This window comes from Atractosteus spatula, chromosome 4 (assembly GCF_055471065.1).
Source record: "Atractosteus spatula isolate fAtrSpa1 chromosome 4, fAtrSpa1.hap1, whole genome shotgun sequence".
NCBI lineage: Eukaryota > Metazoa > Chordata > Actinopteri > Semionotiformes > Lepisosteidae > Atractosteus > Atractosteus spatula.
The window spans coordinates 64922949-65067127 of record NC_142709.1 but is presented as its reverse complement, the minus strand read 5'-3'; the positions used below and the strand labels follow the sequence as shown (position 1 = coordinate 65067127).

Sequence of the window (144179 nt, the reverse complement as noted above, 5' to 3'; positions counted from 1 at the left end):
CTGAGACAGGGTGAATGCACTGAGGAAGTTGTGAATTTGTGAAATTGCTATTGTGAAAGGCTTACACTCGCTTTACGTGTTAGAACACAGGAAAATTAAGTAAGGTTATAATCAAGGGCAATTTAGCTCATCATGCTTTTTTAGGTGCTAGTAGATAATTCACGAACTCCATCAAGCTGTTTCTTAAAATATCATAGAGTCACATTCTACAATTTGGCTACGAAGTTGTTTACAGACTCAGAAAACTCTATTTTCTGCTCCAAGATGTAATTTCTATTTGTGTCTCTGGCTTGTTGTGTTGTTTAGACATCTTTAGAAATGTCCACTGATTTACATTACAGGGTTCTGAATACCTGAATCAGCATGAATAATTACAAGAATAATTACAATTCCACTTATTCTTTATTAAGTGGGAAAAGAAAGAACCGGAAAGGTCTCAAGGAAAGCGTGACAGTAAGATGTGCTGGCTAACTTCGCTGGAATCTGCATGACAGATCAGCAAACCACACCTCCTCCTTTACAGCTCCATCCATTCTTCTTACCAGAGGCTCTGTCCTTTCTATCTAAAGCAGGATCACGGCATCTTAGCATTCTTGCATGAACATTTCTCTTTTATCACAAGAAAATGAACAAATCCTCTTTACCATCCTCTGAGGTCTGGCAATGTGCAGCACTCCTCCGGCTTTGGAGGAATGAAGAGGAAAGCGCTGTTTGAATGATAAAACCTTGCCTGGCACATGATATTAAGCTGTTAGGTTGAAAAACACACTTAAACAGTGAAAACAATTCAAAAAGGAATTTACAGAAAGACAGATTTAAATCAGTAAAGTACGTACAGTGAATGTAATGGCTTGGGTATTTTTTGGCCAAATATAGATTTTACCTTAGACTGATAACATTAATTCTGCCGGAAAAAGGCATGACAAACTCTCTTTGACCACAACAAGTTAATTCTGGATGTAGGTCATTGGCATGACAGAAAATGTAGGTCATGTTTCACAAGAAAGCCCAGTACACGATAACCTGATGCGAGACACCAGATATTCTTCAAACTGATTTGCTGTCTTTACTGTGTTTGAACCATAAGCCCAGTTTTCCACTGTTCTCTAGCTTTCTGGTCTGGTAGGTAAATCATTTTCCTCTGTACAGTGTGATCAACTTTTTAGCTTAATAAAAAGAGTGCATAAATGAATCAAGGGAAACCCCAAAACACATCAACTACGGTATCAAAACGTGATTTCATTTCAAAATGTCAGCCACTTACTTATAGTAAATCTACAATTTTCTTTGAGATAAGCAAGTCAAATAATCATTAGTCTTAATGGTGTTTTAAGCAGAAATCCGGAAAGAGGCCAAATTTTTCATCTCGCCCTCTTCCGCTCTCCTACGCATAAATCTCTCTCCTGCTGAGCACCCTCCCTTCACCCCAGCTTCACCCTTGTAGCAGCTCCCTTGCTTATTCCTCATGCAGGGGCGGATCCTGTCAGTCTCGTCCTCACAGGCAAGCTGCCATTCCCCTCAGTCAGGCGAGTGAAGCCAAATAAACGGTCAATACATTTTGTTGCAACATCGAGTTAGGATTTGGCCAAACTATTGAAATGCTGTTTAAATGTTTTTGTGATGTGCCAAAGAGACCAACCTCTTAGCACTTTCATAAAAACATGTCACACACCACTTGGTATCTATTACCATCGGATTTTAACCTTATAAACCAAATATACTTTTTCGTGACAAAAATCTACACAGGTGACATTTGTATCAAACTGACATGAATTCTCTCTAGTACTTAGAAAATGAAGATGAGAAAAAATCATCCTAATGCCAGGTAGGATAAAAAACAGGACAGGAGCTTCTCTGTGACTATACTCACCTACAGTATGCTTAACACCAAAGTAAAAGAAATACATGTTTTTCTCTGGGAGTAGGAGTGTATGAGGTGAAGTAAATCTTCCTTCCTACCATTACAAAAAATATAATAATTTTCTACTGCAGCATCAATGTTTTTAATACACGTTTTCAGTGGCAGCATTAAACCCGATCTGCCTGTCAGAAACCAGGAGTGCACCAACAGTGATGAGGAGATCCTGAGCTCTGAATTAATAGAGCCAAATATTGCTCTATATTGCAGAGATCTGCATGGAGTACTAACACACAGAAGACATGATGGATGGATGGATTGATCGTTTCCTTTTTTAAATTATATAATCTTAGCATGCCCAAAGGGGTTGGGCAGCCAGTTGACCTTGGAGCCCTAGAGGTTTCTTCTCTCCTTACTAAGGAGTTTTTGGTTCCTCTCCTCCATTGTCTTCTGGTCTTCTGTTCTGTATTGACAAAATGTATAATCAATTGTATTGTTAAACGCTTTGGGGCAACCTTGCTGTGAAAGGCACTATATAAAAATAAATTGATTTGAATTTAATTGAATTGACCATATTTACCATACATGTGCAGTCTTCTGAAGCTAAACCTTCAGCATAGACTGTCATATCTCATATTCAACATCAAGCTTTTGTACAGCACTAGAAATGCTAAATGCCAGGAAGGATCAGATTTCTGTCTTATTTGGTATTGTCTTAAGATGTCTTTTTTTAATGCTTCTTGGAATCACACAGTGTCTGACTTTGAGGAAAAAAAGCTAGCAATTTGTGAATCACGGCATCCAAAGGATCCTGATCATTTTTGTCAGTTTTTTTAACTTTAACTTGCTTTTGAAGGATTGAATTATGTATAAGAAAATGTTGGCGTTCTGCATCTTATTTATTTTCAACTTCTTTCAAGTCAACACTCTGGTGATATGAAGGTAATTCTTTGCTTGCTGAAGTGGATTATATAAGAAATTGAATAGACCTACCTTTTCTGCATTACTTTGCAATCCCTTTGCAATCCCAGACTCTTTCAATTAGTTTCCACCTTAGAAATCTTCAGATCCTGCTTTGGAGTTCCGCTGTGCAACTAGACACGTCTCTGTCTAAAGAATCTAGCAGCACTGTTGCACTTGTGATGCATTATGTATGTTTCACTGTACATTTGATGATGAAAAGATATCAATATCAAACTAGAAAGAGACAAGCCAAGTGCATTTTTCATTTGCCCTGAAAATCTTTGTTTCTACGTTTTAGAAGGTATTACTAAAACATAAAACCAAACCTATTAATACTGTATGTTATGGGCTGCAAAAAACTACAGTAAAAAGGTGTCCTTGTCATGTGCCTCCTTACAATGATATTCATATCCCAAGTTCCTTCACCTCACTAATTAAATAACTGAATGACTCAGAGACTGATTGTATAATATCAGAAAGTAACGAAATCTTTCATACAATAACATGTGAGTATTTTGTTCTCATGCTTTTATGTGGTATTAAAATATACTTTTCTTGGGATACATTTGACCATTTCAGATGGGTATAAACTTTTCCTCAGTTAAATACATGACAGCCATTATGTATTATTCCATGTTCTGACTGTGTGCCATTTTCAGTGCATTAACAAAGTGTTAGTGCAAGAGATCTGAATTAATCTGCCCCAACATTCATATTTAATGTCCAAGAAAGGCTATGGACTCTTGCCACCAACCATTCTTGGTTTAGATGATACACATTAGAACTGAAATGTGTGGATAAAATCAAAGATTGTGTTTTGTAACCAAAGATAAGTTTCATGAACATAAAAAAGCCTGAAAGCCTCTAAAGGATCCCAAAAAACTTGATCTTGTCTATGTAAAAGAATAACTGATAGCTTCAGTTAAGGAATATGTAAAGTAATACAGTATACAGTATGGCACTGTAACACACGCTGCACCCAAAATTGATTTTTCTCTGCAGAAGCAAACTTACTAACGCTCCTGGACATTACTGGACTAGTATTGAGCCACCAGAACTTTTTCCATTCAGCATGTCCCTGTGCAGAATCCATTCGATTATACCGAACATCAAGTGCCCTCTCTGTAAAGGGATTCAATGGCACATATCTGCTGCCTCCAAAAACTGCGGCAGGCATCGGAAGGCTCATCATTGGGACAGTACAGTACATGTGCCCATGTGGAAAGGGCTTTGAGAGATTTCCTTCGCCTTTCACAGCAGCGACTCATTATTTACAATCTTGGATCTGGCTGCAAAAAGCACATTTTCTCCCTTACCTCTATAATTGGCCAAACAAGCAAAATGTCCAGTGTGTTTTATCTATTTCCCACATGGCAAAGCCATGGAAAATGTACTGCAAGAGCAAGCTATTTACACATAATGAAAACACTAAACAGCACTTAGAACCAATCACCATGGGGTTATTTAGTAGGCAGCAAACACACAAACCACAGTTCGATACAGGATAACCCCTCCTGATGGTCTTTGTCATTATACACCAAACATTCAGAAAATGTTGTCATTGGCGATGTTTGGCTTCGAAAAGATTAGGAGGAAGGAGCAGTCTTCCATCAGTTAAAATTTTTTAAAATCACTTATCAAAAAGGGTTTTGTAGAAAAACTGCAGAATATAAAAGGTCAGTACAGTATTGTACAATTTTTGTACAAGTCACGTTTGAAATGCCTGTGCATTCTGTAAACATGTTAGTGGGTCTCTGGCATTAGCTTGGAGGACAGTGCACATACAGTGGGTTTATATGGTGAAAGAAAAAGAGCTTGCTGTATAATACTAAGTCACCTTTAGACCCAAAGTACATATTTGTGCTTTTAAGGGACCAGACAGCTAGGATTTAAGAAGAAATCAAGCTAATCAAATCTATGTAAATATTGTATGGCAGCAGAACTTGCAAGCAATTCCTGACAATCATTCTAATTTCTGCTCATTGATGTGGCTGTATTACCCCTTCATGTGCTTTTAGCTGCAAGGGGGAGGATGGGGGGGGGTATTCTGGGTGCAAACACAACTCAATAATTCATTAGGACATGTACATGAAAGTGTAACTAGTGTATAATATGTTTTTTTTTTTACATTGACAGTATCATTTATTACTTTTGTTTAAAAAACAGCTTAATATATGAACATTGTTGGAATGCATTCCTTCTCTCAAATGCATATCTGTTTGATTGCACTTTTTCTGAAATAGTATAAATTGTTTACATTTTTTCCCATGAATTTAATGTTTAAAACTACTTTTGGTGTACAAGCTGTGAAAAGTAACACACTCCAGGAAGACAAGGCAACTACTTCAAATAACATTTTGTGCATTTTCACAAGGCGTGTGCCACATCTGTAAGCTTTATTTTTATTTTGGTGAGGTTAACAGAAAACATAACACGTTTTCCTCTTTAAAAAATAACAAATATTTTATACGCTATGAATTTACTATGTACAACTTAATACTTTAGGGTATTTTTCCTTTTGCACAGCAAAGATATAACATATGTTTATAAGAACATTTATGAGGAGGACAACACAATGTACATATACTAACACTCAAGAATTCCACCAACAGTGCAACAAAAAAATAATAATACAAACGGAATGTCCTGAATGGTGAACGTAGTAGTTAACTTCCCCATTAAAGGATCAGTTGAGAATTATATTTAGTAACTGCGAGTTTTTTTTCCCCAAGACAGTTATTTAAGGAATTTGGCATTTGTTCAAGGGAAACAGGTCTAGGTAAACAGATGCAGATTAAATACAATTCATCTTGCAGCGAACAGAGACCGGAGTAATGTTTACAAAATTACCCAGAACAACATGGGTCCGCACTTCGTGTCATCTGTACGGTTTAAGCTTCTAAAGTCTCTTACGAGCCCATACTATATTTCTTTTAATCAGTCTCACGAATTGCTGTAGTGTTTCGTGCAAATCATCACACATACCTTTCCTTTTTTTCTTTCAACTATCCTTTCAAGTCGACTGGATGAAGAGGCACAATGCTACAGGTATACCCCCGTTTGAAGGACAGCACAGAAGCAAAATAAAATATAATGGTCTGTAGTGGAGACACTTCTGTTAGTTAGGAAAAGGAATAAGAGTCAGTCACCCAATCTCCTGCGCTTTGACTTCCTCGAAGCCGTTGGAAATAGAGTTGGGTTCTTGGTTACTTTCTATCGAAGACTCGCTCCCCGTGCTTTCGCCGGAGAGCAACCTAGTCACCCGCAGGTCGGCTTTCAGGGTCTGAACATCGTTTCCGATGCACATTTCCCCAAGGTCGTTGATAATTTGGGAAAGTTCTTGTTTGCCGCTGCCCAAGCAATCGTCGTCCGTGTCGAGAATGTCCTCGCACTCGAAGTGCATGGCTTTCTCCTCCTCTTCCTCCCCCAACAGGTCCTCCGTGATGGACCCCAGTTTCGGTGCGCTCCGACTGCGCTCCACCGGGGGCTTGTAATAACACTGTCCGTTCAAGAGCTTTCTCAGAGGCACCAAAGGAATCGTTTGCTCGCCTATGAGCTGCTGCTGCTGGTGTCGCGCATCGTCCCGTCGCTTCAGCCTTTTGAACTCGGCCAGCGCTGTCGCCGAGGTCTGGTACAGCAAAAGCGCCATCGCTTTCGCCTTTTCGGGCTTGGAGACCAGCACTGCGTGGCACCTGAGCATCACCGCTTTGTGTTTCATTTCGTGCCTATAGATCCAAGCGAAAATCTTGGGTAGCCTAGGGTCGGCCACACAGTAGGTTATCCGGTGCAGCAAATACAAGTGTCCCGGTCTCCTTGCCTTGTCGTCCACATGCACCATTCGGATGCCTTGCGAGCTGATGGTGAGCTTCATCTTGGTACCGTTTTTGCCCATCTCGCTTTTGGTCCAGATCTTGCCGACTGCCACATCTGTGCACCCATCTCCTTTCGACTGTATGGTGGTGGCGTTCCCCAAATAAAGCACAGTGTAAGTGGGGTCCTCGCTAGTAATTTTAACTTTTTTCCTCTTTGATTTGAACATGCTCCCAACTCTGTTCAGTGCACTCTCCGGGCAGGATTTGGCGAAGGACGTAAGAGCAGAATAGTTCAGACTCACGGCATAGCCTTTTTGCTTCGACTGCTTATCTTCCTCAATCAAGTCGAATTTGTTCTTCTTCCAAGGCAGCATTATATGGCTGAATGTCGTAAACCGCTACAAAGACAACTGTAAACTCGTTTATTGCACCTACGATTTATCGTTATCCTGTCTTGTGTCATTTACTTATGAGTTAGTGCCGTGGCAAAAGCTATTTTTTCATCCGTGTTGTTCAGAAAGATCGCAAATAATTGCTCCTCTCTCTCACTCTTCTGCCACTCTCCGAGTTTATCTGTGTACGTTCATGGTAATCAGAATGAGATCAGCTGTAAATATACACTGGGTTGAACCATTTTTCTGAAAAGTGCAGGGGAGACGAAGGACGGATAAACTCCTACCCAGAGAACTGAAGCACTTTCTCTTAAAGGGGTAGCTGTATTTCACTAACAACGGTGTTCTGGTTAACATGGTTAACATACGGCAGTGTTTCTCAGCAAACAAGGCATTACATTTATGTTCTATAGCATTTCGATTGGTTTTCATGTAAGGAAAAACGTAGAGAAATTAGACAAAGGAAGATGTGCAATAACCTAATTTCTTAAAAGAAAACGTCAGATAAAAATAGGCGTAACAAATCAATTAACGGATTGCGAAATATTGTATATTCCCACACAGACGGAATTAAAAGTAATAAAACTATAGCACATAACATAGGACAACACATGCCAGTCTGCAATATAACATGTTAAAATGTGTGAGATTAAGTGTTTGTATTAAATATAGTTTGGGGGTAATGAGTTGATTTTAAAAATCAAAAAGGTCTAAAAAACATCACATAGTCGTAAACTGTTTCTTTTTACCAACGATTGTATTACTTTAAATCTTTTTATGATGTTTAATCATACTTGATTTGGGTTTAAACACATGATATCGACAATTTTTTGCAAAATTGTTAAATACCGCCACCTGTTGGAAAGACTATTACAAGAAAAGCTGAATGCAAGTCAGGGTTGGCTTAATGGCTTTAAACCGGTGTCACACAAAAACCCATTGATTTAGGAAAAAATGAATTATATCATAACATTTATTTAAAACAACAACGCACACTTCGAAAGCTTTTAAAATGCAAACTGTAAACGTCTCGGATTCCTTTAATGTGTTATTTGGCACACATTTAGTCCTGATCTGAGGATGGACATTTCTAATGGATCTGTCTCCATTTCTGATTTTACAAAAAGATTCTCTCACACATAACTTAAAAAAAAATTGCGGAGATCAAGAACGGGAAACATGTTTTACACCAGAAATCACTGCAACTTCCTGTGTAAATGCTGACAAAGAAAGCTTTTAAGTTCTGATGACCACATCAGGGCAGTTAACACACGAGTAAACATGTATAAGCATGCATATTTCTTGCATGTTTATAATAGTCTAATAATTTAATAAATCTCTGAAAGTATTTCCTTTCCACTTGAAATAGCGTTTTGACTTATGTTTTAGATGGCCCCAGGTACAAACAAACTACACTGTACCTCTGCATGTTTGGAAGATACCTGCCACTATTGTTCTCTGCTTTAATCTTCAGCAAGCACTAGGGAAAGAGATCAAATTTCTTAACAACTGGCATCGCAAGAACTGCAGTCTGAAAGTAACAGCCCAGACAGGCAGCCGTATCATTTTCATAGGAAACACATGTGTGACATAACAAGGGACCTTGCGATTTCTGCTCAGGGCAACTCAGGGAACTCACCCGTGGCATAAGAAGATTTAATCTAATTGTAGAAGACTTAAACTAGAGCATGACCTGGGCTGCAGGCTGTTGTCTTTAACCTTCAAGACACATCGTTTAGTTTTTTAAACGATTCACTCTAAATATTGACAGTAAGTCTTATTAGAGATAGGTGCATTCAAAATACATAAACTGTACCTATTGCAAACATGACATATGCATTGTACGCTAAATAGGATATTTTTAAATGTTTCACTTGTCGAATCCGAAATTCTGGTATTGCAGTGGCACAGAGAAGTACAGTTCACAGAGAAGCCCCATACACCATGACGAATGTGTTTGACAAGTGCTTGTCATGGATTCATTGGCAGACACATTGATTTCTGGAAGAGCATTTATGGATTTGAAAAGGATATGCAGATGACGAACAGCGTACTAGCACTGATGCATATCAGTGGATGGGGAATCAAAAAAACAGAAGCGGAAATTAGACAAACTGCTACTTGTGATACTCATTTCCTTATAAAAATACATTGTAATAATACCCAGCAGAGATGTTAGTGATTGTCTTGCCCTCAAGGTCTGATTCCATCCTTACAGCCTAAGCAAATAAAATATTAATCAGGTCCAACCTTATTTGTGACTTAATATTTGTATAATATTTGAACCACCCAACCCTTGCTTATTCAGTGTTAAAATCACACAAATGGTGTGACCTGGCTAAGACCAAAAAATATGAACCCTTTTATTCTGGTGCTGTTATGGGATTCCTCACCATTTCTCATTAAGTAGGCCACAAACACAGGAAAATGTTTTTTCTTTTCTTTTTTCCACTAAGGTGCATCCTTCCTCTACCACGCAGACTTGTTTACTAAAAATTGTTTCCGAGCCGGCCTCTAGAAGTGACTGATATGGAAAGTGGGGGAGGGAGTGTGATATATTTTAAACTGACACACTGACAAATATCGGATGTAGGCATTATCTTTTTGTCTAGATTTTACACAGGACTGGCTGCAAAATAAACTATCTGCATGATCTGTGAAATGTGTGACATTCATCTGACAATGTCAGTTTCAGAAATGAGTCGTTTTGTTTTGCAGTGCCTTTTCCGGGACTAGGTTTGTCCTTTCAATAAAAGGTTTATCTTTAGCAGGTGTGTAGGATCACAAGTTTCAAATAAAGTGTCAGGCTCTTACAAATGCACAATGAAATTACCGGGAATCTCACATATTTCTTTGCTGCAGTTATTCCGTAAACTCAAACGATACTAAATAAAATGTCATTTGCAATACGTCCTGTATTGTAAGGGATTACAAGAGAGAGCTACTTGTAAAACATACACACAAAGTATGTGTGCATCCTAGCTTTTTTCGGTCTTAAAGAAAATGCCACACCAAAAAATGGAGCAAAGAGTAGGTTTTACTACTTTGGATGGTAGAGGATAGTACCATATCTTTGTATTTTTCTTTTAGAACTTGAACTTGGATCTAACATTTTTATAGACAGAGAGTCCACACAACAATTTTGTTTTTTAAAAGCATGATAAGGTTTTGGCTAGCAAATGTACTTCATTAAACAGCTGCTGTCCTGTAGGTGGCCAGGGTATCAGAATTAATAGGATAACACAAATCCTTACTGCTTTGAACAACCATTGTCTCTCTAAATCAAGAGCCTTTATTTTCGAACAAGGCAATCCCAGGCATAAAACTCTTTATCTACTTTTTGAAGCATCTTGAGTATGGTGGCAGTAGCAAAAATGTTCATATAGAGCAGAGTGAAACTAAAGAGATCAGGGAAAGTATCTGAAATTATTTAGCCTTGTGTTTGCTATTACCTGTGCTTTACCTTTCACAACTTTGTGACCTAATTTTTAATTCACTTGAGTTATCTTTGCAATCTTGTACAACTGGTCTTGTCTTCGGTATTTACACAGAGCTCCCTCAAGAAATGGTGTAGACTGTTATCCTGGATTGCACAGTAACGTAAGGCCAACTACCTTTTAATTGTTTGATCCAAGAGGTTGAAAATAGTAACTGTCTATTTATACATCCTTGGATACATTTTCAGTAATCAGTAAATCCTATACAGGATTGTGGTGCGCCAGGAGCCTAATTCAGCAGGCAATGGGCACAGTATGTTAGTCCATCACAGGGTGCACAACAAACAAACGCACATGGAAAAATGTAGTCATGCCGGTTAACCTAGACATCATGTTTTTGAACTGTGGGATGAAACTAGTGAGAGCAATTTGCCAAAATCTACAAAATTACAGGGAGAACTTCAGAACCCAAGAGCCCATGGTGCCAGCCATCATAAATAATGCCACAAAATTGTTTTGCTTTTAAAATAATTAATCACTTCAAAACAATGGGTTGAAATTGAGGTCTACCTTTTCTCATCTATAAAGGCTAGGCACAGCAAATTTTAACACTATTGTTGAAATTGGGAACCAACTTTTATATATCGTGTTTTATTATTCTGTTGCATTCTTTATTGTACCGTAAATATCTGCTTATGTGAGTCCATATCCACGAAATTACAGCTGAATAAGGTTTCTATGTTATCCTCATAGCCCATTTTTAGAGTTTTTCTATGAAGATATAATTTCTGTAAAGTCTGTGAAGATAACATCTCTTGGGGAATTAACACTGAGAAGCCTGGTTTGGGAAGAATATAATTACAATTGTCTGTTTCTTTAAGAAATCTAAATTGAAATTTAAAAAACAAAATTTATAATGAAAAAAAAACAATCAAATAAATTGCTAAAATACATTTTATTCATGGCTTAACTGACCCACGACGTATCACAAATTTGAGTTTTCCCCGTTCTGTTTTAAATGTTTATTATTAAAATAGAGAATTTTTCCTTTGAAAACAAGTGCTATTCTTGAAATAACAGAATCGTTGCTTCGTAGCGTGATGAGCAAAAGATTTTCGCTTTAACGAGAAAGATAACTTACAGCCTGCACAATTGTACGACTAAAATTCCAGTATGTCACAACTACTGTATGAGCATTATAATGTGATTTGGGAACTATCACTCGCTGTCGCTGTTTTACACGAGCGTTTATTTGTAGGAAATCTGGAATGTACCAATACACTCAGAAGGCTACATTTGTTTAAATTTTTAAATATATTTTGCATTTATTATACGTTCTGATAATCCAAATGGTCTTTAAACATGCGATTTTTAGGTGATCATTTTTAATGTTTTATTTCATTTGTTTTTTCCCCCCATAAAGTTATAAGTTTACATTATTGTTCGAGAAAGTAGATTGTTCCAAGCCGTTTCCTTCCTGATGACAACAGTGCTCACATGGTCATTTTGGAAGGCGCTGTTGCTGCTGTGCTTGAAGAACTCCGGACTGGATCGTGTTCAGAAAATTGTTGTTTTTTTAAAAAAAGTTAATGTGAACTTGCGAAAATGGGAAAGAAGAAAACTGGCGGCGGAGGCGCTGGATTAGGCAGGGCTTTAATAAAGGAGAGGCAACTGGCAGGTCGGGGCAACAGAGCTGATTCCTGGGTACTCCACATTCATTATTAATAAATAACTCGAAGTGATTAAAAGTCCTTGACGAGCATAACAATCAGGAAAAAATACAAGTACTGCTTCTAATGGTTCATATAATTTTAGTTTTGTATGTGTACAATAGCATTTTAGAATGGTTTTTGTTAATTGTTTTCTGGAAATGGTGTTTGGTTCTGCATTTAAAGTGACTAGCAGGGTGACACTTGAAAAACGAAAAGACGGAGATGGCGATGGTGGAGATTTTCTTCCCTAAAACAGCTGTGTGAGGTGGTTTAGGATTCTGCAGTTGTAACTGGGAGACTGTGGGTTAAAATCAAAGGGGAGACACTGCAGGTGTGTTCCTGAGCAAAGGTACTTCACACACATCGTAAAATATCGAGCTGTATGAATGGGATGCTTCGGGTAAAAATGTCCAGAGAAAACAAATCATTTCAATTAGAAGAAACTGAAAGGTATCTTAGGGATTCTTGGAGTCTGGGAATTGCATTCGGTAATGTACGTACACTAGGAATTTTTAAAATAATTCGATGTTCTTGATGTCAAAAAATGTCAACAAAAGGCCCCACTCTGTGACTCAGCTTTGATTTCAACTTCAAGAAAGGAGGACGTACAGTACAGCCTCTGTTGGACATTTTTCCTCCTTTTAATGTGCTTCTTGGTTTAATAAAACAGTCAGATTTGTCTGAGCGGTGCGAGTAGCGAGGATCTGCGGTAACTATGCAGTGCATGATGGAAGAAGTGCTGTTTGTGTTAACGTAACAAGATCATATTGTTTCCTTTACAGCTCCACACCAGTGAACTGAACGATGGGTACGACTGGGGCCGTCTGAACCTGCAGTCAGTCACAGAGCAGAGCTCTCTGGATGAATTCTTAGCTACAGCTGAGCTAGCCGGAACAGAGTTTGTTGCAGGTAAAGAACGGACAATATTTTCTAGGGGGACACAAAACATGGTTTGATTATTTCAAATCCTAAAATCATAGTGAACTAAGTTGGTTTAAGTAGTTCAGGTGGGTAGCTGCGTCAGCATGCGTAGGCTGCAAAGGAACAAGTAATAGGTTTATTCCATGCTGAAAAGAGAAGAAGGAAAACACAACGTTTTGGCTGTGGAGCCTTCTTCAGGTGTGAGCCAAAGAAGGCTCCACAGCCGAAATGTTGTGTTTTCTTTCTTCTTTTTTCACCATGGAATAAACCTATTACTTGTTCCCTAGTTGGTTTAAGCTGCTTTTTAACAACTCTTATTAACGTGTCACGTCACTTTTGAAAGTGTGAGAAAGCTGGAGTGTTCATACTCCCCAAATTGTAGCCTATTATAGTCTGGTGAGCTCAGAGTAATGGACAATGATTTTATTGGCAGACTATAAGAGTGTGTTGTTTGCCTTCTGACATAATTGCTGTATCTTGGCTTTTCAGAAAAGCTCAACATCAAGTTTGTTCCTGCTGAAGCCAGAACAGGCTTACTGACACCAGAAGAGAGCAAGAGGATTAAAAAGCTTCATGAAGAGAACAAGCAGTTTCTCAGAATACCTCGCAGGTAAGTCAGCCACACTAGTTGACTGACACGAATGACTCTAAAGCATTCATTGTCTTTACAAATATATAGTTTTTATGGACTTCGGGAAGTCCTTTTTTGCACCTCATCTAGTGAATTAATTCATTGTCCTGCATTTAGACCAAAAGTGATACAGGTGTCTGTTGTTTTGCCCACTGTCAGGTCTCCGACTCATACATGTGAGCGTGGCCAAAGAAAACCTTCATAATGAACTATGTTATTCTCCACTGGTAAACTGGTTATAAGCATGCGTTTCTTGTCATAATGATAGAAATACTAAAAATAACCCTATTTTTAGTTAGCTTGACACTGAGATCTTCTAGTACTAACCGGTTGTTTCCTTCCTGTTTCAGACCACACTGGGATGAGAATACGACTGCAGAGGCTCTGCAGCAGGCAGAGAGAAACAACTTTCTAGAGTGGAGGCGGCAGCTGGCCCAGTGAGCACCTCCACACATCCGTGAATCTCGTCTAATACTGTTTAATGTTCAGTGGTTCCAGCATTCTTGCTTAGTGCTGTTAACTTTGTCTTTCATAAGGCAATTGCTTCACGTCTACTGAGTCCATTTTTGGAACATTGTATTTGATGATGATTCATGTCACTGTAACACACATATATCATTTTACCTTTTGTTAAAGGATTCTTCTTTTGTTTCTTTCAAAGGTTTTTTTTTTCAGGTTTCACAATTCAAAAAAAGAGTGCATAAGAAATTACGAGTAGAGAATGTGTCCTGCTAGTTTTATTTTTAGGCTTCAGAATGACCACTTTTTGTTGATTTAGAGGGAGGAATGGATCACTTCATTGTATTTGCCTGTTGGGCTTTGATGATTAGTTTGAACATGTTGTTTCGTTTCTGTCAATACCATGAAATATCTTTAACCCAGTATTACAGAATGCTGACATTTTCTTTTATTGGCTACTTATTTTAAGGCTAGAAGAGGAGCAGAAATTGATTCTTACTCCTTTTGAGCGGAATCTGGACTTCTGGCGCCAGCTATGGAGAGTGATTGAGAGAAGGTACAGTTAGTCTCACGTGGTGTATGTTTGCCCTTTCATCTGTATGGCTCTGGAGTATTAATGGACCACCTGAGTCTTACCTGCAAAATAAAAGAAAGTGTACTATGCTTTTCCTATGTAATAAAGCATTGCCAATTAATGTTTGAGGTATTTATTAATACCTAATTTTCAACAGAAAACTGTTTTTGTTTTCAGTAATGGAGAAACCCCAGAATTGTTCTTGTCTGGAAATAAATAAAAACATGTCTCAAAAATGCTCTACATTATGTGTACTGTATGTATTTTGGATATTAATTTATTTTGCATATCGATCAACCCTTTTATGTACATTTTTCTTTTTTGAAGATGTGTTTCACAAAGCAAATGTGTTTTTTGTATTTTTTGGTGGTTTTCCGAGCTCTGTGTTTTGATGTTTTTACCGATCGGCACGTGGCTTTGTTTTCCAGTGATGTTGTGGTTCAGATTGTTGATGCCCGAAACCCTTTGCTATTCCGATGCCTTGATCTGGTGAGTTCACAGAAATGTTGAATGATTTCATGTTCTCTACAGATCAAAATCATGAATAGAAATCGTGATAAATTGTAGTATTGTATCTTATGTTTTCATAATGTACAACAATTCGATGATTAGACTCACATAACCAACTCTTCTCTGAAAAGCTGTGACATTAGAATACAGTGAACTAAATGTACTAGATACAGCTGTTCTTTTTAATATTTATCGTTTGTAATCTTTTCATAATATGTTTTGCAAGCATCCAACTTTTTTTGAAAGATTGCTGCCAGTCTAACCTTCTTTTTCTTTTGTTGATTGATTGTTGATGTTGCTTAGAGCTGACCTCTTTATGCGCTGTCAAGCACAAAGACCGACATGGTTATTAGAACCATTCCGATTGCTTTGTAAACACTGTTTGTGTGTAGTCGTTATCTCCTCTTAAAGGCTCCAGCCATTGTGTCCCTGACACGGTGAGCAGGCAGGCGCTTCAATGTCACTCGGCTCTTGCAGGAAAGCTATGTGAAGGAGGTGTCGGGGGAGAAGGAGAACATGCTGCTGATTAACAAGGCGGACCTGCTGACTCGAGAGCAGCGCAGCGCCTGGGCCAGATACTTCGAGAGACAGGGAATCAGGGCCGTGTTCTGGTCCGCCCTGGCTGAGGGGGCCCGGCTAGACGCCGAAGAGAAGGTACCAGGCTCACAGCGGCTTGGCGTGTTTCTTTGGCCTTTTACACACAGAGGAGGAATTTGCAGAACGGTTGAGAGAGAGGGAACTTTCAATACAAGGAGTCTTCCTCTTTTAGCAAAGATCTTGCTACAATTATAATGAAACGAGTAACTTGCTAAAATATACCCTTTCTTTAATTTCTGAGACTGCCCGCAACGCCGACTGTTTAGTATTTGTTTTTAAGTCCTGTTGAGATTTATGGCAGGTGATAAAAAAATTGTTTTGGTTACACCATGCCCAAATCCCATTTACAGGGGGAACCGAACCAGGAAATCATTAAAGTACGCTAAGCCACAGTGCTTAATATTGCTCTAATTAAAATAAGGTTAGAAATTCTATGCTGTTAGTTTTACTCTGAAACGCCAAAGCACATCTGAGAGGTTTTTATTTTATATGTTAGAATATTATGCACACCCAGTGCGCTATAAATCTAGATTCATGTGCATTCCAAATCAACTGACAACGGACAGCTCAGGTACGAAGGACTTGGGTACAGCGCGTTTGATATTTCCTGTAGGGTGAGGAGCTTGATGGGCTCGAGGAAGAGCCAAGTGACGGCGAGGGAGGAGAGGTGGGTGAGGATGAAGCGGAGGAAGAGGAGGACGGGGAGACATTTGAGGACTGTGTGGAGGAAGGAGACTGGCAGACCTGCTCCGAAGACTCCGACTCCCCTGAGCAGGACAGCGAGACTGTGTCCTCCCACACTGAAACCTCTCAAAGGAAAGCAATCCAGAACTCCAGCCGTCTGCTGCGCAGAGACCAGCTGCTGGACATCTGTAAATCAACACACACTGGGACCAGCATCAAGGAGGGACAGATTACTGTGGGTTTGGTAAGTGTTTCTTGGAAAACTGCAGTTACATTTGTACGAAAAAAAATATAATGGTTACAAAAAGCCTTCCTAAATATTCTGTTTCCTTCAATAAAACATTTGCCAGACTGTTGCCTGTACTTGCAGTGACAGTCAGTAATAAATAGTCTGAGATGACGCATTGAGCATGCTTATCTATGAAAACAGCCCATAGTCAGTCCTCCTCTGGTTTTGGCAAAAGATTTCTAGGCCTGTTCTCTGTTCTTTTCTGTGAAAAAGGTGGGGTATCCTAATGTTGGGAAGAGTTCAACTATCAACACCATTCTCCGAAATAAGAAAGTTTCTGTTTCGGCCACTCCTGGACATACAAAGCACTTTCAGGTAATTACTGTGTTTCAGTTGTTTAAGGGTTTTATCTGGAAGATTAAACACTTTCATTATGCGTTCAATACGAATATCAGCCCTCTTTTGTGCCATTTTCTTGCGTTATTGATTTCTATTTAGCTTTATTATTACAAATGTTTATTAATGAAGATTAACTTAGGTTTAATAATACATATGGAAACATATAATGAGGTAAAGGCTACCGCTGATGAGGCAGTGATTGCTCTTCTGTTCCAGACTCTCTTTGTGGAGCCTGGCCTGTGTCTATGTGACTGCCCTGGGCTGGTCATGCCTTCTTTTGTGTCCACCAAAGCTGAGATGATATGTGCTGGGATCCTGCCCATTGACCAGATGAGAGACCATGTGCCACCCATCTCTTTGATATCCTTTCTGAGTGAAACACTGCAGTACAGTGCAGTAATACTGCCGTGGCGGAGATAATGTTAACTGTGTGACAGAACTCTCGGAACGGAATTTCTTGCAGCGATAGCTTTTCCGGGTACCCATTTTACTGTGGCATTTGGGCACACGTAGGACATGCTTTAGAAATAAAACATTGCTGGTTCGAGCCTAGGTCACGTCTCTCGCCGACTGTGTCTGGGATTCCCCAGGTAAGCGGCATGTGGGCTGCGACGGCTGTCATGGCTGCAGGTGAAAGGGAAACCCCTGCTACTTCCTGGGTGCCTGCGGGCTTGTGGTGATGACATGAAAGAGCAAACATCCCACATGTTGCCTGAAGCATGTCAAAAGTCAGTTAGCTTTCTATGCGTGCTTGGGTTGGAGGAGTCTGCCGGCACTTCTTTATTCCTGTATGTAAACACAACACGCAAAAAAAAAAGAACTTGCAGCACTAAATTTAATATAGCGCTGCTAGTGTTGTTTTAAAAGATGTTACCAAGTCGGCTTCAGTTTGCCCTCGCACTCCTTGCTACGTGTGCTCTTCCAGGAGGTGTTGTTTCTGTGTTCTCAAAGTCAGGAATCAGTTTGACAGGGGCAGTGTGTGTGTGCTGGAGGACCTTAACTGTTACAAGTGTGTCAGCATGTACCACGCCACGTCCTGGAGGCCACCTATGGGATCAACATCACCCTCCCTCAAGAGGGGGAAGACCCAGACCGCCCACCCACGGCTGAGGAGCTGCTGGTGGCTTATGGCTGTAAGATCCCGATTCTGTTGTATTTTGTAGGCTGGAAATGCTGTAAACCGATTGCTTTATCAAGGTTTTTCACTCCAAAATGGCTTTTCTCAAGTTGACCTTGTCTTTTATGATTGCTTTGTCTTGATTGACAAGAAATATTGGTCGATATTTTTCGGTGCATAATGTTTCTATGTAATAAAATGGACACTGTGCCTTAAAATTTGTTCCTTTGGAAGACTTAAAGATTACTTTGTGTTTCTTTAGTTTAAATGAGCACAAAGACTCTAGTATTTAAAATATTTTAAGGAGAAAAGTTACAAATACTAATAGTGTCTCTTACAATTAATATTTATTTTCCCTTTTGTGCCTTGTCAGATATGAGGGGGTTTATGACTGCTCATGGACAGCCAGACCAGCCCCGGTCAGCTCGATACATCCTAAAGGATTACGTCAATGTAAGTTACCCTTGTCTTGTAGGACACAAGTTTTACTCTTTATGCATGTATTTGTGTAGGTTGTATGCATTCTGAGCAGCAGAAATCCTGTTGAAGTGTAATGCCATAAAAGAAGCTTTAGCACCAGAAGGCAATATTTTCTCTTCAGCTGCCACATGAACATGTTTTCTTTGTAATTATCAGGGGAAGCTTTTGTATTGTCATCCTCCACCCCACATTGATGCCAGGGACTTTCAGCCTCAACACAACAAGTTTCAAAAGCAGGAAGCAGACAACAGTCAGAGCTCATCAAGGACAGGAAACAGACGGCAAAAAATCAAGCGAATTGAAAACGTGGTGGATAAAAACTTCTTCCATCAGGTGAGGTCTTGTTGTTTGTTCATCATGTTCCTGTCTTTACGAACATTGGAAACGTTTGCCGGAGGCTCTCAGTGGGTGGTGCTCTCGGCCCAGGTGTCACCTGTTCAAGTCTGGGTCATGCCACTGCCCGACTGTGACCGGTATTGTACAGTTGGCAGTGGGCGATTGGCACAGCACTGCTGGAATAGGGTGGGTAATGTTGGCAGGGTGACATAGCAACTCCAGTAACTTTCAGTCTTACAGTAACATCAGCGTTCCTTTGGCAGTCCTAGCTGCCCTTTGAGTCACTGTGCCAAAAGAAGACTGAGTTAAAGGCTCTGACTTTTCAAAGGTCCACTCCTGCAGGTCCTGTTTCTCCCTCTGCAGTGAGCTGAAACTTGAAAACAACAATTGTGGTGATTTCAAATTTGGAGGTATATAATAAAGTGAAAACCACAAATATATCTGTTATAAATGAGAGGAGCCTGTTCTGCAGTTCCTTCTTATTTGATTGGTAGCAGCTCATGGGTCCAAGAATTTCATCTTCCAGTCTGCATTGGCAGCGATTGGACTGAAGAAGCATCTTTTATTTTCAATTGCACACTTGCAAACTTTTTGCTTTTCTCTTTGGGTCTTTATTTCACTGAAGAACCACTTGGGGAAAAAAAAAGCTTTGTACTTCTGAAAACATCTTCTGGATGTTGCAATGCATCGACTTGAAATTGAGAAAGGTTTGTGACGTCTTGCAGGAGAACGTGCGTGCACTAACGAAAGGTGTCCGGACGGTGATGGGCTACAAACCTGGGAACATCTCGGCTGTGCCGGGATCTGCTGACAGCGCAGTGGGGAAACCCTGGAAGAAACACGGCAATAGAAACAAGAAAGAAAAGATTCGCAGACTCAACAAACACCTGGATGCCTGACCTTTCACTTCACCAGCTGTAGGACTGCTGAGCTCTGGGAATAGCAACAGGATTGTTATCCAGGGCTCTTAAGTCTGAAGTAATTTGTACAAAATGTTTATAAACTAACATGAATTATCCACCAAATAAAAGCAATAATATTCATCTTAGACCAAGTGCCATTAAATTGTTCTGGGGTGTTGTCAAGGGAAAGACGACCCACGAGCCATTAATGGTTTTAATCATTAATAATATTTTAAAGGCTATTGTATCAGTATGTGACAGAGCATAATCAAAGAACTGACTTTATACTAAGATATTTTTTAAATTTTCATTATAAAATATAATTATACATTTAATTTTGGAAAGAATCGACCCACCCTTGTTTCAATGCATTTTTGGGGGGTTTTTAAAGATAATGGACATTTGGTTCTGTCTTTAATCTCTTGGTTTGCTATAATTCTTGACTCGTATCAAGACAGTCACCATTACCCTACAGTATCGGAGCCCTGGATCACTTGTGAGTTCTGTTCTCATATCATCTCTGCTGAAAAATGTATTTTTGTAGCTATTTGAAGTACAATTGTATTTTGACTGACACCTAATCATAAAAAAATGTTAGTAATTAGGTCTTGCAGCAGTTAGATAGTTTGGATACACTTGGAATAACATTTATATTGGATAGCCTTATCATTATTGTAAGGGTAGATTTCAATGTTGCCTTTTTTTCAAAACGAGCTACTAGTGACCTCTAGTGGAGATTTTATGGACAACTTTGAATATAAACATGACCAGTTTACCATGAATTTTTAAACAATGTTAAAGGAATCCAGTACAATATGATCTTGTGTTTAATTATCTCCATGTAGGTTAAAATTCCTGCATGTCACTTTATTATTTATGTGCCTAAAGGCAACATTTTTAAAACATTATCTTCAATGCTTTGCTCATTGCACAGAATAAAGTTTACAAATACAACTTATAGCTACACAAGGTACAAACTGAACTACTGATAAAAAAGAGACATTCTGTTTTGTTCGATCTAATGTAAAATTCGGTTACATCAATTTTGTTTCAAAAGGTCATTTTTAGATCACTTTATAACACCTTGTGTGACATACCATCTCAAGGCACTGCATTAAAAACGAGGCAAAAACAACAGAGGCACATACAGTATGCACAAATGATAAGATACGATTTTATTGTCCCCTGAGGGAAATTTTTATGGACACCCAGCACTCCTGTACATTTAAATAGAATGCAAACAAAAAAAAGAAAAAAACATTATATTACAAAAAATAAGAAAAACATTGCACATCACTCAATTTCACATGTACAGTATAACACATAACAACATGTAACATTTATAACACATCACAAAACATATAGCACTCAAGTAGGTTGTAAGAGTCAAAATTGTGTTTATCCTTGACGTTTGCGTTGACAGCTTTAATGGATAGTGGAACAAAGGAATGTTTGTATCTGGAGTTCTGAATATAAATTAATAGAGTATACTTTAACAATTAAACTATGGTGAGTTTTAACACAGGACCTGAAAGTGTAGATTGACTGGCAAGTTCTAGTCTGGGCTGAGAAAGCATTCTACAGCCTCACAGCAAGAGAACAGACAAAACAGCTCACAGATGTAGTCAGGAACCAAATCCTTAAAGGTGAGCAGCAGTATTTTTTTATATATAAAATCCACAGAGAGCCAGTCAAGGAAGCTGAAAAAGGAGATATGTGATCCTGCACTTGAGTTTTTTAGTTAAATTTGAGCACCCGAGTGCTGAAGATATAGCAGCTTGTTAAGAATATATTTGAGTACACCCGCTAACACTTCATTATCAAGATCCAACATGGGAAAGGCAAAAGCATACATTAGCTTTTTCAGGATCAGGCTGGGAGAGACCCATGTTTGTTTTGCTTTGAAAGGGGAACTTAATTTAAAAAAATGAAATGTTTTACTATTCCATGTGAACCAGTTGAGAAATTCCCTTGACATACATTCTGCTGTTTCACTTCTAATTTAAAGTTTCTTTGTGTTGCTCTTAAAGCTGAAAATCAAAATAGAGCAAGGACACACGAGCGTGGAAAAACTCAAGAACAAACAAGCAGTTCTGTCATGATTCATTTAACACATTTATTTTATATATATCAGGAGATTTTTTAGGGTTTTGTAATATAGTTTCCCAGAGTTTTAAAAGATTTTGTGGGTAAGTGCAGTTACAGTAGGCACAAAATATCTAGGACTGCAAACTACCATGATAAGCTACAGGACATTGTAAAGGTGAAGTAAGAGATACTTGAGGCAGGTAAATAACTTTAGCAAAAATGTCTCAAATTTGGCTACTGTATAGAGGATTTGTAGGTTTTCTTAGTTTGGCTCAGAAAAATACATTTAATTAAAATAAATGAGGTTAATGTTGAATCAAGCAGGGGTTGCTTCTAAATGACCTTCTTGACAAGAGTGGGACTATTAGCAACTGTAAATGCATTGTTGGTGAAAATATGTTAGATGCTTAGCCACCTGTGGAATTAATGAGCTTTTATTTTGGCAGTACACCAAAAGGTCATATGGAGGAGATGGCTTAGTATAAAGAGTGAATCATGAGGTATTTTATATGCCTTATTGCTTCTTGCATATGTAACAGTATATGTAAGAAATAGCACTCGTGGAATAAATCCATGGACATAAACCAGTAACTACAGAGCTATATAGGAGTTTGTCTGTGAAGAGAAACTTAAGAAGCTTAATATTGGATTTCGTAGAAAAGTGCAGGTTTCTGAAAGTGCATGGAATGCACAGGTGATCAGATTTAACCCCTGTTGGTGTAATTCTCCTTTAACCATAGGACCTTGATATGTTGGAATATGTTACAATGAGTCTGTATTTTTGATGCAGGTAATGAATAGTTCTGTAGTTGGTCACTGTGGACCATTTAACAATGATGACATTGTTACACTAGAAGGACCCTTGTTTAATTAGCCAGGATTTTGGAGGCTGTGAATAACCTGTTCTTCTTGACTACAGTGTAATGTTGAGAGTATTACATTAAAAAACTTTTTTATGCAATACTGCATTCCTTTTTGTCTTTAATTTGAAAGAAGTATTAAAAGTAAGAGAGCTCTTTCTTCCCAATGGATATGTACTGTACACATAGGTTAGTTGCTAGCAACATTTATGCCATCCTTTCAAATGAAAAATGGAACAAAAGTTTTCATTCCATTTAAAATAAAATATTTCTTGGTGTTAAAGAATGTGCTTTTACAGGCGACCAAGATTCATGTTATAATGATATAAAAATAATTATATGAACCCACAATAAAAATTCTGAATTGTCAGTACTGTAGATGTGGAATCCAAAAAGATTGTACTGTAGGTAATGTCCAGCTATAATTAGGGATTAGTCTATAAAAAAGACACTTTTCCACTTGTTTCACATAATCTGAGGACTGAAAACAATCTCCTTCCAGGATTAAGTGTGTCTAAATAAAAAAAGTGATATTTCTGTTATGTAAAAATACAGGTATTACGCAGAATAATTGTCGGTGTGCGAATGGTCTTTAATCGCAGACTAGAACAAAAACACAATGAATAATTATGCTGTAGACTGTATGTAAAGCACTGGTTAAAAAAAGCAGTCACGAAGATTGTCAGATCCCGGTACTTCATCCTGCATTCTTTATCCCGAACCCTCCACCTGTTTCACCGTCAGACCAGAGGAATGTGAGCTGGTTGGTGATAGTGCTTAGCCAAGGGCGGCGCTGTGTCTTGCAGGAACATTCCCAAAAAATCGCCACCGTGATTGGATAACCTCTGTGAACTCGAAGTTGAAGGGAGCAGTGCACGCCAAGGGGAGCGTACAACTTCACTCTAACTACCGTGAAGACACGTATTTTTTTATTATTATTATTGAGCATTTCACTTCTTTTTAATGCGGTATATATGTTTTCGTTCAGGAAGTAGTTATTAGAGATAACTTTGAAACTGCACCCGGACGTTTCTTGTTTCTCGCTATCAAGGTGTTTCAAACTCAAGGAAAGTGAAACGTGCTTTTTAACGGTACATCAAAGAACGGAGCATTCATTAAGGTATTTAACAACAAAGTAAATCACTATTTTGTCTCATGGACATGGAATGCTTCCAGGTTTTACAGAAACGTTTTATATCAAAATTCGGCACTTTACTCTAAACCCGTCTTATAGTCAGCTGCTGAGTTCAAACCATGAAGGATGAGGAGCCTGCGAACTATCCCTGATGCACAGCTCAATGAAACTCAAGGATACTTCTCAGATTGGATGGGTTCCTGGTGGCGGTCCCATTATTTAACCACATGCTTTGCAAACAAGAATGTTTGTATTTCATTTTGGCTTTGTTTTTCCTCGGCGTTACTTTGGGTAATCGCGCATTGTTTGTAAGTATCAAACTTTCCGTGTTATTTCCTTATTTACTGTTCTTATAGTACTGTTTTTAAAATATTTTTTAAAAGAGAAAAAAAGGTTGGCACGATTTACGTGTGCTCAGAAAATACAACCACTGACTATGGTTTGCTTGCCAACGTAAAAATTAAGTTTGGTGACTAAACAAATGTTATGAAGTTATAGTTTGCCAAATATTTCTGCCTTTGTTTTTTCTACCGTTATTCAAATATCACAGTAGATAACAACATTGTCTTTGATCGCTGCGTAAATTAGTTACTATTCTGTTTCTACTTGCACATTTAAGAAGCATCAATTTGTATGTTTAATTATTTAATGAATATGATAACACGCCTAGTTGTTGGGTGTTAGTTTACATTTTGGATTTACACAGAATAAAGAACTTTAATTTTAAACATTTTAATCAAATAAAGCTTTCTTAACTCCTAAACTCTTTTATTTCGTTTTTACCTTTATGAATGGCATGTTTACCGATAGGCTCGGGCTCCACAGTAATCATGCTGGGTGCACTGAGAAACAGTGACAACCTGAAAGTCTGAGCGACAGAATCAGTTCCATTGGCTAATGAAGTGTTTCAAGTTACAAACCCCTTTGCTCCTACAGTATTCTTTTTGTTGTTGTCGTTCTGTAAAGTGCTTCGAGACGCCAGCTTTAAAGGTGCCGTTAAAATAAAGTGTATTATTAGAAATTTTCTTAGATACAGATCTGTATTTCTGGTGGATAGAAGAGCTCCTAAAGTTTTGTTGGTAACATTTTTCTTTTACTAATACACTGTTTCTCCACCCTATACACGTAATTTATTTTTTTTCCAAAGTGCTATGTGAAGAAAACACTGACAGGATCAATAGAACAGATGCATAGTCTGAACTGAGTAAAATACAGAGCCATGCTGGTGTTCCCTACTGGAAAAGTTTTTTTAATAGGCTGATGTGATACGGTGTCAGTCTCTCTTTACATGCTGTATGCCAAGTTTTGTTTATACAAAATAGATTAAGAAGACAAAATATTGAGCACAATCATTGTCAGGTACAAACTGCCATGGCATGCATAGCCTGTGTAGAAGTCTATGTGGTCATCTGTGTTTTCTCGTCACAGGCTGCTGTGTTTTCAGTGCAGAAGGAAAGACCGGAAGCCTGGCGACACCGCCTTCTGTGCATTCTACTGTTTCCTTGGTAACATGAGCGCCGCGCTTGGAGCTTTCCTGTCCCACCAGCTGACCCTACAGGTACTGAAGGCAGAAGCCAGTCCGTTCGAGCGCTTTATTGTCCTGTATAGAGAGATTGAAGTGGAAAAATCATCGGTATATCTTGTAAAGAAATCTTGTATGAAGCTCAGCAAGTGTGAGCCTGGTCAGTACCTGGATGAGATACCTCCTTGGGAAAAACTAAGGTTGCTGCTGGAAGTGGTGTTAGTGGGGCCAGCAGGGGGCGCTCACCCTGCGGTCTGTGTGGGTCCTAATGCCCCAGTATAGTGATGGGGACATTATACTGTAAAAAGGCGCCGTCCTTTGGGTGGGGTGTAAAACCGAGGTCCTGACTCTCTGTGGTCATTAAAAATCCCAGGGAGTTACCCCAATGTCCTGGCCAAATTTCACATTGGCCTTTACCAGTCATGGGCTCCTAATAATCTCCAATCTCTTAATTGGCTTCATCACTCTTGTCCTCCTCCCCACTGATAGCTGGTGAGCGTTCTGGCGCACTGTGGCTGCCATCGCATCATCCACGTGGGGACTACACATTGGTGGTGGTGGAGGGGAGTCCCCATTACCTGTAAAACGCTTTGAGTGGAGTGTCCAGAAAAGCACTATATAAGTGTAAGGAAAAAAAAAGGAAATATCACATGGTCAATATACTTCTAAAAATTCCTCTGTAGCTTGCAGGAAAGCCTGTAATGCATTTTTCCAAAGAACGAAAAGCATGGGCGATTGTCCCGGCAGATAGGCTCTATGACAGTGGATTCTATTAGATATAAGTAGCAGTGTCTAGATCTCTGGGCTTATAACCAAATGGCTAAGGATTCAAATCCTTCCTAGGGTTCAGTGTACTTCATAAGATCACTTCAGCATAAAGTCCTGCTGTATAAATGGGTCCACATGTAATTTGTTTTGGATAAAAGCATCAGCTAAATAGATTGAAAACAATAAATCTTTCTGCCCTGGGTTACCTGCCTCTCATTTTTTTAATTGTATGCCTCTTTGTCTCACTTCCAGATCTTCATGGGAGTCTACATGGCTGTTCTGGATGTTTTTCATTTCATTCTTGTCATCTTCCCTGTGTGTCCATGGAGCTGGCAGTCAAAATCTAGTATGTGTACATTGGCAAAACGTTGTGTAAGCACTGGTATCTTTTGTACTGTTCTCGATTAGATGACTTGTATGCAGACACAGTTAATATCTGGCTCAGGTCTACACTGAGAAATTTTGTCAGAGAACAAAGTTTATTACAGAAAGAATTGACTATACTGTGTTTTGCAATGTTTTGCAATGGGTGTCCTAAACTATTCCATCTGCATAAATGGAATCCTGTTTTTGAAATGAAATATTGCCTATCTCAGAAATACTTTCTGGTAGAGCAAGATTATACAATGTAATGATTATAACATGTTACTTTACAGATTACAGGTAGAAAGGTTGAAAATTGTGCAGGCAGAGTCTTCAAGCTGCCTTGATTTTAACCGTACAGGTTTCACATCAGTCTTACCTTCAATAGTAGGACTGTGTGTTTTTCAGAATATCTAGCCTTAGGTGTATGTGGTGAGAGAGCTGTATCACCTCATTGTACAGTGACCAGTTTTTTAATTAGTGATGTATGTCTCGGTTTGGGCCAGAGAGAAGCAGATTCCATTTTGCAATACTGCATATCATCACCCACCCAGGTGCCCCACTGTTTGAGCGTGGACAAAAAAAGCCTAAAGAGGAGAGGGCAGAATCGGTCTGGTATCGCATCTTTAAAAACGATTTAGGAAAAAATGCAATTAAAAGGGTTTTAATTTTTTTCAACCTAATTACCCAAACGCCCCCGACTTGCCACTTCCTACACCTTGATTCAGACTCCCAGAATTCCCCCTGTCCTCTCTAAAATGGCTGCTGCTCTGGGCTCAGTGATGTTGATACTGGGGAGTGGCACCATCTGTAGCACACAAAAGATCCTCTGTTAACGCTGTTTGTTCTGCTCATTGACCGAAGCGCCTTGTTTCATTCTTCCTCTGAGCCTCTGCTGGCAATTATGTTTTCCTATCCCCTTTATAAAAAGGCATGGCACGTGTTGTTGTCATTTCTAGAGAACAATATTCAACTGTCAGCAAAAAATTCAAAGAAATTTGCAAGGGAAAATTCCACTGGGATGAAGAATTTAATTGTTTCGTTTTTTCTGAGTTGTTATATTTGACGTTAAGCATGTCGGGTCTTTTTTAACACAGGCAAAAAGATAAGGCCCATGAGGAGGAGGAGGAGGCAGAAATTTTTTGCTGTGTCAGTACCCCTGGCACTGGGGGCAGGGTATGTCACCTGGTGTTCTCAGCACCCTCAATATACTGATGAAGTTCACACAGGACGTCACCTCCTCAACGCCCTTCTCCAGGTCAGTCATAACATCTTCATTTCCCAAACAATAATGAAGTATTCAGCTAAGGCCATGTTAAAATCAGCAGGTTAACAATTTTCACAGTTCTGAATGAGAGAGTTTGAATGCTTTGTCATATGAAAGCATTGATCACTGCGTGTGTTTAATACAGCTATTTTGGTGAGTATCACCTCAAAAACCTTTTTCAAATGTATTAAAGTGGAGTTCAGTAGATTACCGTAGCAGCCTTACAAAGGAAGTAAACTCAAATATTACCATTTTTTATGTAGGGCACGTACAGGCCTCAGCTGAAAGTGTTTTCAAGTGCTCCAATTGACACGCGTGTCATACAAACGTTTCTAAGACAGCTGATAAAAAAAGGTTAGCTTACAAATGGTTCTGATCATCAGAAAAGGGGCAGTTCTAAGAATAAAGCACAGTTTGAAAGAAAGCAGTTGAGAAGTAAAGCAGAAAGAAAAACTAATATTTAGATTAGAAAAAAGACTCGGGACTTCTCTCCAGCTGTAACTGACAGAGAGTTAATGACGGATGGTGTGATGGAGAAAACATTTACTGTGTTGGAGCACTGCGCTCTGTAATATAGTCTGGCACTACTTGTAGAGCTGTCAGCTCCAGAAGAGCAAATTTCTGTACTCTGCTTTATTATACAAAGAGTTAATGTTAATGTACCAGAATGTACAAAATGCAATATGTGCCATATTCATACCTTTTTGTTTAGTATTTTCTGAACTTTTTAACATTAACTGGTTTGACAAAGATTTACTTTCTTCCCCTTCACAGGATAACACTGAAATCCTAGGGTATGCTCTAGGACTCATGTCTTTCATCATCTGCTTGTCATCCAAGTTACCTCATATTTCCAGAGCAGTGAGTGCCCTTGTATTTTTTAATGTGATTGTTTGCAGTAATTTGTGATATTATACTGATGAAACATTGTATGTAGTCTGTGTAAAAATCCAGAGAGGAAGTAGTACAGTACTTCTTAAAACACCTTTACTTTCCACACATATAAGGCAGAACTGTGACACCCTTTCTACAATCCAAAACAGACTAAGATGCTTTTTGCTTTCCAAATTGATTTTTTTTGTTTCGTTTTAAAATATAATTGTTTATTTACAGTGTTGTCAGATCTTACAGGCTGAAGAAAATAGGCTGCGTTGTTAATTGTTAAGGTAACTTTATTCACTTAAGTGCTTCTAAGCTACATAAATATCTGTATCCACTTTCAAATTCAACAGTTTATTGTTGAATACATAATTGTGGTTCTGTGATCAGAAATAAAATGTATTGCACCATTTTACATTTGTAGCACAGGTAAATGATATGCTGATGCAAATTGCCAGTTACTACAGTATGTTTTCATTTTTTTCAATTTAGTGTATAACCACCGGAATTATTATTTTTTTATTTCAATACAAGCATTTCCAGTTTTCTCCTTTCTGGTAGAAATCTCCTTCATGTCTTGAGAGCAAAGTTTGTTTCTGTTGTTTTTGAATATATTTACCTGCTGTACTCTCTTCCAGTACCGAGGGAAGATGACTTCTACAGTCCTGATATCTACTAGAGCCGTGTGCATCTTGGCCAGTGTCTCCTATGCTCTAGCCATTGTGTTTCATGATATGCAGCTGAAGTCTGCCCTTAAAGCATTGCCGTGGTTACTGACTTCTGTGGGCTCTGCGGTCTTTGACAGCGTTGTATCCTCCATGGTTATTTTTACTAAAGTTTCCTTGTGGATATTTCTTTTCTAAAAAAGGACAAACTACATGAAAATCCGCCTTTTGATTACAAAAGCAAATGAAATGAAAGTGAAAGTGTCTGAAACACTTGTTCATCTCCCAGGCATTAACATATTTCATTTTGGGTTTATACCTGTACATGTTTGTGATGTTGCCAGACTGAAAGTCATAGGGCAGTTCTTAGTACTTCTAATTTCAGCATGGGTATTTTATAAGCACTCCTTTCCTCTTAACCCTGTACTAGTGACCTCTTGGACTTCTGTTTACATGATGTAGTAAAACTCCCAAACCCTGGTCCAACATTATACTTTTGAGGATTTGTCAGCATTTATCAAGGCCCTTAACTCTTGCCAGATTATCCTGATATCCTGCCATAAAAAGCACAAAGAGGCCAAGCTGACCCTGCAACCCCAGCACTTGGACTCACCTGAAACAGAAACACTTCTGGGGTACCCTGCTTCACACCTGACCTACAGCACTAAAGAGAGACCACGCAGGAACAAAACTGTATGTTAGCCTCAATAACCATTCTCACAATTTCCTTCAATTAGCTGGATTAAGTTTTACCTGATTTCTTTATTTTAACTTGTGCCTCTATGATTTATGTAGCTTTCTTTCTCCAAAGCTGATTGTATCTAACACATTAAGAGTTGATAATGGCCAATAAAAAATGAAGAAATAAAATTTTGACATACTTCTCTGTAAAACTGTGATGCAGTAGCAACAAAGACACAACTCCACACATCCTTGTTGGTAAAAGGAAAGGGTTACTGAATTGTTCTCCCAGTAATCGTAAAGTTTGTGCTTCCCAGGGCACAGTATCGTGTTTGCATGCTGTAGGTACTTCTTCAGAATCTAAAGTCTCTCCATTTGTTGTTTTTATTTTATATTTAATAGTAATGGAATCAGTAAGGTAAGTGTAGAAATAAAACATTACAGTGAATATTCACATACATTGAACATTATGGTAAACCTAGACAGAGTTCTGGAGGAATTATCTCAGGTTCATCTGTTTCTTCATATGTTTCTTTGTAGCATTCTGACTGGGTTCCTCTCAAAATTCGTCCTACTAACCGAACCCACCATAAGATGGCTGAAATAGGACGGTATATGGATGTGAACATTAAACCTGTGCAAGAGGTATCCCTTGGTTACCACTGTATTGTTTTGTATCCACGGTAATGTTTTCCTCAAGTCTAAAGTTCCTAGTGGTTTTGTGAAAGGCTCCACTGTTACAGATGGTCTTGAGCTATTACCACACTGACCAGTATTCACTGATGGTCTGAAGAGATGCTGAGGTGGTTTTAAGGTCAGACAGGTTTTCTTTGATTTGCCACACAACAGCAGCCATTGTCTTTGAATTGGGTGACTGCTTACATTGTTCTCTGAGAGAGCTGTGTCAGTCTTTCATTTGACAGCTGATCTCCACTCTGTGCCTTGTGGTTTTGCAGTATGGAATGACATCAGTGGTCTTATAGTGCATGTTTCAGAGGATGTTTCTATTTTGTCTTCCTCTCCCCTGTGCTGGTATGAACTGTCCTTTCCAAAAATAAAATTGGTATAAAGAAATTCTTAAAGTCACTGTTGTCACAGTGTACAGTAAAGCCTTGTCTGTGTTTGCTTTTAGGTGAATTTCAAAGGCCTACCCCTCTCCATAGAGAACCCGACGGAAACTCTCTCGGCAGAGAGCTCCTGTGACACCAACCCCCCAGCTCCCCCTCCTCTGAAAGTCATCCGCGCTGATGTCACATGCTCCTCGGACAGCTCCACGGACACATCCATGAGCTCAAGCCTTGAGGTCAGAACCCCGCGATGTGTCTTTGTGTCCTCAGTCTGCCTGGCAGGGCAGCACCACTGTGCCACCTGTGTTAATTTAACTCCCATGTTCCACTCGCCAAATCATCCGCAAACCTTATTAAGATGCAGTGATGACAAACGTTTTATCCTGATGTAAAAAACACTAGCTTGTTTGTATACATGTTGTACAAGAACATTATTCACTCTGTTTATGACAATATCGGAGCAGAGTTTAGTTCTGAGGGATCAGATGAGCTAACTCAACAGAATGAGTAATGATTTTAACTAGCTTTTCCCTGTAATGAGTTGCACTAGACAGGAATCTCGGACACTGTTGTAATCTCTTTTATGTGTAATTCTTAAAATTACATCCATCCACCAGCAGGAACAGCAGGACCCATGAATGCCCAGTCTGTTTGCTGCTGGGACCAACATTTATTTTCTCTCCAGCTATCACAATACATGCAGATTTATTTGAAATATGTTCTCTCTAGTGCTGTCCTAAAAGTCCTCAGGTCCTGAAATTGATAAAACAACTGAATTAAGAATATTAAATGGAGCTTGACACAGAGTTTTTCGCCTCTGCATGTCTTCAGGGAAACAAGAAGAAACAACTGTGGAAATAGCAGTGAGAGTCAAACCTGATCTGCTCTATTCCAGTAGGTGGGGCTGTAGCATAATACAACAACTGATGCTCTATTAAGCACTTCAGTGTCAGGGGTTTGCTATCAGTATATACTGTACATGCTGCATATGTTTGACATAAAAATTGAGGATATGAAAAAATCCTATGTGGAATAAGTGCATTTTAAAATACTTGTAATTTTAATTAACCTTAAACACAAAAACACATTTATCATTATACAGGTCACTGTATTGCCATCATTTTAACTTCAGTTGTGGGACTGAGCATTTCAACCTGCTCGTCTGAACTTGGTTGGCTTCACACTGAAATAATAGAATTGACCAGCCCTCAGAAACCCGCTGCTGGTTTTGAAGTATGTAGTGCAATAAGAGGGGATAAACAGATGAAAGCTGCTCTCGAACAGGGATTGAAAAGAGCAGTCTCAGGAATGTCCTGTCTAGGCTGGTGCAATGACATTTTTGTTTGTTCAGGGGTGCAAATTGTTTCTCTATTGACCTCAGAAATGCAAATGTTCAAGCACCCTAATTCCATTTTACTTTTTTACTTGGGTGGCACAAAATTGTAAGATTATTACTACGTCTTCAATGATTTGGTAACATATTCAGTTTTAGGAACATTTACACTTTAAAAGGAGATAACACTTGCAAATCAGCGACAGCTCTTTTAATACTGAGCAAGTTCTTTTTTTGCATAAAAATGTTCATGGTGCATTCTCAAAAACCTTCTCAGTGCTTACACAAGATATACCTGACATTATTTTCCCTTGTTTATGCTGCTTGAAAAAAAAATACAGTAGGCTTTTTTTAGACAACTTTGCTGAGCATTAAAAATAATCCTAACTGCAAGAGTGCTATCAGGGAAGTGACACATCTTTTAGCAGATGAGCTGAAAGAGCATTGAACTGAGATGACATGGTAATTTCATTATGCTGATAAACATTTGTCATCAATGGGCAGGTTGTATGGTCACCGTTGGAAACAATGCAAACTGCAAATCTATGACTCATGTTTTGCACCAGGTTACAGAAGCTGTTTTGTGTCCTATTCTTCTTCTGGGCCTGAAGAACATGTGTCTGTATACTGATATCTGAATCCCAAATGCCACACACATCCCCACATATCAACAGGGCTCAAATCTTGCAATTTGAACATCCATGGCATAACTGTCACATTCACATCTGAGAAAAATGCATTCAGTAATCAATCTACTTTTCCTAAAACAAACACGAATAGATGCTCAGTTTACATAAGAACATGGTAGTGAATGTTTGCATTTTCATTTACAGAATTCATGTTTTATTTTCCACAGTGGGACTTTGAAGATACGAAGAGGCAGTGGAGCAAAGCCAATAAGCAACAGAAAAACACAGAAGCCTTCCCACTCCAGGACTGGACAGCTCTCCCCGTTTCAATGCCTGCCAGCCAATCTGAATCGGACTTCTGGTTCTACGACAGTGACATCACAATGGCCGATGAGGGAGCCCCTACCCTTTTGGCTGACTATGGGAAAGAGAGGCAAGCAATGACCAACTAACACATGACTGTTAATGACACATTCAAATAAAGAACACTACTATCTTCACTGGCATGAAAGAAGAGGAAAGTGTACTTCCTGTTTTTACATGTGGTGGTAGGGGCAGCATCTAGCCGGCATTCTAGAATCCAGTTGCAGTCCAGTGATTTTTTTTCATTTTATTTTATAAGAACATCATGACCACTATTCTCTTATTATTTGAGAAGTTTTGTTTAAATCCATTATATGAGTATTCACTCAATGTTTGTCCTCTGTAATCTTTCAATTTCAGTACAAGTATTGTGGGATGTACTCAGATGTGTGTAAATTATTTGTATGGCTGATAATATGAATCTTTATATGTATTTTTTTTTCTAAATTTCCCTGGACTGAAAACCTTAACAAGGGAAAAAATAGATGGTGAATCCAGTTGGAGACATTTTACAATCTCTTACGCTCATGTGGTAAATACAGAAACTGTTCATTTTCTATCTAGTTATGCTAGTGGCGACAGACACTTGCTACCCAAAGTTCATTGTTTTTCCTCGCCAGTAATAGTTTGATTTAATAAAGCTTTATTTGGTTGCTAAAATATCTGCTCTTCTTTTAAGAAGAAGCTTTGATAAGGGTAAATTAATAAACAGCCAAATATTAAATTTCTTTAAGGTAGAGGGTAGTACTGTAGATTGCTCCTACAACAATGCAGGAAATTGAGCCCGAACAGAATAGGTGAAGTAGATTGCCCCTGAATATCACTGTATTGATTTTTATTGTTCATTATGTTGCTGGTATCTGTGAAAGAGATTTAGAACATAAACCCCCCAAAGCAGAACAAACCACCTCGCCTGTTTTCCAGTGTTTTCAGTTGTAGTTTACTTAAAATGCAATATTTAAGTAATGATATCTGAAATCGAAGTAACCGCTTTCCTACCATTGAGTACACCCTGATGTGTCAAAAACCCTGTTATGAACTACGGAAAGTTATTCCTTGCTGCCCATAAAGATGTTTATGTAATTGTCCTGACTGTCAGCTGATAAATGATTCAGGGAATCCCAGCATATTTGTTGGAAAAATATATCATTGCTGTGGGATAAGCACCATTTGTGAAATGGCGATCACAAGATCAGTACAAGATTTGAATATGACATTTTAGTATTAACTTGTGGATTGGACGTTTTGGTACAAAAAAATAGATTGCAGCATTTTTTGTAAAGTGCTGTTTTTCTGTTGTCTAAATTCACAATAAAGATAAACTTAACCTTGAAAAAAAGTCTTTGTCCTTCTATTGGATGTAGATCAGATTGGTGTTTGAGAGCACTTTAAAAGTGAGCCTCACTCTGCAACTCTGCAAAGAACATCAGTTGTTTTTCTCCTTGATTTATAGTGTTAAAAACAAGTGGACCGTACTTGTATGGGAGATTGGCCTTTAGACTGTGATCTATGATAGAAACAATAAAATGTTTTCCCTGGCAAGGTCCTGTCCATCTCCCTTTAACTTTCAGTTGTTCATTTACCAGTTAACTATTTGAATTCAACAGCAGCCTACTGGTCAGATATATATTTCCAGGTGAATTTTGTTTTTTGAACCAAATCTCAAATGATGCTAAATATTTAAATGTGAGAATTAACCCTTTCTAAAGTGACTCTTACATTATCCACTTAAAATAATGGGTGTTCGGCATTATATATTGTATAAGGAATCCATGGGATTAATTAAAATGTTGTTTGCTGTGTCACTATTAACACATTTGAGCTGCATTGGTCCGGTATTTGTCACATTTTAGAGTTAACTACGACAATTTTCCTTTTTTTTTTGTCAAGATGATGAATTGCCTTGTGAATTCACAAAACTGTTTTTATAACTATTCTTTTGTTTTGCACCGCATAAAAAAAAAAAATTCTAGACAATGGATATGGCATATAACCATCACTATCGCAGCAAGCTCCTAACCTATTGTAAAAGAGGGTCACAGGTTTATTTCCTCTATGAAACCAGTAAAGGTGGTTATCAAGCCTACCATATAAGTCTCCGAGTCAGAGAAGTACTGATGTAGATTTGGCAGCACAGAACCCTTTCCATCAATAAATCTCTTTTAAAACAGTATTACTGTTCATGACTGACCTTTGAGCTCAGCTGCTTGTCAGTCATATTCTTGTTTTAACTGATGTACAGTTAATGAACTTCCTTTACTCTGTACTTGCACAATGTGAAGATTAGAAGGACAATGTGAAGGAAACTCTCTTGCCCAACTGTATTTCCGTGGTTGGTTGTGACCCATTTCTAAAAATGTTCATTTTTCATGGTGCCCAGCGCAAGTCCGCATACACTACAATCCTGCTGACTGTGTAAAACATAGAGAGATGTCTTTTCTTCTTGTAACTAATTCAAAAGGGAGAGCCCTTTCTCAGGAGGGCCCCGACAGCAGTCCACTCTTACATTCAAATATGAATTGAGAGACAAGCCAGTCAAGATATGTGTTAAGAACTGATGAATCTCAAATCATACTTGGTCAATGACTGTAGTCTGATTCCATTTGAGAAATGTTGTAGTGCCCTGGTTTCCAAGATATTAGATACTGCTGCTCCTTACAGAAAACAAGGAAAGATAGCTTCAGTATATTCTACACCTTGTATAAACATTATAGTCTCTTGCCATGAATCCCTGTGTGTGCCCTACGATGCCCAGGGTGTATCCTACCTTGCCCACGTTGCTTGCTGGGATATGCTCCAGCTGCCCTGCAACCCTGTATTAGATAAAGTGGTTAGAAAATGGGTGGATTAACTCTTAATCACTTAACTGAATGCAGATCAATTGTCCCAGGCCTTTTAAAAACTGATGATTTTAAGGCTACATATTAAACTTGCTGAACTGGGGCTCTTCAGTTATTTATGGTCTCTGCCAAGAAGAATTAGCCAATGGGTACTGCATGGTCTTGCTGTGCAGTGACAGCGGACATGACGTTCTCCTTACCCTGCTTCGTTTTCAGTGGACGGCATTTAATGTCCACACCGGACAAAACTGCATTGAGAAGAGCAATTCAAAAGGTAACGTGTCCAATGAAGAAAAAGTAGCATATGTCCTTGCAAGTTAGTTTTTCAGTCCTGCAATTACATTAACACCGACAACCTGCATAGTGCTGCTTTCACCTAATGTTCTGTATTTAATATACATTACATGTTCTATTTTTTGATGAGACGATTAATATTTGAATTAATTCGTTATTATTTGAACGGTCTCTTTTACTCAAAACCTCGCCAAGTCAGTCAGGACTTTTCCACTACCAATTATACTGTACGTTGCTTGCTGCATACACTGTTTCTTCCATAAAAGGACGGGAATAATCGGATACCTCCCAACCGTGTATGTCTGACGGGTAAAGAAACTCCGTTTTCAAGTGTATTCGTACAACTTATTTCTTTAATACAAAGGCAGTTTTTAATTAAAGAAGCACGTTATCGAACCCAAGTTTCGACATTTCTCTTCAACAGACAATACAAGCAACCTCTCAGCAATAACGACTACGTAGAGTTCCACGTTGGCAAAATCAACCTGCTAACGTGTGTGTAGGATGAGCTTCATCGAACAGAAATGTATATTAATTTAAATATACAAACAGGATTTTTACAATAAAAAAATTCAAATTCCAGTATAACAGGACAGAACGCATAAACATGCCACAGCTCGCGCGGAATACGAGCGCGGTACTACTCCTCTCCTTCAGTTTGCCAGTGATGTCATATCCTGCCGCTCACTTCCTCTTGTGTAGGCAAGCAGGCGAACCAGAGCTCCGCCAGCGGACTGTCAACACTACACACACGCATCTCTTACAAAGCCTGGCGTGGAGCGGCCGCATTTCTCTTAAACTGAAAGAGCCGAGCGCAGGAAAACTTCTTTTCTTCGAAGACGATCTCGGTCGCAGCATGACTTTCAGGTGATACACAGAAAAATAAATCCAGGTGGTGCTTTGGTAAGTTTATGATTTTTTCCCCCTTTTGGTCTGCTTAACACTGCATGTGTGTAAGTGTGTGTTGGTAGTGTTACTGTCATCATCAGCCGGCCATGAGGGGAGAGTGTGATGACTGAATATTCTGAACTGTACGTGTGTGTCACGAATAATAAAAAAAAGAGTTAGCAACCCTCTTGGCCACTGCTAAGACGACAAGACGTTTTTATAGGAACTAGCACGGTTACACATTTAATCAGTGTATTATCTACATTTTAAAACAAAAACCTTATGGTGTCGATCTAGGGGTGATATGACTTGTTCATGGAGACTGAAATCGCAACGGTTCGAAAGGGGTTTCGGTCAAGGTTGAATGTCACAACAGCCGATGGCTACAACGCTGATAGACCGCAAAGCTGTGAGTGGGGATGAGTGTCGGGTATTTCGAGGGTTTAGATCATGTCTGGTGAGCCCATGTGCGGCATTTGTAGTCTGGTAGTCATATTCCGTCCCTCTGAAGCGAACGAAACGTGGTACTACAAGAATGGTAGTAATGGATACTCGGCTTTAAATGCTTGGCAAATTCAGGTATTTGCGATCATTATCCAGGTTGTTTTTAAGGTTTGGGTTTGTTTAAATAGATATTTCCTTAATGTGCCGTAATATTGCTGGACGCTGACAGTAATACTGTACGTTTAGGGTACCGTATGACTGTCGACCTACCTGTTCGTACAGCATAAATCGTTCGGCCTAAATGTATGTGCAGTCAGTCTTTGTAATGTTTTTTTAGACACGACATACGGTAATTATATTTTCTGAGCTTTGAAACCCTTATACCCGTTTTATATTTGAAAGTACAGATACTTAAGAAATGAACAAGAACCGCACATGGCAGCCTAGATTAGATTTCAGGTGACATGCTGCTGTGTGCTTGCGGTACCGGTTTTTCTTTCCTGTTCAGATGCCATTACTAAAGTAGTAACACGCATTGCCCTGTTGTACAGCAGGCTTGCTGTGGTGCAGTTGGCTTCTGAGTATTAAGAAGCACTCGATGGCTTTATTTCTGTTCCAGTGAGCTTGCCTTCAAGCTTCTCGCTGGCGGAAAAAAAGCAATTATGAGAATAGGAATTCGAACACATGATTGAGGCATCAATTCATGCGAATCCGTAACCTCGCTCCCCAACCAACCAACATTGCGTTCTGTGAAACTCATGCTTGGTTCTTAGCATACCTGCAGGGCCTCCATTGACGAGGCAGAATAATGTTCTGGTGTGTCCAGCTGCTTCTCTCACAGGATCAGAGCTCTGGGGGTCACCATTTATAGTAGCTAATCAAGCCTATTTTGTGTAACTCTTGGAGTTAGGAATGTCTAACTGCTGATTTGGACAGATGTTTTATTTCTCCCCCCCACAGTTTAAATGGAAGCAGAAAAGGAGATATCACTTATGTTTCATTGACCTGAAACCATTGTAAAGTGAGGCAAGGGCACTCAGATTAGTTCAGCAGAAGAAAGGGAATTGTGGGAGGGCTGTGGCAGTATGGAAGAAGCTATCCAGATGTGTAATTGAAGCTGTTACCCTGCTTTCCTCGAAGAAACGGCTGAAAAAGCTCCCTGGATCAATTAGCTACAAACTAGCAGATGGACCAGATAGAGGACCTGTTGTCTCCTCTTATTTGTAGCCATTCTTATGTTCTTAATGGTGTGGTCTGTGCCCCTAGCTCTGCATACGTCTTTAATAAAAAGAGGTCTTTTGCCACAGGAGGTACAAACTATATACAACTTTTATTGTATTTTATGTCATTGTATACCCACCCAATTTAGAACTCCCAGTTGCTGCTTTGTGCCTCTTATATGTGATGACTCCTGTACTCCGTGGTTTAAAGGCAGATTGGAAGGCATTCTCATCTGGCACACTTGTCCAGTAGAGCCATACATATTTGAAATGCTGTAGGCTCCATAATGCCTTGAGTGAGAGCACAACTCGGGGAGTGGGTTATTACTCACTTGGAGCAACGTGACCTATGTTTTAGGGGCGGTGCGGTGGCTCTGTGGCTCAGGATCTGCACCTGTGGCTGGAAGGTTGCCGGTTCGTATCCCGCGGCCGGCAGAGGAATCCTACTCCGTTGGGCTCCTGAGCAAGACCCTTAACCCCAACTGCTCCGGGGGCACCGTATAAATGGCTGACCCTGTGCTCTGACCCCAAGCTTCTCTCCCTGTCTGTGTGTCTCATGGAGAGCATGCTGGGGAGAGCGAAAAGACAAATTCATAATACAAGAAATTGTATATGGCCAATAAAGTGATCTTATCTTATGTTATTTCTCATAAGATCACTTACAAATGAGAGAAGGCCCATCTAGCCTGTTGGGTAGTTAGTAGCAAACTGATCCAATGATCCAGATGAAAGAACCGAGTGTATTGTCTGGGTAGTCTGTTCCATACTCCCACCACCCTTTTGGGCAAGCAGTGCCTCCCGTTCTGAGTTTTAAATGCTCTTCCCATCGTTACTGCTGTCCTATGGGCTGTGTCCTCTGGTTTGTGGTTCACTGTTCCTTCCGAAGAGCTCGCTGGGGTGATTCACACAGGACAGAGTTACGAAATGACGGCTCTTGGAATGTAGAAGAAGTGACTTATGAAATTGTATACTGGCCCAAAGGAGAGAGGAATGATAAAGCAGCTTTTATTCATTGTTAGAGACTCTGCAGCTACTGGTTTGAATTGATTTCTGTTATGTCATTGTGATGCAGAGGTTAGTGATGCTGCCTCCTAGCTTTCTGAATCCTGGTTTTCTGTGTCCTGCGATATGATCTGTGGGGAGTCTGCAGGTTCTCCCCTCTGCATTTTTGTCTGGTGCTCCGGTTTTCTTCCACAGTCCAAAAACATGCTGTCTAGGTAATTGGCGTCTCCAAATTGTACCCTGTTTGCGTGTGAGTGCCTGTCCTGCAGTGGACTTGCTTGCCATCTGGGACATTTCATACTGTGTTTGGCTCTGGCTCACAGTGCCCCTGTATTAGAATACCTGGTTATTGAAAATGCAGGAATAAATAATATTATTTTACTGATATCACTGCAAGGGCGGCACCGCATAATTGTGCACTGTAGAAGGGGGGTAGTGCAGAACAACACACACAGCATTGTTATCTGACATCGCTGTCGACTCTTGAACTTGATTGCGCAACATGCATTTCTTATTGCCCCATATTTCCTTGTGATTCTCTACCCAGTACTTGTGTAGTCCTTCAAGTTTTCAGCTTAAAGGGTTTTTTACATGTGATTTCCACAGTCTGAGATCTGATAAAAAAAGTAACAAAAGCCACATCAGAGGATTAAGTAGGTGTCATTGGGCATTGTCCTATTCTCGCTATCTTGGAATCGTTAAAAATGCCTGCAGTTGTTAAGCATTGTTAAGGAGCCTGAATTACTGGAACCTATGGAAGTGTGTTGGTAGAATGTCCCAGTCTGACTAAATAGAAGAGAGGTAGGGTTTCCTGAAGAGAACAGTGGCTTTATGATGTCGCGGTGTAGACTGTTTCATTCTGGCAACCCTTGGTGGATATAAAGTTCACTTTATTGTATCCCTCATCATAAAACCTCAGGAGATAAGTGTTCTCCCTTGGTACAGGAAGGAGTTTGTGTGAACTAGATCTAAAAAGCCTCTATTAAAAAAATGCTGCATATGTATGGCATTCGGTAATTCCATGTTTTTATTAAAAACATTTGTCTATTTTATTATTTATTTACAGACAACTTATTTTAGTACATTGCTTCCCAAACCTGTCTCCCCTGGTTTTCTCTCCAAAGGAGCCTATTGGATACATGGACAAAAACATGTTTTTTTTCTTATTTCTGTAACTAATAATGTGCTTAACACACCCTTTTTATTTTCATTTTTATTTGGTACCAATGAGTTTGAGATTTCAAGCTTTGAGTAACGCATGTATAAGTCACTTAATATTTCTTGCAAATTTCAGATCAGGGAAAAACATAAAGGTTCTAATCAAGCAAATTCATTAATTTATTAAAAAATAAAAGTAAGACTATTGCTGATATGAAAACCCAAGCCCAGGTTTTGGAAGGCCTTGTGTAATGAATGTGCTTGTCGGAGTGCACAAGAAAAGCACATGTTCATTCATGTGGAGGTGTGATCTCATTCTGCCACTAATGATGTCTGCGATGACTAATTCAGTATATGACCCAATCAGGGGAATGGAATTTCCCATTTTCCAATTGTTGCCAAGTCCAGCAATTTGTTTAGGCTCCTCGGCGATGGCAATTCAGAAAATCCTGGGAGCTCATTCCAACTTCAGAAAATATCCTCCTTTTTTGCAGTTCACATGGTGATTTGAATGCAACAAGCAGAACGCGCTCTCTCAGTTTCTGACAGCGGTAATAATAATCATCTATATATTTATACAGAACTTTTCATCCTAAAGGATCTCAGTGTTCTGTTCAGTTTCTGTCACTAAAGTTAACAGCACCTGTCTGGTTGAGGGGCTGCAGGCGGTCTGTGCCAGAAGTCACACTACTCAGCAGATCGCTCGAGAAGTGAGAAAGTATTTCCCGAATTGCATTAAAAGGAAATTTAGCTAGGTCAGATTGTGCAAGCCCAAAGTGGAATTCAGCCAGGATATTTGGGTTAATGCTACTAATCTGAGAAATGGCTCGAGGAGATCTTAAATTACTAAGTAGTTAGGAGTTTGGTGTAACATTTCATCTGAACAGTGCTCCTAAAGCACCATTTCCCATTACCATACTGAGTCATTGGTTTGGTTAACAAACTCCATGCAGATGGCACTAATGGTAACCACTACACAGCCATGCTGCCCCCCGATATTATGTATCCATCCATTTTCTAACAGCATTGTCCAATACAGGGTGCCGGTAAAACCCGAGCCTGTCCCGCAAGCAACTGGCGCAAGGCAGGATACACTCTGGGACAGGACGCCAGTTCATCACAGAGCACACACAGACACAAACACTCACAGCAGGGCTAGTTTTCCTTGAACCCAGTTAACCTACAAGTGTGTTTTTGGACTGTGGGAGGAAACTGGAGCACCTGGAGCTATGCACACAGGGAGAACACACAAACTCCATGCAGATAGCACCCCAGGAGCTGAAGCCAAGGCCCCAGCGTTATGAGAGAGCAACACTTAACCACTGGGCCACAATGCTGCTCCTTTGAGATGACAAATAATCTTAATTCAAACTTTCCGTCTAGGCCCATTCTTTCCAGTTTTTAAACTGGAACTTAACTTTCTGCAGTGAACTGTAATCACGTTGCGAAGTATTTCAAATAATTCTAGACTGTTGGAGTTTTCTAGATCTTTGACGTCTATTAGTCATCGTTTGCCTCATTTTTAAAATATGTAGTGTACCACTGTGGTGAGCAGACCAATTAAACCTACTTACTGTAGATGATTATCATCATAATTGATTTTTTTTTCCTTTGGCAAGGCTACATCTACTTTTCAGGATGGTGGAAGAAAGTCCAGAAGATTCCACCAGAGACTGTGGTATTAACTTGAGCCAGTGAAGGGCTGGGGAAAAAAAGCCTTTTGCAACGCAATGTGGAAAAGCACAAACTGAGATAACAGAGCAGTGCCCTGAGCCGTAGTGCCCTGTGTCTTGTGCCAGTTCTCATGCTGGAGCATGAAAAGCAGCCAGATTCACTGAATGTACTGTACCTGGGGGGCAGCACGTGTGCAGTAACATGCAGTATATGAACAGAATTACAGAACGACACAGAATTTCTTTTTCAGCCTTGAGGTAATTGGTTTTACTTCAAATGTGAATCAAAATATGTGGTGTAAAACATGAAAACATGAATATTATAGTAAGAAACACCTAATGGAGTAGTCCAAGAAATTACACCTGACATTTTCTTTCACTTTCAGATGATTAAGTCTGATATTGATCTATAATACTCTGTATACACTTTTTTTAAAAAGTCTCAACTTGCAATACATTTGAAAATTTGTCATAAGTCATGTATAAGAGTATTAATTGCTTTAATATCTACTAAGAATCTGTTAACATTTAAAAAAGACAAAAGGCACCGTACATTTAGTATTTTATACTTTGTTTTTTGTAAAGATAATGCAGCTCTGAGATCAACTACTTTTTTAAAATAGACCCTGACATAATTTTAGATTTATCCATTTAATTCATTCGTGCCTGTATATGTATTTAGTTTGATGGGAAACAAACTGTGTACTTGGTGATTTGATTGGATAAAAGGATGCATCTCCATTATCGCATACCATAGACGGGTGTGGCTTGGTATTTCACCTCCTGTTCTTTTTCATTGCCTTAAGTTACCATTACAGGGTATGACTGCTTTCTGCTAACCCAGTGGCACACAGGTACAGCAAAATAACACCTAAAAGACCTTTCGTGCTGCACCCCAAGAGATTTGGTTTGCAGTTTTGTCAATTAAGTACTGCTATTTAAATGTGTTGGAAATAGTACAGTTAACCTTTGGTTTAACAGACTAATAGGGAAGAAGTTTGTCAATGTTTGACAGATGTCTTTTATATCACAAATGATGTTTTTTCATCCCAGAAACACATTATTATATGGGAAATATGTATATATACGCACTATATATTTGCTCCCTTTTGCTTTATTTTGTAACACTTGTAATCAACACAGTCAATGAAAAAAAATATTCTGCCTTTTTAATCATTAACATACGTGCTGTTTATTTCATGTCATAAGTAAGTCGCAAAAGCATACAAAACACAAATAACACCCATCAAAGAATCAAATAATTCCTGAATTTTAAACCTGTGTAGCACTAATTTGTACCTTATTAGTGCATTTCCCTGTTATTGTGGGGAAAGTCTGGTATTTCTGGTTTTACAGACAAGATTCCACTGTAGCTGATTCAGTAAAGTCTGTTAAGCTGAGGGTTTACTGTATAGTGTTATTGCACTGTTTTCATAGTTTTAAATGGAATAATTTAACTGTACTGCCATGTGTTTCCGGTCTATGACATGTGGGTAAACAGTGGAGAGATGTTATAGCAAAGCTGGGGCAATGTAGATGTCGGGTATCTTGGAAAGCTAGAATTCCATCAAGGATTCTCCAAGGGTTTTGTGCCATCTCAGTTATATTTCACACTGCGGGAAAAATCAGTTCTGCCACGTAGTAACAGTTGCAGTATAATGTCTTGAGTATAATGACAGATATCGGGGAGTGAATCTAGGCTGAATAGGAGTGGTAACTCCGTATGTTTCGTCTCGGTTCTCTAGGAAATAAGGCTGTGACTACATCTTTTCAGAAACAATCAGGCATATTACGAGAATTACCTAATCAGTAACCGGACTCTCCCAAGTTCTTCAACAGATTACTGGCTGGAAAACAGCCAAACCAGCCTGCTTAAAAGAGCAGTACTGTATATATGCATGCTTTCCTGTTCTTTTGCACTTCCATTAGTCTATATAATTTTTGTTCCTGTTAAAGTCAACTTTACCATTCCACCTGTTCCATCAAAACATTCCGTCTTCAAAAACCCACGAGTGAGAGGAAGTTGGAGAGTACGCTTATTGTGAAAGTGTGAAATTGAATTGTTTGCCTTGCAAAAGTACCTGACATGCACTTTTGGGAAGTCTTTGATCGATATTAGAACAAGTAGTTATATTGTTTCAGTCGTTAGCACAGTTGATTTTGTTAGAATAGCTAGTAAACCATTAGCCCTAGGTGTTAAAGAGAAATAGTGCTGCCTTGGTCTTCTCATTATAACGAAGACTGCAATATTAAAAGTATTTCTATGCGCTGGTCTCAGAGTGTGGTCAGTCTGTGCCATCTGGTGAGAATTACAGTATACACAGAGCCATGCTAATAGCAGATTAGCCTCCTTGTGCCACTTTCTGTGTATTCACTCCTGGTTCTGTGGCCCATATAAATTCTTGAAGCTGAGGGTAAATTGATCTGTAAAAGTTTCCTGGCAATGTTCATCATAATAATAATAATAATAATAATAAACTGTGTAGGTAAATCACCTGCATAATGAAGACGTTTGTAAATAATAGCTTGACCTCTTTTCCAAAGACATTTTCTGGCTCACTAAATGGGTTTTAAGAACACAATGATTTCAGCTTTTTCATGAAAGGTTAGGTTAATTCATAATAACTGATAATAATATTTTTTTTTGGTGTTTCGGTATAAGCCCTTAAGATATCAAATAAATTTCACATTTGGCCTGTCAAATCAGCACCTGAGAGCTACCTGAATGTGAAGCAATGAAGGAGATACTTGAGGGACTGGTCCTTTAATTGCTTATTTGAATTGACAGGTAGCCCGAGTGTTAAAATTAGCAAACTGGCAGTTCTTCAGCAGAGAGTTACATCTGTGTCCTCATTCTGGTAAGCCCAAGCTGACTTATCTTAGCAGTTATAATGCAATCAAGACCTCGTGTGTGGGTCTTCTAGGCTCGGCTGAAAGTGCTGTGTTTTGGTTTGGAGACGCTTGCGATATCGTCCCGTTTTGAGGGCGAGATGGGCAGGAGGCAGTGAAGAGGTGGTGTGTTGCTGTCGAGTTCACTTAAAAAGGTAAACTCCTTTGTAAATGCTCTTACTCCTTTCTTACAGGGGTACGTGTGTGCTTGAGAGGCTGAGACATTTCTGAGATGTTTCTTGTTACTTTCGATAACAGTTTGGATGTAAATGTTCAAATGTTTTTTTCGGTCTTTATAGTATGAAACAGCTTCCTCCTGGGCAAACACTGACATATCGGTGGTTATGCAGATGAGATTTTTGTCTTCAGCTCATATTTCATGCGAGTCCAGGCTCTGGCAAAAACCAATTCGTGTGCCTGCAGAATAATTCTCGGCTGTCATGTGCCATGAAAACATGACTCTCTAATTGTACACCACCGCTAAACAAAATAGCGCAAATGGGCTGCCAGGGAGTGTACAACAGAGCCCTTTTCTTCCTGTGTGACCTAAGTAGTATTGTAGTTCTGTGAGTGCTGGTGTTTGCTGCTGTGAGTGTGGGTTTCAGCTGTAGACGGAAGCTCATGTGGTGCCCTGTGCAGCTAATGATGCCTCTTGCTGATACAGGAGCCACTGCCCAGCTAGACGTGAAGCCATTTGTTTCCTATAGAAAGTGTAAGAAGGGATGGAATATTTGTATCTTCATCCTGGTGAAAGTAAATCATTGCTATTTGTACATACTGCCTGGAAAAATAAAAAAAAACAGATTAAAATTAGAAGAAATGGGGAAATAATTAAAAGATATTTAATAGAAAAGCTGAAAAATATTAATTCTCCAAGGGAAGAATGGATTTATTGTACTTCTTTATTGAAATATTTTTTTTTCCTTTTCTTTTTCTCTTCTCCTTATCTGCATATTCAGTTTTGTTTCACTGTGCAAATTCCCACTGCAGTTGTAGATAGTGTCAGAAATGTAGAGCCTCGTGTCTCTGGACCGTGAGGAGGTTTGGCAAGGCTAGACCTCACTGATTTGTTCAAAGATGGCATGTTGCAACAGAAAGTCCACCAGTGCTGACGCTGGAGTTGCGGTGAGAAATATCCTGACATGGTGCAAGTCTCTTTGAAGACCAGATACTGTTTGTCCTTGAAGCCCTGGGGCTGCTCTGGCCAAAGAGAAACTATTCTGGTCATTTCTTTGTGGTTTACCTCCTACAAGGCCAGAATAAACCATCTTTGTCCTGGGCTGGAGACATGATAAAGTGCTGTCGACATAAGACGAGCAACTGTGAAATGCTGGATGACAGTGCAAATCAGAAAATACAGCTTATGCCAAAAGGGCAGTTTAAATAGCTGTTGGAAAAAGATCAGCAGTGCATACCATTTCTTTGAGCAGTGGTTTCATTTGTAGTGTCACTTCCTTTTTTAACTTAAGTGACCTTAATCATATTGAAAAAAAAAAGTAGTTTTCACAGCAAGTAGGCTCTGTTTTAACAATGTCATGAGAGCGTGTAGCTACAGTGCTTTTTAGAGTGATTTTTATTTTAAAAAATGTTTCTATTGCTTCCTATCAACTAGGCACTTAAAATATTGGATGCTAAAGATTTTCCTGTAAGACGCAATGGGCAGTTAAAAATCCAATTTAACTAAGACTTCAGCTTTTATTTGCTTGTTGTTTGTGCTCATTAATTTTAATTACATAATTGACCTTTTTTTTTTTAGTAAAGCCATTTTTGATTTGCATTTCCAGCTTTTCGTTGCAAAGAAGGTCCAAACTCACAGTTATTATTTAGGCCCACTTAAGAAGCCCATTTTAGAAGCTGAAAAAGTTGAGGAACATCTAATTAAACTACTGGTTTATTGAATGTTTCTGTTGAGTACCCAAAAGCTCAGCTGGAATGCAAAGAGCTGGTTTTGGGATAGCTGGGACCAAGATTGGGAAGCTCTGATTTAAGACTTTTAAAACAATGTTCCCTTGAATGGACTCTTCTATTTGAAATCTAGAATATTTTTATACTGTTGCTGAGGGTGGGTGTTAAGGAATTTGAACATCCTCCTATTAGTTACACAGAAAAGTATTTTACTCATGCTTGCTTGCTGTTCGTAAAGGATCTGGAAATCTTCCTGCAGCGTGCCTTATATGTGTCATACTGTATCTAAACCTTGTAAGTGGGAAACACTGAAATGATTTTGAGTTCGCCAGAGTTGTCTCTGCTTCTTTTCTTTCTGAGTTCCATTCACCTTTCTGTATTACAGCTCTAAAAGTCACATTGACGGTATTTAATGCAATATGATCATTTAGAATAGGAGACACCTGTTAGGCATTGGCCGAGAGATGAATGACACACTTGCAGTTAACACAGCAGAGATGCCCTGCAAAATGATTGGTTATTTCGTCAATAATTTTGTTGATAATATCAAACTAATTCGCACCCTTCATGTATCAAGAATAAGGAGTGTTTTTTTTTTGAGCATTTGCTGCTACTTAACAAGCGTTTAGTGATAAAGGTGGACTACATATTATATAGGTATCATCTGTCCTTTAGTGATCCATGGTGTTCTACAGCTGCTTTAATTTCACTTCCAGTGCTGACCTTCCAGAGTTTAGCTGAAGGTTTCCCAGGCCTGAGTGCTGTACTGTTGCTAATCCAAAAGCATGTGGGCCGACTTAGACCTCTGCACTGTTCTATCCAGATTAATTTACTGGTTTCCAGGCAGTGAATATTTGGGATTTTTTTCTACCCATTTTTGAAACGGCTGGAGCTTGGGGACCAGGTGGCTTGGGAACTTCATTCCAGAGAGGTGGCCTGGGATAGACAAGCCATTAAGCTGTAAAAAGAATGTGGCTCTTGTGTCAACTGAGATGGCACATTGTCATACCTTTTTGAAACTCCTGTCCAAAAATTCTTTTGAAAACCGATTGAGTCGAAACACTGTAGACTGTGAAAAGCAATGAGATGAGGACAAACATAATCTACACACAATTAAAGCCTAGAGTGGCTTTAATTCAGACATGTACATTCAACTAAACAGCAATCTTATATCACCTAGCATTCATTAATGGAAAGCAAAACGCATGAAAGGAAGCAATGAAGCCTGATTTGATATTATAGCTGGGCTCCAGACAAAAAAATTACTCGTTGCCCCAAGGCGCTTATGATTTGTCTCTTTCAAAAACTCAGGTTTCCCTGCAACTTCCTAACTGGGTTTTAGAGCAAAAGTTGCAACACATCATTTGTTTAACTTTGTCATACCTAAGCCAAGCAAAGTCCTGAAGTCACGAAATGCCGTTCAGACCTGTTGACGGATGAATCAAACTCTTTTAAAAAAAGTGTAATTTTACGCTTCCCCATTGTTAGCAGGTCAGCTAGCGTGTGGAATGTTTGCATTGGCCTGTGTTCTAGCGCGTAGCTTCTTAGCTTGCCACCTTTTAACCAGAAGTCACTGCTGTGCGCTGTGATGAGGACGTAAGGGCTTGCACTCTTAAGATGGAATTGAGTCACACCTCTTCACCTGATGAAATTTGACCACATATTAACACAAAATAATGTTTTGGTGTCGATCGCTAATGGCGACGAGTTTTTAAATTATTGTCGCAAATTCTTATTTTTTGTGATGAAGGGACGCAAGTCTGGGACTTAGTAAGTAAGTAAGGGACATTTCAGTCGAGGCTGGAGCCATGTATAGTCGGACATCTGTTTTGTAATGAAGACTATGTCACGCTCAGCTTGTTGTTTGGACTGATTCCTGTGGGGAAGCACCTCACCTTTTTTGGTGTGTTTTTTAATGTGTACATTAATTTTCGCATCCACAGTGTGTCACAGTCCGAGTTAAGATAGTCAGCCTTGTTACACTCCAGACCTTACAGCAGTCATACTAATAGCACCAGGATGTATATACATATGTACCCGAATAAACCAGGATTGCTGGCAGACCGCCATTTCTTTACTCTGTGGCTGATACTTGATCTGGACTTCTGACGCCCTACTGTTTAAAACACCTTGCCCGATTAACTCCAAATCTGGTTTGGATCTCTCTGGGGAGGATATCATGTTACTGTTCCTCCATATATGAAGATGACCCCCAATCTTTTCTCACACTTCAACCTGCCTTTGTCTTGGCAGACCAAATGAATGAACAAAACTGTGTCTAATTTGCACCCCGTTCAATTCTGTGATCATTTTCATGCCCACGGTGGCTCAACCGCTGCTTGGTGAGATGTGGCTGCTTCGCTGTTTAACTCCACACTTGAGGGAGAAGGTCAGCCTGATAATGGCAGGTTTTATACGTGGTGAAATGGTGCTTTTGCATGAACCATGACGATGGCCTAACTGACTGCTATTTTGTTTGCAGAATTTCAAAATGCCATTGTCTTGCACGCAGACCTATTTCAGAACTACACATCACAAGTGGCACCATTCCTCGATTAACCCATTAACTCAAAGCTTTGAAAAGTATAATGCTAGTAACAAAGAAGAATGTGTGTGAGAGTGGGGTACATGCAAAACCAAGATGGTTGCCAGGCCTCCATTTCTCTTTCTTCGTTCTTGATGCACACAACCTGCTAATTTCTGCTGTTAAAAAAACATTTGCTCAATTAATGCTGAATATCAGTAGCATCTTTCTAATGATCGGACCATTAACTTCTGACATGTTGTTGTTCATGTGGCCCCTAAAACTTAGGAAATATAATTCTCATGACGATTTAATTGACGGTGAAACAGTCGAGTGAAGTTTTCTAATATTGTTTAAGTAGGGACTTGTCTTCAAAACTGCTTGCATTTTTTTAGATAATTTTAATTTAACACAGTTAAGTGAAAGAATTTGACTCCTCTTGGCACAATTATTCTGTGCGACTCCGAACTCCTGAAGGAACAGTTTCCTCTATTTCCAGAGATAAAGTGTTCAGATTATATTGATTAGTTTCCATATTTTATGTCCTGACTTCAGACTTCAGGGTCACCTACCACCAAAATGACTTCCATTAAAATGAGTGCAACAGCAAGCAAGAGCTGGATTATAACCCTTTATCTGGCAAAATAAACTGACAATTACTGGAACAGAGCAACCATATGGCTTTTTTTGTAACCTGACTGGCACTTGTGCTCAAGCTTAATTATCGTCTGTGAGAGAGAAAATCATGTGGTAGGAGGTAAGTTCATATAAGAGGGTATGTGTGTTTAGAACTGACTGAGCTTTATAATAGAACCATTTAAATGCGTGGTAAAGTTTCACATCTAGCATTATAGTGTCAACTATAGTTAGAGGATCTTATGAGAGTTTAACAAACTCTCCTAGATTTTGTTAAAGTTGCCCTGATTCACATTGCCCAATTCAGATTGGTGTTACTTCTTTTGTTTTTGTTTGTAATTTTATTTATTTAAGGCATCCTGGTCATGTTGAGTTTAAGGTTGTGCTCTGGGATTATAGTAGAAAGGTTGGTTTGGGAACATGCTGATCATTACACCATTGCTAACTAGCAAACTGTAGTAAAAAGGAAGGTGAAGACACTCAGGGTGTCCCAGGGGTGAGCAGCTGTTGACTCACAGTAATTACTACCTAAAGAGAGCACTTACCCAAGCCTGTTTCACCCTTGAACTTTGACCTGGGTCACAGTACTACCCAGACGTGAAGTGGACTCAGCCTGCAGTTTCACCAGTTAGGGTTGACACAGGCTTGAAGGGGGAGGAACCCTGCAAAAACCCTGGACGAAGTTGTCACGTGACCTACCATTTTGAAAGCCGTTTATTATGAAGACTTCCGTTAAACTCTGCTTTCATGAATCGCCAGCCCAGGTGCTGAGAAATCCAAGTGATTCAGCGTTGCGCCATTTTGCTATGCTGAGCTAGAGTTTGGCACATTGTCTTCTCAGGCAATGCTTTAAAGAAAAATGGAGAACACGCTCTTTTTGGAAGCTAAACATTTGCAGGGTCCACCAGAATATATCCACTGTACATTCCCCTTACTCGACCCCAATCCCCCCATCTCGTCAGGTGGGTTCTTGCTGACCAGCTGGACCTGGGTGGACGAGATGGCGTGGGTGTGTGGAAGGGGCAGCAGTGCTTTCATCTGTTGGTTATTGTTAATGTAGTCTAGGATGAACACAGCGATATCCCGTATACAAAGCATGCTTACATTATGCTTTAATGAAGAAGGAGTGACTAAATTATAATAATAATAATAATACTACTACTAATAATAATTGCTTAGGAACAAATAATAGGTTTATTCCATGCTGAAAAAAAGAGGAAAGAAAACACAATGTTTCGGCTGTGGAGCCTTCTTCAGGTGTGAGCTCGCTGTAAATTCAAAACTGTAAATTTGAAGTAAAAAGGAAGCAGGCCATTTTAAACGTCCGTGCAAATGATGTGGCGTTCATATGTAATTCTGTAATGAATTCAGATGTTTGGGTTTCCTTTAGTATTTTGCCGAAAAGACACGCAGTTGTCATGTTAAACCCCACACAGTGAAAATGGTGGCTTACGGCTGCTGCCAAGCTATCCTCTTCTACATTGTGCGTGGCTCAAGCCCTTTGATAGCGTCTGAGAGATACCTCGTGTTGGTGGCTGGCATGGATGCGGCCTGTCGAGCTGTTTTAATCGGAATTCGATGTGGCCCGACTCGTGTGACCTGTAAGTGGTCTTTTCTGCTGCTGTTTTTTTTTTTTTCCCCCACTCCACACAAAACCATAGAGGAGAAAAAAAGGGCCTCTGCTGCAAGAGCAGCCTCCGGGGCCGCGAGGAAACATCCACACCGCTGGGCTAACGGGAAAAGTGAATAAACAGAGGCCCAGATCAACGGCCCAGCTGGGGAGGTGACAGTATTTGGTTAAGCTGTGACGAAATGAAATGCCCAGGGTCTCAAGCCAACACAAATAGTGGGGCTAAATGCCCTAAAGTCCTTTGTTGAGTTCATGGGTTCCACTTTTGTTGTGTTTATGTTTCCTCTGTCGTGTGATCGGGAAAGAGTTGCCTTCTAGACAGGAATTTTGACTAGCGGCTATATGATTGGTTTGTGGCACCAGTAAGAGCAATTTAGTTCCGTGTGCAAGGAATCAGAAAACAAATATGCCGCTGTGTCATGTTGGCACCAGTATTCTCTATGTCTTTTAGAGCCCTCTGTCTGAATAATTGATAAGTCAGCTTTGTTGGTGTGAAGCCAGGCTCTCTCTGGTCAGATGTGTTGTTCTGTATAGTGCTTTTAAGAGCAACATAATAATTAACCTAAATGTCCTGGGTTTGTGACTCTTAAGAAATTATTTCAGTGTAAGACTTTGTTCTGTCCTGGCACAGATAAGAATAATATGCATAATGAATATCTTCAGAGCAAAGTCCTGCACCAAGAAAGAGACTTGTCATGACAGGACATTTTGTTACAGGAGGCTTTTGGTTTTCTTACCATGACTGCCTCTCTACTTTAGCCTTAAAGCTATCGCGTAAGCCTTCTTTTTAGGCAATTTCTAGATTTTTTGTGTGATCTGGACTTCTCTGACTGTTGACTGTTTTAAAAATAAAAAGAATAAGAGATGAATGAGAGGAAATGTGTTAAGGAAAATTATTGACATGTAAATGTTTTGAACCCCACTGCCAAACCCAGTGCAAAACAATTATAATGCTACAACTCTGACAAAATCTTACCTTTTTTTTATCTGGGACAGCTAGGTACTGTAACTTACTTAGTCTTATCTCATAGCCTAACCTCTTCTGTGCTACAGGGTACAAACACAAATCGCAACAGCTACACTAAGGCTTCTTATATTGGGAAATTAAGGAGCAGTTCAAATGCATGTATACAGTATTTATTTTTATATATATGTGCACAAATAGCCCTTTATTGATTATGGTGCAATATTTGGAGGAGTAACAGAGTTGACATTTTCATTTGAAAGAAAATTTACAGTTTATTGCTGATGTACTGATTTTACAAACTGTAAATTTGACTCTTAAAAGCATACATAAGACAAGCTCATAGTAGACTTTGTAGCTTATATTGCTGCCATCAATGAAGCCATTCATCTGTTTCTCATGACTCAGGGAACGTTCTGATTGGTTGATCAAGGATGTGGCAACATTCTTCCTGCGGTGGTTGTCAGCTGATCAGAAATGTGGAGGAGGTGAGGGTTCCTGGTTTGATAGATACCTGTATTCATGGCTGGCCTCGCTGGTTTAGTGTTTTGAATCCAACATGTATGTGTAAAAGCCACAGAACAAAAGAACTGAGAGGCGGTTGAGATTCATGGCTGGGACTGATGAGAAAAATAAGAAAAGACACTTAACCTTAAAATCTCAACGTGGCACAATTTTGGGCCAAGGTCAGATGATCCGTGTTATACTGGGCATATTGTGTTCTGAGTGTGTCCGGGAACAAAAGCCCTCATTATAATAGATTGCGATTAGGAGAGGAAGTGATAAAGAAAGCGTATTGAGCTGAAAGCATGGATACGGCAAAGTACTTTTCCTCCGAAAGTTTCCATGAATTCTTGCTAATGGCATTATGTCATGCTTATTGTTAACTTTGCGGAACATGGCTTTGAAGGGGGTACGATTGTTCTTACACTGTCTTCGAGTAATGCAAGTAACGGAGGTTTGCTTTGGGCTCTTTGAAGGTTTTGGTAGTCTTCCATCTTTTTATAAGGCAAAACACTTTTTGGAGTGCGGCTTTTTGCATTTTCTGATGTAGGAAGGTTCCAGAAAGGTAATTTCAGTGAATGCCGTGCAGGATCTTGAGGTTGAGCCACTGGATCTGTGCGTCCTCTGCCGGTTGAGTCCTGGGACAATGGGGAGCCGCACATGACTGAATTCTAACTGCGCAGTGTGCACATCCATCCACCACTCTCTAACCGCTTCATCTAGTCAAGGGTGGGAACCTTAGCTGGCCAGCTTAACGGGCGCTTGGCGGGGTACACCCTGGGCGGGACACCAGTCCGTCGCTGGGCACAACCAAGTGCATGTGCAAAGTAAAATGTGAATGAAAGAAGTCTTGTTTTACAGAAATATGTTTGATTGAGGAGAAGAAATGACTCGAAATGCACTCAAACCACTTGTTTTTGTTGCTTCCCTTATGACAGCAGAGGCTGTTTAATTTACAAGTCTGGGTTTTGTAAAATATATCCAAATTCTGGATGACACCAGTATGCTAAAATGGTCATATAATTGTCTTCAAAACACTTGAGTCACTCTGTTTTTTATGTTGTAGGTCTTAAGCCCACTATGGGTTGGCACAGTCACCTAATCCTTTACCAAGTCAGACTCTCCATAATATATAGTATTTTCTTCATAAATCAAGATCATGAATTATAAGCGACCATAAAATGAAAATAGATTTGGGGATGCAAATACCTGCAACATCGGCCCACTGAAGTAATGTATGGCTTAACCATTTTGCAAAATCAGATCTGCTATATATTTTTTGCATTAATTCTCTGTGGAATAATGACTTCTTTTTCTCTGTAATAAATATGTTCAAGTACTGTTTAATTGTACAGTATTGACTATTGTGCTTCAACTGTAACATTTTTTTACCTTTGAGGTTTCAAGCTAGTATTGGGATTTATTGCCAAGTCAGGCGTTTTCCTGGAGGAAGTGAATAATATTTGTATTCACTTCAGTGATATGATAAGGAAGACAATACTAATCAAATGACATGCAACAATAGCAATAGAGAAGTGCAAGAGAGAAAGAACTATTTATAATTCAGACAAGATCATATCAGGGGCTTTGTCTGGGGCCTTTCATTTTCCTGAAGGAGAAAAACTTGCAACATTGAATTCTACTTAGGTCTTTGTCCATTTTCTGTGTAACTCCTGATTTGTATTTCATTCAAAGGCTTTGGCAAAAAAAGAGACCTATAGCTAATAAACTTACTGCTGAAAAGTCAAGCTTTTTATTTTTTTTTAGACTGGGGAGCAATCCATCCCACTGAAGCTCTTTGACCTGCAAAACTGATTGATCACTCTCCACAAACTATTGAACAAGTATCTTCTTTTATCTTATACAGGTCCAATATCAGTGTGACATATTGACCTGCGTCAGGATCAGGAATGAAATATCCAATATTACAAAGCACCCTTTGCTGCTCTTCGTCAGGAATGATTTTTTCAAATTGTTTCAGAAGTGCCTTTTTCTTGCGTATGTCATAGTAATTAAGTAAAAGAACTCATCGAGGTTGTGTGAAGCCTTGAGACAGGCAGACGCAAAATTTAAAAAAAATCTTTGCAGCCTTATATTCCACTGTGCTGTTTTGTAATAACTGATAGTTTAACTTTGATCGGAGGACTGGTTTGTGTGCTGTGTTCATGGAAGAGAACATTGAGGTAAAAAGCTGTATCTGAGAGCGTAGAGGCTGTGGAGTAACATTAGGGTTAGACTAACAATTGCTCAAACCCTTGTTGAATTAGTCAAGATGGGGTGTTGTAGTTATGCTTCCAATTAGCTCACATAATTAGAATGAATGGGCTATTTATATTTTTCGAAGTAGAGCATATCATGTGACAAAGATTCAGTGTATGTATGCAACGTGCCTTGTTTTCCCAGCTAAGAAAAAAAAATGGAAGAAATAGGATTTTGTTGCCAGATTTTTTTTCCTCAGTTTTTGTTTTCACATTCTAGTTCTCAAAAGGAAAGACAAAGGGACAGACAAAGCTTAGTGAACAAGTTGATAGCAGACATGATATGGTTTGCCAGTATGACCTAACCTCTGTGGTAATTGCATGTGTGACAGGAGTTAAAGAATACTTTTAGAAAACTGAAGCACCTAATTTGGGAATACTATAGAAAGGCAGTTTTGCTAGAATCGGGAAAATATCAGTGTTGAAGTCACTCAGACACATGGATCATGTGACAGAAGAATGTACTGAATACTGGTTGTTCTATTTGGCTAGCTACAAAGTAATGATTAATACTGAAAATGTTACTTTTTATTCATCAGCTTTGTGTGAAAGTGTCTGACTTGTATACATGGCATCAACAGAAACTATACATCTCCAACAAATTTTACAGCAACTTAGGACATAGGACTGCTTTTTGTAATAGTAGCACTGACATTTTGTTGAACAGGTTTGACACATTTACATACACATTCACTATCAATAAGGGGTCATCTGATAATGTCACAGGTTAGAATTGTCTGTGCCCACGGTTAAAAGCAGTACAAACTGTACACCTGGTGCACCAGGTTGTGTGTAATGGGATTCTTTCCCATTCACCTACAGTAGCTGTTACGTGAGCAGAAAAAGGGTGTGTGTTGTGTGCTGGATTCATGTTACATTGGGACGAAAATGCAGGTAAGGTTAGTCTTAGGTGTCAATTAGTTCCTTTGGACAGGCTTGACATTTGACAGGTTAAAACCCCTCATCACCTGTGCCCAAACAACACCCTCACTAATGAAGTGATGAGTTCTTATACTTGAACGATTGACTGCTGTATATCACAGTTCGTCATGAATGATCAATTGGTCAAAATGCCACAAAAAGCCTTTACTCACTATTTAAAATCCATGTTCTTTGTTGTTCTAAAAATAGACTTTATAGGGCCTGGAAATCAGCGTGGATTTGTGAAAATCTTACATTTTCTGAATTGCTTCAACATTTCTGCAATATTCAGCATGGGAAAGTGCTGTAGATGTTTGAACACTGTAAGTGAACATATTCCTCACTCCCCTTGATAAAGTGATTAATCAACAGCCATTCTGGTGTTAAACTGCACTGAGTGCTGAAAATGTTGAGGTTTTTCATGCTGACACATGATTATGTGAGGTTTTTGTTCTGTTCAAGCGGACATTTTTTGGCTCAGGGATATTACATTTAATGTACTTGGAAGACCTGTTTGCTGTTGCATCAATCAAAACACTGTATTTATGTATAGGTATTATCTTGAAAATGCTCCTTTTCAGAAGAAAAGCTGCAAATTTTTTATTTGGAAAGGGAGGTCAAGACAATGGGTACCCTGGCCTCTGCAAGCAGAGGGTTTGACTGAGTGCCATGGGTTAAGATGACCGCGAAATCTGCCACTGCAGTTTCCATAAGTGAAGGCCTGCCCAGTCGAGCTCGATCTGTAGTGTACCTTACACAGTGAAGCACGGGTCATGTTTGTTGTTTCTTTTTCTTTAAGTTCGTGGGGAGCAGTTTTGCGTCAGTCAGACTTAAAGGTTTTGTCGTTTTGCCTCATTAATTTCTGAGAATGTGGGGAGTTGTGGCAGATGTACAGCCTCTCCTGTCAGATGTAATGTGTTTGCGAGTGTCAAGTAATCCCAAGTAACTAATTTTAGGTGTGCTTCCTTTCCTCTCCAGGTTGGCCCCAGTGAGACAGCACTATCTCAGCAGCAGGAGGGACTGTCCTCAGGGCTCTGTGCCCTGGGTCTCTAGGTAAGCTGAACTGAACCTTTCTCTTGTATTGGTACTAACCACTGTCCAGGCCATCTGTAATTAGATGTTTTTCCAGAACATGTTTTTCACTACTTACATTTTGTATTTCTTCTGTTTTCTGTAATTCCATGAAAGGAAAAAGCTCTTTAGTCCAAATGTAGCGTATTCTTTAACTCCATTGAAATCTATAAATAAAACCTATTAATTCAACACAATAGGCTTAAGTGTAGAACTTCTAAGTAGTAAAAAATACCGTGACTTGCACAATAACAGGGGTCAGTAATTAGTCTGACATAGTATAGTAATACGTTACATATCCATTTATAAAGAACAGTTAAAATGTCCTAAACCACCTTTAAATTGAAATAAAATAGAATATGAAATGTTAATGTGAAGAGAAGACTGGAGCAGAGAAGAAGCTTCATATGAGAAACTTTGAAAATATTAACTTACGGAACATCAGGAATCTACTGTATAAGAAGCTGGTAAAGCTGTCACTGGATTTCATCCTGCAACGGATTGATTATTCTGCTGCAAGGTCCTGTGCACCACACAATACTTTGCTCTCTGAGTCTTTGCTCTCCGTTAAGTCTCATAAATCTTTGTATGTCACAGGGCGAAAGGCAACAGACGTGAAATCATTTTCCTTTGCTTTTTTTATCTTTAGTTTACAGCAGTGGGAATCCCACCCCGGTTATAAAAAAAAAGGGACACCCTCGCTTTTTGTTTTGTTTTCTTTTGTTTTTTTTAAATATATATATACTTAAATTCCGCCAAAAAAAATGCCCGATGCTTTGCCTCCTGCTGTAAATAGAAGGAAGGGTTTGGTCCCAGGGAAAATATCCTATAGAGTTTTTGCCATGCTGATAAGATCAGGGCCAGCGGCGTTGCGCATGGAGCTCAGCGGCCACAGCACACCCCCTCTGCTCCGCTCACAGACGGACTGGGCCACATTCACCGCAAGGGAAGACTGCTGGGGGCACATCCTCTGCCTGAGCAGGAGCTCAGCTAACACCCCGCAATTGTTGAAAACCAGCACGGCCTGCCAAAAACTGCTTAACAGTGTGCTAATCCTTCTTTTTTTGGGGGGAAGAAAAGGCAGCGCTCGCAGACCTTTAGATTTTAAGAACGTAAGAGATCAGCGAGTTTGGATCTCCCACTGGGAACACATTCAGCAGGGCCAGGAGAAAGCTACTGTAGAACTTTGCTGAAATCCATTTCTCACGCACAGCTCACAGCTCACAGCATTTACACCCTTGTGGCTCAAGCAAGGTAGAGTATAGAAAACCTTTCAATTCATGTGTTTTCTGTTTTGGATGAGGTCATTGTAGGATACAGTCCTCTCAATATAATATCTTTATATTCAGGGGATTACAGTTTGTACAAGCCTATCATATATTTGTTTTATAGTATATGTAATGTATTTTCATTATCTTTAGTTTTTTATGTAAAAAATGTCAGCTTTTAGAATATGATGATAAAGTGGATTTGATATTTTTCCACTTTTTGTCAAACTTAATCTTTGCTGATATATTTCTGTTAATTTGAATTTAATTTGCAATAGTTTCAGACTAGATTTTGTCTGATACACTTGATGCCTGTTATTTAATTTAGACTAATTTTGGGGGTGCCTGAATTGATATTTAGAACTGTGATTGTTTCATTACTAATTATTTATCATAAAGCAAATGGGTGACTAGATTTCCCATTTAAACAACCAGAGGGGAATGGTGACAGACTTTCTGAAAAAAAGTGTGAGTTAATTGGGTGTTTTTTATTTACAGTTTATCAGATTTTTTACTGGTAGAAAATGAGATTTGCATGTTTTAAAGTAATCTTAGATTTACATTGCTAATTAGATAATGCAAATACATATGAGAATTATCAGTAGCACTGAATGTCCTTAAGTTATTAATTCATATGTTGTTGAATTCTCACTGGCTGTCAATGAAGCTTAGCTTACTGAAAGTTGATCTACACTAATAACTTCCCTAGCTCATCGTTTGCACTCTGAATGCTAAAATCATAGGTTTTCTTTGCAGATTTGGTTATAAGTAACAATGCTCAAGTGGTAGACACTAAGTTCTCATATAGGTCTGACCTTCTTATGCATATATATGCAGTGATTGCAGTGATTGATGCAGTGTTAGGCATTTCACACAAAAAAATGTTTGTTTGCTGGGTGTTATAAGAGGTATAAATGCAAATACAAAATTTCCGCTGAAGGATCCAGGTACCAGCTTCTCTCAGATTGATCCTCACCTGCTAAACATGCACATAATGATAATGTTAGTTCCTAGACAAGGTGTGCACATCAGCATTAAACCTTAATTGACTGCAAAACTAGGAAAACATATTGAGGATGATTATGACAGTTTCCACCTCCTGTGCATCCTTCTTGTTGATATTACCAAACTACTTAAATCTACATTAACTGAATAATTGTGCTTGCTGTATTCCACTGCACATATTACAGGTTTCTGAGGAGCACATTTCAGAAAACTGTGGGTTATATGGTATAATTTGTTTGTTAGTGTTGTTTATTTATATGGTCTGTGATTGAAATTAATGGTTAATATAGATTATATAAATATGACAATTACTTGGATATTTCACTTTGTTGACTGACTATAGTGTTATATGTTATATAAACTTAGGATGGAGATATATAGGTTTTTATCGTTTATAGTTGAAAAGGTAATCAAGTAATACTTTCCCAGAAATTGTGTCTCTGAAATAATGTTGAAAATTAGATGGATTGGTCTCTGTATCATGCATATGGAAGGTTAAAGCAGTACCTTCCTCCATAATTGAACTTCATCCTTAGGCCGAACACTACTCATTGAAGCATCACAGCATTGTAAAAGTCCTTTTTTTATTTTACCCACTGTGGTAAATGGAAGGAAGTCTAAACTTGCCTGTCATCAACGCTGCCAGAGTCCACGTCCTAAAACAAGTGTGGACATGTTCATGTTCTCTTTTGCCATGACTGAGCGTTCCTTATAATTAAATTCACTTAATCAGTTAATTAAATAAAGGTGGGGAGAGCATTTCCCTTGGTTACTGTAATTCGCCCTTTATTATTTTGGTATTTCACACATTATATAAATAGATATATGGCAGCAATGGCTTGCAGAGGAAGTCTTTAAGCTCTGCACACACAGTATTTGTTCTTGCTGTGCTCTGGTGCGGCTGTACTACGCAAGGCTTGCCAGCGAGCGCTTATTTGATTTGTCAGGGCGAGCTCTTATTTCTTAAGCCCAGCTGGCATCCGGTGTCCAACAGAGTCATTCGGAGGTCACCTGTTCAGGCCCGGACCACCGGACCTGTTTGAGAGTGATATTTCTGTTCACGTGTATGGCCATTGTTAGCAGTTTTTAATTAAATATGTGATGCTGGAGAAACTCTGTGGTAACCTGTGTCCTTAAATGTAGCTCCAGAACGCAGTTACTAAATAATAAGCTAGTGCACTGGAACTAACTACATTTTTGTTATAGGAAGGACATGTTGTGTTCCAGTTTGACGTGATTGTAAAGTCAGTGAACATATTCGAAGGTCAGGATTGTAGTGTTTAAGGCAGCAACAAGCATCTGCCTTCATCATGTCTGGAGAATCAATTTTTTGCTTTATTAGGTTTGGAGGAGAAAAGAAAATGCCCTTTCTCATTTAATTTCATTTCATTTCCTGTGATGTGTATTGATAGAACTCTTTTTATCCTAAATTTATATGTACATGTAAATAAAACACTTTCATTGAAACCCCCACTGTAGCCCACAATGTTTTATACAACAGTTTTTTGTAGCTCTTTGTAATACTTGAGACTTCCTGAGGTGTATTGTGGTGTTGTCATTTGCTCTCAAACCAAGTCTTTTCTGCCAAGACTTCCCTGCTGTTCAGATATCATGATTTGCTTTCCTTTGATTATTAAAGAAGGAGGTCTGCAAAGGCAGTACCCATACTGTTGCACACACATGCTGCTGCACCTTGTCCTTTTGTCTGTGATGGACATTGCCTCAGGTTTAAATAGTGAATCTGGTCTTGCAGTTGATGTGTAATAGTTCATGAGTGATAGCTGTCGCCTTTTCAAGAGGATGCTCTGTTGTATGATAATAATTCAGCTGTACACAGTCTTGTAAAGATAAACCTAAATGTCATATGATGAATAAAGACACATTCGAAAGAACAGCAGTAGCTGTGTCCTGTACATGGCTGGTAAGACTTAGTATATTTTCTGTCCTTATACTCTTGTACAGTTGTTTCTACGGAAGCTTATTAGCACCACGGAGAAAAAGAAATCTCATTTATTCGAGATAGTATCGCGTTGATACGAGAACATTATTCCATGTAAACGCGGCAGTTAATTTGTAAACAGTGTTGCCTACTATATTAATATATCGCATTATAAATGCAATAATATTGTCCTGTGCAAAGTAGCATTGACTTTAACAACAGTAGAATATCGTCACACTCCTCTTTTTGGGGAAAGAAAACAATCTAAAGAAGCACGTGTTCTGTCTTTTGTATAAATGAAGCACAGCACCATGTCAGAAAGCAATCCCAGGTTAAACACGTATTGGTTTTGCTGTATCTGTGACAAGTAGAAATGACACGACTTTCCAAACATATGTCATTCTTGATGTGAAACTGCAGAAACGTACTGTACATAAGTTTTTGCCTGCTCTTTAAAGATTGAACGGAATACAGTTACGATGACTGATTACTGGGGTCGCCGTCTCACCTGTTACCTTTCAGTGTTCAGTATCTTCCAGAAGGACACTTGGACTTGATTTATACCTGGTCGACATTCTTTCCTGGTATCTTTAATCAGAAATTTAAAGTTGAATACTTGAAACAAGCAAGGTGTGTGTAAAGAGCACATTTGTTTTACTTTGTGGCCTTATGTGCATGTTGAATTTGAAGTTTGCAATGTTGTCTTCTTGTAGTGGAGCCGTGGTGCATAGGTGGGTAACGTCAGGACTGAGCTGGACAATGGAGAAGGAAGACATGAAGATTGTGAACAAGGGCCAGGAGGATGAGATGGTGAGCTGAATATATATGAAGTCCCATGTACGGGGGGGTTGGGGGAGTGTGTTCAGAACTTTCTGATTGCTCCCTTGCAGTTCAAAAATCAGTGACACAAAAAGCCAATCAATAGCCTGTAACACAACCCCGCTGGTTCATTTGAATAATCATAAAAATGTTTTGTTGAGATGCGTAGCTCGTAGGGTTGGACATGGGTACTTAATCATGTAGTGGAGTTGGTAAGAGGTGAGCCTCGCTGTTTCCCAGGGTGTATTATGCACGATGCGTCTCGTCCTACAGGAGATTTCTGGGTACACGCTGTGCCGCTGGAAGCTGGCCCTTGTCGGTGTGGGGGTGGTCTGCACAGGGGGATTCCTGCTGCTTCTCCTCTACTGGATGCCGGAGTGGTTTGTGAAGAGCACCTGCACTAAGACTACCATCAGAGAGGCTAAGATGGTGCTGCTGAGATCCACCGTACGTACAGAAAACTACAGGCACGCTTTTCTCACTGCCCCCGCGAGCAAAGGCTAAAGAGCTCCCCAGGCGTGAGGTGACTGCTGGGGTCTCCTGGGTGATGCACAGCAGCGGCTCTGTTCCAGTGGCTGTACTCCACAGCAGAGAGGGTGGAGCAGTGAGAAATTGCTCATCCGTTGAGTTAAAGGAGAAATTTAGGTAGGCCAGATTTTAATAGCCTGGAGTGGAAATTTTCTGGGATACTGGGGTGAGCTTCCCAGTTCTCATGATCAGTGCCAAGGGATCTTTAACAACTGAGCAGTCAGGACTCCAGAATAGCATCTCAGCCATGGATTGGCTTTGTAGAGCACCTGTCACCATAGTATGTCGTTATAATTGGGATTAAAAAATCCTGGTCCCAAGGGAATAGTAGTAGTAGTAGTCTACAGGTCTACCAAAAATACTTACAGTAGAAACCTGGCTCTCCTTGAACTGACTTGTTCCAACTGCTCTTAGCTTCTGAGACATGACAAGATCAGGCTAAAGGTGAAAACAGGTGCTCCTTACTTCTCAAAGCGATATAAGGAGACGTTCCTCAAAATGTTCTAAAATGTAGTTCATCCAAGGTGAATGCAAAGAAGTAGATTGTAAATTATTAATAGAGCAAAGTTCATAGTGTAAAGTGGTAAAACCAAGGAGACAGTTAATAATTACAGTATATCACACAATACAATAACCCAAACACACTAGGATATTAAAATACAAGGCTGCAAGATTCCAATCTGTAGCAGAATGCAAGTTACAGAAATGAAAATACGCATCATGCAGTCTATGAGTATACTCTCAACGGAGGGGTGTTATTGAGGAGGGAGTCAGAAATGGATCAGCCCTGATGGTCAGAGAGATGAGAGAAGAACTGAGTAAATGACCACCAGGTGGGGGAGGGTGGTTAAGGTTGAGAGAAGAAACCCATACAGGCTTAGAGGAAGGTTAAGACCGGAGTGGTTCTGATTTTCAGGATGAGTTCAGGACATGGTTTCGAGCGAAGGTGCGAGTCATGCTGGCTCCCGGGAAGTCTCCCTTTGACAGCCTGGATTCCCAAGACAACACAACTCTGGCCAACGGTCACACCCCCCACGCCACAGACAGTCCCTCGCGGGGTTTTGTGAAGAAGTACGCCGAGTACCAGCCTGTGCAGGTAGGAGATTATATCTGCAGCTCAAGACCGATTTAACAGGCTATGAGTATTGCTTATGTGGAAACAACATATCCAGCCACGCTGTTGAAGCTGGGTGCCATTGCTCCTTTAATGAAACGCATTGATGAGATCCCTGGGTCAATTAGCGAATGGGTTCCTCTTGTCTGTAACCTTTCTTCCGTTCTTGTTTTAAGTCATCGAAATTAGTGTATAAGGACTGAAAGGAAAAGGACAGATATAATAAATAACAAATCAGACATCCTTTTCATTTATATTAGCTTCGCCTCAGCTGAGTGTACACTGCAAAAACCGATTTACGATGGCAGGAAAAGAAAATTATGTTATATTAAATTATATTAAATTGAAAATAGTTTTTGTTGATGTACTACACGCCAGCTTAGTAAATTTGAGTTTTTCAGTTGATGCTGTTTTTCGTGATGGCAAAGAGCGCTAAAAGTACATATGGAACTTTGAATTCAAATGTAGTGTTGTAAAATGCCTGTGATTAAATTGTGCAGCATAAGCAACGAGTTTCATATTTTCATTCAACAGTTAACTTTTAAGGATTGTCTTGTAAAATCACATTGAAAATAGTACAGATGCCTTTTCACAACACGGAAGCACCTATTCCCACAACAGAAATAATCTGTTCTCCAATACCACCACACACTCAAACAGGGTCACACAGGAACAGTCTGTCAGCATATTTTAAAAGCAGGCAGTGAATTAAACACTGCAGGCACCGATAGAGGTTCACAGTTGATTTCTTAAGGAGACCTGTTCATTGCAGCATATTTCCTTGACAACAGCCATTCTGTGCCTGATTAGCTTACCGTATTTAAGATGTGAGCATTTCTCTCTTCTTGAGCAGGCTGTTGTATACTTTGGGAGATGAGACCTGTTAATTGTTTTTTCCTGACTTGCTGTAGCACCACACTGTACTAGTTTGGGCACGCAAGTTTTAGCTAGATGTGTGTCATATCTTGTGTGCCAAAGTTTTCATTTTAAAATTGCATACGATGGTACCTCTGAATGTTTGGTTTAAAGCTCGGCCTTTCCACTTTATATGAAGGAGTTGTTTGTAAACGACAACATCCTGATGTATAAGCTTAAGAGGTAATTGTTTAACTCGCTGTTTTGAATTTCCCTTTCAGGTTCGCTATTTCACACTCCACAGCACAACATATTATTGGAATGATATGGTCCAGAATTTTGAAGTACTCAAGTAAGATCTTCCTCATTATTTTCTCTAGAAATGATTTTCAAGTAATGTTATTCCAGAATTGTTCTTGTTGTTCACATAATATCATTTTTAGAATTGTCAAGGATAAAGTGATGTGAAATATTTAATTTTTCCTTTAGAGGATATGGGGCATTTTCAGTAAAGCATTCTCTCTGTGAAACCATGATCTCATTTTTATTATCTCTGTGTTTCCTAAGTCTTATTAGATTTTTAGTATTTTAGTTTTGTTTAATTGGACTGGCTAGTAAAAAAAGTGCAATCGCAAGGAGGGTGTTGTTTTTTCCTTGTAGAAGTTTAGTGGGATAGATTTAAAGCCCTGCAGCTCTCTATCTGTACTGTTGGACTGCCTTCTTTCCTCTCTCTACCACTCACACTGTGCTGTTCTCTTCCAGGGGTCTGGAGGACCTGGAAGTCACCTGCTCCTCCATCCATGATGACCACAGCATGGGGCTGACCAAAGACCAGCAGGAGTACAGGTAAGCTGTGTCCATTGAGATCACCATGTTTATTGCACACTAGCAGATATAGAGTAAGGGATTTAATAATGTGATTTTGCCTTGGACTTTTCAAATGGGTTAAACTTAATTATAGGCAATTATATTTTGGTATAATGCATTATTACCAGGGCTCTGCAATTTGGACTGCATTGTTTTATGTTGCAATAATAATTCTCCATTTAAACCAATCAAAATAATGCATCTAATTGCACTGCTGGATTAGTGAAATTAATTTCCTGGAAAGCATTTTTTTTGTGTTCTGGTAGATTTGCTCAGTGATAAAAATGTGGTGCCTTTTATATTGATGTGGAAGCCGTTTATATTGAACAGGAGAACTGACCTGATTAAACACAAGACCTGCTACGAATGAAGAACTCAGGAAACAGGACATTAGACACAAGTCCCACAAGTGGGAGTTATACTGCATTTTAAAGTGTGTGAGGGATGCAATCAAAAGGACATTGGTATCAAGCTGCTTAAACTTACGCTATCATGTAAGCCACCTATGACACTTAGGGTACTTGGCATTCTGCTGCTGAGTACCATTCCACATGAGTACATCAGTAAATGCCCTGGCCTTCTGGAAAGTAAAATGGACATTCAATTCACTTCAGATACTTTACTTGTCTAAATGGGGCCAATTTAACATTTCACCAAATACCGAGGTGTTAAAATAGTTAAAGGTGCCATATTTAGAATGTTTGATGTTGGTTGGAACCATAACTAGGGTCTGGTGGAAGTCATGGTCAAAGCCACCACACCAACCACCCAGGCAAACGTGTAATTGTTCTGCAACCTCCTTAACAGTCGTGCATGAAGTGAACTGCACAGATGCCACAAAACACTGTGATAAAACTGTGAAGTTTCGTAAAAAAGATGACTCATTCCAACAGCCTCGGATCAAACCGAAACGCAGACATTTCCAACAGCGTCCATCTTTTTGAAGCCAATTTAGTCAACCTGGAACAAGTGTGTAGTTTGGATCGGGTGGCTCTACCGTCAGGTTCCGACTGAAAATCGGCAACGGAAAACTCCCTCTGACATGCAGGGGCCGACAGCAGTGGAGTGAGTTTGAGCAAGCTTTGTATTCTAGCAGAAGGATGATGTCTCAGGCGGAGCTGGAAAGGTTAAAAGCAATGTGTTCGCATTGGCCAAAGCCAATTTTAAATAAAGTATATACAGTAGGGCCTCTGTGTATGAATTTCACATTCACAGTTGGCTTATTTGCGATTCGTTCTGGCCAAATTAGCTGTGCGACGGGCTGCAATTGTGAGATGAATCTAGCTAGCGAGTTGGCTTTGTTTCTGTCCCCTGCCCAAGTGCCCACTACCCAACATGTGCATCTCGGCGTGCTCTTGTTTTTATATTGTAACAAACACTCCAGGTTCTGCGTCGGCAGTGAGGAGGATGAAAGGCTGCGGATGACTTGACCGGTTCACTGACCTTTTTGATTACAGTGCAGCTTGATAATCACGGAGGCAGAGAGAGAGAGTGCAGGCTGAACACAGAGGAGGGACTGTTGTTTATGTTGTGATTACTGTTGTTTTGTTTACTTGATCATTGTTATTTAAATTAACTTAAAGCAAATGCATTAGTGCATTAATTATCATATAAGGGAGGGTTTACTACTGATATACTATAATACATTATGCAATGGTATACGGGTATACGGAAATTTGGGATATTCGTGATGGTTCTCTGCAACCAGTCCTTAGAATGTGAAGACCCTGCTCTACTGTAAATTGTTCAGAGATCAATGCTGGAAAGGTGGAAAGGAGAATTTTCTTAACAGGAAACAGCTGAAAGTGTTAAAAGAAAAGGCATTATAGGTATCACTCAGTGTTATGTAGTATCATCCAGGTGGGTGCTGCACATTGGTGGTGGTGGAGGGGAGTCCCCATTACCTGTAAAGTGCTTTCAGTGGAGTGTCCAGAAAAGCGCTATATAAGTGTAAGCAATTATTAATTATTACAGTCGGACAAAGTTGAATTATTAAATAATTACATTTCTCAGACAGTGTGCTGTTGTGTTAAATTTGTAGTAATAGCATGACTAATTGAGACAAGTAAAGTAATTTTAATGGACTGATTGTTAGTAATTCCTCAGTCAGTGGCTGTTTCAGCATCTTTGGGCTGGAGAACTAAAATACAGGTCATGACACCAAGTTGTGCAGAACGAAAGACTGTAATCATCTCAATGCTGATATAATGTTATTAAAGCTAGTTTTCATAAATTATTTTGACGTTTCTGTTGAAAACAAACGTATTTTATTCCCATGTAAAGAATGATTGAGCTTTCAAGACTAGTACACGTTGAGTCTATAATGTTAATTTACATTAGAAAACATGTAAGCCATTTTGATGTCTCCATACTGCAGAGATAAAACTAAAGGAAGTACTCTACCTGTTTTTTATCAATTTGTTTCAGGAGATTGTTTTTTGGAGTGAATGAAATTGCAGTGAAAGTGCCTTCAGTTTTCAAGCTGCTAATTAAAGAGGTAGGCCACCTCATTTTTCCGTAGCAGTGCAAAAATGATTCTGGCGAAGTGTAGGAAGTTAATATTGTCAGATTTCAACTTAAAGCAGTAGCTCTTAAAGCCAAACACCTGGTCATAAAACAAACCAGGATGTGCTCATCAAAGTCTGAAAGCCATTAATTTGGTATTAAAATGGTTCATATGTTGTATTAATGGTTTGGTTGTAATCGACTGCATGGTGATGGAAACATACCAAATGCAAGCAGTTTCAAAAGTGAACACATTTACTTTAGGAAAAATAGCATGTTTAATAGCTTTGGCATTCTTGTCACATAAAACTAAATGTCAGAGCATTCAAAACATAAAAACAGAGGCACAACAATCTTTAAAGGATTGATAGACCTAAGGATTAGCATTTCATGAATGTGGGCCGTCACATCCTCACATGCTTTTATTGTCTGCTTGCCCTGTCTAGGTCCTGAACCCTTTCTACATCTTCCAACTTTTCAGTGTTATTCTTTGGAGTGCCGATGAATATTACTATTACGCTGGAGCCATTGTCTTCATGTCAGTCATTTCAATAGCTACCTCTTTGTACACCATCAAAAAGGTAAGGGCTAGTCTGGTACACTGATCTTCGGTAAGCCAGTCTAGACCTGCTGTTAGCCATGCGGGCCTTTTAATCCTGTCCATTCACAGGAGCTTAATGGCAGATTGATGCATGGTCTGCTGATTGGGATGCCTGATTCACCAGAGACATGAAAGGTTTTGAAATCGCACGCCATAGGTGGATCTGGACTTTATGGGCAGTGTGTGCACTTGAATGCCTTTCTACCATTCGGAGTCTGTAGTTCCATTTTTTTTTACACTCCTTTGAAGAAAAAGGTATTGTGAGTTATTCAGTTCATTTTAAAAATAACCAAAGGATTTACTGATTAACCCATTAAAATTACTCTTAAAATGTCTTCATATTAATGGACACCACAAGTCAGTATGTGTGAGACACTGCTGTCAAACATACTGTGAGCCCTTTTTAGAATCTCTTATCAGTCAAGAAGGTAGTGAGACAAATAACTGTTTAAGGTAAAACAAAAAAGTTGAGAGTCACTGAATTTGGAGATGCTATAATCTGATCACTTAATCCTTGTAGTGTGTGCCCTAATAAATGTCAGGTTACATTACTCTGACACTAAATACACAGAGTTCAGCAATCTTATAACAGACCTTGAAAATTTGAATTTTTCAGGCAGGCAATTGCCAGTTTGTTTTTCCACAAATACTGTGTTGCATGTGTATACAGGTCTTAACGTCAGATGTATTGATGGGTTGGTAGTTCTGTTAATATTACAGTAACTAGTGATTGGTGGTTAATTGTCAGAAGTCTTGAAAACCGCACACACTGATCTTAAAGGCAGATCTTAAAGTTCAGGAAAATGTGCATTGTGCAATTCTATATATAAGAGTTGTGGTACGGAACTTAAAGATTAAAATAAATTGTGATTTTTAGACCTGTTTGATATGTAATTTAATTTATAAAAGAGCACATCATAAAAGTACTGCTCATTTCTGCACATCTTTATCACAAGGCCTGTGTTACAAAACACCAAATTATCTTGTCTCGTTGGGTTTCAGTGCTGTCCCAATCAAAGCGGTTCCTGATCATTGTTTGTCCAGTTTGAATAATGCGGTGAAGCTTCTTGAATTGGAATAGTGATTTTTTTTTTTCTCCCTTCAACTTTTGAACTCTTGTATTTTCAGCAATATGTTATGCTGCATGACATGGTGGCAACTCACAGTATTGTGCGCGTTTCTGTCTGCAGGGCCAATAATGGTAAGTGAAATCTGCAAATAAACGAAAGGAACTGTAGCTGTGATTTGTGGTATACTGTAATTTGCCGTTACAAATGGCAAAGTTGTATATTGTTTTGAGCAATTGCAAAAATAATTCATGGGGTATTCTGATTTTCGTAGCAATTTTATTTTCAACAGTCTCGGCATTGAGATGAAGTACTGTATTGCAGTATTTGATCAATTAGTTGCCAAGGCATGTAGAAGCATCCATGCAGTATAAGATAGCAGTGAGCTGGACTTGGGGGGGGGGGGGAGGGGGAAGCTGACGGTAGAGTAATACAATCTGGGCTATCTCTATGGCCATGTTTTATCTGCAGTTAAATGCAGAATTTGCTTTTGATGTAGACTTTCAGCCTTAGCTGTTGTCTGCTTTTTAGATCTCTTAAGCAAAGGTTCTGAAGTACTGTAGATGGACGTGAAAAAAAAACTGGGGAAACTGCTACCAGTGCTGCACAGCAAGACACATTGCAAGGCAGCCAGCAGAACACAGACCTGCTGTTCCTCTGCTGTTGTCTTCAGGGCCGAGTTGAACACTGACTTTCTGCCAGGGACACCTGGCCGAGATTCTGATCTGCCTGTACCTGCCCTGCAGGTTTTCACACTATGTTGTACTACACTAGAAAGTTTTAAGTGGCTATCAATACTGGACAGAAGCTGGTATGAGGCGAAATGGCTTTTTTAGCCTGCTCTGACCCTATAAAAACAGATGTGTCGGTTTCACTTCAAACTACATGTGATAAATAAACGAAAGACAATTGCACTAACTGCAGTCTACTCTGCTGTTCAGTTTGTTCGATGGGATTTTTTTAGATCTATGTTGCCTTGCACCCTGTCTTCCAGGATTTGGCTCTGGTTTATTGAAAAAGAATGAGTGCAGGAGAGCAAATATTTCCAATCAGTACAGTAACTGATTGGGTGGAGCGGTGGCTCTGTGGCTAAGGATCTGCGCCTGTGGCTGGGAGGTTGCCAGTTCAAATCCCGCAGCCGGCAGAGGAATCCTACTCCATTGGGCTCCTGAGCAAGGCCCTTAACCCCAACTGCTCCAGGGGCGCCGTACAATGGCAGACCCTGCGCTCTGACCCCAAGCTTCTCTCCCTGTCTGTGTGTCTCATGGAGAGCAAACTGGGGTATGCGAAAAGACAATTCCTAATGCAAGAAATTGTAAAGGGTTAATAAAGTGATGTTGTTATTATTATTATTATTATTATTAACAAAAAAAATGCAGCCCATTCAGCCCATCAAACCTATTTGAAACTAGTACTGTCTGTAAAGGGAACAACTCCACTGCCCTCTCTGCCTTCTGACAAAGGACAGTGCAGGGTATCAAACTGGAGCCAGTCAAGCCTAGGCTGCATAGGAAAACCCATATGGGTCTAGTGCAGACTCCATATAGACAGCTATCACAAACTAGGAGACAAGCCCAACGCCCTGGAGCTGTGACACCAACACTGTTACTCTTCTTAGTGAATTTATATTTATATGTGTCCAAGCCAAATGTCATTTGTTTTGCTGTTTTAAAAAAATATTTAAAATATTGAATATTTACTGTTAAATAATATTTCTTTTAACAGTATGAATGTGAGAGGAAATAAATACGAGTGTTTTGGCATGTTAAAAACATAGAAATTAGTATGATTTTTTGACAAGCTGAGTAGCTCTGAATTCACCATTGTTAAGCATGCCTGTCTGTTGTCAGTTGTGTGTGCTCAGATCTGTACCAGGTCAGTCATTTCTCTTGTGCTGGCTCATGTTGTACAGAGATAGAGGAGGCCCTGTCCACAGACCTGGTTCCTGGCGACATCATGGTGATTCCCTCCAATGGCTCCATCATGCCCTGCGATGCGGTTTTGGTCAGTGGAACGTGTATTGTCAATGAAAGCATGCTCACAGGTACCCCTCGCTGGCTTACATGTTTTTTCTGACTTCTGCCAGGTGACTATTAATATAAGCTGGACATTCAAAATAGGAATTTTTTGTTAACCTGGAAATCGGATTGCTTCTGTACTCTTGATTTCCATTTCGTTCATGGTATTATTTCATATTGGGGAAAAAGGAGAAAAAGAACATGTACCCAAAAGTTAATGAGATGCTGTATTGTTAAATCAGACATGTTTATGATATAGGCAATTCCATAGTTTAGTGAATAATGAAGTTCTGAAAGGGGCAGGAGGTTAATGCAGGTCACAGTGTTTGGACAGTTGCCCTTGTAGATATCCTCAGACCGCTCTCTCTGCTCAGAGCCCGGCGCTTGTCTCCATCCTCTGCAGGGGAAAGTGTGCCGGTCACAAAGACCAACCTTCCCAACCCGGGCAAGGGGGTGAAAGGAGCAGAGGATGACAGCATCTACAGCACAGAGGAGCACAAGAGACACACGCTCTTCTGCGGGACAAACGTCATCCAGACCCGCTTTTATTCAGGGGAGCTCGTCAAGGCTGTGGTGGTTAGGACTGGTAAGGGCTATGTGTTGCGCCAGCTCTTGCAGTGTTTTGTTCCAGCAGTATTACTTTGCTGCACGTTTTTTTCCAAATTCAGCGCTGGATTGTGACGTTGCCTTCTGTTAAACTGTGTCTTATGTTACAAGTTTATGCTGTGGAGTAAAGGAGTTTTACTGTAAATAAGTATGATGTTTTAGAGTGAAGCATTAGAAGTGAAACAGTGGACAGGTGCCGTGGATTTTTATGTGAAGTGCAGTTTGCGATGCAGAGAGTTGCCATCTCTTTGTTTGTTTTCGTTTGGCAAACGTGTGGCGGCAGTTCACAAAGCTACAGTTTAATTGTCTTATAAGTGTGCGTTATTGAAAGGATGAGCAGTGCTCAAGTACCCTCAGACAAAGCTGGCTTTCAATGGTCAGAAAAAGAAGAGTGCACACAAATTGCACGCAAAGCCTTTTTTTTTCTGTGAGTGCTATTTGCTTATTTTTACCCCCTCAGGCTTTAACACTGCAAAAGGGCAGTTGGTGCGCTCAATCCTGTACCCAAAGCCAACCGATTTTAAGCTGTACCGCGACGCCTACCTCTTCCTGCTGTGCCTGGTTGGTGTGGCTGGAATCGGCTTCATCTACTCCATTGTCCTCAGCATCATGCACAAGGTAGCAAACACCCTTTTGACTGTGGCTGAAGCATGGGGCTTCTAAAACATCTTACAGCCTTGATAGCATTATCATGTTTGTTGGTTTTCTCAAGGATCTTGAAACTCTCTAGAATATTTTAATTCAATCCCAAACTAAAACATATTGCTGAGAGTACTATAACGTGTCTTAATTTGACAGCACGTGTCAAATTTTAAATTGCACCGTTCTTGTATATGGTGGAGTAGCAGGTGGCACCACTGTTGCAGGTGCGGTTTCACCTGTATAAAGGAAACAATACTCACTCCTATTTTTTTTGTAAATTTTTGCTCTTAAAGAAAACCCTCACAGCTTGCTCATTGCAAAAGAGAAGATGGATCATAAAGAAAAACAAAAGATCTGGGACCCACATCAAGGCTCAATTATGAATATCTGTAATGTCTTCTGTCCTTCAGGTTCCAGCCAAATACATCATCATCGAGTCCCTGGACATCATCACCATCACTGTGCCCCCCGCCCTTCCGGCTGCCATGACTGCAGGGATCGTCTATGCCCAGCGCCGCCTCAAGCACATTGGCATCTTCTGCATCAGCCCCCAGAGGATCAACATCTGTGGGCAGCTGAATCTCGTCTGCTTCGACAAGGTCTGCAGGCGCCGCGCTCGCTTGCCCGCCGATCGGCTGCATACTCATGCTGCTGGCCTATAAAGGCTGCTGTACCTCACTCAGGCTGGGGCTGAAGGAACCCAGTGGTGAATGAAGAGGGTCTGCTTCTCTGTTTTAAAGAGCTGTGGTATCTTTTGGGATGAAACGCAGTTCTTCCTGATGTAAATATGAATGCAGATATAAAAGTAGTCAGTTATTACTTCTGAGAAAGAACTGTGTTTTCTAAAATCCTAAAGATTTGTTGTATTTTATGTTCTGTAAATTAGCCGGGAAGATTTCCCTTTTGATTCTTTTGTCTTGCCCTGAGTATCTATGTAGACTTTTTGCAGAAGAACTTGAAAGTATGTTTTCCTTCTCTGCACAGACCGGCACACTAACTGAAGATGGATTAGATCTCTGGGGCATCCAAAGGGTGGAGAATGGAAGGTATAACAGCCTGTGTACACATACAGTTCACTTCTTTGCTGCTTTGTTTATGTGATACACACAGGTGTGCATCAGTACATAATGTATGTGTAGCCACAGCTGTGGGCATAATGATAGGAAATCACTTAGGGCACTTAAAAACTTTTGAGGTTTATTACATATCCAGGTCTTCCCAGTGCGTTCTCATTCGGTTTTAATCCAAAATTAAATGCTCTTATTTGGACAATAAAATTACATTTATTTGGGCACTGAGTTTGATTCCTGTGAATCCATTTTGAATGGTAATAACAACATAAAGTCTGTTTATGGAGCAGAGAACTGATGCACAAAAAGCATTTTATGTGTAGGGATAGAATAAACTATGGTTCAGTGTGTTCAGTCAGATCTTTTTACTTTCATCAGAAATGCTCCTTTTTGTTTAAAATGATTGTAAACTGTCTCTTACATGTATGACAACAATAAACAGTGTCTGTCCACTGTATCCCCTTGACTAAACTCTCCTCTGTGGCCTCACCTTTAGGTTTCTCTTGTCCGAAGAAAATGCCTACAAGGAAGCCCTGGTCAAGTCTCACTTTGTGGCCTGCATGGCGACCTGTCACTCCCTCACCAAGATCGAGGGAGTGCTCTCAGGAGATCCACTCGACCTCAAGATGTTTGAGGCAACTGGTTGGGTGAGCTGAGATTGTGTTCACAATCGCAACGTTCGATCGGCGAGCATGTCTGTACTGACTGCATTTGTGTTTTCTTCACCGGTTCTTCAGTTCAAAGTAGCGAGGGAGTGGGAGTCTATCCTGGCAAGCAACAGGCGCAAGGCAGGGTACAGCCTGGATGGGATGCCACTCCAGTGCAGGGCACACACTGACACAAACTGATTAACCTGTCAGTATGCCTTTGGACTGTGGGAGGAAACTGGAGCAACCAGAGGAAAGCCAGGAGAGCACAGGGATAAAACATACACACTCCACACAGATAGAACCCCAGGTCCGGAGTTGAATGGGAGGCGGCATTGCTAGCCACTGTATCACTTACTCTGAATCCTCTCTTCCCAATCCAGATTCTGGAGGAAGCCACAGAAGAGGAGACGGCGCTGCACAACCGCATCATGCCCACTGTCGTTCGGCCACCTAAGCAGCTACTTCCTGAGCCTCTGGTTTCTACAGAGCAGGATATGGTATGCTTAACACACGCCTATTCACGAACCACATTCTTGGCAAACATGCCAGAATTCACTGTGCACCAAATTCACTTTTGCAGCCAAAGTACATTTCACAGATAGCTGTTAAATATGGCCTGAGGTCTTAGTTTGCAAAAACTAAGAAAGAGCACCTCCCTGTCTTGAATATTCTACATTTTGCCCTCAGGTTAGTTCACAGTGTTTCTTGGCACAGGATTAGCAGCTGACATAGCTGTGCTTTTCCTTCACATATTCATGCTGCCCCCTTGTGTATGAAAGACAATTTAGGATGTGATCAAAATACAGTATACTCATCAGACATAGAAAAATCACACCGTAATCATATGAGTGTTCCCTTTTTCTTCTCTGTACATCATCTTGTATCAGTCTTTATTTTACTTTTTACTGTTCGTTACAATCCAGAAATTGGATTGACGTATTTGAGCCTTTTTTTACACTGTACTGTATGTAACCCAATTTTTACTACTTTGTCTTACAGGAACTGTATGAACTTCCAGTAAGTTGTTTTATTATTCCCTTTTTTCTTTTTCTGTAACTTCTTCCCTGAATGAGAATTGCTAAGAGAGCTGCGTCTCGTCTCCCCCTCCTCTTGCAGTCGTCCTATGAAATTGGAATTGTGCGCCAGTTCCCCTTCTCCTCGGCCCTGCAGAGGATGAGCGTGGTGGTCCGGCTCTTGGGCGAGAAGCGAATGGACGCCTATCTGAAGGGGGCTCCCGAGGTCATTGCTAGCCTTTGCAAAATGGAAACCGGTACGAGGCTGCTCTCTTTGTTCTCTCTGTGAAGCCTTGAGGCTTATTTCAGGCTACGAATGCAGGACTATAGAGACAGATTTCTGTTAAGCAACTCAGGGCTGTACTACAAGTTCTTTTTCTTGTGGTATTGTTGCTCAGTTGATGTGTACAGTTCACATTAGTGGAGTTGAGTTGACAGGTTTTGATTAGTCTTCAGCCTTATGATCAGAAGATTCCACATTGTTTTACCCGTCTTCATGGAACAAGTTAATTCACTTCTTCCAGCATGTACGTTTTATGTATTATTACTTGTTCCTACACGCGGAAAACAACATGTGCACATGTGCTCACAGTTTTGACTGAAGATTTTCCCAGCAGTTTTTTTTGTAAATTCCCTTGCAGTGCCAGAGAACTTTTCTGACGTTCTGGAGGGCTATACCAAGCAGGGGTTCCGTGTGATTGCCCTGGCTCACCGAAAGCTTGAGTCCAAACTCACATGGCACAAAGTGCAGAACATCAACAGGTACATTAAACCCTTTGTTTGTTGTGAAGCTGCTTGTGTGCATTTAAAATATAGACACCGACCACTTGTAAGGAAAAGTGTTCAAACGTTTGTTTAGAAAACTAAACTATTGTTTTTGTTTTCCTTTTTCTTTTTTCAAGATGTAGTTGGATAATTTGATACATTGTCTTTGTGTCATACAATATCACACCCTTTTGCATAGTTCACTTATTCCTCATTACTAAATATGTTTTTTTTGGTATTTCAACCTTAGACTTCTTCCTGGGAAGCTGAGAAAATTTCTGCATGATTTATTTGTTGCCTCTATATTTTCTTTTTTTCGCAAGTGTAGATATTTTTTTTATTCTTCTGCCTTTGTCAGGGATGCCATTGAAGTGAATATGGAGTTCCTGGGGATGATTGTTATGCAGAATAAACTGAAAGCTGAGACTCCAGGCGTTCTGGAAGACCTTCGCAGTGCTAACATACGCACTGTAATGGTCACAGGTGAGGGTTCCTTTGCAAAAAGTGCTGTACACCCAGTCCTCCTTATTCATGTGGGGAATAGTAACTGAACTGTCCATGGATAACGGGAAAAATCCATATACTGAGATAAGAGATACCCATTGATATACTAAATAGTTACCCCATATAAATCAACATGAATGCGCCAGCTAACAAAAGAACAGAACAGAAAATAAGTACATAAATACAGTGCAGTTTTCCAACATAAAAAGAAATGTTATAAAAATGAACATAACATACGTACCTTTACAGTGCAGTAATTGTGAGGAAGATGATACTAAAATATGTACATGAATATGCATGAGGATGTGTTGACGGTGGTAGTAGGTGAACCTGGTGATGATAATGGGGAAGTTGATGATGACATTTTGGAGGTAGTATTTCATGTCAGCAGTTTACAGCTTGCGCTGGTCATTTGAAGGTCAAATATGGATATCTGACTAAATATTGAACAATTAATCACACATCAGTCATTTTATGTAGCCATCTTTATTTGTAGGCAAAACAAATCTGTGTACAAACAAAAATATTGGAAATAAATTTTAAAATAAGAGAAATAAAATGTTCTCTTTGGTTTAGAGGTAAATGTAACGTTTTATTGGCAGAGACTGATATCAGATTGCTGCAGAGAGAAGCTTGTTAGATATTGACATTGGATATGTTCTTTCTAAGGGATATAAATGAAGAGATGGGTCTAACTTGTGTAAATGATTTTATTTTTTTATAAAAATATTGCTAGTTAATTTACTTCATCTTTGAAAATGTAAAATTATGCAAAACATTATCTTTCAAGCCCTATTATAAATTTTGTAATTTAAATTGTGTATTGTGTCTTACATTGCTACCATTTATTATTGGTAACAGGAGTAATCGAAAGTGGTATTAATTGACAAAACTGGAATAGAGTAAGGAGAAAAACCTAGAAATCCTTCAAACTGATTTTTCTCAACCATGCTAAACTTAGCACACTCATCTTCAACTTCAGCTGCAATGTTGAAAACATTGCAGTGTATCTCTGCCTTTACTACATTTTTAAAGCCTCAATGTCCTTTCGGGGATTACATCAGTGCAACGCTTGGCAAATTGATTAAAAAAGGTTGGCTTCTGTGGACCACGTCGTCTCTCCCTGTCCCCAAAACAGTCATTTCTAGCTGGCAAATGCAGATCAGCTAATATTGCTGTTAATTATTAATCGACTCCGCTTGTTGAAAGCAGCTGTGTTACAAAATCCTGTTTCCGCAGGTGACAACATGCTGACTGCTATATCAGTGGCACGTGACTGTGGGATGATCCTGCCACAGGACCGCGTCATCATTGCGGATGCACTACCTCCAAAAGATGGCCAGGCGGCCAAGATTAACTGGCACTATGCAGACTTCCCCACCAAGCTTGCCAGTGCACCAGCTGCCCGCCCAGATGTGAGTGTCTACTGACTGCCAGTCAGCCTGTTGTACCTTCTACTGGTGGGGGGCTGGATGACACCGGCATCAGAAATACTCTAATGACAGTTCTCAGTGCATCTCTCTCTGCTCATAATTGAGCAATTGTCACCGACCGCGTAGGAACCAGTGATACACCCAGTGTATGAAAACGTAAATCTTGTATAAAATCTAAATGTACAGTTCTGAATTGTGAAAGTACATGGTACATTAAACTGGAATGCAGAAATTAAAATATTAGCTTTTGAGAACTGTAAATGTAAAGTGTTGTTGAAGATTCTGACATAGAAAGGTAACTTGAAATAGTGAAGAATGGATGTTAGACAGTATATACATAAGCACAGTCTCTGTTCAGTTTCAGACTTACAGGTCCACAACATTAAAAACATGTATATACAGCTTTTGTCACAAGAGTAGTTATGGCTACTAGTTCCTGTTCAATCTATACGTGATTGCTGTTGCAAAGTTGTGCTTTCGGACCAAATAAACCTGCTTGTGAAACTTGCAGGAAATTCAGATAAAACTGGATGATGGCAGCCCTGAGGACGAGCTCAACCATGTGGAACACTATCACTTTGCCATGAGTGGGAAGTCCTTCGCTGTAATAACAGAGCACTTTCAAGACCTCCTCCAGAAGGTGGGCCTTGTTCACTTTCCCACAGGTCTCCGCTTAGAATACTAGAATATTAGAATACTAATACACCTTTCAAACTTCATTTTATAACCTATACACATTGCCCTACTTCAACATTAACTTGGAGTGACAGTGTTCTAAGTAGTTTTGCTTTGGACTTATTGTATGTCGTATTTTTTATTACCTCGATAATTGGTTTAATGTGGTATTTGAAGAACAAAACTAACATTTCACAGTGAGTTGTGAATTCGATTCAGATGTTTGAAAAGGATGTGGCTGTGGCTCCAGACGTCGGAGTCCGATTCTCTTGTGAAGTCTTCTGTAGCCAGGGCAAAGCTGTCAGTGAATCCCTGACCTTCAAAATCCACTTTAGTAAAAAGTGAACTTGCTGCTAATCCCCATCACCTTGCTTTGAGACAGGCCTCTCTATCCAAAGTATGACCTGACTGGATTTTTGTTTTCAACAGTTTATCAATAAGAGAAAACACAACTGAAAACGGTATGTCTCTCCCCTGTGTTTTTTTTTTAAGCTGGTACTACATGGCACGGTTTTTGCTAGAATGGCACCCGATCAGAAGACGCAGCTGGTGGAAGCGCTCCAGAGTGTGGAGTGAGTACACTGCCTCAGTACACTCATGTAATTGCCTGTGTGAGTCAGCCTAGTTCCCTCTGCCGAAAGTAATAATCCTCTAACTGCTAGTTCTTCCTCTACTAATGACATATGCTGTTGTTTGGTATTGGTCATTGAAGTAAAGGATATTATGTAAAATAAAGATAGTTATGACTGGTTTCTGCCAGTCATTTAGCTTTAATTGCCACATCCGCTGTACGTTTCATTGCATAAAGGCATTGTTGTGATTCAGTTCTGTGTTTATTTTTCAGTTATTACGTGGGGATGTGTGGAGATGGTGCAAATGACTGTGGCGTAAGTACTTCCCAGAGTTGCTGTGCCATTTCATTGCTGTGCACTGTCAGGTTCAGCAAACACATTAAACAGAATATCGAATAACTGCCTTCTAGTCTTGTTTCCCCTGACATTCTGTAAATCGCTGGCTAGAAAAACAGCATCAACCTGAGAAAAAAAAGGCTGAGCGAGTCCATTCTCTCGTGGGGCCGCCCAGCAGTCTGCTGTATTCTAACATTGCTAATAATGTTATACTCCCTGATCCTCAGGGCAATTGTAATCAAGTGTTGCCCTTTCTCCCTCCCAGGCATTGAAGAGAGCTCACAGTGGGATCTCCCTGTCTGAACTCGAGGCCTCAGTGGCCTCCCCTTTCACCTCCAAGACACCCAACATTTCCTGCGTGCCCAGCCTTATCAGGTAAGTGGGTTCACAGGTTTCACAGCTGCCTTCAGTTCAGCGGGGGGAGATTAAAGACTTGTCACTTTCATACATTTCCTGTGTATGAGTGCTGATGGTACAACATGTCTGATCAAGTCTTCTGTGTGGACACTGTTCTACTAACAATGTCAATGTACCAAAAATCACAGCAAATACAGCATTTCCAATTTTTAAGCTACTGGATTTCTGCAAAAGTAATGTTTTGTTGAGTGCCGTTATGTAAATTGGTAACTGATCAAATAACCCTGTAGGAATGTATCCCCAAGTACATTTTGATGTTATCATAATTTTCCTCTAGTTTCTGAGAGTGTATATTTATCACCAACATTTACAGTTCTGCTGTTGGCCCATAGGGGGAAGTGCTGTTCACCAAACTTGATGTAACCGGAGATGAGCTTCCCTGTTGTCAGTGTGGGTTTGATATGTCCTTTCAGGGAAGGCCGTGCAGCTCTGATTACCTCTTTTTGCGTGTTCAAGTTCATGGCTCTGTACAGCATCATCCAATACATCAGTGTCACCCTGCTTTACTCGGTGAGTACCTCTCCCACTCCTTTCCATTAATGAGAAGACTGTTCTAAACTGAGGAGCGAGTGTCTGGACCAGCCTGGTACGTGATGTCAGAAATGTAAAGAGTGATAAATGTGCTGTCCACATGTGTTAGGATATATAGCCCACTCCTGTTCATCGTCTGCCTTCTAGAAATTGCTCAGTTGTGTTTGAATGGATGTCTTTATGGAAAAGGGCTGTACTGACTTCCCGCTGTAAAAACGGGAATTCAGCTGACAACAGCTATTTTTAAGGAGCGTGTCAGCGTACCATGCTGTTCACCCGATATCTTTATTGAGTAAAAAACATTTTGGATGATTAATTTTGATTTAGATGATTGTGAAGTTAACAATGTGAAGCTACTAGATGCTGAAAGTAAAAAAAAATTGCAGAAAGTTATGATCTTATCTTATGTAAGATTTAACATCATACTATATCTGCATCATATTCTTTTCACAAATTAGTGTACCATATTTAACAAGCAATAAGGAAACTGATTTATTTATAGTGTGGTGTGGGTAAAGCATGTTTGGTAGAGAAATATAAAAATATGCACATAGAATTATACTGAATGGCATTGTCTTCCTTTAGATTCTTAGCAACCTTGGAGACTTCCAGTTCCTCTTCATTGATGTAGCAATCATTCTTCTTATTGTCTTCACAAGTAAGTGCTAAAAAATGTATCACATCCTAGTGCCATAACATTGTTGCAGATCTGTCTTTTCTCACCTCTGTCTCATCTTTATAGTGCTTAGGAGTGGGTGACTTCCTAGAATCTCCTCGTGCCCACTTCTGACTTCCACGAGTTTGTTATAGAATATGAAGAAAATGAATAAAGAACCTCTCTGTTTTTGTTTCTTGTAGGAACAAAATGTATTTTTTTTATTTTCATAAAGTGCACAACAAAATGGAATCTCAAATGTTACTTTTCATTGCGTATATTGGATAGATGAATATAAACTAGACAACTTGAAATGGTGGTAGTTGGACATTTTTTGCCTGTTTCCAAAAGTGTCAGTTTCACCATCGTATTTTCCTGCTTGTTTGCTCGCTCACAGGCAGCAGCTGTCGGTAACTGTGGTTCTGTCTGTCTTGTCTTTCATTGCAGTGAGTTTAAACCCAGCCTGGACAGAGCTGGTGGCGCGGAGACCTCCTTCTGGTCTCATTTCCGGACCTCTGCTGTTTTCAGTACTCGCTCAAATCCTCATCTGCCTGGGCTTCCAAACACTGGCGTTCCTGTGGGTGAAAAGCCAGCCTTGGTATGAGACGTGGGCACCAGAGTCGGAGTAAGTTTGCTGGAGAGCTGAGAGGGCATCCTGAGGGGGAGCTCAGCCTGTTGTAGGCTGGGGTCCTTTTCTGAATATTGTGGAAAGAAGTAATAAGAGAGACAGCAATTCCGAACGTCCCTGTGCCCCTGCAGAGTATGATGAATGAAAAACCACCATGGTAGCATCACAGATTCTTCTCAGATTTCTTAAGATTTCTACCACTCCTGTTTATATATGTCAGTCAGGTCTTACAGCTAATTCATTCTGATTTTATTGGGACAAACTGTAAAATAATAGTCCAGCACAGATGAATGGTTAGTGGTGTCCTGACTTGATTCTGCAAAAGTGTATTCAAGCTTGGTTTTCCATATCCAGGTGGATATCTCTCTTTTTCTTCTATGCACAGTGCTTGTAATATGTCCATGTTCACAACTGAGAACATCACGCATGGTCATAACAAAACGGACCAGGAGGAGGATGACCACAACATCAAAAACTACGAGAACACTACCCTCTTCTTTGTGTCATCCTTCCAGTACCTCACTGTGGCCATCGTGTTCTCCAAAGGGAAGCCATTTAGGCAGCCAAGCTACAAAAACTGTAAGTGTTAATGTAACTCAAAAGTACTGCTTAAATAATATTAAAAAGCTCAAATCTCGATTAACTTAATGGGATCCGATTCATAATAACAACAAATGCATTTGTTTTGATTGTTTCGTATTTCTGCTTTTCATTTCAGGGCCTTTTGTACTGTCAGCATTCAGTCTTTATGCCTTCCTGCTCTTCATACTGTTTTATCCTGTACAAGCTATCGATGACTTCCTGGAGGCAAGTACAATAAACCTCACATTTGATTTTTTTTCTAAACAAGGATTACTTTCTGTTTGGTCAAAACCTCCTAGTTCAAGAGGTGCTAATTTGGACACTTATCAGTGTAGTGCAGAAATCTCTCTAGATTTCCAGTATTTGACTGCATTAATTAGTATTAAATACAGTATCAATCCTAACCCTGCTTCGATTCTGAAAGACTGCAGCGACTGTGATTATTTAGATGTTCAGATACTGTAGGAATCGTTCACTTTAGTACAGATTAGTAACATATATGTACCATTCTCAAGCTAATTGTACATAGCACAATTGGGGGTAAATTACTATACACTTACCTGTCTTTTCAGTACAAGTACCAAATACCATGAACGCATTATGTGTTTAAATGTATAAAACTTGTTTCCATGTAGGTCATGTAGGTTGCACTTATACACAACTGTATGATATAACCAGAGTTTGAAGTAAAAAACACAAAATTCAGTCAGCAGCCCTAATGATTTTGTTGAGCATTGTCATGCTTTGCTTCACAATCTTAGTTGATAGATATTTTACACAACGGGTGTTTGGCTAGGAGAAAGCAATGGAGAAAAGCACCAGAAAAGGAAGGATAATAATGGAAAACAATGTCTGTCTCTGAAGTGCCTTGTGTGCGCTTTTAAATGTTTGTTTCTGTATGACTTTTTTTCTGCAGATTGTGTGTGTTCCATACAAGTGGCGCATCACAATGCTCTTCATAGTTATAGTGAACTCTGCAGTGTCTGCTCTGGTGGAGGTAAGCTGCAGAAGTGTGCACATCTGCCCCTGACTTGATGATTTACTTGATCTCAGTCCTCTTCTAGCAGGAAAGCTGCAGCATATTGACTAAGCCATCTGTGTGAAATGTCAATGTCTACCGGAGCGTTAATGTGACAATATTAAAACGGGGAGGAGGAATTAAGTTACACTACAGTGTAGAGTGCTGTCATTATTCTGAAAATACAATTAGAGCTTTTACAGTAAAAACTCTTTGGCCTACAGCAAATTGGCAATTAAAACCAGACAGCTACTTAATCTGGTATTAGCCTCATACAGGTGTAAAGTCAGATTAAAAACTCATCATAGTAGCCATTCTCTACCCTTTAAGTGATGAAAACAGGTATGAACATTTGTTACAGTTGATAGTTGATCTGATTTAGGCGATTTCCAAATTGCAGTGTGTGTTGGAGCATTGCAGATACTGAACAGTAATTTTAAGATAATATGCAAAGAAATAGTCTTTGACAGTGAACTCTGATGCATCTTAGAGTGTTTTCTTCAAACTAGAGGTTGCAGGAGATGCAGACGCCTCTTGTCCGTTTGACATGGATTTTAAAGAACAAAACAACAAAATACAACAAATATAAAAACGAGAGCTTGCATATAAACTGGAAGAGAAGAATAAGTTGGGAGGGATTAATTTCTGGAATTTATGGAAGCCTGTTAGTGCCACAGAGAAAACTAAATGTGTTTAAATTTGATAACATTCCATTTAAACACGATAATCATTGCTTAAATAATACCACCGCAATGTATTAATATATTGCAATATATGAAATATTTCCCAATGGAAAGTTCCATTTTCATTAACAAAAAAAAAGTCACTTTCCCATTTGTGTGCATCAATGTCTTTTGTATACATCAAGTATAACACCCTGTCGTTTAGCATTGCTGGGTTAATTTTCATGTAGATAGGTTTTTGTCTCATCTTTAAACAATGAACAGAATACATTTACAGTGACTTAACAGTAAAACCTATACCTGCTGTTGGCTTGCAGTCTTTCTATAAACACCAAAAGCTTTCAGCCTATGCTTATTTTGAATACACATTAATTTGGGTTTACACAGCAAACGACAAGAAATCTGTCACGTGAAAGGAGTAGAAACTTAAGGTATAACAGTTTGCACAGACATAAATGTAATGGAATAGGGGAATGCATGCCACCCTCAAAATCCCAAAACAATTCCTAGATGCCACACAAGTGGCTGCCATAGCAAACAGCGTACTGTAATGTGTTTATAAAGAGAGTCCCGCTGGTGATGATGTGTTGGCAGCAGTATCTTGTTTAAACACTTTTTTTTTTTCCTGTGGCCCTAATAGGCTTCTGTAGCAATGAATCGAAGTAAAAATATTTTATAGCTCCATATTGGTTTTAATATCTGTGTGCCCACAGCGTTCTCCACGTCTAAATGTTCTACTTCAGTGCCCTTCTGCTAGCTAAGCTCCAGCAGTGGGATGTCCCAGCATGGTGATTCTTCACATCCTGTAGCATGAGGTTGATATTGTAACTGGCAGCAGGGGATTCCTTTTACAACCTCCGCGATCGCCAGATCTAGCTTCCTCAAGTGTCTGGTTCCCTCTGGTGTTTTGAAATAAAGGAGATTGCTTATGTCGGAGTTGATTTAAGCAGTTTATTTCAGGAACAATTTCGGCTATCCCTATAGACATGAATTAATATAAGTACAATGGAGGTCGTTCTGGAATGTTATTGGAATGCCTTTTTTTACCTTTTATGTTTGGTTTGTTGTTCTGTTATTATTTTTTTAATGTAACACAAATGTTATGGAATAGTGGTTTGGTAACCCAAAGGTGCATCACTGTGTTTCTGTCTTGGGCGTTTTCCCTTTGCTAATTGGATCTCAAACTTTTTCCTACAGCTCAACAATGTTTATTTATTAAATTAGTGTGTAATTGCCTTTTGCTCTGAATAATTGTTAACCGGTATACAACATGCCATATGCAGTTGAACAGTGTAACGGGAACTTTGGAGAGAACTGTTACTTGTTTTATTCATACAGTTTCTCAGCAATGCTTCAGCCTTTTAATAAACTGCTATATTGTAGTTTCGTAGATTCTGCACCGTAGACACCCTAACATAGTTTCTAACAAAATAAAAGCTTGTGCATCTTCCTGAAAGCTTTCTTGAATGACTAATGAATTCACTGCAGAACCACGCCCGCAGAAGATACAGCAGTGAGAACAAATCATTCTGCTAATTGACCTTTGTAAAATAATCATACTAAATTAGCACTTCGCAAATAATCCATTTCGCGATTTTTTTCCTTTTTGTTTTAATTAACCTAAAGATTCTGACGTGAACTGAATCCACGAATCTTTGTTCATAAAAAATAAACAAACAAGCAAAAAAAAAAAGAAACATGATTTGGTAGCTCTTTTAATTCTTTCCTGCCCACTGCAATATTCCATAGACCTTCATCCTTGACATCGTCTTATGGAAGCTTGTGTTCAGCCGAGACAAGCAAGGCAGCTCTGGCATCACCTCTGCCTCACAGACACCACAGGTTGGGATCTGACGCTTTATTCACTGTCCCTTTTACTTCCTGCTGCCTTACCCCTTCGCCATAGACTCTTAACATTTGCATGCCAAGCGATTTCTGTGATCTGCCTTCTTTGCATTCCAGCGTGGTGGGTCCCTGCCACTCGGAGGGTGGGTGCTGGCAGTGGAATTTTCACTCCCTTCTTTTTAATACCTCATCATTGCACTAGGGTTGCTACGAGTCGCGCACAGCTGCACGCGTCTTGAGGCTTTGTTACCTTACTTTTAGAAACTCCCGAAAGGCTTTGCATGCCTTGATTCAGGTATGTGTTCTTTATAGCATTTCAGATGCTTACTATGCCGCTTCTGTTTCCAGAGCCAGGCGGTTGATTTTAACTCTTGAATTTTTAAATGGAGTTTAGCCACGAGTTAGATAAAACCGTATATGGCAGAGACTCTATAAAGTGATCTTCTAACGGAGCCTAAAGCATCGTTTTAATCAGTCGGGAAGATGTCTTTGCAAAACAGTCAATTCTGGATGCTGTAAGGCTGGCTTACAGTGGATCGCAAAGTGCAGCTCTTGTGGTGCTTTAAGAAAGGCTGACGTTTATGTCAAGAGTTAACTCCGCTTATTCTAAAACCATGTATTGTCTAGACGCATGGTAATTTGAAATCAGGCATTTCTTTTGTAAAACAAAGATCGGTGAAAAATCGAGTTATCTTTAATTAGACTTGTTGATTCCTTACTAACCACGGCCTTGTAGTTATAATTTTAAAAAAAGTTTACGGGACAAAACCTTGATGGGAGTGATTGTGACACACTTTCTGTATGTACACACACTGCGAAGAGCTCCAGTTTGAAAGAGTTCTGTAGTTAACGATATGCTGATTGTGCATTACAGTATCAGGACCTGCGCTAGCTGCACCATGTGTGTAGGGAGTGATTTGCATGTTGCTCCCTGGTTGTGAAGCACTGGTGTGGGCACTTCGCCACTGATTAACAACAGGCCTACAGATCCCGTAGCCATGTCTAACACCAGATCTTTTTTACACATTAAAACTGAGAACAAATGGATCAGTAGATTTCAGCTAGTGCAAAAGTCCAAAGGCTGAGCGAACTTCATTCATTTCCCCTGATTCTTTGAAGTGTAGTATGCATCTTGAACAGCTATAGAGGGTCACTCTCATATCATAAGACCATGTTTAGAAACTTGAAGGGGACGGGGGTGGGTGGGCAGGCTGTGAGCAGGAAGCAAAGCATTCTGTCCTCAGAATGGAAAAGAAAAGCAATTTGGCGTCATTTTCTTTTTTTTTTTAATTTTCTCTGCAGATGGGAGTTGATCTGAGGGGCCCCAAAGTCCTGTCCTGGCTCTGCTGCCGAAAGCGCTGGGAACCGAAGGCCCGCTACATGCACCTTGCCCAGGAGCTGCTGGTTGACCCAGACTGGCCCCCGAAACCTAAGACCACAACAGAAGCCAAGTCTCACCCCAGCCCTGAAAACGGCTCTTGCCCAATCATTTCAGCTTCCTAGCACTTTTCCCCGTTCAGAAAAGGTGACCCAAAACTATCTTAAGGGGAAGGTTATGTTTTAGTGGAAAAGGTCTCGATCAAAAAAAGGTTGAATACTAGCAACAGGACAACAATCAGGCCCCTCATAACTGACCAGCGTTTTTTTCTGTCGTTTCTAAGGAACGGATCTGGGTCTGTTCCTTCTTTCCTTCATTGATGCTCAGTAACTCATACTGTAAAAATTATAGTAAAGGTTTCTAGACTGGGAACCACAGAATGTTCGCATCCAAAGCTGGTGGTGGTGGGGGGGTTATTTGTATGTCAGTCACCAGAACAATTGCTTATTTTCTTTGCGACGGCACTCTTTTAAGTCGAAACCTGAACAGCAGTTCACTTTAAATACAGCTGGTTTGAGTGAGACTGATTGTCTACACTGAAAACACAGTGGAAAGTGAGCTTTTGAACATGGGTAATGCAAATAAAATGAAAATAAAATGGAATCCTGTGTGTATTTCATGCAAGGAAGTGATCAGGGTGGTCTTGCCTTGCTCTAAAGGTATAGGATGCTGAAGCCTTAGAGTGACCATTAGCTGCTCCCCCCGCAAAGCAGTGAACTTTTTTTTATTCAGCAGTAGTCAGTCGGTCTTGTACAGATGATGCCAGGCTCTGGCATTTTGCTCTCACAATCTTCATTGCCTATTTTTTAAGCATTGCTTCCTGTGGAAGAACAATCAAGTATGATAATCATATAAGGCTAGGCATTATGAAATTCACAGTTGAAATGGACTCTTTTGAAGATCCAGTTTTACTTTTGTCAGATGTAGACAGAATCCCATCATGTTCAGCAAAGCTTCTAGTGGAGGAACTACCATACCATACCTGTAGCCAGCAATAAGGATATAACAAGACCTGGATTGTGTATTTTTCTGGTCACAATGAAGAATTATCCTTATTCTACGTAGTGAGCAGATTCCTAGTTTCACTATCTCCTTGAATTTATCTATAGAATTCGGTGGATTCTGTGATTGATAAAGGTCTGCAGCTGACAGAGCACGCTGTTTATTTGTAAGACACTGTCAACAGGTTATAAACAGCTGAATTAAGGCAGCCTAAACATATCTAAAATGTTCATTCTTTTTCACTGACTTGATATAACCCTTAATGTTTAAAAAAAAAGCTTATTACAAACTGTAAAATGTATTTGACTCTTTTCACCTTTAGCTGTTGTGTTAAGCTCTTCAACAGCCTTTAGGTTATTATATATCGTGTCTGAATGGATAAAACAAAGTTCATGCTGCGATCAAAATAAAACTTTGGATCAGTTCTGAAATATTACTTTACCAAATATTGACTTTTGGACAGCATTTAAATTATAGTGTAAAATAAGAGAAAATGTATTATTTCTAAACTTTTGTACCTAATGTTCTCTTACTAAATAACTATTAGCACAAATTGAGCAGTATCACTAGAGGCATGTGCCTGTGAAACTCATGTTTTCAAAGTAGTAATTTAGTAATTCAATAAGATGCATTGAAATATTCCAGTCAAATCAATGTAAAGCCTACTAATTATTTAGTTTCTATGTAAATGCAATCTACTGTATTTTATGCAAGAATTAGTTGAACATAATTTGCATTTTTAATAGCCTGATATGGCTGAACCCCAATATCTGTATATTTCTTGGATTATTAACTGAAGTTTGAATATTATTTCAAATAGATCTCATTCATGGACATACCATATGTAGCCAATGTGCAATCGACAGTGTGCACACTGTCTTTGGTTATAGTGGGGAAAAAAAAGGTCAGGGCCATATTCTTATTTCAAGTCAACAAATACAGGTGTACCACTGATATGTGGATACTTGCAGTGATTTTAAAGGCTGTTTTTAGTTTGGGGAAAAAAGACTGCAGTTTGGTATCAAACTACATTTCCACAATATTATTTTTAGAAACAAAATCTGTCTAAGCTTGCCAACAAGCTTAATTACTGTTGTTTGAATTTACAATGCACATGCAGTGCCTGCAGTCATAGGAGGAGTTGTTTCATCATTATTTTAACGTACGAAGTAAGGAAACATTTTTTTTCTGGCAGTATTTGTGCAACCACACTACAGATCTCCAGAACATACTAAGACCTGATGTATGTGTATATCTGTCTGTCAGTAGATAAACTTCAGATGTGCCTTCAACAGCCAGAGTGGGGAATGCCACATATACAGTACAAATTAGCTCTGAGAGCTGTTTTAAGTATACAGGTCTGTGTATAAGGAATAATGTTCCTTAAAGTTGGACCCCCAAGTCCAATTCTTTGATTTTATCTTATTTGTACATGTATAAGGGACAAGAGTTGTTGTAATTGCTATTAAAATAATTACTGTAACTTTTATTTTCGTCAGTCCTGTAGTTGAGTTACCTAATGCTTTTTTTCTGAGCCATTTCTGTAAGATTTGTTGTGACAAGAAATGCATATTTATCTTGTTTTCTTGCTTTTTTTAAAAAGACCATAAACCCTGTAATCTGGTCATTTCATTTTAGGAATCCTCTTGTACATATTTTAAAAAGTGAACAAGACGTATACAGTTAGAATTATACAGAACCCTTAGCTGCTTGCAAATTTTTCAGTCTTTTCTAACCATTGAGATTTCCTTACCTAATCTACTAATGCCCTTTCTTTATAATAAGGAAAGGTAGAAAAATAAAAGATCTGTGAATTGATTTTCATCCAGTACTTAACCAGAGTGTTACAGGTCCATTGTCTCTCATGTGGTCCTGCAGAAGGGAAAATTATGTTCTTTTCAGAAGTTTCCAGAAATGAGAAGATGGGGATTGTTCCAGTTTCATTTGTTTGAAAATGGAAATGTAGTCAAGAAACAAAACACTTTTTTTTAACAGGGCAGTAGGCCAGTTATGGTAGAAGTGTTTAACCTTACGAATTACTTGAATGGAATATGTTCGATTATTTAACATTTTCAACGTACAGTTAAGAAATGTGGGCCAACAATATCATCCCTGTATGTATATATATTATATAAAGACATAATATATATACAGTATACATCCTGAAAAGTATTCTAGAATTTTAGAGTTTTTCTTTTACATTAATGTACTTGTATATTTGTTTGGGAACTGGATGTACATTTATCTTTAAAATAAGTTAAAATCTAAATAATTGTATTACAATGAGTGAAAAAATATAGTATATTAAATGTTCCAGAGAGAAGACATTTTGTTTTTAATAAGGGCAAATATTTTGCATTTTTTTTTACTGTTGGTACTGTTTGGTTTATATAATTTTAGGATTGGGTATCTGCAGGTTTTGTGGTGTATGAATTTATAGAATGTGCTGTTTTTGTTTCTTGTAAATGTGTATGCTAGGAAGGATGTTTTAAATATTTTTGGATCTATAAGTAATGTCTTCTGCGCATATTGAACAGGATCTGGGTTCAAGGTGTACGGAATTGTGGAACAGTGAAACGGTTACGTGTAGCTTGTTAAAGAAGGTCTTATTTAGGAATTATGTATGTAATGTATTATTTAGGAATGCCCTCAAGCACTCCTAAATGTGTTGTGTTAACAAGGGGAAAAAGCTTGGAAGTACGAAGCTCAACATCTATTTCAGCATAGCATATACAGAGCTATATTCAAAAACATCTTCCCAAATATTTTAAACAATAACTTTGCATTTATACAAAATTGAAATGGGTCTCCAGATGATGGACACAGCTTCATTTTACATTTACCCATTCAGTAGCGCTGATCAGATATTTACAGTATGTTGTTTTGTGGCAGGAACATGAAACATCCGATTGTTGCTATACATCGCAAAAACTTAATGCCAGTGTCAACTTATCGTATGGATGGAAGTTTGCCTTCCGGCATGTAGGGGCAGAAACATCCTGTTGCTGTTTCCGTAACATTCGTTTTTTACGGGACAGGGTTGTTAGCCTTGTGCCCGACCTCCAACATGGACGTGGGACACGAACCCACTACCCTGAGATTGAGTCTCATGCTCTAACAACACAGCTAGTCTGGGTCCCCCAATTTAGCATACGCTTTAGTCTTAATTAATCTCTTATTTTATTCAGATTAAGAGCGACATTACTACCCATTTTTCATTGCCATGATGATTATAGGGCTAGATAAGTGTCCCTATCACTTTTTGAGATTATCCAAATTGTTTATTTTATTGCAATAGGGACAGTATTTCTGAACTTGGGTGTTGTGTGAATGTTTAAAGAAAACTGAGAAAAGGTTAAAGGTTCACCTGATAATCTAGAAATGGATATATCCATGTTGTACCTGCCGTTGTGCAAAATTACTGTGGGTTTAGAAAATATTTTTAATTTCTTTAGCCCCTCTTCATGCAGTAGAACATGTATAATGTAAATGACCAATTGTGAATCTCACTAATTGTTCTATATGCAATGTGCTTCTTTTTGAAGGGATTTGTTGGGCAGGCAACAAGAATACATAAAATTAAATATAAATCCTGTCCTACATTGTGTGTTAAACAAGGATTTCATTTGTACAGTTATATTTGGCAAGTGAGCTGTTTCGCTAATCAAAAAGGATGGGAATTCTCAATAGTAAACAAAAGAAACTGAAAATGCTTAATGCTATAGTATAGACAAACCTTAGATTACATTTACAGATGCTATGCAGTTGTGAAAGTGTAATTTATGGGAAGTTGGGTAACATGCAATATTTTTTCTTCTTCACTGCACAATCATAAATATATACACTGATTAATATTATTCTTAATAAGGTACAGAAATTCAAATCTGAGCTGTCAGTGTCTATCCTCTTTAAATGTCATTTTCTAAATATGAAGATGTGTAAAGAAACATTTTAGGAAGAAATCTGACCAACGCTTCAGTTGTGGGGAATCAGGCCTTTGATGCAGCTTGTGGTTATGCCCTCAGGGAAATTACTGTATTTGTAACAAGACAGAAAGGTAATCCACAAAAGTACAAATTTTACTATGTTTTGCCATGTGTGCTTTTTCCTTGTATACATTGTTACCCCCTGTGTTGTGTCATTCAGAAAAATGTACATAAATTCTAGATTTTTTCTACTCCTAATTTATTTGTATTTATTTTTGATTTGTAATACTTTTTTTTTTCCTGAGATGATTTCTAATTTTAAAAGCTTGATTTCATTTTTTTTTCTCTTTGTAAATAAAAGTTATTTAAAGACTCCAGGTGTCATCAGATAGTTCATTTCATTTACATTTTTTAAATCGTGACCAGCTGTTCCTGATTGGTTTATTACGTAATGAACTGTATATAACCACGACCCTGAAAGGGATACGTGTGTAGTGGAAGTGATATGATGTAAATCTGCATACACTTTATGTAATTATGAAGTTCTGTTTCTGAGGTACAAGCTGGTCCTTAGTTTTCGCCATTATGAGTGTTCTTGCAGTTCGTCTGCTTTTTGACTTAGGGCTGAGTTGTGCAATATAAAAAACAACATTTAAGGTTTTGCTCACATAATGAGTGTTTTAAGGACTACCTCTCTGACACAGCAAAGTGATTCCCTCTTTAGATCATCCAAACTTGTCTGTCCCCTGTTTTCATTATAGACATAACAGGAAGGTATATCTGAATCATGCAGGCACAAGATCACATTGTACTTAACTCTAATGATAAACAGCACAAAAGCTCTGCTGCGCTTTATCTCTCAAAACAGCACCACCGGATGAATCATTGATGAATAATGACGGAACAGTCCATCTGGGCAGCTTTCTCATTTGATACTGTTAAAGGTTATCCAGACATGAGCAGCAGCAGCATTACTAGCTATTCTGGTAACCACTTCATTGCTCTATATAAAACCCGCCCCACAGCAGTGACTGGGTCAGTGTCGTGGGCTTTGAAAATTACCCTGTTTTTATGATGCAGATTTTCAAAATATAAGAAAAAAATATGAACCAGTCAAAACAAAAGCAACTGGAAGTAATGTCATTCTGTGCTGAGGAAAGTTGGTTGCCTTCACCCTTCATAAATATGGAACACCAGTAGAAGAGAAACACAAAACGAGCAGTAGCTTGAAGCAGTCTGTTGCACAAGTGACCTTATATGGGAAACTTTCTCTCACGCGAAAACGTGTCCCTGAGATAAAGTGTCACACTAACAATGGGCCTCCATGCGGTCAAAAGCCTAGATAAACCTGACAGCAGTTCTGTCACGCATGCTTTAAAAAGGGCCTCGCGTGTGTAAAGCAGTCTGCGTTGTCTCTCCTGCGGTGTCCTGTCCTCTTTAATGGTAAGGCTTTTAATTTCACACAGCCAAACTAACCCATCGTGCTCAGCTGTTGAGGACATGTTTCGGAAGAAACAAGTGGTAATCTTATACACTAACTTTGAGTATTTTCATCACTTATATTTGTTATTTTTTTATTAAACATATTAAGGATGAACTACATTTAGAACATACTAAAGACCAAGAACAATGTCATGTTCATTTCACTTTCTAGTGAACTGTAATCTAGAATACAGGCCACTTTCATGACAATTCTGCTCAAGTATGTTACAAAAAAAAGAAACCTATAGAGTAATTAGCACAATGGGTTATTGAAAGCTAATATACATTAATGTGCGAATTAATTGTTTCACAATTTCCTTTCCCTGCGGTTTCCTTTCCTTCTTGTGACTTATTCACTTCTGTTTAAATTTGAATCGCCGGCACCAGAGGAATGATGAAAAAATCACTTGCACTGTGAACATTGCACATCAAGTAACTAGTTAACTAGTTTCATTTTTATGCTGTGGTAAAACGTGATGGTGAAATTTGGGTGGATACTGGATAGAGAACAGACAAAAAAATTCTACAGCACAAAAGCAGAAGGATGAGGATGATTTTGTTTGTTGCACTTCCTGTATTACAACTACTTTGTTACTCTTTAACAGTACAGATACTGGTGAAGAGAGATTTTCAGAAGAGCAATATTCGCTCTTATGCTATGAAATAGGTAATTATTTCTGTTAATTAGATAATGGAGCTGATACACCTTAAGTGCTTGCATATTAAAACCTTATTAGTTAACATTTTCTCTTTGAAATGATCTCATCTAGTGCTTTCATCAAACCATGTTTCAATTATAAACTAAAGTTGAATTGCTAGTCACAACATGTAATGTTTTGCCATAGAAAGTTGTTTTAAAAAATCTTGCAAAATTTGTGGTGTTCTTTTGTCATTGTGTATTTCAGTAATTAATATTAAAAATCTAATATTAATCCTAAAATGCAAATCTGCTTCGACAATGAGGATGTTAAATATGATGTGTTCCTAAAATGGTAGGGTTATAGAGTTAACATTTAAAATATTTGAAAAAAGTATAATTTACATCATATATACAGTATCGCATAGGGTCTCCATAAGAATAAGTCTAGCAGTAAAATACAGAGTGAATGGTAAGTATCCCCACAAGAGTGGAGACCTCTAGTTGTTAAGTGGTGAGTTTGAAAATCAGTGAAGAAAAATTCATCTTACCTTCATTCCTATGTCCTTTATGTTTATGGGTTTATCAAGTCTTTTTGTAAATATCTGCATTTTTTCCTTTTAAGTGACATGCTGCTGCTGTTGCTTACCTTCGTACTGCTGAGAGACGAGTTCCTTCTTGGACTCAGCTGTCCTGCTGGGTGTATATGCCATGAGAATGGCCTCACACATTGCAAAGGAGAGGAGATCGCTGAAGTGCCACCAGCTTTGCCTTCTGGCACCACCTCATTACAGATTTGGCAAACCCAGCTCAGGGAATTAAAGGCTGAAAGTTTTCATCAGTTGCCTTACTTGCTGCGACTACAGGTAAGCAAGAATCCACTGACGACTGTACGTCTGGGCACATTTAATAACCCACCGAGCCTGCTATCTGTGAAATTGTCATTCAACCAGATCTCTACCCTTCCACGGGGACTGTTTAGCAACCAAACTGGGCTCACACAACTGTTTGTAGACAACAACAGGCTTGCTGCGATAGAGCCAGGCCTGTTTGACCCCCTGGGAAATCTGACTGAACTTGATTTGAGCAACAACAAGCTCAAATGGCTTTCTGAAGAACTATTCCACGGCCTCGGAAACCTGCGTACCCTAAACCTGGGAAAGAACCTCCTCCAAACCCTCCCTGAGCGTGTTTTCAGTTCTCTTACCCTCCTCCAAAAACTTTTTCTATATCGCAATGAAATTAGGAGCCTTCCACTTGGAATTTTTAAGAACCTTCATAACCTCAATGAACTGAAACTTTTCAGGAACAACATTCAACAAATCCCACCCAGACTGTTCTGGCCATTATCAAACATAGAAAGCCTTACTCTCTCCTCAAATCAGCTTACCCAGCTGCCTCCTGAAAGTTTCTTCCACTTGCCCAACCTCACCCAGCTGACTCTCTTCGAAAACCCTCTGATAGACTTACCCGACAAGCTGTTTGGAGAAATGCCGAGACTAAATGAATTCCTTTTATTTCATACAAACCTTATTACCATCCCAGGCAATTTATTTGTTAACATGACAGGTCTAGAGTCACTGTTTTTTACACGTAATGACAAATTATCAACTTTGCCAAAGGATGCCTTTTCTGGCCTGACGAGCCTGGTCAAGCTTGCTATTCATTCTAACAGTTTATTGCGCTTGGAGCAAGACCTGTTTTCTGACTTAATAAACCTCAAGAGCCTTGCTCTTTATTCAAACAAACTCCGCTCCCTTCCAGAAGATATCTTCAAAAACCTTCCAAAACTCAGTAGTGTTGAACTGCACAATAATTTACTGGAAAACCTCCCTAGTGAACTTCTCCATTCAGCAGTTATGCTACAAAACATCAGCTTGGATGGAAATCATTGGAACTGTAACTGCGACATTGTGAACTTTACAGACTGGATAAGGAACAATAAACATAGAATTTCGAACTATGAAAATGTATTGTGCTATACTCCAGCTCATTTAAAAACTCACCATCTTAGTTCAATAACGAACAAAATGCTCCCATGTGGAACAACCTCCGTACAACCCACATTTACTGCCTTTTTGACAAAAACTAACAGTATTTCCATCACTCATGAACGTCCTGGGATAAAAGCAACCCTCTCTTCAACTACTGACAAGCATTTTCTCACCACACTGAGCAGCAGATGGACCAATCAGCCATTGGTGTCAACTGGCACACTCTCTGTTTCTTCTTCCTTTACCCAAACCTATGACCATACTATTCCAGAGAACCACACATCGCAGAGGGAGTTGGATAGCTTGTTTAAGATGATACATGACATCGAGACTCTGCAGAGAGGACCCACAATTGTGCATCACAACAGGGTAAATGGTAAAGTTTATCTTTGGACTGTTCCACTACAGGACCCTGACATGACAATCCATTTACTCATCCGTGCTGTGTTAGTAGCTGCAGCGCTACTTCTCATTGGTGTTCATGTGTTTGCACTTTACAAACTGAATCAGATCATATCTAGTCTACATGACCTAGTTAATACACCAGGTGTTTTGACTAACAGAACAGAAGGTATAAGGCAAACAATATCAGCCTTATAGTGTTTTTTCTTTATTTTTTTCCCTGACAATGTGTTCATATAGTGTTTTTTGAGTGTCGTTTTACGTTGTTTTTTTTTGCTGATGTTACATATTTTTAAATTCCTTGATTTACTGATTAATTAGCTTAAACATTCCTCTCAAACCTCTGGCTGGTACTTTTTCACAAATCTAACAGGAATTGTATAAAATTTGAGTTTTATGCCAAGTTGAACTGGCTTCTAGTGTACAGTAGCGGAAAGTGTTGGACATGTCAGGGATTGTTTTTCAAAAATGTTCTTTCAGCACTATTGCAGCATCAGCCAAAATTCAGTTGTCCTCCAAAACAGGAAGTCAAGTCAAACACAGTGTACTTTTTTATCAATTATATATTTATCACTTCTGATGCCAGGAAAAGTTAATTCAATTTTATTGATTTTGTCCAGCATTTTATCAGACAATAACTGGACTATTCCCCTGCAATGCATTCCAGTGAAAGATGAAGTTCCTTATAGTTTTTTAAAGACATCACTCAATATTATATATTATAATATAACCAACACCAATAGAAAATACAACTACCATGGTATCACAAGTTTTAAAAACTGCTTTTGCTCCATCTTTGCATACAATTGCTAATAAAAGTGTAAGTATTTTTCTCAGACTGTTAATGAAATCTCTGTAACAAAATAAATTAATTGACGGTATCACAAAATTGTACAAATTCCAAATGAAGTACAAAATCGTCAACATTTGTGAAAGTATTGTAGGTTGCTATGGTGACACAAACTGCTGGTCTTGCCACAGGCAAGAGCGAGAGCTTGCGAGACTTGTGACTTAAACCGGCCCTTAATGCTCACTAGTCACTGTAATAACTAATATACTGTGACATGCGAACGAGTCAGTACAGGTTGTGCAAGCAGATCTTTCACCACAGAAATGTTCCAAAGTGGTCTGCATGAAGAGTTTACAAGTCAGTAGTATCTGTCTGCAAAACAAGCCTGTTTGTTTAAAAGATGACAGGGCCGCTTCACCTTATCTGAAGTTTGTTGCCTCATTTTGAGCTGCAGAACATGGCACTGCGCATACCTGGAAGTTTAATCTATTTTGTGATGTAAATTGGAGATTTTATATGTTACTGTGTACATTTTACTTTCATTGTGGTTTGAAATGCACTCGTCCACGCCGATTCTTTCTACCTACGTTGCACTTCCCCTGTAAATGTATCCACAACATACATTAAGGAACTGTTGTCATATTCCGAATGCTGAGAAATAACTTAAAAAGGGAATTTTTAGGAAATTGTATTAATTTAGCAAACTACTTTGAACGATGCAAAATAAAGCAAGATTTTCTTTAAAGTATAACTGTTTTTTGAGCAAGAACTAAAGAAGAAGGTAAGAAAAGACAAATACTTAATAGTTCTGTAATAATAGCAGCTAAGGAAACAACAGGCTGCTGTGATTAACAAATCTGTGTTTTGCCTTTGTTTTCATAATTCCCACTCACAGTCAGGAAATAGGGCGAACAGTAAGTTGCTTATACCGTAATTACTCACTATTTTGCTAAATCTTATGTTTTGGTAGTGAATAATCACTGATCACATTGTTCCTTTGTTTTCCCTGAATAACACTGTTAACATATCCTAGGAGATTTGGAATTTACAAATCAGCCTAAGACTACAGGACACTAGTGACTGAAATTACACAGATTCAGAATGTTGCTAAGATTATTAAAAAATTATTTAGTAGATTGGCCAATGAACAATATTTTTAATTAATAAAAATATATGTATCATGTCAAAAAAACATATTTAGTGAATAAATTATGAAGCCACCAGTAAAATATTCAAAAGGTGGTTATTTCTGTTAATTTCTGAGAGCTAACAATCTACAACAATGCAGGCCAGATGGGCAACTGGAAAAATAAAAAGCCTAGTTTGTAGTTTACTGTACTAAAGGAAAAGAGCCTGTGTCTAATAAAAGTAAACCTTACAGTATTAATGACAAAACATCGGTTACCAATTTAAAGTCTTCAGTTACACCTCTGTCACTAATTGGCTATAAACATACCAAAACATGCCGTTTTAATAATTCTAAGAATAAAAACAGTTCATTACTGAAATACCTTCCCAGTTAATAAAAGGATTGTTGAAGAAATAAAAAGGTTGATGAAGATAAGCGTTTTAAAAATAAAAAATACTAGTCAAAAGAGTATATATCAAAAATCACAATTGTTCCCTCTATCATACAAAAGATGGAAACAAATGTATACTGTACCCCCACCTTTTCAGAAATATCTAAACAGTACAAGGGAAAGAGAAAGGTGTGTGTGTGTCAGGTCGCATTGAAAGGTATGATACTTTTAGAACCATTATATGTATTTATTTTACATGTTCTATCTCTATCTCTTTAGCATGATGAACATATTGTATCATTCCAACTTTCAGAACTTAAATCAAACACAAAAACTCCCATGTTTCGCATACCTCATTACCCTTCACCCCTGCCAGCCTCAAAGTAGATCCCCCTCCCTCAAAAGTATCCTTCCAAAAGACTCCAGAGGTGATGTCACATAGAGTGGAAGACATACACCTCAGCTAGATCTGACAGTCAAGAGCAGAGCTCCAGGCCAGCTCATTCTCTCCCCAACTGGCAGCAGGGATCACACGCACTAGAAAATATTTAGAAATGCCAGGATTCACTGATTCCAGGAAGGAATATGGAAATTCCCAATGAATTACCACAGTGATTTTAGCCATCCAACCAGCTCAATTTCCACCACAGTGAAAGATTGGAATCATAATTCCACAAACTCACCAGGAATACTCTTATTCAAGGAATAGTCTTGTCTGAAATACTGGACATAACCAATACCGGACACTCCCAAAACATGAAAAAACCATGCTTATAGTGCCCCATTATCTGACCATATAAGGAAGGAGGGACAAATGTCATATAATAGCATGTGTGAGATATCATGTACAATCTGTGGAAAAAAAATAAAATACTTTATGATTAAGATTTTTAGAAGCTAAATTGATATTATCCTTAACATAGTTCATTTCAAACTTTTGCTCATAATGAGATACTGACTTACATTTTCTAAATCTTTTAGAATTTAGTTTGCCTTTGAACACAAAGTCCATCACTTTCACTTACACTTTAACAAAACTGTAATTGTAAAAAGTCCTTCAAACCTTAGCATAATAACAATACTTATTTCTGTTGATTCAGGCGGAGGGCATGACAGTTAAGATCCTATCAGTTAACAACTGTTCAGAGTTATCTGTGCATCTCTTGGCAAGCTCTGCTCATGGCCAGAGCATTGTGATAACAGACCTTCCTCCTGCCTTTCAACTGAGCAGAAAAAAGGTTGCTGTTGGAGGGGACATGGGCAATATTTCACTGACACTAAACACAACGAGATACAGTTTCAGTGAGAAACAAATCCTACTCCTGTTTTGGAAAAGTATAAAACAAGGAAATTGAAAAATGCCTGAAATACTGCAATATTCACCACAGGAGGTGAGGCTTCAAAGGAAAACCAATCAATAAGATGACTCTGTGAAGCAAATATGCATAAAAAGAGTCACTCATGAGGGAACCACATTTTAGGGTCTGCACACTATTCATGATCATTCATGGTTTTGCTCAGTTTTTACGTTCAATTTGTTTATTGGTTTTTCAGGGAAAAGAAAGAACGTTACATGGTACCATATATAATAACGGACAAAAGTGAACAATCATCATGGCATGAAAGACCTTGGTACCAAAACAAAGGGTGTAGATCCAACAATAATATAAAAACAGGAATAACCCAGAGATTTGGAAGAGGTAAGCAAAGTAAAAAGAGAAAAGAAAGAAAAAAAAGTACTGAAAGGGAAAGAAAGAAAAAGGTAGTGAAAGGATAGAAGAGGGGAAGCAACAGTTTTCAAGGTCTTCTAAAGGTCTGGGTTGAGCTGCGAGTTCTTAAAGAAGTTTGAAAAGGGCTGCCAGGCAGAATACAAATTTGCAGCGGAGGGGAAAGCTCATTTTTACAAGGTGGAGAAAGTACACCACATCCCTTACCCAGTGAGTGACAGTTTTTTTAATGGTGGAAATGTTTTTGTTTCTACTGTATGTTGGGGGGGGCTCTCACATGTCATTATACTTTTCAAAATGTACATATTTTATTCACGTGTAGGACGTTTTTATTTTTCAAATGCCAATTTCGCAGTTGAACATTTCAATCTGCTGGGTTAATTCTGTATTAATGATTCACATGTCATTTGTGTTGACTTCAATTGATCAGGATTCCCGTATAAAACTATTGGGGTTTCAGAGCTTAATATTTTGGATATATTTTGTTTCCCAAAAGCAAACAAAAGACAAATCAAAAGGAAGCCTTTTGTTAGTAAACGGGGTCTCACTGTTACCTCTGTGAAATAAATTCTGCTATGTTTTAACGAGTGGCAGATTAAGGGTGGGGCTTTGCTGGCATGCAAACCAACCAACACGTACAGTCCAAGAATCTGAGCATCCAAACTAGAGAGAACAGCTCAAGCAGAAAACCAAATCTCTTCTTAAAGTGAACAAAGGACTTCAATAAGCTGTTGCTGTGAACACAGTGTGACAAGTCCCCCCAAAATATCCAGGATTCTCCCTACTGCTGAGTCATTTCTGATGCTTAAAAGCAGGGAGGAGACAAGGCAGAGCAACACCACAGTGAAGAGTATAAAGACTTCTGCATGGTCACAAACTCCTCTGTTCATTTCAGCAGCTACAGATCAACTTTAAAAAGGTAAGTTATTCCTATTTATTTTTTTTTCTAATGAGAAATTACCCGTATATTTCCATATATCATCCTTACAGCTTGTTTAACACTCTACAGACATTTTAAGGTTTGATTATATGTTTTTTTTTCTTCTTGGTAACTCAGAACAAAAATAAATTACTTTCTAAATTATTTAGTGTATTCAAAAGAAAATCCTTTGTTGTGGAATGGTAAGATATTCATTGTAAAACTTTCTGATAAGACTACATTACTTTTTTTTTCATAGTAGACAAAGTTTGTTACACAAGTTTGTTATACATAGAAAGACTTCTACCCATTCTGCCTACATTATATTCAATATCAAAACATTCCATAAATATGTATAGTATTCAGATATTTTGGTGCACTAGATGTTTGTATTTTTAAGGAGCCATTCTAACGAAGAAGGAAATGTCTAGAATAGTGGTATATAAGCAGAACAAGAGAGTGGCAGCAGCAGAATGTGTTCATGTTGAGCAGGCAGGGCTTACAGAAATGTAATACTCCAGAAAAATGCAAGTTTCTAGAGGAAAGTGCAGTAGACAAAGCAAGCGCTGACCACAGTAAATAAACAAGCAAAGTGCTGGGAAAACAACAAACCATATCTCCATGGGGTTTAAACAAAAGGACATGAAAGATGTTAATGTGGTCTACTCCTGCCCCATTAAGAGATTCTGGCTCTGTCATGTTTGGAGAACTTACAGTATATCTGAGCTGAACAAAAAGATTTTATTCACTCATTATGCATGGTTGCATGTATTAGAGAGGACAAAGAAAAATAAAAAAGGTTATTTCATAATGAAACAAACTGAAGAGAACTGACAATTGTACTGTGATTAGTGCCATAGACCAATTTATGTAAATTACAAATGTATTATATTTAACTACTTGAAACTATAACACACAAAAAGATGTTATGCAGCTAGTAACATTAGATGGTGGAGGGGTTATACTTTATAATTCCACTAGTATACATTAATTCTAGTTATATTTATGATACTGTTGAAAACTTTGCCTTTGTGTGTGGGACTGCATCTCCTTCACTTCCATAGTTTAGTTTAAAATCTATTAAAGAAAAAATAACCTTTCATTTCTACATAGCACAGTGAATGAAGGTATGAATGAAACTCTACAGCGCGATTCTAATGTGACAAGTATTGATCTGGTACTACCCAATTTTCTCCCTGCATCATATGCATTTTACAATTTAGTATTTAATAATATTGCTCTCCTGTTTTTTAATTAATTTATTTTTTGACAATGCAGAGAAAACACACTTGATAATTTCAGTACATTCTGTTTGATTCTTGCCTTTTTTAACTGACAATGCTGACTGTATTCAGTCTGGAGCTGTTGGGAGGTGATGGAATTTAGGGAGTAAGATGTTTTTGAAAGTAAAACAAATACTGTCAAAAAAAAAACAAGAAGCTAAGGTCACTGATCTCATTGATCTAGTGCAGCACAGCTAAACACGGGGCCCTCAGCATGTCTCTGCAGTTGGATATTTTTCATCAGTTATCAGAAAGCTGCTTAATCCTGATAAGCCCAGCAGCCCAGAGCCTATCCTGGAAGACTGGGACAAGGTGGGACCACTCCCTGACTAGGATAGCAATCCATCACAGGACACCCACACACACGCACACAGGGACATTTTAGAGACACTGATAAATTTAGCCAGCATGTCTTTGGGAGGGGGGAAGAAACTGGAACAGAAAGCAAATTTATGACCCAAGACCCAAGAGCTGTGAGGCAGCAGCACCTGTGTGCCAGTGAAATACGTTTCAACTATGGCAACACGCAGATTGACAAAACCTGCATAACTATACAATTAATACCATTATATTTTTGTTAGAATTGGGTCATGACTCTAAAACATATAACACCATATAAGATCTGGTTCTTTTAATAAAAAAAATGTTTCACTCTTACATGACAGCAGAGAATGGTATTTTTCAGTTGAAAAGAAGTTTGAGTAATTATTTCTGAGCAGAAGCCATGTGGAGCAGAGCTTTTTCCCCAACACGATGGCTAGTTTGCTATTTATTTTAAATGACGTATTCCAGAAAAGGATGAAGCAGCTCATTATCTTGGCAAGACATCTTAAATGAGGTTTCCGGCATCATTACAATAAAATGAAGCCTAGGGCCCACACAGCTGCTCCTAGTCTGAGTCTCATTCCACACTGGCACTGGGAAACTGTATGCTACACTTACTGTGCTCATGTGGAAAACTGTCCTATTAATCTGCATAACTACCAATGATGAGAGAAGTGGTCTAGGGATTACATAACACATAAATGTGCAATTTCAATTTTTATACGAAACTGCTCACTTTCTGGCACTTGACATGGCAATTAAATGGGAAAAAAGACTGTACTGGAAAAAAATGACCACAAAGAAAACCATAATTCCAAAAAGTACAAGAAACCATTCACTGTCATTCATTGTAGCTGAAACTAAATAATTGTGGATTCTATTTTATTAAGGAACAAATTATTCTATATTGAAATACGTCTAATTGCTATATTTCCTTTTAGGCACCATGGAATCAGCAGGCTACTTGCATATACTTATCAGCCTTCATGCTATATTGTTCGTTTGTGGGAACTGCCCAGACAAATGCTCATGCCCACAAGTTGGATTGGTGCAATGTTCCGGAAATACTATCACAGAATTCCCAAGCTCCCTACCTCTGGATACCATACGCCTTGACATATTGGACACCAAAATCAATTCTTTTAAACCAAGTGACTTTCAAAGATTACATCAGTCTCTGCGTTTTCTTTTTATAAATCGTGCTGAATTAAAAGAGATAGTACCAGGTGCATTTGACAGCGTAACTAGACTTGAGATTCTGGTTTTAACAAGTACTCCACTACAGGAGCTGTCAGATGGATTGTTCAGAAATCTTGTTAATCTTACAAAACTTATTCTGTCCAAAAACAAACTACAAATTATACATCCTGAGATGTTCTCCAGTCTTATAAATATGAAAGATCTCAATCTTGAAGAAAATCTGTTGAACTCCATTCCAGATGAAGCTTTCCGCCAACTCACAAAGTTACAAAAGCTTGATTTAGGAGGGAATAATATCACTGCCTTTTCAAAGACCATTTTTCAAAACCTTCAGGAGCTTCAGAGCCTCAAGCTTCAGAAGAATGCACTGAGAGAAATCCCAGCAGGCGCCTTTGATCACTTGACAAAACTGAATGATTTGTCATTACACGTCAATCAAATTGAGCATCTGCCAGCTGACTTGTTCTCCAAGCAGCAGAACTTGAAGAAACTGTACCTGTCCAACAACCGCATTTCAGAACTGCCAGAAGGCATTTTCCAGAATATGCCCAACCTCACTGACATATCCCTGCATGAAAACCAGCTGGTAAGTTTATCCAGTGGCATATTTGGCCCTATGCGTCTCCGACAGCTCTGGCTGTATGACAACAATTTAGCTCACATTGGGGACAACGTGTTCAGCAACCTCACCCAGCTCCGGCTCTTGGTCCTGAGCAGGAATAAGATCGGCACTATCTCCAAAGATGCCTTCCGTGGTCTGTCGGAGCTTGGGGAAGTGTCGCTGCACACGAACAGGCTGACCACCTTACAGGAGGGGGTGTTCAACGGCCTGCTGAAACTCCAGAACATCTCCTTGGAAAATAATTACTTGCAGTTCTTGCCCAGAAACCTATTCCAAAACCTGCCAGAACTGAGGAAACTTGAGCTCCATAACAACTCATTGGAGAACTTGCCACAGGAGCTCCTTGACTCCTTAGACAAAGCAACTGAGGTGACTCTCTTTGACAACCCCTGGAAATGTGACGAGGACATTTTACCTCTAAGAAACTGGATTAATCAGCACCGTTCTAAGGTGTACAACATCAGCCAAGTTGTCTGTCATTCCCCTCTCTCCCTGAAGCTGACACCTCTTACAGACGTCAGAGATGAGGATCTGACTTCTGTTACAGCCAGTAATATTTCCACCAGCTCAGTTACGGTAACGCCGGCCAGTTTGACCACTGCCACTACAATAAAACAGCGGTTACGGACTTCCTCATTTCAAACAGAGAACAGTGCTACTACTTCCTCGTCAAAAATAACCCCTTCCAATTCCAGCGAGGACTTCGACAACGGGGAAGGACAGGCTGGGGGGCTTTCAAAGGAGGCTGTCCTCATAATCATTGTGCTTATCTGCACAGTCCTAATTTCCAGTGTCATCATCTGTATTGCTTGTAGGAGGAAAAAAAGACGGTCAAGTGGCAACTTAAACCCTATGCACAAAAGGAATTCAGCAATTTGAACACCATCAATAATGACACTGGTCAGAAAGCCTTCAGAACTTTAGACAAATAATGTGGAATGTGATGCTGGGGTACCAGAATGAAATAACATTCATTTGTAAATCAAAATTCATTTTGATTGGCTGCTGGAAAAAAAGCTAGCTGAAGTTGGATGGTCAGTCCCCTGTATATCAAGGAATTGCGGCAGCAACAGTTTTGAAGGCAGGAGGTTTTTAGGAGTTCAGCTGTAATTAATGTCCTGCCTTCATCTCATTTGCTGAGTGACAACGTCATCGATGCTTGATGGAGAGGTGACAGTGTGTGCCAAGCAAACACATTATTGACAACACCAAGATACCAGGCCGCTACACAGCTTTGTGAAAAAAACCATATAAAGTACCCAGCATTTGGCACTTTCTTCCTGGTATATACATGAAACCATTTATGTCAATATTCGTTTGTGCGGCTTAACAGACACAAGATAGATCTCTTAATGTGTGAAATAAACTCAAATGATTTTACAGATTGAATACTTTGCATAATACCACAGTTTTATTGTGTACATTAAGAATGCCTACATAAAGTGTAAAATAGAAGAGAAATACTGGAGAAGTGCAAATAGTTTTATAAAATTTCACAAAATTCAATTTACAATCTTATTTGTAAATGATTGCCTTATTTGTCACATGTAGTAATGCATTTGTTAAATGTTATCCCAGATTGGATCTACTATAACACTCATCGAGTATAAGCTCAAAGAGGTTTGAAAACTCTGTGTTTAAGAAATAAGTTGGTCTTGACAAACTGGGGCAAATTTCAGATCAGATTTGCAGCTGTACGTTTTTCCTAAAGGATTGATTCTATGAATTGCCTGTCATGTTCTAATTGGTCACAGTAAGTTTTCACATTAATTGACACTTTGTTGGCTTATAAACTATTTAAAACTTTCACAATTCATCATAATCACAATTATGAGAAGAGCTGCTGTCACAGGCCAGATACCACATTTTGGTTGTGTATTAGCTCTTCTTTGACTGGACAAATTACAATGTGCAGCAATTACTTGTAATGTTTATATTAAGACACAATGTTGAAATATTTGAGCCATCTATATCTACTTAAATTGAAATGAGGTTTTTTGTAAACAATCTAAAAGCCTTTCCAATATTTCCTCTGCTGTAAATGTCTTGCAATAGGCAGTACCTTTTCAGTATTATTATATTAATCATTTAACGAAATACCACAATATTTAGATTGTAGTATGAATTTAGTTCAGCTTTGAAGATTGTTTCTACTGTAATTTTACTTTTTAATTCAAATGGCATTAGAGTCTCAGTAATGTGTAAATAGATCTATGAATGGATTGTAATAAATATTAATTTTACATACAGTATGTGTATTTTACACATCTAAAGGATGGTTTATTAAATTGAATACTAAACAAAAAGGTAAATGTGGATCTGTAGTTGCTAAAAAGCAGGAGTGAAGCCTTGCATTTAAGGGAGTTTTTTATTCAAAATTTGTTTTCAAAATATTGGTCACTGTTTTTATTTTTTAAAAGTTAATCTTTTTTAAAGATTGTGGCATCTGATGTCATACAACTACTGAAGTGTTATTAAACTAAAATCTAAATGAAAAAAAATCAAATTTCACATTATTTATAGACAAGCTTTGTAATTCTTATGTCAGTAATCAGTATCAGTTTGTTGTGTAGAAGAGTTTATGTGAGGTAACTTTCAGTAGATTTTCAAGGAAAATGTAGAAAATATGTCAATAAACAACTCATTTTGATTCAGTTGTTTTTCTTGACTGCACAAGACAATTATTTAATTCCATGATTCCCTGCTATAAGGTTGTTCTGGGATTTTGCTAGATTAGCTCCAACTTTGTCAGATTCTACAAAGCTTTGCAAAAATGTTTTTTTTTATCTATAGCCTATAGAGATTCAATTTAATGGATCACAAATTCACCACAGTGCCACTAGCAAAACACCTTTGTTGACACATTTTCATATGACAAAAGAAAACTATTAGATCATTGTTTCCAATTACTAACTTGATCCCAACAGAGCTGTGTAGAACCCAAGACATATCTAAGATACTTGCACTTTAGCAAGCACAACAAACTTGTATGTGTAATTGATAGGAAAATCTAATGTTTTTAAGACTCTGAAGTAAATGCTGGCCTACTGTGTGTTTATGGCATAAACCTTAATTCTTCTCTTCAATTACTAATGAGGAAGTTACATTTTTCCCACAACCTTCATTGTCTGCACTGCCACTAAACTGACTTAAATCTGGCGCAGAAGGCTATATGATTGCACACCCTAACATAAACCTTAAAACTATTTTATAAGTACATCTTCAACAACTAGTGGTAGCTTTTCAAAAAGGAAATATTTATTCCGTTCTTAGGGAGATTGTATTGGTGCCTAGCATGATTTAACCATGATAATATAATGCACATATGTTAATATGTCAATAAAATGTTGATTATCTACACTGCCCCTTTCGACATTATTGACCAGTTTCATCATGCAGCCTGCAATTTTAGCTTTCGCAAGTCTCAAGTGTTCTGGTTTTCAAAATCACTTTGCTTAGAAGACAAAAAAAAATACCACCCATTTGGTAGCAGTTTATATTGCAGTTTCCATTTCAGATGTTTAAGTGGTCCCCAAGGCATGTGGGTTAACTGTATCCGGCCCTTTGTTCACCTCCAGATGTGGTGCTTATATGGTGTTGAAAGGCTTACTGACATACAAACATACAATGATACAGCTGACCTGTAACCTATCAGTTTGTTTGTTGCTTTTTTAACTACAAAACTGATAGTTCATAATATTTGAATAAACAGCTATAATCTACTATGGTTATATACTTGGATGAAATAACAGAGTGGAATTTTTAATCCATCTTTATTTTCTATTTCACAATTTAATTGTTACGCACAGATCTTCTTCAAAATGCTTCTCTTTGTAATCCCCACTAGTAGGGGCCATAGCACTATCAACTTCCATAACAGTAATATCATTACATTACAAATCCACCCCATTTAGACACCCTGTTTTTTTTTCCTAACTACCCAACCTATAAGCATCCTCACTCCTTAATTAAGGCACTTATTCTGCCCTTCTGATGGAACAAAGCTCCTGGTTTTAACCATTTACAACATTCTCCTCTCGCTCCTTCATAGATGAAGTCTATGAGGATCTCTCCTCTGACAGGTTAGCTCGAACCTTTCGGTCAGCAATGTATCATCTGCTTCTGCCTCTGCACTTCCTTCGGCAGCTTTCAGCAGGTGATCTTGTGTCACTGTGGACCTGCACCAGGATCAGCCATGGACCTGCTTGTCCACTCACCATCCCCTCAATTCACCACCTACATTACCTCCAAACATGTCTTCCGAAAGGTGATGTTGTCCAGGCTCAGTGTGATCCAGGCAGCGTTCTCTATGGCTGGTCTTCTATTGTCATCGCTTGTTCCATACCTGGCTTCCACATCGCCTGTGGTGCACCTTTGCAGTTACAAGAGTGAGGGAAGCTTTGATCATGATCAGAAAATGTGTTTTGTATCATTGCTCTGGTGAATCTCCCCGATTTAAACTGTGTACACTAACTCCTCTATGGGCCATCATTAACGCCCTCAAGCATTCAAGTAGGCTAGACGTTGTTATCTGGGTGAGGGGTATCACTGTAGGCAGTGGGTAGTTTCCTTCTAATGCAGCATTTCACTGTGACATTAGAATCCCACCATGGCCACAATACTTTATTAGCATCGGGGCTGCCTATATGCTTTGCTCCATCTTCAAAATAATTGTCCATTCCAGCCTGTCCAAATCCAAATCCACCACTTGTCCCAGTGCATAGGATACTACATGTATGTTTGAAAATGCTGACTAGCATCCAGTTTCACATTTACAGATTTCAGCACAGTTTTTTTAGGGTTCCAAAATCAGCCTTGAAAAATATCTTATATTTTAAAACCATATGTATTATGCTGCTATCAGGCATGCACACATCACCTGAAAAATATTATCTCAGTCCAAACACGTGTGCTTTAAGAAATGTCCTCCCAGGAAAGCTGGTTGCCCGTGGCATCTAGTACTGCACCAGTGCACAGCGTCTAGTGCTGAGCAATTATTTCTCCCAAATCAGTGCTGAAAGATGAAAGGCAGGTGTAATATACATTTAATGTGAAAGTGTTTCTGGCCCAATTGAAACAGCTGCTCCTGTCTGCATTTCAGCTGGGGCTCCTTGGTGTTCACCTGTACGTCTATTGCCATTTGAGCAGCACACACAGGAAAAGCTATAAACACTCACCCCAGATCTCTATTTAATCATTACCCCGTCTTAATTACCTTCTTGATAGGCCACTTCACACTGCATATTTCTACACACTCCTTTCCAGGGCCGGCGCTACGGGGGGGTGCAATGAGTGCAACCGCACCCGTGCCCAGATCTAAGGGGAGCCCGTTGCTAACGTCATTAGAATGTCGGTGTATTATCCAATAGCAATATTAGTCTGGCCCATTTTAAAATAAAACACGATGATCTATTGGAAAGCACGGCTGAGCGGATGATTTGCAATTGGTCTTGGCGCGTTCACTCCCAATTACTGTCTGTAGAATTGGATAACGCGACCTTTTCCCCCGCATGACTGAGCAACAGACAAGCTTGCAGTTAGCTGAACTATGTTCGGTTAGTGTGCAACATGAAAGTGATCCAGAAATGTAATTGGGGTGGCGAGAAACGCAAAGAACCGAAAAGGCAATTAGACAGGAAAAGATTAAAGTGAACTTTTTCAGTTGCGTACTGGACACTGTCATCAGTGAGACAGAAGAACGTTTTTCTTTCTTTAGCGAAAAAAACCGGGGCTAATTCAGCTGAAGCCTGCAACGAACTTGCCTTGTTTCTACGAGACATTCGTGGCAGAGACATGGCAGCTGAATTAAAGTTTCTGTTTCATCTGCTCCCTAACGAAGTTAACACTCCGTCTGAAGTACTGCAGTATGTGGTCAACAAAGATATGAAATCTGCGTTTCCAAACACAGTGATAGCATGTCAAGTGTTTTTAGGCGTTCCAGTTGCTGTCGCCAGCGCTGAACGCTTGTTTAGCAAATTGAAATTGATCAAAACGTAGCTAAGGTTCACCATGTCACAGGAAAGACTGTCAGCTCTGGCTTTGCTGTCTATAGAGAACAACACCGCAAGGCAGGTTGATTTCGGTGATATCATCGCCATGTTTGCTGAGACGAGTCAAGTTGTAAACTTTTTAAATAACTAGTTACTAAGTCTCAGGTTGTATGTTTGCCCGTTTTAATTCTGCTTTCTTGCTCTATGTGCAGAAGGGGGTAGAAGCCTTTTGTATTTAATTGCATCCGGGCTCAAGTATGGGTTGCGGCGGCTCTGGGCCTTTCCTTATAACCGCAGCAGCTGCAAACTTTAATTTCCCATCCTTCTTCATTCTCCCCAGGGTAAAAAGACTGCTATCTACATGAGCTGATACATCATGCACTGAGACCTGCTGAAAAAAAGCTCGCCAAAATCAGAGCTGGGTAACCTACCTGCATCACTGTTCACAACGATATTTTGTATCCACACCCTTATTCTGAGAAAGAAAACAACAGCAAATGTTGTCCTTTCTTTGCCTTCCATGAGGAAATACACCAAAACACAGTTGAATAATTTTATTCAATTTGCTATTTAACTTTTTAAGTACGAAAATTTCACCATTTGAGTCTTGCGCCGCTATTCGTACGACCTACAGTACGCCATTTTCCCTGCAGCCATATCACCCTGGTAACCCGCTGAAGCTCAGCAGGTGTGACCCTGGTCAGCACCTCCGATGGGAGACCTCCTGTGAAAACACTAAGGTTGCTGCTGGAAATGGCCAATAGGGAGCGCTCACCCTGCTGTCTGTATGCATCCTATTTTCCCCCAGTATAGCGACGGATAAGACGTAAAACCGAGGTCCTGACACTGTGTGGTCATTTAAAATGCTAGGGCGTTTCTCGAAAAGTGTTGGGGTACCCTGGCCAAATTTCCCATTGACATTTACCAATCATGGCCTCCTAATAATCCCCATCTATGAACTTCATCACTCCGTTCTCCTCCCCACTGAGAGCTGGTGTGTGGTGAGCGTTCTGGCGCACTATGGCTGCTGTCGCATCATCCAGGTGAGGACTACACATTGGTGGTGGTGAAGGGGAGTCCCCATTACCTGTAAAGCGCTTTGAGTGGAGTGTCCAGAAAAGCGCTATATGAGTAAAGAATTATTATTCCCTGTTGTTATTAAGTGCCGTACCTGCTCTCCACGTATAAACTGATTTCATTTTATTTTACATGCGATTTTGTCTTGGGGATTGCTTGTTTTTGCCCATACACTCAAGAAATTGAGTTTGAGAACATTTACTGTATAAACCTAGTTGTGACTTCCTCTTATTCAAAATTCAAAGGTCTATTCCGTGAAGTGCTCACTTAACGACAAAGGCTGAAAAAGAAAAAGAATACAACATTTCTGCTGTGGAGTTTCCGATCTCTGTGAAATTGGCCACGGCTGACAGAATAGTACATAATTAAAAACACAGTCTAATTATTTAAATTGGTACTGTACGTTTGTTTTTATCTTTTCCTTAAACTAATTAATATTTAGAAAGTTCATACTCGGCATTTAATCTCACACAATTTAATAATTTACACTACTATCAGTATGATTAGTTTCAGTGTTTGTAGCTTCGGTAATTGATCTATAACTAGATACCACATTCTCTCACAATTTAGTAGTTACCTTGCTGCCCTCTTCTGGCAAGGTCCTGCAATATCAACAAAAATGTAGTACTGTACTGAGATGCACACAGTCGTTTAGTAGTTTATTGCCATACGTGTATTTACATTGGAATTCTTGCTAATCTCTCGCGACATACACAGTACAACAGACAACCACCGCACAATGTAGACAGTACATTACAAACTTACAAACATAATAAATAATAACAACAGGAATAATACATATTTTGTGGGACAACAAATATGTACGGTAGCAGTGTGAAAAAAAACCCCACGGTAGACCTTCAAAAAGTGCACAGTGCAGATGTGTATTGAGCCTGAGGCCCTGCAGTTAGCTGTTGAGGATGCGCACTGCAGTGGGGTAGAAGCTGTTCTTGAGTATAGCGATCCGTGCTCTAATAATGCCGGACCGCTTGCCCAGAGCGCAGGGGGAGAACAGTTTGTGGCCGTGATGGTTGGGATCTTGAATGATGGATCGGGTTTTATTGCGACAGCGGATGGTGCGAGTCCATCTCTGTCATGCACTGTAGCATTCCTGTACCGCATAGCGATACTACTAGTGAAGACACCTCCTGTGGTCCTGTGGTAAAAGCTCGTGAGGAATAGCTTCCCGTAACGCAATTCTTTAAGCCCGCAGAAAGCGCTGTTGTGCCTTTTTCAGACGGGCTACAGTATTGTGAGACGAAATCAAGTCGGTGGAGAGCTACAGACCGAGGTACGCGGATTGGGGCGTGACTCCCGCTGGGTCTCCTGAAGTCCACAATGAGCTCTTTTGTCTTGTTGACATTCAGGGCCAGATTGGTCTCCAGGCACCATCTTGTAAGATTCTCCACCTCCCGTATGCGGACTCATCGTTGTTGTTCATCAGCCCAAATCATATGCATTTATATGCATTGAGGGTAGATACACAGATAAATTAATCATATATTTTTCCTCATCTCTTCAGTAAACAAAACTTTTCATTTCCATCCTGTCACATTATATACTTATACGGTATATTTCAGTATCTGTAGAATGTTACTATTATGATATGTATCTAAAGTAGTGTATTTTGTTCAATTGCTCACTTTCATGTAACTAATCTCTTAATGTTTTTCATTATGTCCCGATCTAACTTAACACACTGAAAACCATTTTGAGATGGTGATTGCATTAAATTGCTCCGTTATTTATTAACCCGTTGGCTGCTGAGAGAGTGTAATATAATGTTGTTATTTTAAAACTAAAACTTACAGAATCAATACTTGTATCTGACGTGATTTCACGCCGAAATGTGCAAAGTCCGGAAAAAGTCCAGAAAAAAACGCTTTTCGGTCTTTGAGCCGTATTCTCAGGTAAATTGTTATAGATCTTACTTAATGTGGATACACAGTTCCCATTGAGAAATTCTGGCTTTATTTAATATCTGAATCCTGCTTACATCACCAAATAATCTGAAGTCCTTTGATGGAAGAAAGGTGAATAAACTTTGTTTAATCTGTTTTTTTTTCCAGGGTCAAGGTACAGGTGCACTTTACATGTTCCACAAACAGCACCGCCAAATAAATGTACGGTAATAATAATAAATATTTTAACAGTTTTTTATCAAATACCTATTTTTAAATACAAGTACCGTCTAAGAGACTAACGTCCTACTAAACATTGATTATTGTGAATGTAAAAATGTTGTTGTTGTTTTTTTTTGCTCAATTGTGTATTATAATATCCATGGAAAACTGGTTCTGCACGTCAAAATATTCGTGGACATACCTACTACATTAACCAGAAATAATACTCGTGGTCATTTTTTTAATCATTGACTGTCTAAACTGAACAAAAATGCAGCCAAAATATATGAAACCGTAATATACTGTAAGAATGTAGCCAAAACAAATAGTTTTTCATCTTCTGCCAGAAGTTTTTTTCTAGGATAAAGTTTTGTCAAACGTCTATTATTTTTTTTTTAAACTTTGAGGTTGTATAACTTTCTGCGGGCGCTCTGCGTTACTCTTTGTTGGTTTAATTTATTCCTCAACTCGAACCGGTCCCACCCCGTGGTGACTCACTCGGACACTACAGCATAGCACCGGACAGATTCAACAGGGAACAACCTCGTTTTTCACACCTTGACTGACCAGATTCTAAGTACTTTAGGAAGCGGCTAAACCAAGTAAGTCCAAAATCACATATATCGGATTTGATTTCCGTTATTTTCCTTCAATATATTAAGTAAATTGTAATAAGGGTATCTATATATGTATGAATATCGTCTACGTTAAAACAATACTAACAATGTACACTATTATAGTTACAGGTTTATAGGAAAGTTATAGGTTTAGGAATTTACCAGCTTATCGTTTTTTAAAAGTCCAGAGGTTCTTAGTATTTTTAAAATCAGATCTCATAGGTAACTAAAGCATTTAATTTAATGAGCAACTGTTTCGAAGTTTTTTTTCGAAATTATATGCATTTTGTAAATAATCAATGACTTAAAAAAACGTGATAGAATTTAAAAGTGAAAAATGTCTCCGGTAAAGGTCGGTGATTAAAGGGTCGAGACTTCAAGAAACCACTGGAACCAGTTCAGTGCTAACAATGGGAGCTTTTATTTTGATAAATATCTGATAGAGTATTGTGCATCTTCTAAGTTTCTGAAATAAGCAAGGAGAACACAAAGAATGACATTGGCCAGTGTACGATTACCGTTAACTTTAAAAATAAAATAACCACATGGAGGCAGATTTACTGAGATTTTTAAAAGACTAAAGTTAAAAGTCATTACAGAGTGAAGTTTTTTAACGGATGCTACAACTTGAAAACAAGCTATTGTTCTCACTGTGTGGTTAAAGAATAAGTTATAAGCAAAATATGCACAATCCTGTAAACAGTTTCATAACTGAATATGTAACTGACAGGCAGAGGGTGCGGATACACCTGTTACTTGGTAACTCCATCAAGAGCTGTTTGCGAGGCACTGAGCCACGACTAGCGTTTCGCTGTACTGCCCTCTGCTGGGCAGCTCCTGTAATTTTACCCTTTCTCAGAGCCAAAACTGTTTCAAGACAAGAAAGTGTAAACGAGTGGTTCGCAGTCCTGGACCTGGTGACCTACAGACCTGTTGGTTTTTGTTCCAGCTGGGCTCTCAGTTATACAATAAAACCCTTCATTGACTGAATCAATACGGTTAATCTGAGCTAATTTGTTTGTTCCCAGCTCTTAAACATGTTGTATCTTTAACTGTTGTATGTTTTAAGAAGTGAAATAAAATCCTCTGTCTAGAAACGAAATGGAAATATTGAATTGAAGTAGCTTCTTAGATCAAAGTGAGGCTTCAATGATCTAAAGATTTTTTGTCTGACATAATATGGCAGTAACTTTCAAAGGAGTCCTTGTGGTGATGACTTTTTGTCAGTGTTAATTGGTGCATTCTTTTATTTTCAGAACAAACCATGACAACAGAATTCGTCATTGCCTTATTTTTATTGCTTCAGCTCAGGCTTCATGGCCACAGCTGTCCAGTTAGATGTCAGTGCTTCACTCCAGCCAAAGTGTTGTGTGCCGACGATGCAATGAAGTGTGTCCCTGTGAACATTACCTCTGCTGTAGAAGAACTCACAATTATGGCAACTAGCGTGACTCGTATTGGGCCTGATGCTTTCGAAGATAGCCCAGAGATCCAGAAGATCACGTTCCTCAATAACTTTATTGTGGAGGTGTCTGAGGGTGCCTTTGATGAGCTGACAAAACTGCAGGAGTTGGAGATAAGTGGTAACCGTAATCTCAGTGAAATCGGGACGGATGTTTTCACCTCGTTGACAAACCTGAAGAAATTGTTTCTAAACTTCAATAAATTCGGAACTCTGGACACAGGCCTTTTTGATAACTTGCAAAACCTGGAAATCTTACATCTAAAAGGTAATCTTTTGTCTAGACTACCAGAGGACTTATTCCATCAGCTTCACCAGCTCCATGTTCTGGATCTTTCTCAAAATATGCTATCTGTTGTGAGTAAGGACCTTTTCTGTGGCCTGACCAAGCTAGAAACCCTTTTTCTGAATGAGAACCAAATAGTCACTCTACAATCGAACGTGTTTTCTAATGTTGTAAGACTTCAGGAACTTTCCTTGCAAGGTAATAAGATTACTGCCCTTCCCAAAGACATTTTTTCTAACTTGGGAGGATTGAAAGAATTAAATTTACGAGGAAACATATTAAAAGAACTTGCGCCGGGCACATTTCACCCACCCTTGAAGCATTTAAACCTTGAGCAGAACCAACTCACCAAGCTCTCTCCTGCACTGTTCTCACAACTGTCATGTCTCACCTACTTGAATCTGGCTAAAAATAAGCTTTCAGCTGTTCCAGAAGAGGCATTCCAAAATCTTACAGAATTAAGATTTCTCAGCTTAGCGGATAATCAAATAAGGTCCCTGCCAAAGACGGTCTTTCAAGAACTAACAAACGTCAATAAACTCTATCTGCAAAAAAACAACCTGAGCTCATTGGACTTGGAATTATTTCAAAATCTGACCAATCTGGAATACCTTGGCCTTTTCCAAAATAAGCTGCGTACAGTTCCTGAAGGGCTTTTTGATGCAGTAATAATTCTGCCTTTCCTATCATTACATGACAACCCCTGGACCTGTGACTGCCACCTGTTATATCTGTACAGGTTAATTCAGTACAGCACTTACAGCATACAGCACTCTGGCAGGATATACTGTCAGAGCCCTGAGCCTCTCAAAGGACAGAGTCTGGTCTCTCTGAGGCAGGAGCAGCTTGTTTGTCCTGCTCAGAATTGTACATGCATAAGAGACTTGTCCTCTTCCCGAAGGCGTCCTCAGGCAGGGAAGGATATCTCTGAAATATCAGAGGCCCAGATATTTGAAAGTCAAAAAGACACAAGACAGTGTGCTCTCAGTGAGGAAAATGGTGTGATCTACATAAAATGTAGCATTTCCAAATGTCCCAAGGTCAAGGTTGAAACTGAGGTTTCTAATGAACATGGGAAGAAAATAAATCATATTTCTCTGGGAAACCTTCATGAAGACTCACAGTGTCTCAACACGATCATCTCCATTACTGTTTAAAGACATCAGTAACCACTTACATGTTACCAGCTACTCCTTGTTATAATATTTTAAGTGAAATCAGTAACTGTCTATCTGCCTTAATAACTTTGAAGGTACTCTAAGAGCATAATGAAATCAAATATACATGTCTGTAATGACGCTATGAAATACAGTATGTAATTAAAATAAAAGAAATTGCTGACACCTGTAACTACAGCAAGCAATTTCTTGAAACTTATTTTTTCCTCATTCACAGTGGCAAAGTTTTCTGTAAATGAGGTACTGTATGTAAACTTGTGAAAACAATGTATAAGTATGTTTGATAACCTGTCCTGTATAATATCAAAGAAAAATATACACTGAATCAAAGTGTTTATAAGTAAAGTATTTTCAGCATTAGTAAGTGGTAAATGCCTTTGCCTGATACAGCCCTAAATCTTGAATTAGCTTTAATTTAAAGTAACTATCCACGATCAACCTGGCTGCAAAAAAGTGTACTTCTATTTTGTATTATTTTCTCCATAAATATGTTATCGTAGGTTTATTTCATTACAATCAATTCATTACAATTTTTTTAATGCCTTACTTTTGATTTACTAAAGTAAAATAGCTTTAAAACATTTCTATTGCATAACCCATAAAGAAGGAGGACAAAGTTTAATGCCTCTCAGCTCTAATGCCAAAACCAATACTACTGCTAAAAAGGTGAATAAACTTTACTTCTGAATTTGGCTTTGTTCAAAGTACAACAAAGATTTACTAGCTCCTTATATACAAAACCATTTCTATACTCCATTCTTTGAAAAAGCATTACATTTTGTTTAGCACTTGTAGTCATATACCTGTACGTACTGTATAAATTCTTTATCAAATTAGACACGTTGCAACATGCATTTTATGAAAGTTAAAGGCTCAAAGAGGGAAGAGTAAAAGAGATTAAAGAGGAAAACTACAGATTCACCAACATTATTTGCAGAAACAACCCAAGAAAGATTATACATGAGAGGAAGCTATCTGGCATATCCAGCTCTTTTGGTAGTAGCTAAGAGGTCTGAGAACATCATCTAGACATTCAGTGAAAGAAAGTTATTGTCTATCAAAATCAGGAATTAGTTTTGACAACATGGCTAGATAGCTTGTTCCATACTCCCACAACCCTTTGCATAAAGAAGTACCTCCTTCTCAGTTTCTTAGTCTTTAAATGCATTCCCAGGTAATTTCCAGTTGTGTGCTCTGGTCCACTGATAAACCTGAAGACTTCTACCTGATCTGCTTTGTCTGTGACTTTGAGGATTTTGAAAATATATATATATATTTATTATGACCCCCATCTCATCTGCTGAAGCCTGAAAGGGTTGGATTCTTTTAGCCTGTCAATGTAGCTTACATGATTTTACTCTGAGGTCTCCTGTTCCAGTATCCAGTGTTCCAGTACTTAAGAAAGGTACAGCCTTTCTTAGCTTCTGAGTTCTGACCAGTTGAGGCTACACGAACTAACACTAACTTTATTTCCCATACTTTGGATCATGGAGAATAAAGACAAACATCAAGTTGGATTTTAGAGAAGCCCTCATCAGATACCAGTCTGATATGATAAGGACTGTGGGAACAGAAAATACTTATGTTTCTGTTCAGGGAAATATATTTCGACAACCATATATCATTACACTTCATTCAAACATCTTTTATTGGTTCCACTCCTCTGCATAACTGAGACAACTTAGAGCTGGCTTGTGACCTGCGATAGGTCTAAAGCCTGGGCTGCAGTCCATATGTTTTGTCAGAGAGCATTCCTTATCTATACTTGCAGGATGGAGTTCTTAGAAACACGCCCCAAAACCACTCCATTGGGTAGTGTGTAACATTGGTGACAGTAAAAGACAAGTTTGTTTTTCAGAAGCCAACTTCCACATATTTTGTGCCAGTTAACTTGTCTTTTTTATTCTGCTTTGGACGTCCTTGCAAATATTCACCCCTTGGAAAACCAGGTAAACTGTATTTTTACAAAAATCTTTGGGCAACTAAACATTTAATTGACTTAGATAATTAATCTGTTGCTTCAAGAAATGTTTTACATTAAATTAAGCAATGAATCTTGTATTGTATATTTCCTTTACCAATAAGTTACATATTACATCTAATGAACATGTAAAGGTTAATTCCGTGCTGAAAAATATAAAAAAACACGTTTGGGCTGCTAAGCTTTCTTCAGGTATTACATTTAATTACAACTTTGTTTATTTATTAAATTCTAGTATTTAATAACTACTTGCAGATCGCTGATGCTGTGTTTGACCAATTTATTTTTTTACCAGTGCCCAGTAAATGTACGTAGGCCTCAGAAAATCTAAATTGAATACTTCATATTATTAGATACAGTCATGGAACAATTAGTGCCATTGTCCTAGTTTAATGTTCACATTTTGTTTCTTTTGTTCACATGGGCACTATCTAAGCAATCCTACTTGTCTTGCTTAGAATTTGTAAATTCACCTTGCTCTACTCATAATATCTGAAATGTTCAATAACTAAAAACCCATTTGATCTTTTCACATTTCTTCCAGACAAAAATGTGTCAAGCATATTTTATTTTCCTTCTGCCTCTGCTGTTTGACTGTAGCTTTGGAACAACTCAAACACCTCTTAATAAGGCTGTCTATGGTGACAATATAACAGAAATTCCTGACCCTTTAGGGAGTGGTATTACACAAGTATATTTTGTGCAAAGTCAGATTTCTACAATCAAAAATGGAGCCTTCAGAAACTACACTGGAGTGGAAAAGCTGGTGTTCATGAACACACCTACTATTTCAGTAGAAGCCGCAGCATTTGAAGGATTGGATGATATAAGTGAAATTGAAATTTCAGGCTCACTGCTGACATCTCTACCTATCTGTCTCTTTAACAGTTTGAATAATTTGACACTACTTATTTTGAAAAACAACAGAATTCAAACCATAGAGAAGGGGTTATTTGATGGCCTTACAAATTTACGAGAACTCCAACTACATATGAATCAAATTGCTTTACTTCCTGAGGAAATATTTGATCAGCTTCAAAGTCTTAAAACACTTCACCTGGCGAAAAACAACATCAGCTCTCTGTCAACAGAAATTTTTAGTAAACTGCAGAAATTACAAAAACTACGGGTTTACGAAAATCTGATCAATGTTATTCCAAGAGGGATCTTTGATAATCTTCCAGATTTGGCAGAAATTGGACTTCAAGGCAACAAGATAACAACATTGCCCCAGGATTTATTTTCTAACAACAAAAACCTCGAAAAGCTTTTTCTGGAGAACAATTCATTGTCTGACCTACCCACAGGAATCTTCCTTGATCTTCCTAAAATAAAAACACTAACACTAAATAATAACCAGCTAACAAGCCTTCCTGTTAATCTGTTTGGAGAAATGCCCAATCTGACTAATCTAAATCTCAAAATGAACAAACTGAAAACGCTTCCACAAGGAGTATTCAGTAACCTCACAAATCTAAAGAAACTTTATTTGTCTGACAATCAGTTTACCAGTTTGTCAAAAGAGTACTTTGAGGGCCTCAAAAACCTCACCGACCTGCACTTACAATATAACTTTATTGGGTCTCTAGAGAAAGAGATTTTTGACGATATGTCTCAACTGCGGACAATCAATCTAATGAATAACAGTTTGAACACTCTTCCTGATGGCATATTTAACTCCTTGAAGAAACTTGTCAGAGTACATCTACACAACAATCCTTGGCATTGTGACTGTAGAATGACATATCTATTCAACTGGACAAGAGGAAATCCACAGAAAATTAAAACATCTCCACCAATTACTTGTGAAAGTCCCGAAAACTTAAAGGGACAAAATATTGCTTCTCTTACAGAGGATCAGTTGTTATGCTTAACAACCACAGTACCTACTACAACTTTGGCTACCACAATAATAAAGAGCACTACGGTTCCTGCAACTACAACATGGCCTACGACAGCTTTGACAACAGAGGAAGGAACAACAACAATTAAGGCCACAACAACAATACCAAGCACAGCGGCCACTACTACTGAGAAGATTATATCCACAGCACCAGACACGACATTTACAGATCTTATAACTACGGAGGTTTCTACCATTGTGTTGACTACGCTGGCCTCTACGCCTGGGATGATAACATCCACTGCACCACATGCAACATCTACAGAACTTACAACCCCTGAGGTATCTACCACAGTGTTCACCACTACAGAGTCAATTACATCCACAGCGTCACACACAACATCTACGCAGCTTGTAACAACAGGGGCATCCACAAGCACTCCAACCACAGCATTTGGCACCACTACCATTCTTCACACCACAAGCGACACCACTGTTCAGCCACCTACAGTGACAGAAACAACCACAGGCTTGATCACCTCCACCCACCTGAAAACATCACTAACATTCACAACACCAGCAATTACGACAGCAATGTGGACAACTACTGCATTTGTTACCCACACCCCAGCAGACACAACAGCGGTCACCACCACAATCTTTAGCATGACAACAGCAGCTGAAACAACCCAGCTGACTACTTCCCTCCCAGAATCCACTTCATTCCAGTTCATAACAGCAAAAACAACAAATCTGTCATATAGGTTTCAAAGCAGAAGCAGCACGTCCCACTGTGAGATGCTAATGATATCATATACCACAATGCTCTTGGTGGAAATTTGCTGTTGTGTGGTTCTGGCCAGGTTTGTGTATTTGGTTCACAAGTGTGTTCAACAGGAAAAGAAGATCGATGCTGCTGTCAATCTGACTCACTTTTGTTACAAAAAGGAGGTGACTCTTTGGCCCATAAACCAGACTGAGACCCATAATTTGTGAAATTACAAGAGTATTACATGTAAAAAATATGAACAGACCTTTTCAGAATATGGGTAGGTATGAAGCATACTTAATAACATTTCTTCTACAGTTTAACCTTGAAAATTGATGTATATCGATTTTTTTCAGAGAAGACCAAGCATTTCATTGTGATAGAAAAACTGGTGATGAAAAAAGTTACAGATATTTGACAAATAGTTTTAAAACTTGCTTATTATTATTTTAAAAAATGCATTCAATTACACAATTGAAGGTGTAATTTAAAGGTTATAAAGTGTGAAGGTTTCATGTGTAAGAAATACATTTTTCTAGTGGTGGGTTTAAACTAATGGAAGGATGTTAAAAATGTAGTATAGAAGCCATAGGATATATAGAAGTATAGGATGTAGTGGGATGCGTGTGAGCATTGCCTGACCCTTGAAAAGCTGTGATGCCATCTCAAATTCTGTTTAATCAGAAAGATTCAAAAAGATCAAGGTGTGGTCAACAGCAGATCTAGCTTCCCCTCCTACAGATATTCTATATGTGTGATATTCTATATATGTGAGGCCCAGGCCTTACCTATGCTGAGGGCCGGATTTCTGACAGAAGTTCCATTGTGAACTCATCAATGTATCATGCAGGTGGTAAACTGGCTGGACTGAAGGGTCCTCTTCTCAGCCTTAAACCCTTGTTGTCAGGGTAATTCCATCAAATTGGAGACAGCATTTGGTGCTGTTCAAAGCCTCAGCAGTAAAGGAGTTATACTTTATTGTATGTTAGCCCTTTGTCGCAAAACCCTGTCCTTTTTTTGAGACAGGCACTGAAATGAAGAATGCCCAAATGATTCATGGAATTCAAATTCTATCATCACTGATACTGTTTTGCACAAATATTGTGCCCATTTAATTCCTGCTGTACAAAGTCATACAAATCTCTTGAAATTGGGTCCAATCATACCAAAACTAAAGTAAACCGTATTCAAAATCCAAAATTAAATGCATTTCAAAGTTTACTACATGGACATCTTACCAACATAACACAGGACAGTATCTTGTGTTTTTAGTGGTCTGGGTGATTGATCTTGAACATGACCTGGGATACTTATGACTGGTCCACCTTCCCTGTTTCAGTTGTCACTAAACTGTCACTGCATGATTGACTAAAACATAATTTAACTGCACTAAAAAGAGTTGAAGTAGACATAACAAAAGGGCTCCCTTCAGTTCTCAGCATAAGAGATGGGTATAAATGCTCTAGTGGGATGAACATATCCCACAGCCCTTTTTAGGGCAAAACAAAACAAATGTTTTGATAAACAAATGTTGTTTGAGAGGGACAGAGTCAAAACTCAGATCTGGAATATGCTGACAAGTTGTCATCACAGCAGCTCTATAGAATACAGTCTACGTCTTGTTAGTGCAACCAGGTGTCACTTAGTTCTATGGAGGGATGGGACAAATAACTTCGGTGATGTATTTTAATTTCCTTTATGTCGTTAAATAAAAAATGAACTTAAATTTACATTGTATATGTTGATTTGCCTTTTACAGTATATAATATATAAACTGATCCAAACAAGGGTAATCATGTATGTTTACCAGGCTTCAATGGGTGACCGGAAACTGTTTTTTTAATCTTGAACAGGAATGGCGAGGATCAGACTAGATTAGTCAAATAAGAACTTTCAACAGTGGAACATTAAGTGGAAACCAAGAGGAATTACATAAGAATTAAGAACAGGAGACACTTCTTTACCCAGTGAGCACTGTGCATTTGAAACAGCTTACCCCACCATATTGTTTCTTCCTTCTGTTTCGAAACTGGTTATGTTTTCAAGACAGTTTTAATAAGAGATGATATTAGTATTTTTTCATAGAAGGAATGGGCAGTTTGATAAGTGACAGAGCCAAGACATACAGCATGGAAAAACAGGAGTCCCATGTTTAAATCTACAGTACACTATGTAACCTGTCCCTCTGACCAGAGTTGCTTTTGAGGTAAAAGGTCATAGGCTGACACTACTGTATCAACAGTCCCGGGTCCTGCCATTGTAAGATCCTGGACTGTGATAAAATAGGTCCTGCAATAAACCCTGCTTTGTTTAGCTAGATGGAGTGCTGTGCTTGTCTTGGGTGGGACTCTGTTAGCAAACTCCTTAATGCATCAATTATGCCTTCATTAAGCTCTAATTTAGCACAGGTGTTTGGCAACAAAATACGATTAATTATCCCTTTAAAAGAAGAGAGAAGGGGGTTCAAATGGTTTGTCATCAGCTCTTATTAAGAGTGCTGAATGATCTCATTGTTAAAGCAAAGAGAGGCATATTAGCATGGTCAGGCTTGAGTGCCACAAGCATCTGAGCTATTATATGTGCTCTAGCAGGCAGGCAATGTACAGACAAGCTGTGCTGTTCCTTAGGGACCCCCTGAAGAAGCCAGATCTGAACTTTACTTTCCCTGAGGTAGCATCCATCATTAGAAGATGTAATGAGACTTTTCTGATTATAGCTAAATTGAACTAAAGTACTTCTGAGGTGTGCTTAGTATATTACTATTATTTTTAAATAGAGGATAATGTAGTATTTATGAAAACTGCTTGTGATGAACACTCTGTTATTCTTTAAATAATTTAAAGCACAGAGCCACTTCACTTATATTCTAGAGAGACCAGAGAGAATGATTTCTGTTCCTGTCAGTAAGTCATTTAATATTAATACTGAAAATGTAGACCAAACTGATGCTTATATGGTGATATCAGATTGCACCCATAGAACATATATATTAATGAAGGATTCTTATAATTTTATTTATATTGCTATTAAACACAAACCATGCACAGCAGACCTGGGGTACGTTTCATTTTGCTTGTTATAAATGCCACTCATGGAATAACCACTAGGTGTCACTACAGACTTTATGTTGTAAAGTGTTGCTGGTTTTCTGTAAGGATGTGCGATGTACGCTGCTGATATTAAAATATAGTAACTCAAGAAAATGAAACAGAGCAATATACCAGCTCTCACTGTTTGCAGTGTTATCTCCAATACATTTCGTCTTTTGTCTACAAATTCCACAATGAGCACTTAAAAGTATAGTAATCAGTGATATGCTGCATTTCAATATATAGTACTCACCAAAACAGAAGAATAATTGTATGTTTTTTGCATAGACTAAAAAACACTTTGTTGAAAAAATGCTAAAAAACACTTTGATAAAGGAATGGTCAATTGTCTTGTTAAACCTGATATTCCAGTGATTTTCAAGAATCAGGTAAAGGTTTATTAAAGAGTAAAATGATTTATAAGTAAATGTACCAATTTGAGCAGTTTTTACAGCTAGGACAATCTGCTTATTATACCTTTAGTCTAAGTCAATATACTGTATACTGAAGCATATCTTCCCTTTTTACATTTGTAAGTCCTAACTGGTTTGACCGATTTTGACTCCGGTTAAGTTAGATCTCTAACTTACTTTGAAAAATTAGGCTGTGTTGAGAAGTAACCAGCTTTTTTAAGGGACAAAAAAGTCTATTCCTAAAGCTTTCACAATTTCAAATGGAAAACTGCAATATTCTATAATGCTTAAAAGACTTTAAGGTGAATTTAAGGGGTAACAGAAAAAGACTGTTTAAGGATGGGAACTCTAAGATATCAATAAAGAATTGATATCTTTAAATCCTGATAATTGATATACAGGAAATAATCAACAAGATTCAGACATTAACAACACACTTTGTTCTGTCTCTTTCGCCTTTGTGTTTATTTTTAATTCAAACAAAAACAAACTAGCCAACAGCCTCTACTTTATTGTTACAGACTCAAAAAGCAAAGTAAGAAGCTTCACTTTGCTTAAAAAATCCTTGTAAAAATAAAAAAGGATTACAAGCAACTATACTTAGATTAAAAAAAAACAGCATAGCACATTATTTTCTGCTGCTTATTTACAAAAATGTTAAGGTATAATTACATAAAAGTAGTACCTGTATGTACAACCTACAGGCAGTTAGTAAGGCTTAATATGGCCTCTTTAGTACAGGCAATGTTAATCCTGTACTGGTAGGCAATAACCTGTTAGTAAGGCAGGTTTGAGAATCAACAAAACAGTCACCCAACAATCCATTACCTCTGCGTTATGCATCATTTCCTGTGTGCTGATTATTGACTCAAAACTACATAATAAATGTTTGATATGGAGTGCTTAAAATAAAGTGTTACCTATTAGTGAGGCATCGTTTCTAATTGTAGTCAGACATATTTCAATGCTGGTGATAAAATCTCAGCACCTCTAGAGGCTGCTGATGTTCTTCCAAAGACCCTGAGGAAGAGAGGAAAAGCCAGAGGCTGTGGGCCCTCATCCCAGAGGTCAGCCGCTTTTGCTCGTCTTGTCTTGTCTTGAGGATCAGTGCAGGCACTTCCCAGTTCCAAAGGCAATAGAAGATACGGAAATGTTCTCAGAAAGCAGTAAGACACTCGACCGAACAGACGGAGAAGACACTTCCCTTTTCAATTACTTACTGTTTTGGTCTTAAGTGTCCTTTTAAAATTTAATAATTCCACTTGGTCTGAAAAGCCTGGTGTCAATAGACTTTCTTACAGGGAAACAATCCTAAAACTTGTGGTTCAGTGCTGTAGGCCCATGACGAAGTTTATCCCTTTTGTTTATCCCTTAAAAATCCTTAACAGTGGCTAAGCTCACCAGTCACAATGCAATCTGAGCAGGTAAGGTGAGAAAATGTAGTCTATGGGATAGATGAATATAGATAGATAAAGGCGGGATGGGAGCAGAAGGTATGAGGTTAAATATATACTTCTTATGGCAAAGTAATGTTCCAAAACATATCCCTATTCAGGAATAACAGTGAATTCACCCTCCCTGGGTGAGTCCTTGAAAGCAGACTGTATCTGTCAACAGAATGCAATTGTAGATGCATGTTTTTTTTTGTCCCAGGAGAAATAATCACAGCATTTATTGGGAAAGAAGCAACCTGTCGTAAAAGTCTCTTGGCTACAGAAACATGATTTTTTATTTTCTGTTCCATGTGTTTTTTAAAGTTTAGCAAGGAGAGGTTTTGGAACATTATGAAGCAGTTAAATACAATCTAAGCTCTTGACATTAGGAGTTTCCAGCCGATCCCAAGCATTCCTAATGATAATCCAATAATAAGACAGAGAGCAAGGGATGAAAACGCAAAACGATTGTATGACAAGAGAGCTGTCAAAGCTCCTTTCTTGTCCAACAGGAGCAGCCCTGCATGGGCAAAGGGAGGGGATCAAGACAGCAGCTGCTCTGCTTCTTCCACGAAAACCCCTCCTCACTTGCTAGTCCTCTCTCGTGTTACTCGAGAAGTTCTCACCGCATCTGACACTTCTTCCCGAGCAACACAGCCAGTTCCAAATACTTTCACATTCCCTGCAAATCCAATCCGCTTCCAACAGGTTTCTATCTAAACCTTCGGCAGGTATCTGGGAAGGGGTCTGCAGCTGAATGTAAGCATGAACAGTGTTGAGTTTTGCCTCCTCTTTATGTGCAGCACACAGTTGTTAAATTGTCAATAGGCATACAAAGGTCAAAAAGAAATGACGCCTCCTTTCAGCACACATCACATGTCCCTTGTAGACTTTCAACTTCACCTTGCAATTGGAAATTCTTAAATTCTTAAAAAGAAAAAAAATGTTGGGCAAATTCAAAGCCAGAGATGACAGATTTTGTCCATGATACCCATTTTTTCCCCAAAGATGTACTTCAGAAAAGCTGAAAGATCAGAACAAGAAAGCTGAAATGGAACAAGATTACAGAATCCTCCAAAAATACTGAAGCAACATAATGTCAGTAATATCTTATTTTCTTACTCAGTCTGCTCTCTAAACCTTCTTCATTTTTAGAATCCTGGATCCATTCTTTGGAACCTCATCAAAGCCAAGAGTTTCACTTTTTGTCACTCCTTGACCATTCAAGAAAAACAGACATTCTTCCTCCTAAATGACACATATGAAAAAAAATCAAGGAAAGCTGCCTCCTTTTCCCTCCCTTTTCAGGGTTGAGAAGTTTACAAAAGCAAACAAAAATAGTTCCCCCTCAGCAGCCATCACAGGCCAGTGGTCAGCTACCCAAGAGTGGACTGTGAAGGAGTCGAAAGAGAGAGGGGTGGAGAGACCAGGGCCACACAGAGGGATACACCTTGAATTCATCATCAAGATCTGTGGTTCAAAGGTCACCTAAGGTGGCCAGTTCATTAGCCCACACAAAAGAGCAGAGAAAAAGAAATTGCAAGAAAAACAGAAAAGTGTATCATCAACAACAGTGGAAAGGGGTGTAATTTTAAATCAATTTATGTTAATTGGAAATATAAAAGGCTAATTCTTTAAAAATAAAGTTTTAAAAATACATACATTCCTCTACTCCGTCTTTCAGATGAGATGTTAAACCGAGGTCCTGACTCTCAGTTGTCATTAAAGATCCCCGGGCATTTCTCGATAAGAGTAGGGAGCTATCCCGGTGTCCAGGCCAAATGTCCCCCCTCAGCCTTTACCGTGGCCTCCAAATTGTCCCCATGTCTGATTGGCTTGCACTGGCCCTGCGATGGACTGGCGCCCCGTCCAGGGTGTACCCCGCCTTACGCTCGTTGCTTGCCAGGTAGACTCTGGCTTCCCGCGACACCGTGTGGTATAAAGGGGTTTGGCAAATGACATGACATGACATTCCTCTACAGTGCCGTTCTTTCACTTGGGTCTTCTTGTGATTTCTTCCAGCATGGCAACAGTGGAGCTATGTCTGCTTATGCTGTTAGCATATGGCCCAATAATAGGCATCACAGTAAACCAACATGGGAGTCTGATTTATGTATTCACATTAGAAATTTGTTTTTTTTAATAATCAAATGTAAATTTTAGCTAACATCGTAAATAGCTATAATAATTTATTTGCCTCTTAGCAATGCTTTACTGGAAAGAAAAGAATAAAACAACAAGGAAACTTAGAAATGTTACAATCATGTAACTATGTTGCAATTAGGTTGAAAAGAGAAAAATTAACTTGTGCAGGCAAGGTTTTTTTTGGGGTTGATTAAGACTCAAATAGTACTTATTACCTCACATTAGGAATGTGGACTCTTTGAGTCAGATATAGAATAATGATAGCCCTTCATCTCATGGCATTTGTAAGAAATAAATAAAGTTGAAGGGTTATCAATTCCGGTTATATTTGAATAAAACAACATAATGTAGGATTATAAAAAAGCACATCTTAAAGACATCTTTAAATAAAGTAAATTGAGCCTTCATTCCACTGGTAGGCTAAGCATGGGGATTTTAACCAGGCAGTCAGCTGTTTCTTTGAAATTAACCATCAAAGCAGACTCCTTGTTTGTAAAAGGAAGTTAGATACTGTCAAACCTTGGGCAGGTTATTAACCAATTACCAATTATAATTTGTTCTCTCCCGAAGAGAGGTTAAGGAGCAGGATCACAGGCTCCCTGGGTGCCGCTGGCTGACTGCCACCATGTCATCCATCCTCGGACCTAATCGAGTTATCATATCTACAAATCTCTCATCAGGGGCCCACACTGACACTCTCCGAGAAAGAGGGGAATTGGAGGACAAATTTCTAGCAGCAGGAAGTTGGAGCTTTCCTGCGAGGCGGGTTAAAAAGTACCTGTAACCTCGAGTGAACCTCTCCTCACCCTCACGCTGAGAGTTCAGGCACTCTGGGCACCATGCTGCTCTCTGGCACAATTCAGCCTGGGGAGAGGAGCTGGGCCACAATGAAAGAGAGGGGCTCATTATTTACAATGCCCCAGACAATAGGCAAAGAGCACAATGCTCCAGCACGGATCATGCAGCATCTGGAAAATCAAATAGCTGCTGTGTGAAATAATGAAGAGACAGATCTCCAGGACAGAAGGGAAGAGGTTAAAGCACTTGAAGGGTTAAATTCCAGAGGTCTGTAGTTTAGGAAGCTGTCACAATTATTTTCACCTCTTCAACATTACAGGCAGACACTGTACAAACAGTTCTGCTCACAGTCCCTTCATATAAATCAGTATCTATACAGGCATTGAGATCAATGACTGATATCTGCAGCTTCAACAGTTGGCCTTTAGTTTTAGAAAGAAATACCCTGATCTTCTGTTTAAAAAGAAAACTCTCAAATTGAGCCTGTAGACTCATTTCATTTCGTTCATAAAAATCAAAGCATACTTAAGCAGTTTCAAACATTTTGGATGCCACATAAAAAAATACTATATTAATCCAGTTACGGAACACTTATTATTTTACTTTTGTTTGCAAACTGGCCTCAGAAATACCTTTTAAGCCTTCGGCAATGATCGCAGGGATTATTCAGCATAATTCTTTCAGTATGTATACACAGATCGCAGATCAACCAGCATCTTTCATCAGCAGTGCCATCCAGCTTATACAGGTTTGAGGAGCAGAAAGAGCTGCAGGGTGATGGGTTCTTATCACACTTGTACAAAAATAAACGATAAAGAACGTGTTTTTGAATCCCTAGCTAATGGTGCATGCATATATGCAACAGTGATTTCTGGTGGTATGAAGGTGTTTGAATGAGGGATTTCAGACAGGAGCTTTAGGTCTCCTCTCTGTCACTGACTGCTTCCTTGGCTCAGGTTTACACAGTTTACTGTGGTCACACTTCACTTTCTTGTCAGCATTCTTCAGCATTTTTCCTCCCATAAGCAAGACACCAAAGCTCTTCCAAAAATCGTTTGTGTATGAAAAACGCAGGTAATGCAGGTACAGAAACTACAAAATATGAAATAATATGTTTTAAAGCAGCTTTTTAATCAGTGAAAAGCAGCTCCTTCAACACAACATAACATGCCATCTTTGAAGATACAGTTTTAGAAATCTGACCTATTCAGTATGTAAAACACTGGCCCAAAGGCTTGGCATTTTGAGTCCATATGTAGTCCTGGAACGAATTTCTACCATAGTATAGATGTTGTCACTAATTTTAGGGCAAATTGTTAACATGTGTACTGCAATGCTTCTCAAAATACTGCTTTCCTTATACAGGGTGTTAAATGTGCTGGTTTATCAGGAAAGGAAACTGAGTCTTCGGAGCTTATCTATTTAAGTATAATAACCATATTTAAACAACAATACGGCTTTACATTTACACATTAACTAACTCTTTAGAAACGTTCTCAAATAGCCATTTTCTCGAGGACAGTGTTAGTGAATTATTTAGTTTCTCTTCAAAAGTGGTGACTGGGCTTTGAAACTGAGTAAAAACCATTTCTTTTGCCTCCCCTCTCGTGTCAAGGGCTCCTTTATCCGTTGTGGACTGGTTCCCTTTAAACTCATTTCTGGAAGAGAGCATTGCCGGGAGACAGAAAAGCGCAGGTATGGAGCCGCACAGTGGGAGTGTGACCTCTCACCCCTGCTGGAGAACACTCGGGCCTGGCAGGCCGCACAATGAGGGCTGGACAGAGCAGTGGCCCAGCCTGCCATGGCTACCTGCTGCTCGGCACAAAGAGACCCAATCCCCGGGCCAGGCCTGGAGAATGGAAAGTGGGATAATAAGCAGCCATCTAGTGCTCTTTTACTAAACACCCTGTGCCAAACTCCCGTTTCATAAAAAGAAAAAGAGGGAGGGAGAAGGGGGAAAAAAACTTGAGATAATAAAGAAGTAACAAGTGAGGAATAATAGGCTTTAGAACCCATCTTAACCCAAGCAAATAATGTCAACATCTGTGTCTCTTTCTGGTATTAAAAACGAAGAAGAAGACGAAGAAGCTAAGCAGGCTGAAAGAAGCCATTGGCTGAAAGCCTTTCTCTAGGCGGTTACTAAAAAGGCTACAGTTTTTGCAGTTTATTAGAAGGATTTTGATGAGGGCGCCCTTTCCCTTTTCAAGCGCAGTTGATCCATGCTCCAGTGTTCATCATCGACTTTGTTAGTCTTAAGAGCCGAGGTGGGGGGGGGGGGCGGGGGGGGTGGTGGAAACAGGGTACAAGTGTTGCTTTATTCTCCAGCTTTTTTGGAACGGCAAGAGGTGGAAAAGGATTTACTTAGCAACAGGCGTGGTCTCACTGCTGAAGAGGTTGTTGGGAACAATAATCATGTGCAGAATACCTCCTGACAAGGTGGTTTTTGTGATTCAGAGAGTAAAGGGGAAAAGAGGTATATCAGAATGACAGTCATTCTGCCGGTGAAAGGGCACATGTTGGCGAAAAAGACAGAGCTTGAAAAACCCACACACTGCCGGCATGCGCAAGAGACTGTGCTGTCTCCAAGATGAGGTGTCTGTGTGAAACTGCTTTCACGGACAGAAGTTCCATCCTTCTCTGCTGCTCTGCTGCTGTTAGGTCTTCCTGGATTTGGCATGAAATATGGTTTCATAATTTTGTCTTAGATCTGAAAGGAATCATTGAGAGGACCCTTATCTCAATAAATCAGATCCAGTGAATTGCCCTAACTGAAAGCTTGTGGCAATCCAGGGGCTTACAATTAATTTTACTTTGTTTCAGATAGAGGCATGCACATCCCTGCAACAAAACAGCTCTCTCATACAGTAGATACAGAAGACACAGACAATACGTAGATAAACATGCAGAGAATTAAGATCAAATGTCTACATTTATAAAACAAATCTATTGAGATACATAATAACATCATTAAAGCAGGCTCCAGATATCAATTGTTCATTTTTGTGTTCAGCACTCTTAGTTTTGTGCTGAAGCAACAAGAAAATATTTTTCGTAATACTCTCATATTAGATCTTCAAAAAATCATATATAGATGAATTTAGAAGTAATATTTTTCCATCTTGTGTGCCTTTGTGTGCTGAATAATGCCTGCAATAGTAATGCATGGCTCTGTTTCGTTGTTTTCTTGGTTTAGTGGGAATGGAGACAAGGAAATAGACACAGTTTGGTGCTGTAGTCTCTTGCACAGTGGTGAAAAATAAGCTAGAGGAAGGGATTCCCACTTTGTATTGGAGTAGCTTATAGTCTCCTGTCATTAAAGTGCTACAGGCTTTGTATGTCAGTGAACCAGGTTCTAATGTTCATTCCCAGTACTTACTAGACTGAAGCACTAGAAGAAAGAGGTGCAAGAGTATCTTTGTTCAAAAAGCGAATAAAACCAAAATTAGGAATGGCTGACCTGAAGCAAATGTTGAGTGGGAAAGGAGAGTTCTAAAAAACGATAATCTCCTATATTATTACCCCAGCACTCTTTATGCTGGCTCTTCTATTGGGGATAACAAGAGGCTTAAGCTCCTTATCGTGGAATTACAATTATTGGAAGAGAATCACAAGCCTTCTGCAGAGAAAGCTGCGCTATAATTGTGCTCATGCTTTTGTTAACACATCTTCAGATGAAGTGCCTTTAATACGCATATAATCAATGTTTCATTGCCCATCAACGGCTTTTCATTAGGTAGTTCTTGAAAGATTTATTACATTCCTGTGAAGAAAAATCAGCCTTTTCTGGATTATGGGGACAGATATTCCATTATTGCAAATAATTAAGAGGTTAAAACATGATAAAGTGTTATTTAGAAGGAAGAAAATGCCTACTTAAACTGCTACAAGCATAGAGCCTATCATAAAGTTAAAAAATATTTGCTTAAAATATAAAGCTGCAATTTTATTAGAGTTTAGTCTGGAGCTAGAAAAGCAAATTAAACTGTAATTCCTGCATCACTTTCCCCAGGTAAGACTTACAGGAAAAGGTCTGGAAAGAGTTTACATGCCATTCACAACAATAAAACTGCAGATGAATGTTGCCAAATAGCCAAGTCTCTGAGTAGGCTGTACTTTTTAAACCTAGCCATTTGGCATATTTGTGCTATTAGACACAATTTACTTACACTGCTTCTAAACAGCAACAAACCACAAACACCTCTGTGCATCAACCTAATGAGAACAGACTGCATTTCCATGGTACAAAGTCTGCCTGAACCACCTGTTTTCATTAAACTGCTCCAACACGTTAAAGGGCATCAACTAGATCTGGTCACTTTTCAGTGACATGAACTTTGTTTCTTCCACTATAAGAGTGCAGGGCAGTACCTGTGTTGTTTTAAAACCATGACGACGTCAGACATGGTGTGGTTAGTCAAAACCGCAGTTTTTATACAGCATAGTATGTGGGAATACTGTCGCCACAAATTGAAAACATTTCACATCAAAAAGGATGCCTGGGGATGTAGGGATATTTGTCTAGAGCTGCATTTTTATTCCTTATGTAGCTTTGGTTCTTACCTGTAAAATATTCAACCGTTCAAATTCGTCTCCAAATATGTACAACAATTCAATAACTAATAAATTCTTTAACATAATTGTCATTTTTCCCTCACTGAAGGCCCTTAAAACGAGAGAACATACACCCCCTTTGTCCCTGTGCTGTGAGAAACGGACAATGTTAGAGAGAGGAAGGCCTGCTGGGACTTATTCTGCCCTGAAGAAGGAAGCCTGGAGAGCAAGTCTCTGTGGGGTCCTAATCTTCTCATCTGAAAGCCTTGTTAACAGCTCATTAACACCAATTAATTTTGTGTGCATTTCTGTCTGTGACATTATGCACAGAATACACTGCATGTAATTACCTCCAGAATTACAGATTAGCTCTCCGTTCTGTATCACGTAATATATCAGATGCATAAATGTGCATATACTAACGGATTTTAGTGTTCCCAATCAACCCATATTCCAACCCTGTCTAAGTACACCTCATCTTTCGTTGCCTTGCTGCTGTGTTTCAACATGCTGAGAGAGACAAGGCAACCTGGAAGGTGTCTTGAAGGAGACCTCCGGCACAAAGGAAGACAGGGAGAGAAACAGAAAGCAGAGAAGAGACACAGAAGCCTTCAGAGATGTGCAAGAAGATGTTGTGAATCTATGAGTGCCAGGAAGCCAGTCTCTTTTTTATAGTCAAGTATTTCTTAACTACTTTAGACAAACACTGCCAAAAACTGAGAAAGACATAATAATAAAGAGATGGTCTTATACTGATGGATTGTATTTCTTCTTTACGGGCGGTAGGGGAATTGCGATACAGCGTAGGTCTTAAAAAGTGTTTCTGTGAAATATGCTAATAATCTGAGATAGCATGTTACTGTAGATAGAAGAAGAAGAAAAAGGAGGAGCTTTTACAAGTTATAGATTAGTCTACTATATGTCTGGACACTATACTTTTCAATATTTGATATTTTACCAAATAGACAGATGATTCCATTCAAACCATGCAATAACTGACTGGACCAGAGCTCATCCTGGTTTCCCAGTGTGAAGCAATTAAAAAGCACATGACTCCTCTCCTGGATCTGACACCAATCCATCACAGCAATACTGGTTCCCATTTATGCAGCTGGGTGAACTGGAGCAATTGGGTTAAGGTATGATATACTATTTGCTCAAGGTACAACAGCCACTGGTACGCACCACCAGTTCTGAGTCCAAAGACTTACCTACTATGCGACATTGCCTCTTTACCACAGAGTAATACAGTACATCCCAAAAATATACTGAGGGAATATTTCGACTACATCCCTGCCAGATGAGGGACTGAAGCTGTGATTCTGCCTAGAAGAGAAGATGAAGTAAGCAAATCTGAGCAAGTCCAGTAAGAATGCCTCAAAGCCCTTGTGAAAACTAGCTGCCTTTGAAAATCTGTCACTTAGTAAATGGGGGATCAGAGGTCGTTTAGCTGCAAGGAGCTTTCCACGAAAAAAGAGGAGGCAAGAAGGCAGGCTGTTATTAGTGCCTGTCGTTGGAGCTGCTTTGTTGCGCTGTCGACAGACGAAACTTGAGGAGAGCTTTCAAACGACAATAAAGGGCTAATGTTTCTCTCAGGATAAAAAAAAACTCTTTCACAGGAAAACCTATTCCAATTATGAGGTTAATGAAGGAAGGAAGGCACATGTATTAGCCTCATTTGAGTTATTTTCAGACAATTTATTATGCAGTCCATTGTTTCCATTCAAATCGCTATTATGTAAAGATGAGTATGATATTGACAGAGATGATGATTGCAATTAGTATTAATTTTACAATCTCACTCATAATTTAAAAGGCTGCTCTTTCTTGTGTCTCCTTACAGACTGTACCCTTAACCCTTATATCGGCAGTTCTTTTTTCACTTTAACCAATTAAGAATTAACTTGTTCGGTCAAGTAATTTAGGGATCATTTAGAATGAAAATAGTCTGCATCCTTCTGGAACTAGAATAGGAGGTACCTATCTTTATTGACAAAATGTACTTGCTTAATTAGCCAAAAACATATATTTTGTGTGTTTTCAAAAGATGATTAAGGAAGACCTGTATAAGCAGGCTAATCGGTCCATACCTTAAACGTACGTACTGAAAGACACTGCAAGATCACAATGAGTGGAGTTAATTGCATCACTTAAGAAACTCCAAGGTAAAAATGCTGGAAAAGTGGAGATTTTGTCATACAATTCTGCAGGACATTTAGAATCTGCAAGGAAAGTGTCCAGTATAAATGAATATGATGGTCAAAAACAATAGTTTCCTATGAGAACGGAATAAGGTTACTAGTAGTGAAACCAGGTCATGCTCAGCTAGTTCAGTAAAGCTGGTTTTGATTATCATTAGTTCGACTAAGCAATTGAAAACCTGGCATTCGTACTTTTAATGCAAGGAACCAGTATTAGGCCTGTTCTCCTTTTCCTTAGTTTTTCTTTACATTCCTGCTCATACAGTTCAGCGAATATGTGGAGGGTTTGCCTTCTTAATGCTTAGTATCTTCCCAAAATGTCATTTTTTTCAACCTGTTAAGTAAGTAACCATCGAAAAGTTTGGAAGGGAGTTCTTCTTAGCTGGTCAGTAAATGAATAAATATGTCCACACATGTTTGCACATATCTATTCAGACTTTAATTATATTGGGGGGGACAGACGTAATGAGATTGTGGGCCTCCAAGGAGTGACTGCTTAAAGAAATGCCTTCCTGAGAAAATGTGCCTTTGAGGGCCAATTTTCCAGAGCTTCTTGCATCGCTTTTAAGCTAGATCCATTTCAGCAGCCCTTTCAGAGGAAGTGGGATACAAAGCCACAGTGTTGCAGCTATCAGAGCTCCAGAATGAGCATGTAACTCTGCGTTGCATTTTGCTATAGATTTTTTTTTTCAGAAGCAGGTTTCACTCTCTCTTTCCTAAGCTGGGCTTATGCATCGCTATGCAGAGCCACCTCAGCCTGCCAAATGCTTCTATGCCCTGATTCGTCATGGTGGAATCACAGTTAAGACAATGCTAGCGGCCACTATTTCATGCCACGGGAGCTTCTTTTGCTTATCTCTGAGGCACCATTGTCCTGCTGGTGCCAGCCAAAGCCTCTGCCACCAGCCTGTGCCTCATCCCGGGGAGCATTCGTTGGGGTGATTTCTTGCTCGCTGGCCTGTCTGCCTTTATTGCTTTTTTCTCTCCCAGCAGAAGGTTCCACTGATTCCATGGGAGCAGTACTTTTTAGCCATGGTTTCTTACTGCTTCAATGATGACGGTGATAACCATCCCAGCCAAGGGCTACTTCTGTGCCTTGGCGCCTCGACTGATAATTTCAAGCCTTACTGACGCCGGCATTAGCTGCCTTAGCTTTCCGCCCTCCTATATGTATTACAAAAGAGACATATTTCCACCCTTCCTTTTCAATTTTCAGCTCTTTGTCAGCGGGAGGAAAATCACATTCTGATGGTTCCTTAAGCAACCCCAAAGATTACTTTCGGTGCTTCAGAAATAGATCAGACAAATGGAGACAGAGCTTGCCTGTGTGGGTAACAGCATTATTTCTTCCCAAACCATCCTTTTACATAAAGAGAAAATAAATGGTATCATTTAATTTACTAGGCTTTTCTAGCAGTTGGAAAATTGTCACTATTTTACAATGCACAATTACAATTAGTGCACATAGGTTGATGCAGTCAGATCCGGATTACCGCTGGTCAATACTGAGCAACCTGAGCTGACACACTATAAGGACCACACCATTCCTCAAACCATTCCCTAACTTAACTACAAGGTTTTCAAAACTTGGAAATGCAAGGCTTTGCATGCATACAAGGTAGAGGAGATATGTTGGCTGACTTCTTCTCCTAAGTCAGAAAATTGGCAAAGGGGTAAAATATCATTCACAGGGTATCAAGGGCTAAATTCTAAGCTCAGATGTATCTATGGTTTAATAGTTCCATCTGAGCTAATGATCCTTCCCAATGAACATTAAAGGGGTGATACACATGAGTACATCGTCTCATTCCCTTGTTCTAGAATCCTTTTGATTACTGCAGCTGGCTCTTAGCCACTTGCCTTGACAGCTTCAATTCACGATGCAGAGAGGAAACTCGTAAAAAATAATCACATTCTATAACAACCTGTGGAGGTCTTTTGGGGGGGAAGACTTTTTTTTTTCAAAATAAATAACAGGCGGCCATACATCTTGCTCCCACTGCTCTCCGCCTGGCTGAAACACGCAAGGGGAAGGCAGGCAGCTGTGAGGGCTCAACGCGCTCTTTAAACACCTCGGCTTGATATAAAACTGCGAGCTGGAAACTTGCTACCGGCAGCACTGCGCTCGCAGCCCATATAAATTTCAAGTGAAACGGAGATCAAAACGCTTTGGAGTCTCAGTGAGGAGCTGCTGCCAGCGGGGTCTAAGGTTAGCCCCAGGCAGACAGGCTACACTCACGCCTTGTGCACTTGGCATGCTGGGAGCTCTGCTGCCTCCCAGAGCACGCAGCAGACATTCTCTCCACCAGCACAAGAAGAAACAGCCCGCCGAACTTCGACGTCCTCGCTCCGGCGCCTCAGACAGCAACAACAGCGACACCAAAATGGTCCTAATTCTTGTTATTGCAATAAACGACGGCATTCAAATAAAATGATTTAAGCAAGAAAGATGGATAATAGAAATACGTGATTAAATGGAACCGCACATTTCTTTTTTTAGCTGAAGCTGCTAACAGCAGAAAACAATCTTCAGTGACCCTTAAGTGATATTACTGACATTTTCTATTTACATTGGCATTCAGATGCATGTTGTAGCTGGGCTTGGCTATTTTTGTACTCCCTATTTTTTTAAAAAAAGAATAGTCAGTGTATGACAAAGTGTCCTTGCAGACATGCTGTCTAGGAAGAGGAAAAGAGTTTCCTTGGCTGCACTCTTGAGGGAACACACACTGCTGAGCTTCTGAAGCGGGGCTCACACTTCAATCAGTTTTGGTCTGTGGGCTCAAGACTTCCTTTAATGCTGCTCGTCTGTTTTTTTTTTAAATGTAGCTCACTTAATACTAGCGTGAACTCGAGGTGCCTGATTTTACAATTCTGGCCTCAATCAGGTGAGGACTTCATGAGGCCTTCATGTGGAAAAAAAAAAACATTTCAGAGCCCGTAAAATTACACTTCCATTACACACATTCCCAAAGTACAAAGTGAAAAAAAGGTGTCATTAACTACCGACACTGGCAGAAACCATTTTCAGTTATTTCAACTTTGGTGTGTCACCTTTTACAATTTTAAATAAAGTTGATATGTTGATTTATTTGTCATTTTTATGTTGGCATTGTGATTAGCTCAGAGTAAATACGGATCCTGACAAAATTATAACAGTATTAGCTATTAGTTTCAACAGTAACTTTTTAAAGTAAGAAAACAGAGTGTCAGAGAAAAAAGGGAAGGAAAAGAAAAGGATGTGTCTCAGCTGTGCAGTACAGCTGTGAGCCCCTGAGTCCCCCATCCCAGCCCTCCCTCCCCTCATTCGGGGGAGATCTTGCCTCAAGCTGTATGAAAAATACATTTTCAATTACGGGCAAGAGGAGAAGTCAGCGTGTGCTCGGGTTACACAAGGCAGACACGGTCAGCTCTCCCTTCAGACAACCCACACGTGGCCCTTGAGTCGAGCCCGGCGAGGCTGATAAATGAGGCAATAACTTAGTCATTTACAGGCAAGACTGTCCGCAGCCAGAGTCAAAACTGCTGTGGCCACACTTTGAAGGGACACCTGCAGTGTAACAGTATCTCCACGGTTAAAGTGTAACCCAATCTGATGTGGGAGCAAGGCGTTATGTTGGCGGGGGCGAAAGCTCAAGACAGCCAGACAAGTCAGTCAACACCTTTGAAGATTTTATAGGTGGCGTTAGTCACCTCCAAGTAAAAGCGGTGAACACATCCGATACGTACGTCATCGGATGGCATCCGTGATACTGGAGGGCTGCTCCAGCTTCCAAATTAAGTTTTCTTGGTAACCCTATCATCCCAGTCAGCAGCTCTCTCTCTCCCAGAACATCGCTTCAAAACACTTTACGCGTCTCAATGTGCTCTATTTTAAGGACTGGATCTTATTCGGAACATTTCTATCAATAGTAGTTAATACCTCAGAATGGCAGAAAAATTTAACAATGTGGTATGCAAGAATGCAAGAAAGATCATAAATGAGCTGATCTTTTTCATTACCCTGTAGCTTACATACCCGAGAACCTCATAAAGTCTATTTTTGTTCAGTTGTTTATTTTATCTGTACATCCACAGCTCTGAACTGAAAAAAAAACTTCTCAGTACTGAATCTCCTTGTACTTGCTAGCGTTTGTGTCTCCTGATCCTGGTTTTGCTGAAAAGGATTCTTAAAGGCTAGTTCAAATCTCCCTGAAGTTTTCATTTTAATGTTTTAACCTGTCTGCAAAGAAAACATTGTTTATTTTAGGAGTTAGACTGGTGGCTCCTGTGGAATTGTAGAATGCAATGTCCAGATTTGCATTGTACTTAAACAAATACATTACAAAGCTTCAATATTACCTCCCTGCATTTGAATTCAACAGATTTTGCTGCATACAAAAGCATTCTTATTGGCATTTTATCACTTCCACATATTGTCTGAATGAAGACACTGATGAGTCACAATAAGTTCCAGGGTCTTTTCATAGGCTTTTGTCATACGTAAACACCACCCACTTGATATTCATAATGTCAATTTCTCTTTTTTGCAAGTAGTACATTGCATTTACTTACATTAGATTTGATCTGCCTTCTGTTTCCCCTGCTCTGGAACTGAACAGAACTGAACGGAACTGACAAGTACTTTCTATTCAAAACACTTAGGTGCTTACATCTTCATAGAACACATGATAATTTAATCAACTACATTTATTGAATACAGGACACTGACCACCAAAATATCCAACAATTTGGCACTAATGAAATAATCCTAAATCCCTGAATCCAAATCCCTTCCTCACCGATTTTCTCACAACACTCCAGACCGGCACTCTGTGCCCGATCGGAAACGACTGTACACCAAAGGATGTGGAACAAGCAGGGATTAGTTCCACACTGATAAGTAGAAAGAAAGAATTCAAAACACAACAATTTGGCTTCTTTGTACACCTGAAGAATGCTCAGCAACCAAAACACTGTGCGGCTCTCCTGTATTTCTACTTTTCAGCGCGGAATTAACCTCCACTTGTTCCTTTGCAGCTCACACTCTGTTGCAGATCCCCACTTGAACCTCACAAAAGGACAGAGTGTCCCAGCGTTCTGCTCTCTCTTAGTGGCACTGTCACTTTTCAAAAGGACTCTGTTTGCGTTCAGGAAAACACACATCTCGCTCTGTGCTCGGTCTGTGTGCTCTCGCCACCCTTTTTGTCTACTTCATTGGATTATTAACCTGTATGCAAGAGCGGACTGCAGCGAAACCCTTGACTGACTGCCCTTTTATCTTCTAGGTAATCTTTCCCGGAACAAGTCCGCAACATTCCACTACTGGTGGAGTTGCACCTTTGTGTTTGCTAGGAGGTGGTGTGCGGCCGC

General features: G+C 39.1%; 8 protein-coding genes across 9 annotated transcripts; 7 read left to right on the top strand and 1 right to left on the bottom strand.

Annotated features, from left to right (window-relative positions):
• Positions 1-5165: 5165 nt before the first annotated feature.
• On the bottom strand, positions 5166-7218 carry fam43a (family with sequence similarity 43 member A). Its single transcript, XM_088913201.1, has one exon. It carries the CDS (start codon positions 7005-7007, stop codon positions 5967-5969), a length of 1041 nt encoding a protein of 346 aa, XP_088769327.1. The 5' UTR covers positions 7008-7218; the 3' UTR covers positions 5166-5966.
• A 4723-nt stretch (positions 7219-11941) lies between these two features.
• lsg1 (large 60S subunit nuclear export GTPase 1) lies at positions 11942-23062 on the top strand. The gene is made up of 14 exons (XM_088914854.1): positions 11942-12166; positions 12957-13083; positions 13585-13705; positions 14077-14163; positions 14655-14741; positions 15188-15248; positions 15747-15923; positions 16480-16794; positions 17053-17154; positions 17395-17538; positions 18188-18311; positions 18669-18748; positions 18932-19108; positions 19837-23062. Exons 1-14 carry the CDS (start codon positions 12068-12070, stop codon positions 20008-20010), a joined length of 1875 nt encoding a protein of 624 aa, XP_088770980.1. The 5' UTR covers positions 11942-12067; the 3' UTR covers positions 20011-23062.
• Positions 23063-23819: 757 nt separating this feature from the next.
• tmem44 (transmembrane protein 44) lies at positions 23820-35439 on the top strand. Its single transcript, XM_088913621.1, has 10 exons — positions 23820-24404; positions 25525-25654; positions 26639-26732; positions 27847-28007; positions 28791-28877; positions 29534-29704; positions 30101-30253; positions 30782-30886; positions 31374-31544; positions 33498-35439. Exons 1-10 carry the CDS (start codon positions 24223-24225, stop codon positions 33720-33722), a joined length of 1479 nt encoding a protein of 492 aa, XP_088769747.1. The 5' UTR covers positions 23820-24222; the 3' UTR covers positions 33723-35439.
• Positions 35440-37482: 2043 nt separating this feature from the next.
• Positions 37483-94344, top strand: atp13a3 (ATPase 13A3). Of its 2 annotated transcripts, XM_088914491.1 has the most exons (34): positions 37483-37670; positions 58362-58436; positions 63380-63476; positions 63759-63932; positions 64930-65109; positions 66264-66334; positions 66745-66828; positions 69277-69346; positions 69801-69935; positions 71084-71156; positions 72935-73066; positions 73444-73626; positions 74107-74264; positions 74699-74887; positions 75273-75334; positions 75855-76005; positions 76389-76505; positions 77008-77025; positions 77125-77278; positions 77663-77783; positions 78145-78269; positions 79530-79705; positions 80235-80363; positions 80891-80970; positions 81243-81285; positions 81572-81681; positions 82137-82233; positions 82840-82912; positions 83357-83534; positions 83923-84116; positions 84256-84344; positions 85036-85116; positions 87570-87662; positions 88968-94344. In XM_088914491.1, exons 3-34 carry the CDS (start codon positions 63426-63428, stop codon positions 89166-89168), a joined length of 3792 nt encoding a protein of 1263 aa, XP_088770617.1. In that variant the 5' UTR covers positions 37483-37670; positions 58362-58436; positions 63380-63425; the 3' UTR covers positions 89169-94344. The 2 variants fall into 2 exon arrangements, with proteins under 2 accessions (XP_088770617.1, XP_088770618.1); XM_088914492.1 differs by lacking the exon at positions 87570-87662.
• Positions 94345-95362: 1018 nt separating this feature from the next.
• On the top strand, positions 95363-99187 carry LOC148836867 (uncharacterized). The gene is made up of 2 exons (XM_088914714.1): positions 95363-95414; positions 96716-99187. Exon 2 carries the CDS (start codon positions 96720-96722, stop codon positions 98682-98684), a length of 1965 nt encoding a protein of 654 aa, XP_088770840.1. The 5' UTR covers positions 95363-95414; positions 96716-96719; the 3' UTR covers positions 98685-99187.
• A 4009-nt stretch (positions 99188-103196) lies between these two features.
• Positions 103197-108958, top strand: lrrc15 (leucine rich repeat containing 15). The gene is made up of 2 exons (XM_088914715.1): positions 103197-103442; positions 105991-108958. Exon 2 carries the CDS (start codon positions 105996-105998, stop codon positions 107748-107750), a length of 1755 nt encoding a protein of 584 aa, XP_088770841.1. The 5' UTR covers positions 103197-103442; positions 105991-105995; the 3' UTR covers positions 107751-108958.
• A 7594-nt stretch (positions 108959-116552) lies between these two features.
• On the top strand, positions 116553-119964 carry LOC148836865 (uncharacterized). The gene is made up of 2 exons (XM_088914716.1): positions 116553-116663; positions 117935-119964. The coding sequence occupies exon 2, from the start codon at positions 117943-117945 to the stop codon at positions 119581-119583; it is 1641 nt and encodes a 546-aa protein (XP_088770842.1). The 5' UTR covers positions 116553-116663; positions 117935-117942; the 3' UTR covers positions 119584-119964.
• A 2136-nt stretch (positions 119965-122100) lies between these two features.
• Positions 122101-125927, top strand: LOC148836864 (uncharacterized). Its single transcript, XM_088914712.1, has one exon. The coding sequence runs from the start codon at positions 122136-122138 to the stop codon at positions 124422-124424; it is 2289 nt and encodes a 762-aa protein (XP_088770838.1). The 5' UTR covers positions 122101-122135; the 3' UTR covers positions 124425-125927.
• The last annotated feature ends 18252 nt before the right edge of the window (positions 125928-144179 follow it).

Excerpts from the sequence above, each read along its gene's own strand:
- LOC148836865 (XM_088914716.1), top strand. The coding sequence starts at position 117,943 with ATGACAACAGAATTCGTCATTGCCTTATTTTTATTGCTTCAGCTCAGG.
- tmem44 (XM_088913621.1), top strand. The coding sequence starts at position 24,223 with ATGAGGAGCCTGCGAACTATCCCTGATGCACAGCTCAATGAAACTCAA. Across the intron at positions 26,733-27,846 it reads GAGCTGGCAGTCAAAATCTA|GCAAAAAGATAAGGCCCATG; the intron begins GTATGTGTACAT and ends TTTTTAACACAG. Across the intron at positions 28,008-28,790 it reads TCCTCAACGCCCTTCTCCAG|GATAACACTGAAATCCTAGG; the intron begins GTCAGTCATAAC and ends TCCCCTTCACAG.
- atp13a3 (XM_088914491.1), top strand. The coding sequence starts at position 63,426 with ATGGAGAAGGAAGACATGAAGATTGTGAACAAGGGCCAGGAGGATGAG. Across the intron at positions 73,067-73,443 it reads CAATGAAAGCATGCTCACAG|GGGAAAGTGTGCCGGTCACA; the intron begins GTACCCCTCGCT and ends CATCCTCTGCAG. Across the intron at positions 74,265-74,698 it reads TCCTCAGCATCATGCACAAG|GTTCCAGCCAAATACATCAT; the intron begins GTAGCAAACACC and ends TCTGTCCTTCAG.
- lsg1 (XM_088914854.1), top strand. The coding sequence starts at position 12,068 with ATGGGAAAGAAGAAAACTGGCGGCGGAGGCGCTGGATTAGGCAGGGCT. Across the intron at positions 12,167-12,956 it reads GCAACAGAGCTGATTCCTGG|CTCCACACCAGTGAACTGAA; the intron begins GTACTCCACATT and ends TTTCCTTTACAG. Across the intron at positions 14,164-14,654 it reads TGGAGGCGGCAGCTGGCCCA|GCTAGAAGAGGAGCAGAAAT; the intron begins GTGAGCACCTCC and ends ACTTATTTTAAG.
- LOC148836864 (XM_088914712.1), top strand. The coding sequence starts at position 122,136 with ATGTGTCAAGCATATTTTATTTTCCTTCTGCCTCTGCTGTTTGACTGT.
- LOC148836867 (XM_088914714.1), top strand. The coding sequence starts at position 96,720 with ATGCTGCTGCTGTTGCTTACCTTCGTACTGCTGAGAGACGAGTTCCTT.
- fam43a (XM_088913201.1), bottom strand. The coding sequence starts at position 7,007 with ATGCTGCCTTGGAAGAAGAACAAATTCGACTTGATTGAGGAAGATAAG.
- lrrc15 (XM_088914715.1), top strand. The coding sequence starts at position 105,996 with ATGGAATCAGCAGGCTACTTGCATATACTTATCAGCCTTCATGCTATA.